Below are 144179 nucleotides of genomic sequence, written 5' to 3'. Positions count from 1 at the left end.
TGGGGGTTAACAGGGAGAGAGCCAAGCCAAAGCACAGCCAAGGTGCAAGGGCTATTGGCACTTAAGTCTGGGGAGAGCTAAGCCAGAGCAAAGGTAATTGGCACAAAGAACTTGGGGGAGAGTGATGTTATATATGCAGACTATAGATATACTCTCTGTGTAGTCACTGTATAGTTGCATAAGATGGAGACTTGTTACCTGATGTACCATCAATAAGGTTTACACTGTGTATGTATATACATGCTGGCACCACTAGAGGGTGCAACTGGTGGAGACCGGGGTTTCCTGCCCTGGTGGCAGGGGCTGTATAAAAGGGCAGCCACCATGCGGCTGCCTCACTCTGGAGTTACGAATAAAGGACCAAGGTCACTACAGTTTGAGTACAACACATTGCCTTGTGGAATTATTCATAGGTACATTACAGACATAATAGTTTTGGTTTCCATATTTACGAAAGGATATACTTGCTTTTGAGGTAGCTCAGAGAAGGTTCACTAGGTTGATTCTGGAAATGAGGGGGTTGACTTATGAGGAAAGGTTGAGTACGTTGGGCTTCTACTCATTGGAATTCAGAAGAATGAGAGGTGATCTTATTGAAACGTATAAGATTATGAGGGGGCTTGACAAGATGGATACAGAGAGGATATTTCCACTGATAGGGGTGACTAGAACTTGGAGGCATAATCATAGAATAAGGGGCTACCCATTTAAAACTGATATAAGGAGGGTTGTAAATCTGTGGAAGCTGGATCATTGAATAAATTTAAGGCGGAGATAGACAGTTTCTGAACCGATAAGGGAATAAGGGGTTATGGGGATCAGGCAGGGAAGTGGACCTGAGTCCATGTTCGGATCAGCCATGATCATATTAAATGGCGGAGAAGGCTCAAGGGGCCGTATGGCCTACTCCTGCTCCTATTTCTTATGTTTTTATGCTCTTATTATATAGGAGCACGAGAAGGCCATTCGGCCCCTCGAGCCTGCTCCACCATTCAATAAGATCATGGCTGATCATCAAACACAACTCCACTTTCCCACCCTATTTCCATATCCCTTGATTCCCCGAGACCTCAAAAGTCTGATTATCTCAGCCTTGAATATATTCAGAGACTCAGCATCCACAGCCCTCTGGGGCAGAGAATTCCAAAGATTCACCACCCTCTGAATGAAGAAATTTCTCCTCATCTCAGTTCTAAATGGCCGACCCCTTACCCTGAGACTGTGGCCCCTAGTTCTAGACACTCCAGCCAGGGGAAACAACCTCTCAGCATCTACCCTGTCAATCCCCTTGGATCTTGTATGTTTCAATGAGGTCACCTCTCATTCTTCTAAGCTCCAGAGAGTATCGGCCCATTCTACACAATCTCTCATCATAGGACAGCTCTCTCATCCCAGTAATCAATCGCGTGAACCTTCGTTGCACCACCTCCAAGGCAAGTATATCCTTCCTTCGATAAGGAGACCAAAACTCTGCACAGTACACCAGCTGTGGTCTCACCAAGGCCCTGTACAATTGTAGCAAAACTTCCTTACTCTTATACTCCAACCCACTTGCAATAAAGACCAATATACCATTTGCCTTCCTTATTCCTTGCTGTATTTGCATACTAGCCCTGTGTTTCCTGCACAAGGACACCCAAATCTCTCTGAACACCAACATTTAAAAGTTTCTCACCATTTAAAAAAATATTCTGTTTTTCTATTCTTCCTACCAAAGTGAACAATCTCACATTTCCCACATTATACTCCATCTGCCACCTTACTGCCCACTCACTTAGTCTATCTATATCCCTTCACAAACTTGCAGATTAAATTATAGTCTTTGTCATAATCCCTTAGAAATTTGATGATGTCCATTCTATCCCAAAGTAAGGTGATCTCTCTACACCCTATTGTACTTTATAAAGTTGTTAACGTTCAGATCCCCAACACCTTCAAATTCTAGCATAAGAGCATAAGAAATAGGAGCAGGAGTAGGCCATACGGCCCCTCGAGCCTGCTCCGTCAATTAGCAAGATCATGGCTGATCTTCGACCTCAACTCCACTTTCCTGCCCTATCTCAATACCTCTTGATTCCTTTTGTGTCCAAAAAGCTATCAATCTCATCCTTGAATATACTCAACGACTGAGCCTCCACAGCTCTCTGGGGCAGAGAATTTCAAAGATTCACCACCCTCTGAGTGAAGAAGTTTCTGCTGATCTCAGTCCTAAATGGCCGACCCCTGATCCTGAATTTGTGCTCCCTGGTATTACTTTCCGGCCAGGGGAGAAAGCCTCTCAAGCCAAGCCCTCTAAGAATGTTATGCTTGTCGATGAGATCACCTCGTTTTTCTAAACTCCAGAGACTACAGGCTCATTCTACTCAATCTCTCCTCATAGGACAATTCTCTCATCTATGATGGCCTGAACACTGGCTTTTAACATGGTCATTCCACTGGTGACCTTGTTACACATCTCTGGAACCCTGCTCTTGAACACTTTGCTGTCTTTACCTTGGACACCTCCCAGGCCTTTGACAGCATCTGACACCATCCACTTCAAAGGAAGGCACTAATCATACGCCCACCCCCAATCAAAGCCAAGCTCACGACTCCGCTCCGATCCCACTTTCTCTGTTCTGTACTTGAAGGCTGAAACTTTCAGGAGCTCCCACAGATCTTTGTCCCCTTTTTCACTTCACCACATTAATGGCCTCCTGCACTCATCAACTAACACCGTCCATTCTGCACTTACCAATATCTTTCCGATCCTTTGGGGTTCTTGTAAAATACAAGTGCCTTCACATCTCTCTCAAGAAGATAGAAGGTGAATTGATAGCTGTGTTTAAGATTGTGAAGCGATGGGTCAGAGTAGACATAAAAGAGTAATTGAAGGGTCTGGAACAAAGGGACATAGCTATAAGATTAAATGGAAGAGATTTAGGATAGAGAACAGGAGAAACATTGTTACACAAAGGGTTGTGAGGCACTATCAATGCTCCTGCTTGAAGCAGGGACCATGTCAAGATTTAAGGTTATGCAGGTGATTGAAGGAAAGGGGAATAAAAGGTTGTAGCAGCAGAATGGGCACATGGAGTTAGGACTACTGCTCGTCTAGATGATACACACAAACACGGACTGGTTGGGCCGAGTGGCCTGTTGCAAATTTCTACATAGTTCAGCAACAGCTGTGGCCTTTGACCTGTTGGGTTTGGAATGTCAAATAATGGTGACCGAATAACAGAAAGGAAAGTTAGGACATGTTCTTGCAGGCCATACGGTAGAAGACTTCACATTGAAAGTACTTCGACCACAGGATTACTAACCTTTTAGCAGCGCTATTTAATGCACCGATGGGATTTTCCGTATCCCACACAAACCAGCCCTTTGCGTCCTCCCTTAATGATCTTGTTAATGATGGCGTTAAGGGCACTTTTACAGTGTGGGCAGATTAAACTGTGACTTCCCAAATGCATTTTATTCAGCTGCTATACGGGGAAATAAGCAAAAAATAAAAACAGAACCAGAGACACTCAGCAGGTCAGGGAGCATCTGTCGAGAGAACATAAATGGTGTTTGAGCTTTAAAGTCCAGCCCCAGAACTGAAAGAGATTATAGATGAACAACATTTATAATGGAATAGAACAAAGAAAAGGCGGCAGGGGGCGGGCGGGTGGGGAGGAAGGGGGGGCGAGGGGTGCAGAGGGAGGAAATCAACAACAACTTGCATTTATATAGCGCCTTTAACATAGTAAAACATCCGAAGGCTCTTCACAGGAACATTATCAAACACCGAGCCACAGAAGTAGATATTGGGACATGTGGCCAAACATTTGGTTAAAGCGGTAGATTTTAAGGAGCATCTTAAAAGAGGAGACAAGTAGACAGAGAGGCTCAGTGAGGGAGTTCCAGAGCTTAAGGCCCAGGCACCTGAAAGCACGGCCGCCAACGGTGGAACGATTAAAATCAGGGTAGCGCAACCGACAGAAATTGGAGGAGTGCCGAGATCTCGAAGGTTTGTCGGGCTGGAGGAGGTTACAGAGATAGGGAGGGGCAAGGCCATGGAAGGATTTGAAAACAAGAATGATAATTTTAAAATCAAGGGGCTAGATTTTACACTTTTGTGCAAATCGCTCAAAAATGAGCGGTATTTCCGGCGTGGGCGGTAAAAATGGGTTTTCAGATCGCCGGCTTGTCGTCCATTTTCAAAGACCCTAGTCTCCATTTTTGAAATTGGGCGTTACCACGAGCGATATGAAATGGGCGTTAGCGTTAAATCTCTCTAACCTTCGCCGTCCTTAGCAACGGCATGGCAACACTCGATTCCCGCGATTCAGGAGGTCAAGGGTCATCATGACATGCGCATAAGAGGAGACAGAAAGGGAGGGAGCTGAGAGGGAGTGAAGGCATGTGTGGGTGTGGTGTGGCTGCTTTGGGAGGAAGGAGGGAGAGTTTCAAGCTTTAGAGCAAATTGGGAAAAAACAATTAGCTGTTACCAGCCAGATATTTTCCCGAATTTGGTGCCTATAATGGAGGGAGAGGAGGAGGCAACACAGCACGCTGTAGAGATTGATGCTGGCGAGAGCAGCGAGCTGGGAGAGGAGCACATTGGAGGGCGCAAAAGAGCGAGGAGGTTCTCAGACGAGGCAAATGCCTCCACCTGCAGGAAGTCGAGTCACGCTGGGGTGATTTGACCCAGGGAGGGCGTGGGAAGCCCACCCCAATGGCCTATCAGAAGATATGGGCCGAGATAGAGAGGTGGTCTCGTCAGCAACCAACAAGGTGCATGAGGGCAACCAATGCTGCAAGCGATGGAACGACCTTGTCGGATCCGCAAGAGTAAGTATTACATTGATTTATATGTACTTATATATTTATATAATTTGATTTGTAAGAGTCATGAGTGACGATAATCAGATGTGAGGTCTTTCACTTTTACCGCGAATGTACTTAACGCCTGCGTTCACGGTGTATGTTTTTAGGTAAAGAATGATAATTATCATAATAATCATGTTACATCTGTGGGTTATGTGTTGTATCAGTCTCTGTGACAGTACCTAGCAATGATATCACGCAATGATCTCATGCCATGTCGTCCTGTTACCTTTGACAGAAGAAGCTATCGATGATGAGGTTCGTGCAGAGGCGAACGGGTGGGGGGCCACCAGTCATCAGCGACATCACCGATGTCGAGGAGCGGGTGCTCACACACGTGGAGAAGCACACCCAGACTGCCAGGCAAGCAGCTGCAGACCCTGAAGTGATGCCACGTGAGTAAAGTATACACCATTGTGGGTTGTAAGGTCAATTGATGCCACACCCACTCATATCCGAACAATAATATATAATAGATGGGTTCTAAAATTGTCCTATAAATAATGCTGGCCTAATGAAAATCATTGCAATGCACAATGTGTTGATGGTCATGAAATGTGATGTCTGTGATCATTTTGACAGTGGTGGTGTTTTGACGTGAATATGCTGTGTGTAGCGATGGACTCACCTTGTGACCCTAGCACCCCCTTCTCCTCTAATAACCTCATTTGTGTTTTGCAGCTCAGCCAGCAGCGTGTCCCAAGGCAAGACCACAGAGGCCAGAAGGTGGGGCCGCGGGGCCCGACTCGACGGACGATCCTACATCTGCTGCTGAGGAGCTCCGATTCTCGCCCGTCAATCTGCTGGGTCTGTTCTCTATGGATGAGAGCGCCAACTTCGAGGAACCCGCATCGCCAGGCTCCAGAAGGCATTCCACCCCAAGACAATCTAGTGCTCCTCCAGCCATTCCCGCCTCCACTTTGGAGGTACCAGACCCAAGCACCTCGCCACATGGCACCCCATTTGTCCCCAGGACGGCGCCGACCCCACAGAGGTTTCGTGGACACGACAGGTCTGGTCCACGAGCACCAGATGAGAGTGGAGAGATGGTAAAGTTGTCCAGGAGAACTGTAGACATTGGTGACCAGATCCTCGATGCATTGGGGGGGCATATCCGGACAGCTGGCCACCATCTCCGGCATCATGACTGAGTACGTTCCGCGGATGGTAGAGGCAATAGCCAGGAACACTGCTGGCACAGACCTCCCAGTGGTCCCCGAGCGCGGCACTCCACCCCTAGGTTCTGCACCACCACTGTGAACAACAGATGAGAGGCAACACCAAGATCCTGCTTCTGGATCCGAGAATGTTCCCACCTCGGCACCCCCCCCCCCGCTCCCGTACCCGTGCAACCACCGGCTCTGCCTTCATCCCCCCCCAATGAGGCACCGCCTGAGGAGCTCTTCGGCCAGGCGGCATGTAGTGAGGAGGGGAGGGGGTAGAGGTGGGGAGAAGAAGGGGAGGGGAGAAGGAAATTGAGGTGCATGTCCGCAGGTGATGGCTGTGTTATATCTCCATCTCGTTGTATGCAATTTGTTGTAACGTATGGGGGGAGGGGGACCACCCTCCTGCTTTATATTTGTATTGTGTCTGGTGGACATGTTGACCATTTGATTGATGTCAATGATCGAAAAAGTGGGGTGGGGATCGGGTGTTTTTGCCCAAGATAGAAACATAGAAACAAAAAAACATAGAAATTAGGTGCAGCAGTAGGCCATTCGGCCCTTAGGCCATTCAATAAGATCATGGCTGATCATTCAACTTCAGTACCCCTTTCCTTCTTTCTCTCCATGCCCCTTGATCCCTTTCGCCGTAAGGGTCATATCTAACTCCCTTTTGAATATATCTAATAAACTGGCCTCAACAACTTTCTGCGGTAGAGAATGTTGTGTATCTGTAAAGCATGCACTCCCATGTTCCGCCACCAGGGAGCGCATCCCCTGAAGTCCCAAGGGATCCCAGAATCCCTTGAGAGCACTGTATATAAGCTGGACCCTAAGGCCTGTTCCTCACTCTGGAGTGTCTTAATAAAGACTGAGGTCACTGTTACTTTAGCCTCTCTGTGTGCAGCCTCATCTGTGTTAGGAACACAATAACTGGCGACAAGGATACGAATCCAAAGCAAAGATGCAGCAAACCGTGGGCATTCTGGAGAAGTTCTCGGAGGGTGAGGACTGGGAAGCCTATTTCGAACGGCTCAACCAGTAATTTGTAGCCAACGAGCTGGACGGAGAAGGAAGCGCTGCAAAAAGGAGAGCGGTCCTCCTCACTTCTGGCTCCGGTGAATCCCACAGATAAGTCATATGAGGAGCTGTGTACACTGATTCGGGAGCATCTAAACCCGAGGGAGAGCGTGCTGATGGCGAGGTATCGGTTCTACACGTGCCAGCGATCTGAAGGTCAGAAAGTGGCGAGCTACGTCGCCGAGCTAAGGCGACTTGCAGGACAATATGAGTTTGATGGCTACCTGGAGCAGATGCTCAGAGACTTTTTTGTACTGGGCATTGGCCACGAGACCATCCTACAAAAACTTTTGACTGTAGAGACACCAACCCTCAGTAAGGCCATTGCGATAGCACAGTCGTTTATGTCCACCAGTGATAACACCAAACAAATCTCTCAGCACACAAGTGCTAGCAATGTTCATAAATTAACTGGAACTGTGTTTGCGAGCAGAAATGTACAGGGCAGAAACCAGAAGTCTGCAACTGCCAGCAGGCCTCAGGTGACCCAGATGACTCAGAGTCCTAAACAAAGGATGAATGCAAGTCACATCACACTTTGTTGGCGTTGTGGAGACTTCCATTCAGCCTATTCATGCTGCTTCAAAGGGTATGTTTGCAAGAGCTGTGGAACAATGGGGCACCTCCAACGAGCTTGCAGACGAGCTGCAAGCTCTGCAAGACCTGCTAACCACCACATGGCAGAGGAAGATCGGTCCATGGTGGATCAAAGTAATTTCAAGCCTCAGAGAGAGGAGGCAGATGCTGAAGTACACGGGGTGCACACATTTTTGACGAATATAATGCTAAATGTAAAATTGAATGGTTGCCCATAGTCATGGAACTGGACACTGGTGCTGGCCAATCCATCATGAGTAAAAGATGTTTGAGAGAATGTGGTGCAACAAGGCACTCAGACCAGCCCTGAGCCCCATCCACACGAAACTGAGAACGTACACCAAAGAGGCTTATCAGTGTCCTGGGCAGCGCCATGGTCAAGGTCACCTCCGAGGGCACGGTGCACGAACTGCCATTCTGGATTGCCCCGGGCGATGCCCCACACTGCTTGGAAGGAGCTGGCTGGGCAAAATCCGCTGGAACTGGGATGACATCCGAGCACTATCACATGTCGATGAGGCCTCATGTACCCAGATTCTTAACAAATTTACTTCCCTTTTTGAGCCAGACATTGGAAACTTTTCCGGGGCGAAGGTGCGGATCCACTTGGTCCCAGAGGCACGACCCATTCACCACAAGGCACGAGCGGTACCTCACATAATGAGGGAGAGAGTGGAAATCGAGCTGGACAGGCTGCAACGCGAGGGCATCATCTCCTCAGTGGAATTCAGCGAGTGGGCCAGCCCGATTGTCCCAGTACTCAAAAGTGATGGCACAGTCAGGATTTGCGGCGTTTATAAAGTAACTATTAATCATTTCTCGCTACAGGACCAATACCCGCTACCTAAGGCAGACGACCTATTTGCGACGCTGGCAGGAGGCAAGACTTCACCAAGGTCGACCTGACTTCGGCCTACATGACGCAGGAACTGGGGGAGTCTTCGAAGGGCCTCACCTGCATCAACACGCACAAGGGACTGTTCATCTACAACAGATGCCCGTTTGGAATTCAGTTGGCTGCAGTGATCTTCCAGAGAAACATGGAGAGCCTGCTCAAATTGGTACCACGCACGGTGGTTTTTCAGGATGACATATTGGTCACGGGTCGGGACACCGTCGAGCACCAACAAAACCTGGAGGAGGTCCTCCAGCGACTGGATCGCGTAGGGCTGCGGCTGAAGAGGTCGAAATGCGTCTTCATGGCAACAGAATTGGAGTTTTTGGGGAGAAAGATTGCGGCAGACAGCATTCGGCCCACAGACGCCAAGACAGAGGTTATCAGGAATGCGCCCAGGCCACAGAACGTCACGGAGCTGCGGTCGTTCCTGGGACTCCTCAACTATTTTGGTAAATTCCTACCGGGGTTAAGCACCCTCTTAGAGCCCCTACATGTGTTATTGTGCAAAGGTGAGAACTGGGCATGGGGAAAAAACCAAGTAATTGCTTTTGAGAAAGCCAGAAACATTTTATGCTCCAACAAGCTGCTTGTATTGTATAATCTGTGTAAATGACTTGTGCTAGCATGTGATGCGTCGTCATACGGAGTCAGGTGTATATTACAACAAGCTAACGTTGTGGGGAAGTTGCAACCTGTCGCTTATGCCTCCAGGAGCTTGTCTAAGGCCGAGAGGGCCTACAGCATGATTGAGAAAGAGGCATTACCATGTGTGTTCGGGGTAAAGAAAATGCATCAGTACCTGTTTGGTCTCAAGTTTGAGCTGGAAACCGATCACAAGCCCTTCATATCCCTGTTCGCTGAAAACAAGGGGATAAATACTAATGCCTCAGCCCGCATACAAAGGTGGGCACTCGCGCTATCAGCATATAACTATACAATCCGTCACAGGCCAGGCACCGAGAACTGTGCGGATGCTCTCAGTTGGCTACCATTGTGAAATGGCGCAGCCTGCAAACTTGTTGATGGTGGTGAAGCCCGCAGACTTGTTGATGGTCATGGAAGCATTTGAAAATGATAAATCACCTGTCACGGCCCACCAGATTAGGACTTGGACCAGCCAAGATCCTCTGCTGTCCCTAGTAAAAAACTGTGTACTGCATGGGAGCTGGGCCAGCATCCCTGTTGAAATGCAGAGCTAATCAAGCCGTTCCAGCGGCGAAAGGATGAGCTGTCCATTCTGGCAGACTAACTGTTGTGGGGTAACTGCGTACTGCTACCCAAAAAGGGCAGGGAGACATTCATCTCGGATCTCCACAGCACACACCCGGGTATAGTAATGATGAAAGCGATAGCCAGATCCCACATGTGGTGGCCCGGTATCGACTCTGACTTAGAGTCCTGTGTACGGCAATGCAGCGTGTGTGCTCAGTTGAGCAACGCGCCCAGAGAGGCACCACTAAATTTGTGGTCCTGGCCCTCCAGACCATGGTCGAGGATCCATGTCGACTATGCGGGCCCGTTTCTCGGTAAAATGTTCCTGGTGGTGCTGGATGCTTTTTCAAAATGGATTGAATGTGAAATAATGTCGGGAAGCACCGCCACTGCCACCATTGAAAGCCTGAGGACCATGTTTGACACCCACGGCCTGCCTGACATACTGGTCAGTGACAACGGGCCACGTTTCACCAGTGCCGAATTTAAAGAATGCATGACCCGCAATGAGATCAAACATGTCACCTCGGCCCCGTTTAAACCAGCCTCCAATGGGCAGGCAGAGCGGGCAGTACAAACAATCAAACAGAGCCTTAAACGAGTCACAGAAGGCTCACTCCAAACCCGCCTGTCCCGAGTACTGCTTAGCTACCACACGAGACCCCACTCGATCACAGGGGTGCCCCCGGCTGAGCTACTCCTGAAAAGGACACTTAAAACCAGACTCTCGCTGGTTCACCTCAAGCTGCATGATCAGGTAGAGAGCAGGCAGCAGCAACAAAATGTAAATGATGGTCGCGCCACTATGTCCCAGGAAATTGATCTGAATGACTCTGTGTATGTGCTAAACTATGGACATGGTCCTAAGTGGATCGCGGGCACGGTGATAGCTAAAGAAGGGAATAGGGTGTTTGTAGTCAAACTAGACAATGGACAAATTTACAGAAAGCACCTGGACCAAACGAGGCTGCGGTTCACAGACTGCCCTGAATAACCCACAGCAGACACCACCTTTTTCGAGCCCACAACACACACCCAAATGATCAACGACACCACCCCGGACCAGGAAATCGAACCCATCATGCCCAACAGCCCAGCAAGGCCAGGCTCACCCAGCAGCCCTGCAGGGCCAACAACACGCCAGCCCTGCGAGAGTACAGCCAACACACCAGAATAAACATTTGTACCGAGACGGTCTACCAGGGAAAGAAAGGCTCCTGACCGCCTCACCTTGTAAATAGTTTTCACTTTGACTTTGGGGTGGAGTGATGTTGTGTATCTGTAAAGCATGCACTCCCATGTTCCGCCACCAGGGAGCGCATCCCCTGAAGTCCTAAGGGATCCCAGCATCCCTTGGGAACACTGTATATAAGCCGGCCCCTAAGGCCTGTTCCTCACTATGAAGTGTCTTAATAAAGACTGAGGTCACTGTTACTTTATCTTCCCTGTGTGCAGTCTCATCTGTGTTAGGAACACAATAGAGAATTCCACTGGTTAACCACTCTCTGAGTGAAGAAGTTTCTCCTCATCTCGGTCCTAAATGGTTTACCCCTTATTCATAAACTGTGACCCCTGGTTCTGGAACTCCCCAACAATGAGAACATTCTTCCTGCCTCTAACCTCCAATCCCAGCAGAATTTTATATGTTTCTATAAGATCCCTCTCATTCTTCTAAACTCCAGTGGATACAAGCCCAGTTGATCCAGTCTCTCCTCATTGTCAGGCCTGCCATCCCGGGAATCAGTCTGGTGAACCTTCGCTGTACTCCCTCAATAGCAAGAACATCCTTCCTCAGATTAGGAGACCAAAACTGAACACAATATTCCAGGTGAGGCCTCACCAAGGCCCTGTACAACTGCAGTAAGACCTCCCTGCTCCTATACTCAAATCCTCTAGCTATGAAGGCCAACATACCATTTGCCTTCTTCACCGCCTGCTGTACCTGCATGCCAACCTTCAATGACTGATGTACCATGACACCCAGGTCTCGTTGCACCTCCCCTTTTCCTAATCTGTCACCACTTAGATAATATTCTGTCTTCCTGTTTTTGTCACCAAAGTGGATAACTTGCTTATGATTTCAGACCAATGGTCGTCTTAAATGTTTTTTATTCAACATAACCTTGTTGCGCTTTGTATCAGATAGCTGAATCGTTACACACTTGTGGTTCCTTAACATGAAAGGGTTAAATAAAACTTAACTTGAATAAACTTAAACTTTAACTGGCACCAAGGTGATGCCCACCATTGATGCCTGAGCTGCACACACACAGCAGTGTGTCAGCTTTGTCAATTACAGCAATGTTCTTTCAGGAAATCACTCATTCATGAGTTCCTGACATAAGAGTCTTGCAGCTATGTAGCCACCACGGGCCCTTTCCTGTGGTCTGGAGGGGGGCGTGGGCATGGTTGCACAGTCAGCCTGATTGTCTGGCCCTAGGTCAGTATCCAGCCCCTCGTCCTCCTCTCCCTCTCTCTCCTGAGGTGGACCATCAGTCCCTTCTGGCAATTCTTGTCCCCTCCTGTTGGCAGGTTGTGCAGCATGTAGCACACCACCACGAATTGAGCTACTTGCTCAGGGTTGTATTGTTGCTCCCCTCCTGAGTGCTCCAGGCATCAAAAGCGCTGCTTAAGCACACTAATTGTTTTCTGGACCACATTGCGTGTGTCTCTGTGGCTCTGGTTGTATCGAATTGTATCAGCACTGAAGCACTGACTGTAAGGTCCTTACACAATATCACAAATCCACACGAGGCACATTCTGTGGACAACGTCACTCCATGACCTGAATCTTTATTCACAGGACCAAGAAGTGATGACCCTGCGTGGGACCTCCCGTTATATACCTGGATGACCAGGTGAGGAATGTCTCCCACAAGTTCACCCCCTCTGGTCAAGGTGTGCATTTCTTACGTATATACAGTATTGCAGTGTTGTTACATAGAGGTTACATACATGACACTGACCACACTCGATCAGCTCCGCTGGGCAGGCCACATTGTTCGCATGCCTGACACAAGACTCCCAAAGCAAGCGCTCTACTCGGAACTTCTTCACGGCAAATGGGCCAAAGGTGGGCAGAGGAAACATTACAAGGACACCTTCAAAGCCTTCCTGATAAAGTGCTACTTCTGCATTGACAACTGGGAGTACCTGGCCACAGACCGCCCTAAGTGGCGGAAGTGCATCCAGGAGGGCACTGAGCACCTCGAGTCTCATCGCCAAGAGCATGCAGAAAAAAAGTGCAGGCACGGAAAGAGCGTGCGGCAAACCAGTCCCATTCTCCTCTTCCCACCTGTGACAGAGTCTGTGGTTCTTGTATTGAACTGTTCAGCCACCTAAGGACTCATGTTAAGAGTGGAAGCAAGTCCTCCTCGATTCTGAGGGACTGCCTATGATGATGATGATGATGGTTGTATCGCTTCTCGGCCTCGGTGTGGGTGGCACGCAGGTGGGTCATCAGCCAGGTGGCTAAGCCATATCGGTTGTCACCAAGCATCCAGCATTGTCCTTGTGGCTGACTCTTAAACATGTCAGAGACTGCGCTCTCATGCAGGATGTGAGCCTCATCGAAACTGCCCGGACATTTGGCATTCACTGCCATTACTATCTAACCTGTCCGGTCCCGTCAGAATCTTATAAGTTTCTATGAAATCCCCTCTCATCCTTCTAAATTCCAGTGTATTAAGGCCCTGTTGATCCAGTCTCTCCTCATATGTCAGGCCTGCCATCCCGGGAATCAGTCTGGTGAACCTTCGCTGCACTCCCTCAATAGCAAGAACGTCCTTCCTCAGATTAGGAGACCAAAACTGAACACACTATTCCAGGTGAGGCCTCACCAAGGCCCTGTACAACTGCTGTAAGACCTCCCTGCTCCTATATGTTGGGGAAGTCCAGAACCAGGGGACACAGTCTTAGGATAAGTGGTAGGCATTTAGGACTGAGATGAGGAGAAACTTCTTCACTCAGAGGGTTGTTATCTTTGGAATTCCCTGCTGCAGAGAGTTGTTGATGCCAGTTCATTGGATATATTCAAGAGGGTGTTATATATGGCCCTTACGGCAAAGGGGATCAAGGAGTATGGAGAGAAAGCAGGAAAGGGATACTGAGGGAATGATCAGCCATGATCTTTATTGAATGGCAGTGCAGGCTCGAAAGGCCAAATGGCCTAATCCTGCACCTACTTTCTATCTTTCTATGTTTCTATCTGGTTGTGGTCGACAACTAGTTGGACCTTCAGGGAGTGAAATCCTTTTTGTTACGAAAAAGCCCTGGGTCCTGAGAAGATGCCCGCATGGCGATGTGAGTACATTGTATTGTTCCCTGCACCCTGGGGAACTTAGCAATGCAGTAGAATGCTCCAGCCCTGTCAGTCTGAGCCTCCATGTTCATGGGCAAGCTGATAAAGTCCATCGTACAGGGCCTCCGTGACCTGTCTAATGCAGCGATGTGTGGCATGGTGAGACAGAGGGGAAATGTCGACCGCAGAGACCCGAAAGGAACCGGACGCGTAGAACGACAGTGCCGCGATGACCTTGACCTCAACAACAGTCGATGGCAGGCTGCATATGTGGCCTAATGAGCTCGCATATTTCAGCGATCACCACCTTGTGGAAGCGCAGTTTCCAAAGGCAGGTGTGCTCGGACACGTCGAGGTAAGACCTCTTCTCCCTGTAAGTGCGGGGTGTGGAACAGCTTAGATTGGGCACATAATGATGTGCATTAGACATTGTGCCACTTGCACTCTGCAGCATCTGCATATTAATTGATGCAGGCTGAGAAATGGCTGGACCCATTCCAATGAAAGTATAGCGATTCATCAGAAGCGATAATTTCCACACTAAAAGACACCTGCAGTAAAACCAATCATCCAGAGTCTGAAAAGATGTCTGTTGAGATCGTCACTTCACCTGAGATGAACTCCAGAATCAATCCAAACTCCCCCGAAGTTGAAGCAGCCTTTTCAATGAAGTGACCTGCGATTTGAAAAATGGCGTCCACACCGCTGTGATTAGTTCAGAACAGTTCCATTTTTTCAGAGCAGTGTTTTGGGCGAGCGATATTGTGGGCGAGATGTGTGCGAGGTGGTGAAAGTGACGCTGGGCGATATACTGGGTGTTAGTTTCAGCAAATTTGATCTCTATGACAAAAAAAAGTGGGTGGTCGGTATTATTGAATCTCGGCGTTAATTATGTGTCGAAAGTAACGCTGGGTGCTATTATGGCCGTTAGTTTCACCCATTCTGATGATTCTGCCCAAAAAAAGTGGGCGGGCGGTATTATTTTTTCCCGGCGATATGTACGTGGTGAAAGTAACGCTCGCCGATACGTCTCCGACAAATGGCCATTAGTTTCCATTTTGTGGCTAAATGGGCGATATCTGGGCGTTACACCTCATTTCAGCGGTAAAACAGATGTTAAGTGGGCGTTATGCATGCACAAATAATGGAAAATCTAGCCCAAGGAGTTGCCGGACCGGGAGCCGATGTAGGCCAGTGAGCACAGGGATGATGAGTGAGTGGGAATTGGTGCGAGTTCGGACACAGGCAGCAGAGTTTTGGATGAACACAAATTTACAGAGTGTGGAACATGAGAGGCCGGCCAGGAGTGCGTTTGAATAGTCAATTCTAGAGGTGACAACAGCAAGGATGAGGGCTTCAGCAGCAGATTAGCTGAGGCAAAGGCAGGGACGGGCGAGGTTATGATCATCTGTAATATTCTTCAGATCTGAGAAAGGATTTTACCGGAAAGGTCAACTCATTAGTGTTCCAGCTCCACAGATGCTCCCTGATCTCCGGCATTATCGTTTTTCGTTCCAGCAGCCTTGGCATTTTTCATCTTTAAGAGGAAAGACTTTGGTCTTATCATTCTGGCCGTGACTTGAGGTCAGTGACCATGAGGGATTGATACTGTTCCAATCTCTTTAAATGCCCAGTGAATCATTTTCTTCTTTCTGTTAATCTTACTGAGGAAGGAGGAGCATGTAAACAGAAGCACGAGATTTTACCCAACTTCCCCGAGACTCTGAGCCTCAAGTCATCTTACAGTGTGATTACAAATATTGACCTATGAACAAATTGCACTTTTAAGAACTGTTATTACATAGAAGCTACAGCACAGAAACAGTATAAACTTTTATTGCTTTCTCCCTCATGGCCTTATCCGGCTTCCCTTTCAAAGAATCTGTGCCATTGGCCTCAACTACTCCTTGTGCTAGCGAATTCTACATTCTAACTGTCATGTATCTTACATTATTATATATAACTGTATCCTAACATGCTATACATGACTGTAATAAGATATGACCTGTAACCACCAGCATACCTTACCACCAGGGGTGCACTTGCAAGAGACAGGTATATAAGGACAGGTCTCAGGCAAGTGCAGCATTCCAGAGCTGTGAAATAAAGGTGCAGGTCCAGAGTGACCTTGACTTCACTACATGCCTCGTGTGAATCTGTACTGAGGGGACAGGACTTTACACTAACCACTCTCTGGGTGAAGAAGTTTCTCCTGAATTCATTATTGGATTTATCAGTGACAATCGTCTATTTATGGCCCTTAGTTTTAGAGAGAATATTTGTTGGGCCCAAAGTTCCATGGGGCCGGAAAGGATCTGAGAAGGGACTTAGGGGGAGAAATTAAGGAGCTCCCCGTTTGGAGTGCTAACTGTTAAAAGTTTGAAAAATTAACGGCACGTGCTAATGTTTTGAAACTTTAAAAAATATTCGGCGTTTGCGCTCCAGGAAGAAAACGGAGCGTTAAATCAAGCTCTCCAGTTCCATCCTGGAGCGCAAGAGGCAGCAGGCGGGAAGGTGGCTGTGCAGAGCCGCACACTGGGCTGTGCATCGCTGCCCTGTTCGAAGGCCCCTTCCTTCCCTTAAAGGGAAGGGCCATTGCTGCAAGCTCTGCGAAAGAAGACTTACCTGGAAGCTGACGGCAGCCACAATCCAGCCCGATGCACAGCAGCAGAGTGCCGGGCTGATCGATCGCGGGCAGGAGACCAGGTAAAAAAAATTGGAAACAAGAGATTTGAAATGTTATTTTTACTGACCTCGCCTTTAAGCATTGCCCCCAAAGCGCCCGGCCACCCGATCAAAGCCTCCTGCAGCTGACAGTGTCTTCGTCCGGTGATGCTGCAGTGGGTGGAAGGCACGTTTGTGTCCAGGGCATTGTTCGCATGCCCAACACAAGACTCCAAAAGCAAGCATTCTACTACACGGCCAGCGATCCCCAGGTGGGCAGAGGAAACGTTTCAAGGATTCCCTCAAAGCCTCCTTGATAAAATGCAACATCCCCATCGACACCTGGGAGTCCCTGGACAAAGACCGCATTAAGTGGAGGAAGAGCATCCGGGAGGGAGCTGAGCACCTCGAGTCTCGTCAGAGAGAGCATGCAGAAAACAAGCGCAGGCAGCGGAAGGAACGTGCGGCAAACCAGACTCCCCACCCACCCTTTCCCTCAACCACTGTCTGCCTCACCTGTGACAGAGACTGTAATTCCCATATTGGACTGTTCAGTCACCTGAGAATTCACTTTTAGAGTGGACGCAAGTCTTCCTCGACACCGAGGGACTGCCTGTGATGATGATGATGATGACTGAGGCGATGCACGCGTCAATGATGTCACGATCTCCGGCCGAAGGAGAGTGTGGCGCAACGCAGTACCGCTGCCTCAAAACTCCCGCCACGTATAGCGGGAGTCACTGATCTCGCCACGCCCGGTCCCAAACCCATTTGCGCCCCGTTACCGCCCCCTGGCAGCGCTAACAGGAGACGCAGAGGAGCACAATATCTCCCCCTTAGAGTTTAGGGGGAAACCTGGATCCATCGGATTTGTAATAATAATAATAATAACTTTCATTTATATCGCACCTTCAACATAGCAAAACGCCCCGAGGCACTTATTTATGCCCTATATTTAAAAATAGCACAAATTCCAGTCAGAATTGAATCTTAAAACCGCCACCTCCAAGCCGAAGACTGTTTTAGGGTTATAGATTGTTGAGGTGCCGAGCTAGTGAGAGTAAACACATGACGGGTTTTGATAGAGTAAATAAGGAGAAACTGTTTCCTGTGGCAGAAGGGTCGGTAACCAGAGGACGCAGATTTAAAATAATTGGCAAACCAACCAGAGAAGGGATGAGAAGAATTGTTTTACGCAGCGAGTTGTTGTGATCTGGAACGCACTGCCTGAAAGGGCGGTGGAAGCAGATTCAATAGTAATTTTCAAAAGTTAATTGGATAAATACATGAAGGGGAAAATATTGCAGGGTTCTGGGAAAGAGCGGGGCGAGTGGGACTAATGGGATTGCTCTTTCAAAGAGTCAGGACAGGCACCATGGGCGAAGGGTCTCCTTCTGTGCAGTATCATTCCACGATCCCATGAAATACGAGTTCTACTGGGCGCTAGAGAAGACCCCCCCCCCAAGACTGCCTGAGAGAGATAATGTTAATATTGCATCGGGGGACAAATGACATCATAGGATGCCGATTGGAATGTCTTCATGAGGCGTCCACCTCAGCAGCCTAAAAAAAGGAGGGGTTAATATGGCAGAGGGAAGGATCCAAGCGGGAACAGAGCGGTAAGTACTTCTGGGTTATTGTAACTGTGCAACCACCCCTGTTGCCTCCAGGTGAGAGTGGTTAAATTCCCCCCTAATGAGTTCCACAGTTTGTGAACCGAGGATAGAATGAGCCAAAGTGGAAGACTAATTATATTATAATTATAATAAGACTCGTAGAGCAATAATAACTTTACAATATAATTTGTAGGCTGTTCAGGATTACTGTGTCAGGAGAAAGATTCCTAGAGACCGTGTATTTAAAAAATGAAGAATTTGTCATGTTTCTCCCTTGATATATGTGATTAGTGGAGCTGTGATTAAATGTGAATGAGGTGGTTGGTATTTTTAGAGAACGTCTGGTCTGCAAAAAGCCCAATATGTGCAGCAGGTCTGACAACATTCAGTGTACTGAGCGATGGGAACCATGAATAACTAGGAGCAGCTTGTGCTTGGGTCAGCATATGAAAGCATGGACCTTGCGTAAGACAAAGGTCCTCCACCAGCCTGTCCTCGCCGCACAGCACTGTCCCCCAGTCATCAAGATTCACGGCGTGGCCCTCGACAACGTGGACCACTTCCCATACCTCAGGAGCCTTTTATCAGCAAAGGCAGACATTGATGCGGAGATTCAACATCGCCTCCAGTGCGCCAGTGCAGCCTTCGGCCGCCGGAGCAAAAGAGTGTTCGAAAACCAGGCCCTCAAACCTACCACCAAGTGGCTGTAGTAATACCCGCCCTCCTGTATGGATCAGAGGCATGGACGATGTACAGAAAATACCTAAAGTCTCTGGAGATGTATCGCTAACGATGTCTCCGCAAGATCCTGCGAAATCCCCTGGGAGGACAGGCGCACCAACATCAGTGTCCTCCACCAGGCCAACATCCCCAGTATTGAAGCACTGACCACACTCGATCAGCTTAAATGGGCAGGCCACACAGTTCGCATGCCAGATACGAGGCTCCCTAAGCAATTGCTCTATTCGGAGCTCCTTCATGGCAAATGAGCCAAAGGTGGGCAGTGGAAACATTACAAGGACACCCTCAAAGCCTTCCTGGTAAAGTGCGACATCACCACTGACACCTGGGAGTCCCTGGCCGAAGACCACCCTAGGTGGAGAAAGTGTAGCCAGGAGGGTGTTAAGCTCTTCGAATGTCAACTCCGAGAGCGTGAAGAGGTCAGGCACAGGCAGCGGAAGGAGCGTGCGGCAAATCAGTCCCACCCCCCCGCTTCCCTCGACGAATGTCTGTCCCACCTGTGTCAGGGTCTGTGGCTCTCGAATTGGACTGTTCAGCCACCAAAGGACTCACTTTAGGAGTGTAAGCAAGTTTTCCTCGATTCCGAGGGACTGCCTATGATGATGATGAGACGGAAGGATTTAAAGAGTTTATGATTGTAGGTAGGAAGTGCTGGAGTGTGGTATAATCGGAGTCGGTATCTGTTATGTGGAATCACGAAGTTTAGAATTCACTTTTGGCAATGGATCCTATTGAGAAACCTAAGTGAAAGACAAAGATCTATCGTTGTCAAGAGTCAAAATGTAGATCAAGGACATCCCTTGGAGAAAAACTCTCCTCATATTCAGCCTAGAATGAATCTAAGTTCAACAGCATGTTTGGGAAGTTCTGTTCAAGTATAAAGGTATCCTCTTCAAAACAGAAAACAAGTGGTTAAGTTTGATTTGTAAATATGGTAAAACAAGTCCATATTTTTTGTTGTATATAATCATGCAAGATATGTATAATGTTTATTTTGGTATGATTACTTCTTCATTAAGGAGGGAGTAGTGTAATATATAGCTCCACCTAGTGGAATACTGCTCCGCCTAATGGACAACTGTGGTAATGCTGTAAATATAATAAAAGTCACCTGATGTATTGGAGCTATCTTAGAATCATAGAATCATAGAAGTTTACAGCACGGAAGAAGGCTATTTCGGCCCATCGTGTCCATGCCGTCCAACAAGAGCATGTTTGGGAAGTTCTGTTCAAGTGTAAAGATACCCTCTTCAAAACAGAAAACAAGTGGTTAAGCCTAATCCAGCCTAATCCCACTTTCCAGCTCTAGGTCTGTAATCCTTCAGGTGCACATCCAAGTACTTTTTAAATGTGGTGAGGCTTTCTGCCTCTACCATCCTTTGAGGCAGTAAGTTGCAGACCCACACAACCCTCTGCGTGAAGAAATTTTCCCTCAAATCCCCTCTAAACCAGTACCAATTATCTTAAATTTATGCCCCCTGGTTGTTGACCCCTCTACTAAGGGAAATAGGCCCTTTCTAGCCATTATATCTAGGCCCCTCATAATTTTATACACCTCAATGAGGTCTCCCCTCAGCCTCCTCTGTTCCAATGAAAACAAATCCAGCCTACCTTATCTTTCCTCATAGCTTAGATTCTCCACTCCCAGCAACATCCTCACAAATCTCCTCTGTACCCTCTCCAGTGCAATCACATCCTTCTTGTAATGTGGTGACCAGAACTGCACACAGTACTCCAGCTGTGGCCTAACCAATGTTTTATACAGTTCATGCATAACCCCCCTGCTCTTGTATTTAATGCCTCGGCTAATAAAGGCAAGCATTCCATATGCCTTCTTAACCACCTTATCTACCTGGCCTGCTAATTTCAGGGATCTGTGGACATGCAATCCAAGGTCCCTTTGTTCATCTACACTTTTCAGTATCCTACCATTTAATGTGTATTCCTTTCCTTGTTAGCTCTCCCCAAGTGCATTACCTCACATTTCTCTGGATTAAATTCCATTTGCCACTGTTCTGCCCACCTGACCAGTATATTAATATCTTCCTGCAGTCCGCAGCTTTCTTCTTCATTATCAACCACAAGCCAATGTTTGTATCATCTGCAAACTTCTTAATCATATTCCCTATATTCAAGTCTAAATCATTTGATTTATATCACAAAAAGCAAGGGACCTAATACTGAGCCCTGCGGAACCCCATTGTAAACATCCTTCAAGTCGCAAAAACACCCATCAACTATTACCCTTTTGCTTCCTGCCTTTGAACCAATTTTGGATCCAACTTGTCACTTTGCCCTGGATCCCATGGGCTTTTACTTTTGTGACTAGTCTGCCATGTGGGACCTTATCAAAAGCTTTGCTAAAATCCATATACATTACATCTTACACTTTGCCTTCATCGACCCTCTTGGTTATCTCCTCGAGAAATTCCATCAATTTAGTCAGACACGACCTTCCCTTAACAAATCCATGCTGACTGTCCTTGATTAATCTGTGTCTTTCTAAGCGAAGATGTATCCTGTCCTTCAGGATTTTTTCCAATAATTTTCCCACCACCGAGGTTAGGCTGACTGGCCTGTAATTACTCGGTCTATTCCTTTCTCCCTTCTTAAACAAAGGTATCACATTAGCAGTCCTCATGTCCTCTGGCACCACACCTGAAGCCAGAGAGGATTGGAAAATGATGGTCAAAGCCTCTGCTTTTTCTCTTTTGCTTTGCTTAACAGCCTGGGATACATTTCATCCAGGCCTGGGGACTGGCAGGTTTTCGGTGAACTCGCACACACAGGAGCCCACGTGTAGGTCCTTCTGCTTCTTCTTCCATGTTGTGTATGTATATACCCCGTACACTCAATGTACATAAGACCATTGAATGTATCTTCACATTGTATACAATATGCCTGTACCACCAGAGGGTGCAACTGGTGGAGACCTAGAGGTCACCTGCACACCGCAGGTAACCAAGTATAATAGGGAGCTCACCTTACTGCACCCGAATTTAGGGAGCTGCAATAAATGGACTAAGGTCACAACAGTTCAAGTGCAATACCTTACCTCGTGGAGTCATTACTAGTGTGCTTACAGATACAACATGCTATTTCCTCTTTTGCTTCACTTCACAACTTGGGTGTGTGTTCTTTAGTGATGTAATAAGAAGATATTACAGAGGTAAATCAGGTGTTCGTCAATAGATTTGCTCTTATAAGCCTCAGTGTTATGTGGGAGGGTGTCTCAACGTCATAGCTTGGCTTGGTTGGTATTATTCTCTCTTTTGGAGAGGTTATGGGTTTTGAACTCTGCACTTAAATTGTACAGAGGTGCCGTCGTTCAGATAAGACATTGATCCAGGGTTCTTGTCGTAATGAGGGGACAGTAGAGTTAGTATACTAGATGGATAAGATTGTGTGGACAGAAGGGCTCTCTTCATCCAAAAACCATCTAATTAGAACATTTTGCTCTCTGCTCAGTTACAACTCTTTAATGAATCTGTGCAGTAGGAAGCACAGATGCTTATAGCTGTAGGAAGTGTTCCAGCCAAAGGCAGCTTTGAATAATAAAGCTATCACACTGTCTTACAACTTACCATGGTGAGGTTATCAACTCATTGATTTCTAGGTTGCTGGTAACGACTACCATAATTCTTTTTAAAAAAAACACTGGCTAGACCTCAGCTGGAGTATTGTGCCCAATTCTGGGCACCATAATTTAAGAAGGATGTCAAGGCCTTGGAGAAGGTGCAGAGGAGATTTGCTAAAATGGTACCAGGGCTGAAGAGAGAGACTGGAGAACCTGAGATTGCTCGCCTTAGACCACAGAAGGTTATGGGGAGATTTAACAGAGGTGTTCAAAATTATGAGGGGGAAATACTCTTTCCATTGGCAGGAGGGTCGGTAACCACAGGACACAGATTTAAGGTACATAAATAAGAACATACGAACATAAGAAATAGGAACAGGAGTAGGCCATAAGGCCCCTCGAGCCTGCTCCGCCATTCAATAAGATCCTGGCTGATCTGATCATGGACTCAGCTCTACTGCCCCGCCCGCTCCCCATAACCCCTTATCCCCTTATCGTCTAAGAAACTGTCTATTTCTGCCTCAAATTTATTCAATGTCCCAGCTTCCACAGCTCTCTGAGGCAGCGAATTCTACAGAATTACAACCCTCTGAGAGAAGAAATTTCTCCTCATCTCTGTTTTAAATGGGCGACCCCTTATTCTAAGAACGTGCCCTCTAGTTCTAGTCTCCCCGATCAGTGGAAACATCCTCTCTGCATCCACCTTGTCAAGCCCCCTCATAATCTTATACGTTTCGATAAGATCACCTCCCATTCTTCTGAATTCCAATGAGTAGAGGCCTAACCTACTCAACCTTTCCTCATAAGTCAACCCCCTTATCTCTAGAATCAACCTAGTGAACCTTCTCTGAACTGCCTCCTAAGCAAGTATATCCTTTCATAGATATGGAAACCAAAACTGCACGCAGTATTCCAGGTGTGGCCTCACCAATACCTTGTTTAGCTATAGCAAGACTTCCCTGCTTTTATACTCCATCCAGGTAGTTGGCAAAAGAAGCAGAGGGAAGATGAGGAGACATTATTTTACGCAGCGGGTTGTTGTGATCTGGAAAGAGCGGTGGATGCAGATTCAATAGTAACTTTCAAAAGGGAATTGGATGAATACTTGAAAAGTAAGAATTTGCTGATCTATGGGGAAAGAGCAGGTGGAGTCGGATTAATTGGATAGCTTTTTCAAAGAGCCAGCACAGCACGATGGGCCGAATGAACTCTTTCTGTGCTGTGAGGTTCTATGATTCTGTAACTAAAATGCTATTGTACCAAATATAATGCTTCAAAGTCACAACCAATGGGAGAAAGCATTGACCAGCATGATTACTAAATAAAAAACTGGGCATTGACCATGAAGCTGCTGGACTGTCATCAAAACCCAACTACTTTGCTAACATTTTTCGAGTTAAAGTTTCAGCCGTGGGTCAGTCAGTAGCACTCGTGCCTGAGTAAGAATGTTGTGGGTTCAAGCCCCACTGTAGAAACTTTGAGCACAAAATCTCGGCTAGCAATTCAGTGTAGTACTGAGGGAGTGCCGCACTGTCGGATGTGCTGTCTTGCAAATGAGCCATTAAACCGAGGCCCTGTCCGCTCTCTCAGGAGGATGGAAAATATTCCATGATGCTTTTTTTTCAAAGAAGAGCCAGGGAGTAATCCCTGCTGCCCTGACCAATATTTATTCCTCAACCAAGGCTGGTCATTTTAGAAACATAGAAACATAGAAAATAGGTGCAGGAGTAGGCCATTCGGCCCTTCGAGTCTGCACCAACATTCAATATGATCATAGCTGATCATGCAACTTCAGTACCCCATTCCTGTTCTCTCTCCATACCCCTTGATCCCTTTAGCCGTAAGGGCCACATCTAACTCCCTTTTGAATATATCTAACACACTGGCCTCAACAACTTTCTGTGGTAGAGAATTCCACAGGTTCACAATTCTCTGAGTGAAGAAGTTTCTTCTCATCTCGGTCCTAACTGGCTTACCCCTTATCCTTAGACTGTGACCCCTGGTTCTGGACTTCCCCAACATCGGGAACATTCTTCCTGCATCTAATACTCAAATCCTCTCGCTATGAAGGCCAACATGCCATTTGCCTTCTTCACTGCCTGCTGTACCTGCATGCCAACTTTCAATGACTGATGTACCATGACACCCAGGTCTCGTTGCACCTCCCCTTTTACTAATCTGTCACCATTCAGATAACATTCTGCCTTCCTCTTTTTGCCACCAAAGTGGATAACTTCACAATTATCCACATTATACTGCATCTGCCATGCATTTGCCCACTCACCTAACCTGTCCAAGTCACCCTGCAGCCTCTTAGCGTCTTCCTCACAGCTCACACTGCCACCAAGCATAGTGTCATCTGCAAATTTGGAGATTTTCCATTCAATTCCTTCGTCCAAATCATTAATCTATATTGTAAATAGCTGGGGTCCCAGCACTGAACCTTGCAGTACCACACCAGTCACTACCTGCCATTCTGAAAAGGGCCTGTTTATTCCTACTCTTTGCTTCCTGTCAGCCAACCAATTCTCTATCCACATCAATACATTACCCCCAGTACCATGTGCTTTGATTTTGCACACTAATCTCTTGTGTGGGACCTTGTCAAAAGCCTTTTGAAAGTCAAAATACACCACATCCACTGGTTCTCCCTTGTCCACTCTACTAGTTACATCCTCAGATGTGTCTGTTGTATCTTGCTGTGCGTAAATTGACTGCCTCAGTTCCGACTTTACAATGGTAACCATGCTTTACAAAGTACTTCATTGGCTCTAAAGCACTTTGGGACGTCCGGAGGTGGTGACAGTCACTGCGTAAATATGAGTCTTTCTTTTTACTCTCCAGGATGATTTAAATTTTCCTCAGCTTTTCTGATAACTAGTTGCGACGGGAAAGATTTATTAGCTTGCCACACAATCAGGACATCTAGGAAAATGGTGATGTTTGTTACTGCCCGAGCTCGAGAGAAACTGCCTCCGAGCCAAGCAGAAATTCTGACAGAGAGCTGGTAAAGCAGAAAGCAAGACCCTCGGGATAGGAGAGAAACTGCAGAATCTGTTGTAAGTAAGACGCATTAGTTACCATTTCCTGTGGAGGGCCTGGGGAGTGAGACAGAACAAGACAGAGCTCAAAGCACAGTGTCTGAGCAATCACGATCACTCTAACTCACTTTGCTTCATTCCTTGTTATGCCGCGCCTGCGCAACATTACAACAAACGCTTCCAGATACATTCCCCTTCAGACTTTACCCCAACCTCTCCCGAAGGTGCTGCCCCTTCCCCAACCCCCTCCTACCCATCGTTCTCCATCCAAAACTCTGCTGCTCGTATCCCAATTCGTGCCAAGTCCCGTTCACCCATCACCCCCCCCCCTCCCCCGTGCTCGCTGACCACAATGCCTCAAATTAGGCCTTCACTGCCTACGCCCACCCATGAACGCCAACAACTTGCATTTATATAGCATCTTTATTGTAGTAAAACGCCCCCTAGGCATGTCACAGGAGCGTTTTAATACACAATTTGGCATCAGGCCATATGAGGAGATATTAGGACAGACTAAAACCTTGGTCAAAGAAAGAAAGACTTGGATTTACATAGCACCTTTCATGACCACTGGGTGTCTCAAAGCATTTTACAACCAATGAAGTACTTTTTGGAGTGTAGTTATGTGGGGACTGTTGGAATGTGCGGCAGCCAATTTGCACACAAGCAAGCTCCCACAAACAGCAATGTGATAATGACCAGATAATCTGTTTTTTGTTATGTTGATTGAGGGATAAATATTGGCCAGGAGACCAGGGATAACTCCCCTGCTCTTCTTCGAAATAGTGCCATGGAAGCGTTTACTTCCACTTGAGAGAGCAGACGGGGCCTCGGTTCAATGGTTCGCCCGAAAGACGGCACCTCCAACAGTGCGGCGCGCCGTCAGCACTGCGATGGAGTGTCAGCCTGGATTCTTTGTGCTCAAGCCCCCTGGTGTGGGACTTGAACCCACAACCTTCTGACTCAGAGGCGAGAGTGCTGCCCACTGAGCCACAGTTGACCAAAGAGGGAGGTTTAAAGGAGGAGAGAAAACTGGAGAGACGAAGAGGCTTTGGGAGGGAATTTATGAGTTAGGTTCCTAAGCAGCTGAAGACACGGCCTCCAACGGTGCGGCGAAGGAAGTAGAGGGGGTGGACAAGTGGTCAGAATTGTAGGAGCGGCAAGATCTCGAAGACTTGTAGGGCGGGACGAGGTTACAGATACAGGGAGGGGGCGAGGCCATGGAGTAAAGTTTGAAAACAAAATTGAGAACTTTGGGGAGAAATTGAAACACTCCATTTTACGGAGTGTTCCTATGGACTGGAGGGTAGCTAATGCAACACCACTTTTTAAAAGAGGAGGGAGAGAGAAAACAGGTAATTATAGACCGGTTAGCCTGACATCAGTAGTGGGGAAAATGTTGGAATCAATCATTAAGGATGAAATAGCAGCGCATTTGGAAAGCAGTGACGGGATCGGTCCTAGTCAGCATGGATTTATGAAAGGGAAATCATGTTTGACGAATCTTCTAGAATTTTTTGAGGATGTAACTAGCAGAGTGGACAAGGGAGGACCAGTGGATGTGGTGTATTTGGACTTTCAAAAGGCTTTTTACAAGGTCCCACACAAGAGATTGGTGTGCAAAATCAAAATACATGGTATTGGGGGTAATGTACTGATGTGGATAGAGAACTGGTTGGCTGACAGGAAGCAGAGAGTCAGGATAAATGGGTCCTTTTCAGAATGGCAGGCAGTGACGAGTGGAGTGCCGCAGGGCTCAGTGCTGGGACCCCAGCTCTTTACAATATACATTAATGATTTAGATGAAGGAATTGAGTGTAATATCTCCAAGTTTGCAGATGACACTAAACTGGGTGGCGGTGTGAGCTGTGAGGAGGACGCTAAAAGGCTGCAGGGTGACTTGGACAGGTTAGGTGAGCGGGCAAATGCATGGCAGATGCAGTATAATGTGGATAAATGTGAGGTTATCCACTGTGAGGGCAAAAACACGAAGGCAGAATATTATCTGAATGGCGGCAGATTAGGAAAAGGGGAGGTGCAACGAGACCTGGGTGTCATGGTTCATCAGTCATTGAAAGTTGGCATGCAGGTACAGCAGGCGGTGAAGAATGCAAATGGTATGTTGGCCTTCATTGCTAGGGGATTTGAGTATAGGAGCAGGGAGGTCTTACTGCGGTTGTACAGGGCCTTGGTGAGGCCTCACCTGGAATAGTGTGTTCAGTTTTGGTCTCCTAATCTGAGGAAGGACGTTCTTGCTATTGAGGGAGTGCAGCGAAGGTTCACCAGACTGATTCCCGGGATAGCGGGACTGACATATGAGGAGAGACTGGATCAACTGGGCCTTTATTTAGAAGGATGAGAGGGGATCTCATAGAAACTTACAAGATTCTGACGGGTCTGGAAAGGTTAGATGCGGGAAGAATGTTCCCAATGATGGGGAAGTCCAGAATCAGGGGACCCAGTCTTCGGAAGGGGTAGGCCATTTAGGACTGAGATGAGTAGAAACTTCTTCACTCAGAGAATTGTTAACCTGTGGAATTCCCTGCCGCAGAGAGTTGTTGATGCCAGTTCATTGGATATATTGAAGATGGATTTAGATATGGCCCTTACGGCTAAAGGGATCAAGGGGTATGGAGAGAAGGCAGGAAAGGGTACTAAGGGAATGATCAGCCATGATCTTATTGAATGGTGGTGCAGGCTCGAAGGGCCGAATGGCCTACTCCTGCACTATTGTCTATGTTTCTATGTTACCCCTCCCGCTTATGTGCCATATTATTGGGCCTCAGATTCTTTATTTATCAGACAGAAACTATTGATAGCGGGCTCGGTTAATTCGATTCTCCCTGTGGCTTTGATAACTTTATTGCAGCCCTGGAAATGAGAACATTTGTTCCAGGTACCTACATCCTTATATTTTTGGAATCCTCTTTTATTTATTATCTGACTGATTAAAAAAAAATAGAATTATTGAAGTTTTATTTATTGAAAACTACCTGAGCTTTGCGCCTGAAATTGATTCAAAATAAACACAAAAAATAGCAGGAGCGTGAGAAATATCTAATTGCGCTGGAGGCACTTTCAAGCTTGGATGTGAGCTGGTGCAGCTTCGAAGGGCTGCTGTATAAGGGCGGTAGTGTCGAAATCTCGACCTCCGATAAACGACTCAGACACCTTCAGCTCCGGTAGAAGTTTCTTTAATTTACTTGCTAGCAAGGGAAAGGTCACACTCAGTCAATGGCTAAGTGAACACCTCCGAAATGGTACAGTTTCACGAGATATTTATACAGTAAAACCCAAGTTATGGCCTTTCCCTGTGTATTGGCTCTGTCTCGCAGTCAGTGAATACAGATAAAGAGTTAATTACTACATCCTTGTCCTGGCATGGTTTCCAGTTATTTCCTTTTGTCAGGGTTATTAGTTGGCCAGCCGGCCATTACTCGATGAGAGTGTGGTAATGAGCTATTGTGTCAGGATGGTGCACTTTCCTGGTCAGTTATCTTTTTGCATCAAATGGATGAGGTCTGTACAAGAGATAATGGCTGGTGGTTTGAGTACTTTGAAAAGGGTGGGGTGGAGTGGAACTGGTGTTGTATAGTCAATAGGAGAGCACCATGGGGGGTTACTTGTCTCAGCAGGACTTGTCTCCTAGCTGTCTGATGGCTATCAGCCATTTCAAGCCAGGTTTAGCTGTTTATGCAAGCCGACTGCTTTATGCAGAAATTTCTGGAAGGACCAGGACTCCATTTTGTTATATATTGCAAAGGGCACAAAAATACCGCGTGGTATCAGCTTAGATAAAAATACATTTCCACAGTAGAACAGAAGATGTATCAAGTGTGATATATGGAGGAAACGTATTCTATATGGTGTCAGCCGTGGCTCAGTTGGCAGCACTCTCACCTCTGAATCAGAAGGGTATGGGTTCAAGTACTGAGGGAGTGCTGCACTGTCTGGAGGTGCTGTCTTTCAGATGAGATGTTAAACTGCGGCCCCGTCAATATAGCTACTTAGCTACTCGATAACAGATTATCTGGTCATTATCACATTACAAGGTATTTACAGCACAGAAACAGGCCATTTGGCCCAGCAGGTCCATGCCAGTGTTTATGCTCCACTTGAGCCTCCTCCCACCTTCATCTAACCCCATCAATGTGTCCTTCGATTCCCTTCATCCTCATGTACTTATCCAGCTTCCCCTAAAATGCATCTATACTATTCGCCTCAATTACTCCCTGTGATAGTGAGTTCCACATTCTCACCACTTTCTCGGTAAAGATGTTTCACCTGAATTCCCTCCATGATTTATTCGTATCTTATATAAATGGCCCCGTGTTCAGGTCTCACCCACAAGTGAAAATATCTTCTCTACGTTTACCCTATCAAACTCTTCCATAATCTTAAAGACCTCTATCAGGTCACCCCCTCAGACTTCCCTTAGTGAGAGAAAAGAGATCCAGCCTGTTCAATCTTTCCTGATCGATATAACCTCTCTCTTCTGCTATTCTACTAAATGTTTTTGCACCTTCTCCTGTGCCACTATGTTTTTTTAGTAATATGGAGACCAGAACTGTTCATTGCTGTTTGTGGGAGCTTGCTGTGCGCAAATTGGCTGCCGTGTTTTCTACATTACAACAGTGACTACACTTCAAAAGTGCTTCATTGGCTGTAAAACATTTTGGGATGACATGAAAGGTGCTATATAAATGCAAGTTTTTCTATCTTCTATTGCTGTAATCCACGCAAATACAAAGAGATAAAAAAGAAATGGCAAGTGTTGGGCAACTGAAAGAGAAACATGGTAGGAATACACAATGGAGTGGATTGTCCAATAGTGTAAGACGGGTGATAGTGAGTCAACGGCCTGTTGTACATCTCTCTTTTGAAGACCAGTCCCTCAAAACTGCCACCAAGCTCATGGTCTACAGGGCCGTAGTAATACCCGTCCTCCTGTATGGCTCAGAGACGTGGACCATGTACAGTAGACACCTCAAGTTGCTGGAGAAATACCACCAGCGATGTCTCCGCAAGATCCTGCAAATCCCCTGGGAGGACAGATGCACAAACATTAGCGTCCTCATCCAGGCCAACATCCCCAGTATTGAAGCACTGACCACACTCGATCAGCTCCGCTGGGCAGGCCACATAGTTCGTATGCCAGACACGAGACTCCCAAAGCAAGCGCTCTACTCGGAACTCATCCACGGCAAACGAGCCAAAGGTGGGCAGAGGAAACGTTACAAGGGCACCCTCAAAGCCTCCCTGATAAAGTGCGACCGCCCTAAGTAGAGGAAGCGCATTCGGGAGGGCGCTGAGCTCCTTGAGTATCATCGCCGAGAGCATGCAGAAATCAAACGCAGGCAGCGGAAGGAGCGTGTGGCAAACCAGGTTCCCTGCCCACCCTTGCCCTCAACGACTATCTGTCCCACCTGTGACAGAGACTGTGGTTCTCATTTTGAACTGTACAGCCACCTAAGAACTCATGTTAAGAGTGGAAGCAAGTCTTCCTCGATTCCGAGGAACTGCCTATGATGATTGTCCATCTCTACATTGACTAAATTGGAAATAAAATACGCGAAAGATGTAAAACTGGCTGCCAATTCCTCCATTTTACACCATCTCATTATGACAAGATCTATCATGTCAGGTCCGGCCACATCTGGGAAGAGATAAGGCTTTGGGTGTGGATCTTTCGTAGGAAACAACCAGCCTCCCATCTGATGATCAATGTTTTACCACAATAGGACAATAATCTCTCAAAAACAATATGTAATCCTACAATGAATATGGAAAAATTGCTATCGGAATGCTACTTTGCTAATAAGGTGCCGGCCGAGGCTCAGTGGGTATCACTTTCGCCATTGAGTCACGAGGTTGTGGGTTTGAGTCTCACTCCAGAGACTTAAGCACAAAATATCGTCTGACAATCCAGTACAGCACTGAGGGAGTGCAGTACTGACGGAGGTGCCGTCCTTCGGATGGGGCATTAAACTGACTCTCTGCTTTCTCAGGTGGATGTAAAAGAACTATTTCTAAATGTTCTCCCTGGTATCTGGCCCAATATTTATCCCTCAACCACCATCACTAAAGCAGACTGCTGTTTGTCAGACATTGCCGTGCGCCAATTGGCTGCTGCGTTTCCTGCATTACAACTGTGACGACACATCAAAACAAGTACTTCTTTGGCTGTGAAGCACTTTGGTACGTCCTGAGCTTGTGAAAGAGGATATACCAATTCAAATTAGTTATTTTCTTCCATTCATCGTGTGTGTTGCAAAACTAGCTAATACCTACATTTTATTACTGCAAATCTCTTCCATCTTAGTCTGTTGCTCCAGGATTGGAGTTGCTCTCCCAGCTGCTGACAGAATACTGCCTGGGATAGTGGTGTGGGAGATTGATGCCGTGTAAAGTTCCAGCAGGTAGCTGCCCCAATGGCTACCTGTGTTTCTTCAGTGAGTCACACAGGCAGGAAAGGCTCCAGGTTGAAGTACTAATCCAACAGTGAGTCAGCCTGAGAACATTTATGGAGCTGAATATATTGAGTGTCCAGCAGACCGTGCTTTGATCTTCACCTGCATCAGATTAGAGGTCCGGAAATAGGTATAAAATTACATGTAAGAGAAAGGCTTGCATTTCTATCGCACCTTTCACAGCCTCAGAATGTCCCAAAGTGCATTACAGCCAACGAAGCACTTTTGGAAATGCAGTCCACCGTTGTAAACATAGAATCATAGACATTTAGTTTAGAAACATAGAAACATAGACATAGAAACATAAAAAATAGGTGCAGGAGTAGGCCATTCGGCCCTTCTAGCCTGCACCGCCATTCAATGAGTTCATGGCTGAACATTCAACTTCAGTACCCCATTCCTGCTTTCTCGCCATACCCCTTGATCCCCCGAGTAGTAAGGACCTCATCTAACTCCTTTTGAATATATTTAGTGAATTGGCCTCAACAACTTTCTGTGGTAGAGAATTCCACAGGTTCACCACTCTCTGGGTAAAGTAAGAAACGCGGCAGCCAATTTGCGCACAGCAAGATCCCACCAGCAGCATTGAGATCAATGACCAGATAATCTATTTTTAGTGATGATAAATATTGGCCAGGACACCGAACCCACCCACCCCTGCTCTTCTTTGAAACAGTGCCATGGGATCTTTTACGACCACCTGAGAGGGCAAACAGACGGGGGGTTGAGGGGGTGGGGGGGCCTCATTTTAATGTCTGGTCCAAATGATGGGACCTCGGAAATAGAAACATAGAAACATAGAAAATAAGTGCAGGAGTAGGCCATTCGGCCCTTCGAGCCTGCACCACCATTCAATAAGATCATGGCTGATCATTCACCTCAGTACCCCTTTCCTGCTTTCTCTCCATACCCCTTGATCCCTTTAGCTATAAGGGCCATATCTAACTCCCTCTTGAATATATCTAACGAGGAGAGCGAGCAGGAGAGTCGTTTTTACACAAAGAGGTGTGGGACTGTGGAACACACAACCGGAGTTAGTGAGTGAATCTGAGGCTGTGTCAACACTTGAGAATACAGTGCTTGAAGGAAAGGTGGGTGTTGAGATATGGGAACAGTACAGGGCATTTGGGATTAGGACTACTGCTGATGTGGAGGAGAAGCACCCAATATTGACTGCTTGAGCTGAAAGGGCTGTGATTTCTATGTAATTCGATGTGTTTTAAAAAAAACCTTCGCCTCTCTCAAATACAAGACCCATTACAGAGCGATGAGTGTCTCAGGTAGCTGACTGTACCGCCTCATTGAGTGCAGTGCCATTGGCGAGAGACAAGGCAGCTTGGTCGCTGGTTGGTCATTGACACTGTCAGCCAGGAGGAGGACCTGTATACAAGCACCGTCAAACCTAGGCTCACATCACAGGGGGGGGAAAAAGCCTGAGCAGTTTTAGAAACTTGCTGTGACACAGTACACAGAAGATCACAAGCTCAGATTGTAGGGAGGGGGCGGATTCGGGGTTTCTTTTTTTGAAAATGTTTTTTATTTATTTCCCAACCGAAGCGGCACCTTTGCAAAGAAAGGAGGATTGTAAGCCGGGAGTGCTGGCGAATCGCTCCCGCTGCCGCTGAAGCCGCTCTGCCCGTGACAGCGACTGGCTGCCCCCAGCCCAGCGGAACTCCGGGCCAGCGGCGCAAGCAGAGCGCAGTCAGGGCGCAATGAAGTTCGGCCAAGTTTCCGTCCTGCTCCTAGCCCTGCTGACCCAGTGCCGGATCCCCCGGGTAAGTCATTACATTTACCTTGTAACATAACCGCTTTTAAAACTCCACTGGATTAAAAGCAGCGGCGTTACACGTGGATTCTCCTTTATAATGTACTAAAATTCAGGGAAATCTGATTAGAAAACCAACTATACTAATCGGAACCAACTAAACATGGTATAAATAATCGGGAACTGGATTAGTATCAGCTTGTAACGGGAAGAAAAAAGTTTAAATATGTATATTTCGTTTCATTAACTACAATTGTAAATTATTCTGCGTTTGTCCGGGAGATTTATGTTAAACATACATAGTGACTAAAGTTAATTCCCATCAATACTTTTTTTAAATCGTGTTTCTATTTATAACTGTGAATGTTTTTGTTACCATTGGTGGGTCCCACTAATAACAGTATTTTCCCTTTTAAGAGTTATGCCCTTGAACATACTGCAAGTATTAAATTCTGGCTGTTGCAGCTCCAATGTTCTGGTTCTGTCAGGTACAGTTAGTTTGAGTGAGACTGGGCTAGGGAGAGGGATAAATCAGACATTCCCGATCCCCATCCATTGACTCCCCACTCCCACCTGTGCTGGATACTATGTAGCTGTGGGACTGAGGGCAGGATACAACTCAGCAAGGGTGGTCCTGCCGCCCCCATGGTTGAATAGTCTGCTTGGGTGAGGTATGGGAGAGCCATGCATGCTCGTCAAAGTCTACCTGACCAACAAGTCAGGAGAGCTGCGGAGAAATTGCAATAAAAAAGATGAAGATTGCAACTTTATTGATGAAACACTACATTTCGATAGAAGTATAATGTCGCAATGCTATGTTTAAAAAAAACACACTTGAGATGAACATGTGTTTCTTATAAATGCTAGTAGGAGATCCGGAGGGCTCAGGCCAAGCATGTGCCCTTAAAGAAAAAGGGTGGGAATAACAATTCTGGAGCCCCCTGGATGTCTAGGGACCTACAGGGGAGGATAAAGAAAAAAAGGGAAGCTTATGTCATATACCGAGGGCTAAATACTGTAGAATCTCTGGAGGAATATAGAAAGTTGAGGTGAAATTCAAAAGGATATTAGGAATGCTAAGAGAGAGCATGACAAATTCTTGGCAAGGAAAATCAAGGAAAACCCAAAAATGTGTGAGGAGGACACAAAAAAATCTGCAAAAGGACTTAGACAGGCCAAGTGAGTGGGCAAAAATTTGGCAGATTGAGTATAATGTTGGAAAGTGTCAGGTCATGCACTTTGGCATAAAAAATCAAAGAGAAGTTATTTTTAAATGGCGAAAGATTGCAAAGTGCCACAGTACAGTGGGACTTGGGGGTACTTGTGCATGAAACACAAAAGGATAGTATGCAGGTACAGCAAGTGATCAGGAAGGCCAATGGTATCTTGGCCTTTATTGAAAAGGGGATGGAGTATAAAAGCAGGAAGTCTTGCTACAGCTATATAAGGTTTTGGTGAGGCCACACCTGGAATACTGCGTGCAGTTTTGGTTTCCGTATTTATGAAAGGATATACTTGCTTTGGAGGCAGTTCAGAGAAGGTTCACTAGGTTGATTCCTGGGATGAGGAGGTTGACTTATGAGGAAAGGTTGAGTCGTTTGGGCCTCTACTCATTGGAATTCAGAAGAATGAGAGGTGATCTTATTGAAACGTATAAGATTATGAGGGGGCTTGACAAGGTGGATGCAGAGAGGATGTTTCCACTGATGGGGGAGACTAGAACTAGAGGGCATGATCTTAGAATATGGGGCCGCCCATTTAAAGCAGAGATGAGGAGAAATGTCTTCTCTCAGAGGGTTGTAAATCTGTGGAATTCGCTGCCTCAGAGAGCTGTGGAAGCTGGGACATTGAATACATTTAAGACAGAAATAGACAGTTTCTTAAAGGATAAGGGGATAAGGGGTTATGGGGAGCGGGCGGGGAAGTGGAGCTGAGTCCATGATCAGATCAGCCATGATCTTATTGAATGGCGGAGCAGGCTCAAGGGGCCGTATGGCCTACTCCTGTTCCTATTTCTTATGTTCTTATCTTCTATAAATATATTAAAAGCAAGAGGATAACTAAAGAAAGGGTAGGGCCTATTAGAGATCATGAGGGTAATCTGTGTGTGGAGGTGGAAAATGTTGGTATGCTTCTTAATGAATACTTTGCATCTGTTTTCACAAATGAAAAGGGCAATGTAGACACTGCTATCGAGGAGGAGTGTGAAATTCTGGATGAAATAACCATAGTGAGAGAGGAGGTATTAATGGGTTTAGCAGCTTTGGAAGTGGATAAGTCCCAGGCCCAGATGAAATGCATCCCAGGCAGTTGAACGATGCAAAACAGGAAATAGCAGAGGCCTTGACCATCATTTTCCAGTCCTCTTTGGATCCAGACATGGTGCTGGAGGACTGCCAATGTGGTACCCTTGTTTAAGAAGGGAGAAAGGGATAGGCTGAGTGATTACAGGCCTGTCAGCCTAACCTCAGTGGTTGGGAAATTATTGGAAAAAATCCTGAAGGATAAGATAAATCTACATTTAGAAAGGCAAGGATTAATCAGGCACAGTTAACACCGATTTGTTAAGGGAAGATCGTGTTTGACTAACCTGATTGAATTTTTCGAGGAGTTAACCAGGAGGGTCGATGAGGGTAGTGTGTACAATGTAATGTATATGGACTTTAGCAAAGCTTCCCACATAGCAGACTGGTCATGAAGGTAAAAGGCCATGGGATCCAGGGCAAAGTGATAAGTTGGATCCAAAATTGGCTTAGAGGCAGGAAGCAAGGGGTAATGGTTGATGGATGTTTTTGGGACTGGAAGGATGTTTCCAGTGGGGTTCCGCAGGCTCAGTACTGGGTCTCTTGCTTTTTGTGGTATATATCAATGATCTAGATTTGAATATAGGGAGTATGATTAAAAAGTTTGCAAATGACACTAAAATTGGCTGTGTGGTTAATAATGAATCTACTGGTCAGGTGGACAGAACAGTGGCAAATGGAATTTAATTCGGAGAAGTGTGAGGTAATGCACTTGAGGAGGGCTAATAATGAAAGGGTGTACACATTAAACGGTGGGGCACTTAGAAGTGTAGATGAACAAAGGGACCTTGGAGTGCTTGCCCACAGATTCCTGAAAGTAGCAGGCCAGGTGGATAAGGTGGTTAAGAAGGCATACGAAATGCTTGCCTTTATTGGCCGAGGCATAGAATACAAGAGCAGGGAGGTTATACTTAAATTGTATAATACACTGGTAAGGCCATAGCTGGAAAACTGCGTGCAGTTCTGGTCGCCGTATTATAGGAAAGTCATGATTGCACTGGAGAGGGTGCAGAGGAGATTTACGAGGATGCTGCCTGGAATGGAGGCAGCTATGAGGACAGATTGGATAGGCTGGGTTTGTTCTCATTGGAACAGAGGAGGCTGAGGGGTGACCTCATTGAGGTGTATAAAATATTGAGGGGCCTGGATATAATGGATAGCAAGGGCCTATTTCCCTTGGTGGAGGGGTCAATTACAAGGGGTCATAGGTTTACGGTAGTTTGTGGAAGGTTTAGAGGGGATTTGAGGGGAGGCTTCTTCACGCAGAGGGTTGTGGGGGTCTGGAACTCACTGCTTGGCAGGGTGTTAGAGGCAGAAACCCTCACCACATGTAAAAGGTGCTTGGATGGTCGTTTGAAGTGCTGTAACCTGCAGGGTTACGGACCTAGAGCTGGTAAATGGGATTAGACTGGATAACCTCTTGTTGGCTGGCGCAGATACGATGGGCCGAAATGGCTTCCTGCCGCGCTGTAAATTTCTTTGTTTCTATTTGAAGCTGTCTTTTTCACCAGTCAAGCTAAGTGATGTATTTTGGGGCATTGTTTAACTAGTTAGTGAATTAAGGGTGGTTTTTTTCCACTCTGGTGAGAGGTAACGATGGAGACTCCGATTGTCAAAGTTCACGTCGAATCATAGAATCGCACAGCACACTGCCTGTGCCGGCTCTTTGAACGAGCTGTCCAATTAGTCCCACTCCCTTCTGCTTTTCCCCCCATAGCCCTGCAAATGTTTCCGAATCCTCTTTTGAAAGTTACTATTGAATCTACTTCCGCCGCCCTTTCAGGCAGCGCGTTCCCGATCATAACAACACGCTGTGTTTAAAAAAAACTCATCTCACTCTCTGCCTCCTTTGCCAATTATCTTTAAAATTAAGATCATAGGTAAAGGTGCTGGCCAACGAAACACTACCCCAAATGGACAAGAAGGCCCCAGGTAGCTTTGGACTCTGGCAAGCACCATCTGTACTCCCGTTGTGTGTCAATGTGCCCAAATTAAAATCAGTGGACACACATGTGGCTCGAGCACTTTAAGAGTTTTGTACGCCTCGATTTCAAAATTCTCATCCTTTTCAAATCCCTCAATGGCCTTGCCTCTCCCTGTCTTTGTAATCTCCAGCCCCACAACCCCCTGAGGTGTCTGCACTCCTCTAATTCTGCCCTCTTGAGCATCCTTGATTATAATCGCTCAACCATTGTTGGCCGTGCCTTCTGTTGCCTGGGCCCCAAGCTCTGGAACTCCCTGCCTAAACCTCTCCGCCTCTCTACCTCTCTTTCCTCCTTCAAGACGCTCCTTAAATCATCATCATAGGCAGTCCCTCGGAATCGAGGAAGACTTGCTTCCACCCTATAAATGAGTCCTTAAGTGGCTGAACAGTCCAATACGAGAACCACAATGCCTGTCACAGGTGGGATAGATAGTTGTTGAGGGAAGGGGTGGGTGGGACTGGTTTGCCGCATATGCTTTCCGCTGCCTGTTCCTTAAAACCTACCTCTGACCAAGCTTTTAGTCACCTGCGTTATTTTCTACTTATGCGGCTCGGTGTCAAATTTGTTATTCCATAATACTCCTGTGAAGTGTCTTAGGACGTTAAAGGTGCTATATAAATACAGGTTGTTGTGAGCTTTTGCTGATTGGAATCTTTATGAAGATGCAGCTTCTGACAGGATTGTGTTGCCTCCAGGTGCTAGGTGTGCATCCGGCCTGTGAGATCGTGCTGAAGTTTACGCAGCTCCACGAGGAGTGTCTCAGGAGGCTCGATGCAGACAATCAGAGCTCAGAGACAGGTGAGTGAACTGCATTGGGGAGGGGGTGGGGCACTGGAGCACCGTGCCAAAACGCATGGATTGATATGGACAAGAAAAGGGTATGAGAGGGGGAGAGAAAGAACGAAAGAACTTGTATTTACATAGTGCCTTTCACAACCCCAGGATGTCACAAAGCACTTTACAGCCAATGAAGTACTTCTTGAAATGTAAGTCATTATAGGAAACACAACTGCCAATTTGCGCACAGCAAGCTCCCGCAAACAGCAATGTGATAATGACCAGATAATCTGATTTAGTGATGTTGGTTGAGGGATAAATATTGGCCAGGACACCGGAGAGAACTCCCCTGCTCTTCTTCGAAATAGTGCCATGGGATCTTTTACATCCACCTGAGAGAGAGCAGACGGGGCCTCGGTTTAATGTCTCTTCCGGAAGTCGGCACCTCCGACAGTGCAGCGCTCCCTGAGAGGTCGGGAAAGCTTGGCAGATATCTGTCACAGAGACCTCTAAACTGTTGGACATCTTCAACCTCCAATAAGGCTCCAAAGTCACAAGTCGTAGAGACACATTTCAATTCAACTGTGCAATGATTATAAACCCAGAGGGATCGCTGGCAATTGGGTATTTGGCAGATTGCTGGATAGACAGTGTCTGCATGTTAAATTGTAAGGAAATACAAACAACTGGGTGACATATTTTGTGAGATTGATGTGCTCGTCCAGGAGAATTATACATCATTTTAATAGCTCTGGATATTTCAAATATATATTTACATACACTACATATTTATATATATATACGTTTATATACATATACACACATACACACACATATATGTAAACATATATGCACATTATATATATATATACACATATACATCCACATATATATATACACACGCGTTTATATACATAAACACACATCAAGACATACACTTATGTATACATATACGCACATTTTTTATATATATATATACACACACACACATTATATATATATACATTTTATATATATATATACATATACACACATTTTATATATATATGCGCACACATTGTATACCCCGATACATATATATGTATATCATATGTGTGTGTTTGTTTGTCTAGCCATACAACAATCTATATCATCAAATTATACAGCACAGAAGACATTGAACGGGCTTTATAATTACTCCCACTCCCCCGCTCTATCCCCGTAGCCCTGTAAATGTTTCCTTATTACAGTATTACTTATTGTTACCATTGAAAGATCCCCAATAACTCTTCTGAAACTGTAAGGGAGCTTACTGCCTCCTACGTACTGAAAAGTGATGGGCATCTGTTTTTTATTAGCAAGCAATATTGATCCAGGTGACACACTCCAGACCTTTTATCCAAGGCACAGTAAACAGAATCGGGCTCCAACTTCGAACCCGGGTATCGCTGATACCTCATGAAAAAAAAATTTGCATTCCTTATCTTTAATTTTTTTTTTAATTATCCCTGAGCACGGGCTAGGTGAGTGACTGCTTTCTGTTTAAGCACAAGATGAGTTGCTCCCTGATGGCTCAGATATAAAGTCAATGGCCCCGCTATTTATGGGGGAAGGGAGAGGGGAGGAGGATGCAAACGGCCAGGGAGCATGTCGAGACCGAAGCCGCGGAGGTCCGGCCGCATTTAACAGCAGGACCTCGTTATAATATTTTTCTTCTGTTTCCCGACCGGCAGCCGGCCAAATTGGCAGGTCAGAGATCGGGGGTTGGGAGATGGGGTTGCGGGGCGGGGTGGGGTGAGGGGGGGGGGGCTTGTGGAGTGGGGGGGGGGTGGTGAAAAGACAGATAATTGGTAGGGTGGAAGGTCAGAGGTCGGGGGTTGTGAGATGGGGTGGGGGTGTGGGGTAGGAGAGACAGGCAACTGGGGGGGCGGGGGGGAGGAGGCCAGAGATCGAGGGTTGGGGGGGGAAGGATGGGCGGGGAAAGAGAGAGGCAGTGGCGGGGGGGGGGCGTGTGTGGAGGCGTGGGGTGGGGGGAGATGGTTGAGGGCGCAGTAGAAGAAAGAGGCACTCTGGAGGGTAAGTCCGGAGATCAGGAGGGGGGAGCGAGAGGCCGCGATCGGCAGGGGGGAGACTGAAGACTTCCTTGCGGGGCTGGGGTGAGCACTCTTACGCCTCGCGGCCCACGGCGAGTGCTGGGAAAGGCTCTTACCCTGTGGAGCCGGCTGCTCCCGCCTCCCTTTCACCGCCGAGTTTCCTGAGCCCTGTCACACCCCGCGCAGCAACAATGAATGTTCAATCGGGCTCCCAATTGCGCTGACATCGGTAGTGGGTAAAATGATGGAATCAATTATTAAGGATGTCATAGCAGTGCATTTGGAAAGAGGTGACATGATAGGTCCAAGTCAGCATGGATTTGTGAAAGGGAAATCATGCTTGACAAATCTTCTGGAATTTTTTGAGGATGTTTCCAGTAGAGTGGATAAGGGAGAACCAGTTGATGTGGTATATTTGGACTTTCAGAAGGCGTTCGACAAGGTCCCACACAAGAGATTGATGTGCAAAGTTAGAGCACATGGGATTGGGGGTAGTGTACTGACATGGATTGACAACTGGTTGTCAGACAGGAAGCAAAGAGTAGGAGTAAATGGGTACTTTTCAGAATGGCAGGCAGTGACTAGTGGGGTACCGCAAGGTTCTGTGCTGGGGTCCCAGCTGTTTACATTGTACATTAATGATTTAGATGAGGGGATTAAATGTAGTATCTCCAAATTTGCGGATGACACTAAGTTGGGTGGCAGTGTGAGCTGCGAGGAGGATGCTGTGAGGCTGCAGAGCGACTTGGATAGGTTAGGTGAGTGGGCAAATGCATGGCAGATGAAGTATAATGTGGATAAATGTGAGGTTATCCACTTTGGTGGTAAAAACAGAGAGACAGACTATTATCTGAATGGTGACAGATTAGGAAAAGGGGAGGTGCAAAGAGACCTGGGTGTCATGGTACATCAGTCATTGAAGGTTGGCATGCAGGTGCAGCAGGCGGTTAAGAAAGCAAATGGCATGTTGGCCTTCATAGCAAGGGGATTTGAGTACAGGGGCAGGGAGGTGTTGCTACAGTTGTACAGGGCATTGGTGAGGCCACACCTGGAGTATTGTGTACAGTTTTGGTCTCCTAACCTAAGGAAGGACATTCTTGCTATTGAGGGAGTGCAGCGAAGGTTCACCAGACTGATTCCCGGGATGGCGGGACTGACCTATCAAGAAAGACTGGATCAACTGGGCTTGTATTCACTGGAGTTCAGAAGAATGAGAGGGGACCTCATAGAAACATTTAAAATTCTGACGGGGTTAGACAGGTTAGATGCAGGAAGAACGTTCCCAATGTTGGGGAAGTCCAGAACCAGAGGTCACAGTCTAAGGATAAGGGGTAAGCCATTTAGGACCGAGATGCGGAGGAACTTCTTCACCCAGAGAGTGGTGAACCTGTGGAATTCTCTACCACAGAAAGTTGTTGAGGCCAATTCACTAAATATATTCAAAAAGGAGTTAGATGAGGTCCTTACTGCTAGGGGGATCAAGGGGTATGGCGAGAAAGCAGGAATGGGGTACTGAAGTTGAATGTTCAGCCATGAACTCATTGAATGGCGGTGCAGGCTAGAAGGGCCGAATTTTCTATGTTTCTATGTTTCTATGTTACTGAAAAGCACTGCCTCCCCATGGCGGGACACTCGGAGGCCGCGAAACCCGCCTCCGCGGAAATGGCGGCTCGCTCGTGGGTGGCGCGTTAGAGACGCTTTGCCCATTTAAAAAGTTGCTTTTAGACCTAAAGGTGTTCCCTTCCAATCGTTTTCCACTCCGTCCGATTCTACATTCCATTGAACCCGATCCAATCCTGTCAGTTTATCGCTGGGTGAGTTAGGTTAAAATGAACATGCCCCGCGCCCCAGCTGTTTCCAGTGGTTGAGAGGTCTGGAATGAGGGGTCATAGCTATGACATTAAATATCTTCTTTTTAGGCAGTCCCTCGAAGCGAGGATGACTTGCTTCCACCAAAAAGGAATGAGTTCACAGGTGTTTCAATGAAGGACCTGATATTGCAGATCCCGAATTACATGTTGAAGGGTGGAAGGTGCCTGTGCGTGGATTTTTTTAACGTGTGGTGGCCGTTGCACACCAGCCACCACACGGGCTTGACAGAGCTAGGTCTTGGTCCAGTGGCAAACATAGAAACATAGAAAATAGGTGCAGGAGTAGGCCCTTCGAGCCTGCACCACCATTCAATAAGATCATGGCTGATCATGCAACTTCAGTACCCCATTCCTGCTTTCTCTCCATACCCCTTGATCCCTTTAGCCGTAAGGGCCACATCTAACTCCCTTTTGATTATATCTAATGAACTGGCCTCAACAACTTTCTGTGGTAGAGAATTCCACAGGTTCACAATTCTCTGAGTGAAGAAGTTTCTCCTCATCTCGGTCCTAAATGGCTTACCCCTTATCCTTAGACTGTGACCCCTGGTTCTGGACTTCCCCAACATCGGGAACGATTCACTAGGCTGATTCCGGAGATGAGGGAGTTACCTTATGAAAATAGATTGAGTAGACTGGGTCTTTACTCGTTGGAGTTCAGAAGGATGAGGGGTGATCTTATAGAAACATTTAAAATAATGAAATGGATAGACAAGATAGAGGCAGAGAGGTTGTTTCCACTGGTCGGGGAGACTAGAACTAGGGGGCACAGCCTCAAAATACGGGGGAGCCAATTTAAAACCGAGTTGAGAAGGAATTTCTTCTCCCAGAGGGTTGTGAATCTGTGGAATTCTCTGCCCAAGGAAGCAGTTGAGGCTAGCTCATTGAGTGTATTCAAATCATAGATAGATAAATTTTTAACCAATAAGGGAATTAAGGGTTACGGGGAGCGGGCGGGTAAGTGGAGCTGAGTCCACAGCCAGATCAGCCATGATCTTGTTGAATGGCGGAGCAGGCTCGAGGGGCTAGATGGCCTACTCCTGTTCCTAATTCTTATGTTCTTATGTTCTATTCTTCCTGCATCTAACCTGTCCAATCCCGTCAGAATTTTATATGTTTCTATGAGATCCCCTCTCATTCTTCTAAATTCCAGTGAATATAAGCCTAGTCGATCCAGTATTTCTTCATATGTCAGTCCTGCCATCCCGGGAATCAGTCTGGTGAACCTTCGCTGCATTCCTTCAATAGCAAGAATGTCCTTCCTCAGGTTAGTAGACCAAAACTGTACACCCTACTAGATACATCAGGCAAGGCTTAACCAAGACGGCTGGGGACCAGCTCTGTTGCACGGACCTAGTGCACACACATATCACAGTGTGGGCTGGCCCGCGCTGCCCCTGGGCCCTCGCCTCTTCTGGGCACCGAACTCACGCCTCTCCTGGGCCCCGATCAGGTTGCTCTGCCATCTCTCGCCGCTCCTTCGTCCCGACCTCACCGCTCCTGCTGTACCTGCCCACGCTCCAATCACCGACCTGGGTTGTGGTGACGTCCAATCCAGTCGCCCTCTTCACAGCCGTCGCCCTCCCCACACCGGCTCGCGCTGTACCTTGAAAATGGTATATGCTCCTTTTATAGCCCCGACCTGCCGCAGATGATTCCTCACAGGTCGGGGGCCTCACTGTTACATGTAAGAGATTTAGGATTGAGTGCAGGAGAATTTTTTTTACACGGAGGGTTTGTGAGGCCATGAAATCATTCAAGCGATTGAACTACAGAACATGTCAACATTGAGGGATAGCTTAGGTAGATTGAGCATAAGGGGAATAAAGGGTTGTGGGTGCATGGGATAAGGACTGCTGTATGGAGATAGACACCATTGACTAGTTGAGCCAACAGGCCTGTTTTTTCAGAAGAGAAATGTGCAAGGCTACGGGAAAAGGGCGGGGGGAGTGGGACTGGCTGAGGTGCTCTTGCAGAGAGCCGGCACGGGCTCGACGGGCCGAATGGCCTCCTTCGGTGCTGTAACCATTCTGTGATTCGATGGGGCCGAAATTCGGTAACGCCCCGTTTAGGGACGGTGACCGAAGCAAGGCGGGAATTCCTACGCCCGGTGTGGAAGTCCCGACCCAGCAGCGAAATTGGGGTCACCGCCCCCGAGCGGAAGTGGAACGCAATGCTCTCTCGGGGGCGGGACTGCGGTGCTGCGCGCGGGAATTTGCCAGCGCTACGCGGAGCGCTGGCGGGGGCACAGGGCCCTCCCCTTCGGTTAAAGGGGAGGACACGCTGCGAAAACTGCAATGGGGCGAGAGCGGGGTGCCCTGGCAACAGCCTGTCACAAAACATAAGACATAGGAGCAGGAGTGGGCCATTTGGCCTCTCGAGCCTTCTCTGCCATTCAATAAGATCGTGGCTGATCTGATCGTGGACTCGGCTCCACTTCCCCGCTCGCTCCCCATAACCCTTTATCGGCACAGACCCTCTCGAATTCCACAAAGGAAGACCAAGGTGGGGGCGGGGGGGGGGGGTGAAACGGCGCCACGCACCTCCCCTTTAATTTCCAGCCCCGCAAGCAGTGAGCGGCTCGGTTCGTGACCTGCGAGGCTGGCGCGGACATTGCCCACGGCCGCCTTACAGGTTGCTGCCGGGGCGAAAAGGGCCGCCGCACGGCGCAACACCCCGGGGCGCTGCCGGTGTGCGCCTCCGCCAACACCCGCGGAATTTCGCGGGAGGCGGTCGTGACAAGATACCGTTGGTGGTAAAAACAGAGAGACAGACTATTATCTGAATGGTGACAGATTAGGAAAAGGGAAGGTGCAACGAGACCTGGGTGTCATGGTACATCAGTCATTGAAGGTTGGCATGCAGGTACAGCAGGCGGTTAAGAAAGCAAATGGCATGTTGGCCTTCATAGCAAGGGGATTTGAATACAGGGGCAGGGAGGTGTTGCTACAGTTGTACAGGGCCTTGGTGAGGCCACACCTGGAGTATTGTGTACAGTTTTGGTCTCCTAACTTGAGGAAGGACATTCTTGCTATTGAGGGAGTGCAGCGAAGGTTCACCAGACTGATTCCCGGGATGGCGGGACTGACCTATCAAGAAAGATTGGATCAATTGGGCTTGTATTCACTGGAGTTCAGAAGAATGAGAGGGGACCTCATAGAAACGTTTAAAATTCTGACGGGTTTAGACAGGTTAGATGCAGAAAGAATGTTCCCAATGTTGGGGAGGTCCAGAACCAGGGGTCACAGTCTGAGGATAAGGGGTAAGCCATTTAGGACCGAGATGAGGAGAAACTTCTTCACCCAGAGAGTGGTGAACCTGTGGAATTCTCTACCACAGAAAGTAGTTGAGGCCAATTCACTAAATATATTCAAAAGGGAGTTAGATGAAGTCCTTACTACTCGGGGGATCAAGGGTTATGGCGAGAAAGCAGGAAGGGGGTACTGAAGTTTCATGTTCAGCCATGAACTCATTGAATGGCGGTGCAGGCTAGAAGGGCTGAATGGCCTGCTCCTGCACCTATTTTCTATGTTTCTATGTTTCTATTAGCGCTAACAGGAGGTGCAAACGATGTGAATTTCTCCCCCAGGGCTCTATGTTCCTGTGCTGAGATTCCAATGTCATTCTAAGTATAGAAGTAGGCCCTTACGCCTGTCCTAAATTTGCTCCATGTGACCCTGACCCTGTGGCCGTCTGACCTTGCGCCCTGATGCAACCGACTGCAATGTTCTGGGTTTAGCTGCTCCAGCCTGTTAAGTATCTCAAAAGCTGCCATTGGTCAGAAGCTGAAAAGACAGACATCCACTTGACATGCTACTTACTCTACATTGTGCTGCCGGGTCTGCTGTAATAAGCCACTGAACATCAACATGTCAGTCATGATTTAGCAGTGGACGCCGTAATAATATAATATTTAACACCGTGATATTAAGTTAGCTTGGTGAAGAGAGGCCAAGATTCAGAGCTCACTGCTCCGTCTACCCGGGTCCTATTCAGTGATTGACAGGTCTCAGTGTGAACAGTGGTGAAGGCTGTTTATTCCTGTCAGACTCGCATCACAATCTCTCCAAATGGAACATAGGAGGAGGCCATTCAGCCCCTCGAGCCTGTTGCACCATTCGATTAGATCGTGGCTGATCTGTATCTTAACGCCATCTGCCCACCTTGCCGAACAAAAATCCGACCAGTCTCAGTTTTTGACATTTTCAAATGACCCCCCCCCCCCGGCCTCAAGAGCATTTTTGGGGGCGAGAGTTCTAGATTTCTACCAACCTTTGAATGGAAATGGAATGGTTTTCACAGTGTCTTTCTTGAAGGTGCTGGGCACAGAATTGCCCTCCATGGCCACGCCCGAGTGGCTATTTTTCACATGCGCTTAGAATAATATTGAATTTACAGAAACAGAAACAGTGCTGTGAAGCACTTTGGGACATGAAAGGCGCTATATAAATCCAAGTCTTTCTTTTCTTTGAAAGAGCTATCCAATTGATCCCACTCCCCCTGATCTTTCCCCATAGCCCTGCAAACCATTTCTTCATCAGCCAACATGAAGGCAGCATCTTTCGGAGGGGGTGGGGGTGGGGGGGTGCGATGCAGGGTTGGAGGGGGGTGGGGTCTGTTGGAGGGGGGTGGAGAGATTTCTGTAGAGGTAGAGGTTTGTTAAACCCAGGATTTGTGCGTGAGTGTACGCAGTCAATCAGAAGGGATTCCGGACGTTATATATATAAACTTGTATTTACTCTGTACAGCCACCAGAGGGCTCATCCCCTAGAGTCCCAAGGGATCCCATAATCCCTTGGGAGCACAGGTATTTAAGAAGGCTTCACAGGTTGGAGGGGCACTCTGGAGACCTGCAATAAAAGACTACGGTCACACTTTATTTTGAGCTCACAGTATTCAGTCTGACTCTTCATACACAATACCGGATTGTTCACATTAACACTCTAGAATTATTACTGACAGCTAGTCGCTTTACTGGAAGCAGCTGTATCGATAAATACTTCTGACGTTGCCCCCAAGGTGAGTGTGGGCAGGATTGCTTCTGTAGATTTGTAATGTGTGCGGTTTCTCACTTGTATATTCAGCGTGGCAGACATTTTGTTGCACTGCGGCCCTCTGATGAAGTGTACCGTCGCTAATTGGTGGGAAGTTGGCACAAGGGCCTAGGGGGAGCAGGACATGTCAGTTATAGTGATGTGCTTTAATATGGCCTTACTAAACAGTACAAATGCACACGAGGCCCAAACGAGAGAGAAGGTCACTCTGTGACCAGTAACCTTTATTAGCCAGCATTGAACTGGTGAAGATGGGTGGAGCTTCCCCTTTTATACCTGAAAGTGCAGGTTAGGAGTGTCTCCCACAAGTTCATCCCAATGTTCTCACAGTGTACAACTTAGGTCAGCTTATACATGGGTTACAATGACAGTTGAATACATGACATCACCTCCCCGCCAAAGTCTTATTGGGATCACAGGTTAAGTCTCTGGTGGTTTACGCTCCCTTGTAGAGCGCCTGAGTTGGGGCTCCGGTTGTTGGGCACTGGCCTGAGTGTCTGCTGTTTGCGGTGCCTCAGGCCTGTCCGGACTGCCCACAGTGACTGGGCTCTCCTCCACTTGGTTCCGGTGTTCGGTCACCTGTGGTGGAGTGAACTCGACACCGTGTTCTTCCTCTGCTTCTTCTATGGGGTTGCTGAACCTCCTTTTTGTTTGATCCACGTGTTTGCGACAGATTTGACCATTGGTAAGTTTAACTACCAGAATCCGATTCCCTTCTCTGGCAATCACAGTGCCTGCGAGCCATTTGGGCCCTGCAGCGTAGTTGAGGACAAAGACAGGGTCATTGACATCAATACATCGCGCCCTCGCATTCCCGTCATGGTAGTCACATTGTGACCGGCGCCTGCTCTCAACAATTTCTTTCAGGGTGGGCTGTATAAGGGATAACCTGGTTTTGAGCGTCCTTTTCATTAGCAGCTCTGCGGGTGGAACCCCTGTGAGTGAGTGTGGTCGGGATCTATTGGCCAATCGGAGACATGAAAAGTGGCTTTTTAGGGAACCCCCTTGGATTCTGAGCATCCTTGTTTGATTATCTGCACTGCCCATTCCGCCTGGCCGTTTGAGGCCGGCTTGAACGGTGCCGTTCTGACATGGTTGATACCATTATCTGCAATGAAGTCCTGGAATTCAATGCGAATTCCAGGAAACCTTCCCTTTTTTATTTTTACGCCAGACAGGGATGTACAATTGTTGTAGTTCATCCATGCGGTCTCTAAATGTCTGCCATTGCCCATCCAGAGTCAACCCCTTAAGTATAATTCGCCAATCTATCCTAGCCAATTCACGCCTCATACCTTCAAAGTTATCCTTTAAGTTCTGGACCATGGTCTCTGAATTAACTGTTTCATTCTCTATCCTAATGTAGAATTCCACCATATTATGGTCACTCTTTCCCAAGGGGCCTCGCACAACGAGATTGCTAATTAATCCTCTCTCATTACACAACACCCAGTCTAAGATGGCCTCCCCCCTAGTTGGTTCCTCGACATATTGGTCTAGAAAACCATCCCTTTTGCACTCCAGGAAATCCTCCTCCACCGTATTGCTTCCAGTTTGGTTAGCCCAATCTATATGCATATTAAAGTCACCCATTATAACTGTTGCACCTTTATTGCATGCACCCCTAGTTTCCTGTGTTGAACTCCCTGACCTCTTCTTCGGGTGTGTAGCTGGCCGTGTCAGTGCTGCTTCCTACTCATGCCCTGAGCTGGAGAATGTTATTAACTTTACATCTAATTTCCACCCTTCCCCTTACCATCTCGTGGTGCATCTCTGTCTTCTTCCCTTCCTTTCTTCGACTTCCCTATCACCGTCTGTAAGGAAATCTCTTAATTAAACGATTCCTCATGATTCAGCCTCGAACGCATTGTCCAAATGCAAGTTTATTACTCATAAGAACATAAGAACATAAGAATTAGGAACAGGAGAAGGCCATCTAGCCCCTCGAGCCTGCTCCGCCATTCAAAAAGACCATGGCTGATCTGGCTGTTGACTCAGCTCCACTTACCCGCCCGCTCCCCATAACCCTTAATTACCTTATTGGTTAAAAAACTGTGATTTGAATACATTCAATGAGCTAGCCTCAACTGCTTCCCTGGGCAGAGAATTCCACAGATTCACAGCCCTCTGGGAGAAGAAATTCCTTCTCAACTCGGTTTTAAATTGGCTCCCCCGTATTTTGAGGCTGTGCCCCCTAGTTCTAGTCTCCCCGACCAGTGGAAACAACCTCTCTGCCTCTATCTTATCTATCCCTTTCATTATTTTAAATGTTTCTATAAGATCACCCCTCATCCTTCTGAACTCCAACGAGTAAAGACCCAGTCTACTCAGTCTATCATCATAAAGTAACCCCCTCATATTCAGAATCAGCCTAGTGAATCGTCTCTGTACCCCCTCCAAAGCTAGTATATCCATCCTTAGGTAAGGTGACCAAAACTGCACGCAGTACTCCAGGTGCGGCCTCACCAATACCCTGGACAGTTGCAGCAGGACCTCCCTGCTTTTGTACTCCATCCCTCTCACAATGAAGGCCAACATTCCATTCACCTTCCTGATTACCTGCTGCACCTGAAAACTAACTTTTTGGGATTCATGCACAAGGACCCCCAGGTCCCTCTGCACCGCAGCATGTTGTAATTTCTCCCCATTCAAATAATATTCCCTTTTACTGTTTTTTTTCCCAAGGTGGATGACCTCACATTTTCCGACATTGTATTCCATCTGCCAAACCTTAGCCCATTCGCTTAACCTATCTAAATCTCTTTGCAGCCTCTCTGTGTCCTCTACACAACCCGCTTTCCCACTAACCTTTGTGTCATCTGCAAATTTTGTTACACTACACTCTGTCCCCTCTTCCAGGTCATCTATGTATATTGTAAACAGTTGTGGTCCCAGCACCGATCCCTGTGGCACACCACTAACCACCGATTTTCAACCCGAAAAGGACCCATTTATCCCGACTCTCTGCTTTCTGCTCGCCAGCCAATTCTCGATCCATGCTAATACATTTCCTCTGACTCCGCGTACCTTTATCTTCTGCAGTAACCTTTTATGTGGCACCTTATCGAATGCCTTTTGGAAATCTAAATACATCACATTCATCGGTACACCTCTATCCACCATGCTCGTTATATCCTCAAAGAATTCCAATAAATTAGTTGCACATGATTTCCCCTTCATGAATCCATGTTGCATCTGCTTGATTGCACTATTCCTATCTAGATGTCCCGCTATTTCTTCCTTAATGATAGTTTCAAGCATTTTCCCCACTACAGATGTTAAACTAACCGGCCTATAATTACCTGCCTTTTGTCTGCCCTCTTTTTTAAATAGAGGCGTTACATTAGCTGCTTTCCAATCCGCTGGTACCTCCCCAGAGTCCAAAGAATTTTGGTAGATTATAACGAATGCATCTGCTATAACTTCCGCCATCTCTTTTAATACCCTTTTAATACATCACGACCAGAGGACTTGTCTACCTTGAGTCCCATTTGCCTGTCCAGCGCTACCTCCCTAGTGATAGTGATTGTCTCAAGGTCCTCCCTTCCCACATTCCCGTAACCAGCAATTTTTGGCATGGTTTTTGTGTCTTCCACTGTGAAGACCGAAGCAAAATAATTGTTTAAGGTCTCAGCCATTTACACATTTCCCATTATTAAATCCCACTTCTCATCTTCTAAGGGACCAACATTTAGTTTAGAAACATAGAAACATAGACATAGAAACATAGAAAATAGGTGCAGGAGTAGGCCATTCGGCCCTTCTAGCCTGCACCGCCAATCAATGAGTTCATGGCTGAACATGCAAATTCAGTACCCCATTCCTGCTTTCTCACCATACCCCTTGATTCCCCTAGTAGTAAGGACTTCATCTAACTCCTTTTTGAATATATTTAGTGAATTGGCCTCAACAACTTTCTGTGGTAGAGAATTCCACAGGTTCACCACTCTCTGGGTGAAGAAATTCCTCCTCATCTCTGTCCTAAATGGCTTCCCCCTTATCCTTAGACTGTGTCCCCTGGTTCTGGACTTCCCCAACATTGGGAACATTCTTCCTGCATCTAACCTGTCTAACCCCGTCAGAATTTTAAACGTTTCTATGAGGTCCCCTCTCATTCTTCTGAACTCCAGTGAATACAAGCCCAGTTGATCCAGTCTTTCTTGATAGGTCAGTCCCGCCATCCCGGGAATCAGTCTGGTGAACCTTCGCTGCACTCCCTCAATAGCAAGAATGTCCTTCCTCAGGTTAGGAGACCAAAACTGTACACAATACTTCAGGTGTGGCCTCACCAAGGCCCTGTACAATTGTAGCAACACCTACCTGCCCCTGTACTCAAATCCCCTCGCTATGAAGGCCAACATGCCATTTGCTTTCTTAACCGCCTGCTGTACCTGCATGCCAACCTTCAATGACTGATGTACCATGACACCCAGGTCTCTTTGCACCTCCCCTTTTCCTAATCTGTCACCATTCAGATAATAGTCTGTCTCTCTGTTTTTACCACTAAAGTGGATAACCTCACATTTATCCACATTATACTTCATCTGCCATGCATTTGCCCACTCACTTAACCTATCCAAGTCGCTCTGCAGCCTCATAGCATCCTCCTCGCAGCTCACACTGCCACCCAACTTAGTGTCATCCGCAAATTTGGAGATACTACATTTAATCCCCTCGTCTCAATCATTAATGTACAGTGTAAACAGCTGGGGCCCCAGCACAGAACCTTGCGGTACCCCACTAGTCACTGCCTGCCATTCTGAAAAGGACCCATTTACTCCTACTCTTTGCTTCCTGTCTGACAACCAGTTCTCAATCCATGTCAGCACACTACCCCCAATCCCATGTGCTTTAACTTTGCACATTAATCTCTTGTGTGGGACCTTGTCGAAAGCCTTCTGAAAGTCCAAATATACCACATCAACTGGTTCTCCCTTGTCCACTCTACTGGAAACATCCTCAAAAAATTCCAGAAGATTTGTCAAGCATGATTTCCCTTTCACAAATCCATGCTGACTTGGACCTATCATGTCACCTCTTTCCAAATGCACTGCTATGACATCCTTAATAATTGATTCCATCATTTTACCCACTACCGATGTCAGGCTGACCGGTCTATAATTCCCTGTTTTCTCTCTCCCTCCTTTTTTAGTCACTTTTTTCCGCTTTATATATCGGTAAAAGCTTTTACTATCTGTTTTTATGTTTTGCGCAAGTTTACTTTCGTAATCTATCTTTCTTTTCTTTATTGCTTTCTTAGTCATTCTTTGCTGTCGTTTAAAATTTTCCCGATCTTCTAGTTTCCCACTAACCTTGGTTTTTAATTTGATACTCTCCTTTATTTCCTTGGTTATCCACGGCTGGTTATCCCTTCTCTTACTGCCCTTCTTTTTTACTGGAATATATTTTTGTTGAGCACTATGAAAGAGCTCCTTAAAAGTCCTCCACTGTTCCTCAATTGTGCCACCATTTAGTCTGTGTTCCCAGTCTACTTTAGCCAACTCTGCCCTCATCCCACTGTAGTCTCCTTTGTTTAAGCATAGTACGCTCATTTGAGACACTACTTCATCACCCTCAATCTGTATTACAAATTCAACCGTACTGTGATCACTCATTCTGAGAGGATCTTTTACTAGGAGATCGTTACCAATAATAGGAGACACCAATAGTATAAAAACTATTGCGGATATACAATAGACTCCTACAACCTGGTTTCCTGCAGAGCCAAGGTGATCAGGCTTGGCCTCTATAGGTGTCGGACTTCCGACATTCCCGGGAGCTCTCCCTACAACAAGATAGCTCCCTGTACTTTGTCACTGGTTCAAAACCCTACCAGGCATCCTTAAAGTACCTTCCCCCTTAATGTGAGTCATATCACATGATGCCCAGAATGTATATTGAAGCAAACCTTACCAAACCTTCAGACTTGATACAAAAGACCTCTTTAACTGTTAAACAGTTTAACCTGACATCTTTTCTTTACATTTCAAAAGGAACAGAATGACCAATACAATTCCAGAAAAAAATCATGATTTAAATGGAGAAAGATTGCAAAGTGCCGCAGTGCAGCGGGACCTGGGGGTACTTGTCCATGAAACACAAAAGGATAGTATGCAGGTACAGCAAGTGATCAGGAAGGCCAATGGTATCTTGGCCTTTATTGCAAAGGGGATGGAGTATAAAAGCAGGGAAGTCTTGCGACAGTTGTACAGGGTATTGGTGAGGCCACACCTGGAATACTGCGTGCAGTTTTGGTTTCCATATTTACGAAAGGATATATTTGCTTTGGAGGCAGTTCAGAGAAGGTTCACTAAGTTGATTCCAGAGATGAGGGGGTTGACTTTTGAGGAAAGGTTGAGTAGGTTGGGCCTTTACTCATTGTAATTCAGAAGAATGAGAGGTGATCTTATCGAAAAGTATAAGATTATGAGGAGGCTTGACAAGATGGATGCAGAGAGGATGTTTCCACTGATGGGGGAGACTAGAACTAGGGGGCATGATCTTAGATTAAGGGGCCAAGCATTTAAAACAGAGATGAGGAGAAATTTCTTCTCTCAGAGGGTTGTAAATTTATGGAATTCGCTGCCTCAGAGAGCTGTGGAAGCTGGGACATTGAATAAATTTAAGACAGAAATAGACAGTTTCTTAAAGGATATGGGGTTATGGGGAGCAGACGGGGAAATGGAGCTGAGTCCATGATCGGATCAGCCATGTTCTTATTGAATGACAGAGCAGGCTCGAGGGGCCTTATGGCCTACTCCTGTTCCTATTTCTTTTGTTCTTATGTTTATAATTAATGTGATACTACTTGAAGGCTTCCATTGTTCTGGCCAATTCCTGATACTAGCACCTCACATGCGATATAGCCATCCTGTCTGCTATTTGCTACTTTGAGGCCAAAGACCGCCATAAGTGGAGGAAGTGCATCCGGGAGGGCGCTGAGCTCCTCGAGTCTCATCGCCGAGAGCATGCAGAAACCAAGTGCAGGCAGCGGAAGGAGCGTGCGGCAAACCAGTCCCACCCACCCTTTCCTTCAATGACTGTCTGTCCCACCTATGACAGAGACTGTAATTCCTGTATTGGACTGTTCCGTCACCTAAGAACACATTTTTAGAGTGGAAGCAAGTTTTCCTCAATTTTGAAGGACTGCCTATGATGATGATATTTGCTGCTCCTTCCAGAGATCGTGGCGGAGATGTGGCGAATGTTTGTGGCGGAGGTGCGGCCTATGAGGGTACAGGGCCCAGAAGAGCCGAGGGCCCAGAGGCAGCATGGGCCTGCCCACACTGCGATAATTGTGCGCACTAGGTCTGTGCAGCAGAGCAGGTCTCCAGTCGTCCTGGTTAACCCTTGCCACTGGATAAAGGCCTAGCTCTGTCAAGCCCGTATGATGGCTGATGTGCAACGGTCACCACACGTTTAAAAAAGGTTCGAGACACAGACATCTTCCACCCCTTCAACTGGAGTTCAGGACTGGAATATCGGGTCCTTCATTGAAACATCTGTGAACTCGTATGGAAGCAAGTCATCCTCGTTCGAGGGACTGCCTATGATGATGATATTTGCGACTCCCATTGTCCTGACTAATCTCCAACATCAGCACATCCTAACGGCCTAGAGATATGATGACTGACCTTACACAGAGCAAATTCTCGCACCGTCGCTGTGGACAGACAAGGGTTATGACAAGAGGTCACTGGCCTGAAACGTTAACCCTACCTTCCACTCTCCAGAAATGCTGAGTTTTTCCAGCATTCAATCCCGTTTTTTTTTTAAATTCTGGTCTTCATACACGTTTGGATGTTGTATCATTACAAGGACGCAGTTATACGGAGGGCGGAAGATTCTACGCGCTGCGATCAAGTACGCGGACTCCTGCACTTGCCGACATTTGCCACACAAGTACCGCAATTTGCATAAAGGGGCGGAGAAAATAACTGGGTGGTGTCTGAGCAACAACCAATCCCTTGCTGTGTTTATGGGACAGCTACCGTCCAGTTGCCATTGACGGCTATCCCTCGTCCTGACCTGAAACAACTTATGAATTTATCCCCCTTCCTCTCCACCAAAAGGACCAGTAAAATTGCACGATCCCTGGTGTGGCCTTTACAACAAAATAAAGTGAATTAACTTCACTGTTATCGCACTGGCCGATGGATTGCTTTGAGGTGCAATGGCTCTCGTCATGCAGGCAAATTCGGCGGCCATTTTGTGTCGCCAGTGTGCCACTATGACGTGAATGGCCACCTGATCTGTGTTTGCTGGTGTGGGTTGGGGGATGGGCCTTTGCCAGGACCCCGGTAGAGCTCTACTGGGAAAGGCAGGAAAAAAAAAACTGATTTTAAACCTCTCGCCCAAATCTAGGCCGGAAAAAAAAAAGTCTTCTGTGAAATTCCTCTCTGACCCTCGGGAAACGATCACAGTGAGTTCCAGGAGACCGCGGTGCCAGAGATGCGCATCACCCTGATATCCGAGCTGCCTCTTGTACGCAGCGATACCAGCCTCAGCCTGGAACCCGGCCAGCTCCCTTGTGCGTTTTACTCTGCACCGACCTGTATGACACCTGACCTATTTCAAGGTGGAAAATGCTTTATTCACCAACACGAACAGCCCAGTTTTCATGACCTCAGGAACTCCCAAACGCGCTTGACAGCCAATGATGTAATTTTGAGGGGTGGTCACTGTTGTAATGTGGGAAACATGGCAGCCAATTTGAGCACAGCAAGCTCCCAAACAATGTGACAACGACTGGATAATCCGTTGGTGAGTGGAGTCGGTTGAGGGATAAATATTGTTCCAGGACACCAGGGAGAGCTCGGAAGGCGATCATGAGGGTGGAGGTGATCGGTGGGTGGGGGAGGGGGGAGCGGGGAGGGGGGGGGGGTTTGGCAGTCAGGTGGGGGGGGGGGGGGGGCCACCTACGGTCTTTGGGGCTGCCCTGGAGCTGGGAGACAGCACTTCTGATCCTCCGGGCTCCACATTCAGGTAAGTATTGTTGAAAGAAAAACGACCTTTTTGGTGGCAGTCTCCGGCGGTCCCTTTAAGGATGTACGTTCAAGTCAAGTTGGTGAATGTACGCTGAATTGGAAATGCTCTCACATCCACTGTTGTGCTTCACTGAAGTTCCAGTGACGGCAGTCCTCACATATTGTATTCAGCGGAAGAGCCTCCGCAGTGCTACCCGGCATCTGACAGATTAATGATCGTCCGATACCTTCCGAATGTGCTGCTGCTGATTCCGAAGCTTTATAATGACAGCTTCAGGTGTTAGATAATGCTGATATGTTTGACTGCAATATCTTAACAAAAGGCCAGAAAATATCCCACGCCTTCTTTTGTTACAATAATCTGAATAATTAGCTCGCCAGATTTCATCAGCAATGCTCGATAATGGCCATTACAATTCATCCAGACATGTTGAGAAATAGAAAGGACGGAAGGAAGGAATCAAGGAAAGAAGGACGGTAGGAAGGAATCAATCACTTTTGTTATGTAGGCAAACAGTGTCAGCCGTGACTCAGTGGGTAGCATTCTTGACTCTGAGTCAGGAGGTTGTGGGTTCAAGTCCCACTCCAGAGACTTGAGCACATAAATCTAGGCTGACATTCTAATGGTGTACTGAGAGAATGCTGCACTGTCGGAGGTGCCGTCTTTCAGGTGAGGCGTTAAACCAAGGCCCCGTCTGCTCTCTCAGGTGGATGAAAAAGATCCCATGGCAATATTTCAATGAAGAGCAGGGGAGTTATCCCTGGTGTCCTGGTCAATATTTATCCCTCAACCAACATCACAAAGACAGATGATCACATTGCTATTTGTTGTGCACAAGTTGGCTGCCATGTTTTCCACCTTGCAACAGTGACTGCACTTCAAAAGTACGTCATTGGCTATAAAGCGCTTCGGAACATCTTGAGGTCATGAAAGGCGCGATATAAATGCAAGTCTTTCTTTTCCCATCAAACACTGGATCTCTCGTAGGTCTCAAGATAAAAGAGGATTTGAATATTGTGCCCACATCCACATACAGCCTTTCCCTGGGAATTGAAATTCTTCTGCGTGGTATTTTTAACACACTTGTGAATGAATGTGTCTATCAAATTCTTGTTTGCGTTATTTTGACAAAGTCATTATAGAAAGAAAGAGTTTTACATTTGTATAGCGCCCATCATGTCCTCAGAATATCCCAAAGTGCCTCACAGCCAATGTTTTACTTTTGAAGTATAGTGAACTGGAATAATGTAGGCAAATGGAATATTATAGGAAGACGACCACAAATTACAGGAGGACATTAATAAACTCACAGAATGGGCATATCATTGGCAAATGAAGTTTAACACAGATAAATGTGAGGTATTACGTTTTGGTAGGAAGAATAGGGAGGTCACTTATTTCTTGGAGGGTGAGAGTCTGGGTGGGGTAGAGGAGCAAAGGGATCTCGGAGTACAAATACACAAATCACTAAAAGTTGCGACACAGGTTAGCAAAACCATTAAAAAAAGCAAACCAAGCACTCGGGTTTATTTCTTGAGGTATAGAATTGAAAAGTAGGGAAGTTATGCTAAACCTGTATCGAACCTTGGTTAGATCACACTTGGAGTACTGCGTACAGTTCTGGTCGCCATATTATAAAAAGGATATAGAGGCACTGGAGAGGGTGCAGAGAAGATTTACAAAGATTATACCAGAAATGCGAGGGTATGCATATCAGGAAAGGATGAACAAGCTGGGCTTCTTTTCTCTTGAAAAAAGAAGGCCGAGGGGTGACCTAATAGAAATCTTAAAAATTATGAAAGATTTTGATAGAGTGGATGCAGAGAGAATGTTTCCATTTGTGGGGAAGAGTATAACTAGAGGCCATCAATATAAGATAGTCACCAAGAAATCCAATAGAGAATTCAGAAGAAACTTCTTTACCCAAAGAGTGGTGAGAATGTGGAACTCACTACCATAGGGAGTAGTTGAAGCGAATAGTATAGATGTATTTAAGGGAAGGATATGATTACAAGCAGTTACCGGCAGCGCAAAGGTGGAGAGTAATATGGCGGCCGCCGCCATTTAATCGCCATTTCATGGCACTACGGAATGGCGGTAAGTACATGAATTTTTTGCCCCTAGTGTTTTCTGGTCGAATGTTTTTAAGTTCGTATTTTTACGGACTAACGTTTTAGGATCTAATCATTTTAAAGCCGAATGTTTTCATTTGCAGGATGCAGAGGAATGTGGGACAATATAACCTGCTGGCCTCCCGCTGAAGTTGGGGAGATGGTCATGATGCCTTGTCCACTGCTGCCTGCCCTTTTCATGGATGTTGAAGGTAACTCCCGACTCTCGCTGCCTTTTGCTCCCGTGTTATTGATTCACTAATCTTGCGTAGGTGGGTAGTTAGGCTCCGATACAACATGCCCTAAAGTGATGAATTAGTACCATGACCTACCTCACCTCGCAAAGCGTTCTCTACCCCCCAATGCCCTGCCTGTGATTAGGCACTCGGTGCGTGAGGCAGCCTGAGCAGAAGTGACCATCCCGTGACTTGATGGTACCTTGACATATTGACGTTACCATCTGCCTGTTTCACCAACAGTTTGTGCTGAAGTTTGCTGACGATACAAAGATAGGAGGAAAAGCAATAGAAACATAGAAACATAGAAAATAGGTGCAGGAGTAGGCCATTTGGCCCTTCGGGCCTGCACCACCATTCAATCAGATCATGGCTGATCATTCACCTCAGTACCCCTTTCCTACTTTCACTCCATACCCCTTGATCCCTTTAGCCATAAGGGAGATATCTAATTCCCTCTTGAATATATCCAATGAACTGGCATCAACAACTCACTGCGGTAGAGAATTCCACAGGTTAACAACTCTCTGACTGAAGAAGTTTCTCCTCATCTCAGTCCTAAATGGCTTACCCGTTATCCTTAGACTGTGTCCCCTGGTTCTGGACTTCCCCAACATCGGGAATATTCTTCCTGCATCTAACCTGTCCAGTCCCGTCAGAATTTTATATGTTTCTATGAGATCCCCTCTCATCCTTCTAAACTCCAGTGAATACAGGCCCAGTCGATCCAGTCTCTCCTCATATGTCAGTCCTGCCATCCCAGGAATCAGTCTGGTGAACATTCGCTGCACTCCCTCAATAGCAAGAACGTCCTTCCTCAGATTAGGAGACCAAAACTGAACACAATATTCCAGGGGAGGCCTCACCAAGGCCCTGTACAACCGCAGTCAGACCTCCCTGCTACTATACTCAAATCCCCTAGCTATGAAGGCCAACATACCATTTGCCTTCTTCACCGCCTGTTGTACCTGCATGCCAACTTTCAATGACTGATGTACCATGTCACCCAGGTCTCATTGCACCTCCCCTTTTCGTAATCTGCCGCCATTCAGATAATATTCTGCCTTCGTGTTTTTGCCACCAAAGTGGATAACCTCACATTTATCCACATTATACTGCATCTGCCATGCATTTGCCCACTCACCTAACCTGTCCAAGTCACCCTGCAGCCTCTTAGCGTCTTCCTCACAGCTCACACCGCCACCCAGCTTAGTGTCATCTGCAAACTTGGAGATATTACACTCAATTCCTTCATCCAAATCATTAATGTATATTGCAAATAGCTGGGGTCCCAGCACTGAGCCCTGCGGCACCCCACTAGTCACTGCCTGCCATTCTGAAAATGACCTGTTTATTCCTACTCTTTGCTTCCTGTCTGCCAACCAGTTCTCTATCCACATCACTACATTACCCCCAATACCATGTGCTTTAATTTTGCACACCAATCTCTTGTGTGGGACCTTGTAAAAAGCCTTTTGAAAGTCCAAATACACCACATCCACTGATTCTCCCTTGTCCACTCTACTAGTTACATCCTCAAAAAATTCCAGAAGATTTATCAAGCATGATTTCCCTTTCATAAATCCATGCTGACTTGGACCGATCCTGTCACTGCTTTCCAAATGCGCTGCTATTTCATCTTTAATAATTGATTCCAACATTTTCCCCACTACTGATGTCAGGCTATAATTACCAGTTTTCTCTTTCTCTCCTTTTTTTAAAAGTGGTGTTACATTAGCTGCCCTCCAGTCCATAGGAACTGATCCAAAATCGATAGACTGTTGAAAAATGATCACCAATGCATCCACTATTTCTAGGGCCACTTTCTTAATTACTCTGGGATGCAGACTATCAGGCCCCGAGGATATATCGGCCTTCAATCCTATCAATTTCCCGAACACAATTTCCTGCCTAATAAGGATTTCCTTCAGTTTCTCCTTCTCACTAGACCCTCGGTCCCCTAGTATTTCCGGAAGGTTATTTGTGTCTTCCGTTGTGAAGACAGAACCAAAGTATTTGTTCAACTGGTCTGCCATTTCTTTGTTCCCCATTATAAATTCACCTGAATCTGACTGCAAGGGACCTACATTTGTGTTCACTAATCTTTTTCTCTTCACATATCTATAGAAGCTTTTGCAGTCAGTTTTTATGTTCCCAGCAAGCTTCCTCTCATACTCTATTTCCCCCCTCCTAATTAAACTCTTTGTCCTCCTCTGCTGAATTCTAAATTTCTCCCAGACCTCAGGTTTGCTGCTTTTTCTGGCCAATTTATATACCTCATCCTTGGATTTAACACTATCCTTAATTTCCCTTGTTAGCCACGGTTGAGCCACCTTCCCCATTTTATTTTTATAATGTGTGAGGAGGACACAAAAAACCTGCAAAAGGACATAGACAGGCTAAGTGAGTGGGCAAAAATGTGGTAGATGGAGTATAATGTTGGAAAGTGTGAGGTCATGCACTTTGGCAGAAAAAAAATCAAAGAGCAAGTTATTATTTAAATGGAGAAAGATTGTAAAGTGCTGCAGTACAGCGGGACCTGGGGGTACTTGTGCATGAAACACAAAAGGATAGTATGCAGGTACAGCAAGTGATCAGGGGGGGCCAATGGAATCTTGGCCTTTATTGCAAAGAGGATGGAATAAAAAAGCAGGGAAGTCATGCTACAGTTATACAGGGTATTGGTGAGGCCACACCTGGAATACTGCGTGCAGTTTTGGTTTCCATATTTACGAAAGGAGACAGTTCAGAGAAGGTTCACTAGGTTGATTCCAGAGATGAGGGGGTTTACTTATGAGGAAAGGTTGAGTAGGTTAGGCCTCTACTGATTGGAATTCAGAAGAATGAGAGGTGATCTTATCAAAATGTATAAGATTATAAGATTGATAGGGTGGATGCAGAGAGGATGTTTCCACTGATAGGGGAGACTAGAACTAGAGGGCATGATCTTAGAATAAGAGGCCGCCCATTTAAAACTGAGATGAGGAGACATTTCTTCTCTCAGAGGGTTGTAAATCTGTGGAATTCGCTGCCTCAGAGAGCTGTGGAAGCTGGGACATTGAATAAATTTAAGACAGAAATAGACAGTTTCTTAAACGATAAGGGAATAAGGGGTTATGGGGAGCGGGCGGGGCAGTGGAACTGAGTCCATGATCAGATCAGCCATGATCGTATTAAATGGTAGAGCAGGCTCGAGGGGTCGTATGGCCTACTCCTGCTCCTATTTCTTATGTTTTTATATGGTGTTAACCAGTGGCTCAGTGGATAGTGCTGATGCTTCTGAGTCAGAGGTTGCGGGGTCAAGTCCCACTCCAGAGTCTTGAACACATAAATCTCGGCTGATACTCCAGTGCAGTACTGAGGTAGCGCTGTAATGTCGGAGGTGCAGCCTTTTGGATGAGAGATTAAACCAAGGGCCCCGTCTCCTCTCTCGGGCAGATGTAAAAGATCTCACGGCACTGTTTCGAAGAAGAGCAACAGAAGTTATCCCCTGGTGTCCTGGCCAATATTTATTCCACAACCACCATCACTAAAATAGATCATCAGGTCATTGTCACATTGCTGTTTGTGGGAGCTTGCTGTGCATAAATTGGATGCTGTATTTCCTACGTTACAACAGTGACTACACTTCAAAAGTACGTCATTGGCTGCAAAGTGCTTTGAGACATCCTGAAATTGTGAGAGGTGCTATATAAATGCAAGTCTTTCTTTACGTGGCTCGTTCCTGTGATGTGCCTTGGGTTGTTTTACTACGTTAATGCCGCTGTATAAATGCAAGTTATTGTTGGTACGTCACAATTCGGTGCCTGTCCGAAATAATTTTTAAAAACTCAAAACATTTTCCTTCCAGCCAACGTCAGTAGGAACTGTACGAGCAAAGGTTGGACCAATCTGTCGCTTGACTATTTTTTGGCCTGTGGATACAACGGCAACAGCACACCATCCAACAATGAGGTTTGTCAGCTTCTAATTACTGTTCCTGATTGGGCGTTTCCGGCGTCTCATCGAGTGACGCAAGCGTAATTCAAAATGGCCGACTGCGAGGGCGGACGCCCCTGGCAACAGCCGTCGCTCAGAAAAATGGTTGGGGCCTCTGATTTTCCCTCCGTTTAACTGAATAACAAATCAGGTTAACAAGGCCATAAAAGCGCATAAAAAGCACTGGGGTTCATTTCTAGAGGGATAGAATTGAAAATCCATTTCAGCAGCGAGCTCATCTGCAGAGTTAAAGGTCAGTCCTTCCCGCAGGGCAAAGTTGTGCAAAGCGCAACAGGCCACCACAATTCTTGCCACTTTCACAGGACTGTACTGCAATGTCCCCCCTGACCTGTCCAGGCAGCGGAAGAACATAAGAACATAAGAAATAGGAGCAGGAGTAGGCCATACGGCCCCTCGAGCCTGCTGCGCCATTTAATAAGATCATGGCTGATCTGATCATGGAATCAGCTCCACTTCCCTGCCCGCTCCCCATAACCCCGTATTCCCATATCATTTAAGAAACTGTCTATTTCTGTCTTAAATTTATTCAATGTCCCAGCTTCCACAGCTCTCTGAGGCAGCGAATTCCACAGATTTGCAACCCTCTGGGAGAAGAAATTTCTCCTCATCTCAGTTTTAAATGGGCGGCCCCTTATTCTAAGATCGCTCCCCCTAGTTCTATTCCTAAGCATGATTTCAGAACCCCGATGGTCCTCTCGACCACTTGCCGTATGGGCCCCGTGTTGGGGTGGAGTGTAGAATGTTTCGGTGTAAGGAGTGTCACGGTTGTGTGGGGTGGACTGGATGGTCCGGGTGCTCATTACCTTTCCGCCATTGTTCATTGTTCATAGGTTTATATGTAACCTTCAGGGCTGCTGACCGAGGGCCTTGCGGCTGTTTTTCGGCCGGCGCGGACACGATGGGCCAAAATGGCCTCCTTCTGCGCTGTAGTTTTCTATGTTTCTATGTGTACGCAGTTGTATCACTCCTCTGCCTCATTCTTGGTCCTGCGGTACGGTGTCGGTGGCCACGGTTTTAGCGGGTAGCCCTTGTCGCCCAATATCCACGCGGATCCTGGAGGCAGTGTGCTGGGAGCGCCAGAAGAGTCTGAGTGATGGAGGACGAAGGCTGATGGAGGCAGTTCAGAGAAGGTTCACTCAGTTGATTCCGGCGATGAGAGGGTTGACTTATGAAGATAAGTTGAGTAGGTTGGGCCTCTAACTCATTGGCGTTCAGAAGAATGAGAGGTGATCTTATCGAAACATATAAGATAATTAGGGGGCTCGAAAAGGTGGATGCAGAGAGGATGTTTCCACTGATAGGGGAGGCTAGAACTAGGGGATATAGTCTCAGAATAAGGGGCCGCCCATTTAAAACTGAGATGAGGAAGAACTTTTTCTCTCAGAGGGTTGTAAATCTGTGGAATTCTCTACCCCACAGATAAGGCGGAGATAGACAGATTTTTGTACGATAAGAGAGTAAAGGGTAATGGGGAGCAGGCAGGGAACTGGAGCTGAGTCCATGATCAGATCAGCCATCATCGTATTAAATGGCGGAGCAGGCTCGAGGGGCCAGGTGGCCTACTCCTGCTCCTATTTCTTATGTTCTTATGAAGGCGTCATGAGTGCTTCCCCGGTGATCTTCATTCACGTTTAGGACCCTGAGTTGCACATCACAGAAGATCATTACATTTAAGGGATGATATCCTGTTGATTTTATGTCACACGTGCATCAGTTTGTGCCTTCAATGCAATGTGGGTTCCATCGACGGCCCCAATCACTTTTGGGAAGCCAGCAAATTCTATAAAATGCAAGGGCACTCCCTTTTGCTGTGGAGCAGACAAGTCAAAGTGAATGAACTCAGAGGCCCTCTGGAATATGGCATCCGTGACCTGGTGAATGCAGGGCCCGGTAGCACACTGGCTGATGTTTGAAATGTCACCGGCGCTTGTCTGAAATGACCCTGATGCAAAGAAGTTCAGTGCGGTGGTTACCTTCATGGACACAGACATAGAAAACACAGAAAATAGGTGCAGGAGTAGGCCATTCAGCCCTTCAAGCCTGCACCGCCATTCAATGAGTTCATGGCTGAACATGCAACTTCAGTACCCCATTCCTGCTTTCTCGCCATACCCCTTGATCCCCCTAATGGTAAGGACTACATCGAACTCCTTTTTGAATATATTTAGTGAATTGGCCTCAACAACGTTCTGTGGTAGACAAGGCAGGGCGGGTCTTCGAGCGTGTTTGAAGGTCGTCCTTCAACATGTCACACAGTCATCCGATTGCCTCTTTGCTAAAGGGGAGCCGCCTTACACCCAACTCCTCCGAAATCATTTCAAATGATAGCCTCTCCCTGCACACTCTCCAGGGTGGGTAAAAGTTCCTCTTGATCAGGCGGCAGTCATGGTTCCTCCATCTTCTTTGTTGTTCCCTGAGACGTTCAATTCTACGTGCCAGCATCACACAGAGTACCGGGACACAGTCGTCATGAGGCATGTTTCCCCCTCCCAGGATTCTTTAAATAGATGCAGTACATGTCGGAAAAAAAATGAAAGAGTTGTAAAAATCATTTTAATAAAGTGCGGCGGTAGAAATTCACGTTGGTAACTGATCGGCACCAGTCATACCCGCCTGATAAATATATAAAACGGAAGAGAGTGACTAAAGTAAATGTTGGTCCCTTAGAAGATGAGAAGGGGGATTTAATAATGAGAAATGTGGAAATGGCTGAGACCTTAAACAATTATTTTGCTTCGATCTTCACAGTGGAAGACACAAAAACCATGCCAAAAATTGCTGGTCACGGGAATGTGGGAAGGGAGGACCTTGAGACAATCACTATCACTAGGGGGGTAGTGCTGGACAGGCTAATGGGACTCAAGGTAGACAAGTCCCCTGGTCCTGATGAAATGCATCCCAGGGTATTAAAAGAGATGGCGGAAGTTATAGCAGATGCATTCATTATAATCTACCAAAATTCTCTGGACTCTGGGGAGGTACCAGCGGATTGGAAAGCAGCTAATGTAACGCCTCTGTTTAAAAAAGGGGGCAGACAAAAGGCAGGTAACTATAGGCCGGTTAGTTTAACAACGGTAGTGGGGAAAATGCTTGAAGCTATCATTAGGGAAGAAATAGCGGGACATCTAGATAGGAATAGTGCAATCAAGCAGATGCAACATGGATTCATGAAGGGGAAATCATGTGCAACTAATTTATTGGAATTCTTTGAGGATATAACGAGCATGGTGGATAGAGGTGTACCGCTGAATGTGATGTATTTAGATTTCCAAAAGGCATTCGATAAGGTGCCACATAAAAGGTTACTGCAGAAGATAAAGGTACGCGGAGTCAGAGGAAATGTATTAGCATGGATAGAGAATTGGCTGGCTAACAGAAAGCAGAGAGTCGGGATAAATTGGTCCTTTTCGGGTTGAAAATCGGTGGTTAGTGGTGTGCCACAGGGATTGGTGCTGGGACCACAACTGTTTATAATATACATAGATGACCTGGAAGAGGGGACAGAGTGTAGTGTAACAAAATTTGCAGATGACACAAAGATTAGTGGGAAAGCGGGTTGTGTAGAGGACACAGAGAGGCTACAAAGAGATTTAGATAGGTTAAGCAAATGGGCTAAGGTTTGGCAGATGGAATACAATGTCGGAAAATGTGAGGTCATCCACCTTGAGAAAAAAAACAGTAAAAGGGAATATTATTTGAATGGGGAGAAATTACAACATCCTGCGGTGCAGAGGGACCTGGGGGTCCTTGTGCATGAAACTCTTTTGAGTTTACCTGAAAAAAAACATAAACATTAAACCATGCCACCCACCTGGGTGACACAGCAGACATTTTCAAGGCCCCTTTTTTTCCTTTTTTTGTGTTTTTTTTTCTTTTTTTCCCCTTTTTTTGGTTTTTTTTTTTTTGTTTTTTTTTTTGTTTTTTTTGGGCGCTAAAATCACATTTTTACAAGTGCCCCCTATAAAAGGGGAGGGGGGCACTAAAAGCACCGGCAATTAAAACAAATTAAACTTTAAAACGTAAAATCAAATTAAAATTTGGTTGCCGGGCGTGATGATGCACTCCAGTCCCTCCGGTGCCCACCTCTCGCGGAAGGCCGCGAGCATACCGGTGGACACCGCGTGCTCCATCTCCAAGGACACCCTGGACCGGATGTAAGAGCGGAAGAGAGGCAGGCAGTCAGGTTGAACGACCCCCTCGACCGCCCGCTGCCTGGACCGGCTGATGGCACCCTTGGCCGCGCCCAGGAGCAGTCCTACGAGGAGGCCCTAGGACCTACCCGCTCCCCTCCGCACAGGGTGCCCAAAGATCAGGAGAGTGGGACTGAAGTGCAGCCAGAATTTCAGGAGCAGCCCCTTCAAATAATGGAACAGGGGCTGCAACCTTGTGCACTCAATAAAAACATGGAACACGGACTCCTCCAGACCGCAGAAATTGCAGGCGGCCTGGAAGTCCGTGAACCGGCTTAAAAATTTGTTGCACGGCACTGCTCCGTGCACCACCCTCCAGGCCAAGTCCCCGATGAATAGGGGGAGGACCCCTGCGTAGAGTGCCCTCCATCGGGGACCCCCGCCTCCTCCGGACGGCAAGATAGTACGCCATGGCGTGTCCGGATGGCAGGCGAGGATGGCAAAGTTGAGAGTGTGCAGGAGCAGCCCGTACAAGAAACCCCTCCGCGCGGAACTGAAAGGCACGGAGGGGATTTCCCCGAGGCGGCTCAAGTTGTGAGGCGCCGGCCCCCGAGGGAGGTTCCGGGGTTTGGCGCCGATGAGGAATTCCGTCCGGACGGGGGTCAGTTCGGACGGGATCTCCCCACGTGCTTGAGCCTCCTCGATGCACCTAACGGAGTCAGGGCCCAGAGCTGTTTTTAGCGACTCGATGGCATCGGCCACGTGGCGGACGTTGGCAGAATTTAGGCGCCGCGCCAGCGTGTCTGGCGCCATCCAGCCCGCTCCTCCGCCATCGAGCAGGTCCCTGACCCTGTTCACCTCACCAGCCACAGCCCTCTCTTCCGACCGCCACATAAAACCTCGGTCGTGGAGGTACGGATTCCCGAGCAGCGGCTCCTGCAGGACAGCCGCCACTCCAGCCGGCGGAGAGCTGCGCTTGGTGGAGACTTTGTTCCAGACCCTGATGAGGTCCCTGTAAAAGACAGGCAGCTCCCGGAGGGCGGTCCTGACACCCCCCAAGTTCACAAACAGGAGCTGCGTGTCGTAGTTGAGGTCGCACTGCTGGCGGAAGAAATACGTCGCCAGAGCGCACCACCTAGGAGGGGGCTCGACGTAAAGGTATCTCTGCAGGGTCTGAAGACGGAAAGTCGCGAGCTGGGTGCTGACGCACACCAACGACTGACCGCCCTCCTCAAGCGGGAGACTCAAGACCGCAGCAGAGACCCAGTGCTTCCTGTTGTTCCAGAAGAAGTCCACCAGCTTCTTCTGTATCTTGGCGACAAACGCAGGGGGAGGGGTCAAAGTGACCAGCCGGTACCACAACATTGTGGCCACCAGCTGGTTTATGACTAGCGCTCGACCCCTGTAGGACAGCACTCGGAGCAGTCCTGTCCAGCGCCCTAGGCGAGCGGCGACCTTGGCCTCCAGCTCCTGCCAGTTCGCCGGCCAGGCTCCCTTGTCGGGGCTAAGGTAGACTCCCAGATAGAGGAGATGGGTCGTGCTCCAGGCAAAAGGCCTGAGCTCCTCCGGCAGGGAGTCCATCCGCCACTGACCCACCAGGAGTCCGGAACATTTCTCCCAGTTGATCCTGGCGGAGGACGCGGCCGAGTAAATCTCCTGGCACTCACGCATCCTCCGCAGGTCAGCGGGATCCTCTACCGCGAGGAGCACGTCATCGGCGTAAGCCGAGAGGACGACCTCCACGCCCGGCCCTTGCAGAGCCAGTCCCGTCAACCTCGTCCGCAAGAGGCGCAGGAAAGGCTCCACGCAAACGGCGTATAACTGGCCGGACATGGGGCATCCCTGGCGCACCCCTCTCCTAAAGCGAAGGGGCGCCGTCAAGGACCCGTTAACCTTAATCAGACACTCTGCGGCAGCGTACAAAAGTTGGATCCGGGCAACGAAATGCGTCCCGAACCCGAAAGCGCGCAGAGTTCCGAGCAGATAGTCGTGATCCACCCTGTCGAACGCCTTCTCTTGGTCGAGGGATAGGAAGGCGACCGACAGACCAGCCTCCTGGGAACAATGGATGAGGTCCCGGACCAGATGGATGTTATCGGGAATTATCCGGCCCGGGACCATGTAGGACTGGTCGGGGTGGATCATGTGGTCCAGCACGGCACCAAGGCGAGCAGACATCGCCCTGGCGAAGATTTTGTAGTCCGTGCTGAGGAGGGAGACCGGGCGCCAGTTCTTAAGGAGGCAGAGATCGCCCTTCTTAGGCAGCAGGACGATGACTGCCCTGCGCCAAGAGAGGGGCATCTCCCCGGTCGCCAGACTTTCCCCCAGGACCCGCGCGTAGTCGCTCCCCAGGACGTCCCAGAATACCCTGTGGAACTCCACGGTCAGCCCGTCCAGCCCCGGGGATTTTCCCCTCGAGAGCCGGGCGAGGGCACCAGTCAGCTCCGCCAGGCTTAGCGGAGCTTCCAAATTTTCGCCGCCCTCCGGGCTGACCTTCGGCAGGTCCTCCCACAAAACTCTACACGCTTCCTCGCTGGACGGATCCGGAGAGAACAGAGCCCCGTAATATTCACGGGCCCTGTTGTTGACGCCCTCCGGATCCGAGACGAGAGAGCCGTCGTCGGCCAGCAGCGTCAAGAGCTACTTACGGACACTCTGCCTTTTTTCCAGCGAGTAGAAGAAGGGGGAGCCGCGGTCCAGATCCCGCAGGAACCGGATCCGCGACCTCACGAACGCGCCTCGGGACCCGACGAGCTGCAGGTCCTTCAGCGCGGCCTTCTTGCTTCGTACACCGTCCGCAAGGCCGGGTCCTGGACGACTTGACCGAGACGGGATTCCGGGTCGAGCACCTCTTTTTCAAGGCGCCCGACTCTGGCCGCCCGCCTCTTGGTCGACCCCCTCGCGTACTCTTGACAGAAGACGCGGACGTGAGCCTTGCCCACGTCCCACCATAGCCTCAAGAAGGGGAAGCCCCCCTGCTTCCTTCTCCAGTCGGACCAGAATCGACGGAACGAGTCCTGGAACCGCACGTCCTCCAGCAGCCGGTTGTTAAAGTGCCAGTACGCGGACCCCGTCCTCGCGCGGAGCAAAGCGAGCTCCGCCCACACCAGGTGGTGGTCCGAACACGGCACCGGCCACATGGAGGCCGCCGGGACGCAGGAAACGTACGCCTGAGACACGTAAAGGCGGTCGACTCTGGACCATCCTACTCCAGGCCTCACCCAAGTAAAGGCGCTGGAGTCGGGGTGGAGATTTCGCCAGACGTCCACCAAGTCAAAGGACCCGACCAGGTCCCTCAACTTCTCCATCGCCGTCATGCACTGCGGGGCACCGGAGCGGTCCCTCGCCTCGAGGGTGCAGTTAAAATCCCCCCCGAGGACAATGCAGTCGCCGACGTCGACGGAGCCAAGAAGAGCGGACACCTCTTGAAAGAAGCGCGTTTGCTGCGGGCCGGGCTGAGGGGCATACACGTTCACGAGGTGGAGCGGCACGTCCCCCAGGCGAACCATTACGTGCAGCAAGCGGCCTGGCACGGGCTCCTCGACCCCCAAGATCTCCGGCTGAAAATGCGGGCCCAGCAAGATGGCCACCCCACTAGAAATGGCGGTGAGGTGGCTCATGTGGACCTCTCCTTGCCATTCCAGGAGCCACGTGGCTTCGTCTCCCGGAACGGTGTGGGTTTCTTGCAGGAAGCACACCGCATATTTCCCCTCCCGCAGGAGCGAAAAATTGTCAAATCTACGGCGTGCCCCTCTGCCGCCGTTGATGTTGAGGCTGGCTATGGTTATCTTCATGGCAAAAGCATCGTGCAACCTCTACCTAACCTATTGTGGGGGAGGGAGCGGAGTCTTTTGTTGAACTCCACTCCCTCCGCAGCCCAGCGAGGAGTCCCTCGAGCTCGCGCTGCTCAAGGTGTTGCGCCTTTGTCAAGGGCCCGCCCGCGGCCAAGGTTTTAGCGGCGGCGCGGACGGACCCCTTGATCAGCTCTGGCTCGGACCATTTTTCCAGGGCCAGTCGGGCTTGGTTGCAGCGACCCCGGCTCTGGGCCAAAAAGTCCCGGAGTTCCTTTGCAGGAATGAGGATGGTCTCAGCGGCGGCCGCGAGCAGATCCACCGCCTCGCTGGCGGTGGTCTCTTGATTTTCTCCCGCGTCCCCCACCGAGTCCCCGTCCTCCTCCGGGAGGTGGCCGCCAGCAGCCGGCCCATCGACCGCACAAGGCACGGCAAATGACCCGGCTGCTCCAACCGGCCCTGGCTCTGCCCCGATCCCACCCCCAGGATCGTCGGCAGAGGAGTCCCCACTGGGCTCTTTTAAAAATGGTGCTGGGTCGGGAAACGACAGCGGAAGGGGTTCCCCCTCCGCCCCCGGAACCGGGGAACAAGGAGAGACCCGGCCATAGGTAATCCCCAGGCTCTCCAAGTGCTCCAGCTCCAAAGCAGGGGGCGAGGGTGGGTGTTCCTCCCCCTCCCCGCTGCCACCCCCCAGCCCAGCATTTACAGTGTCATTAAAATCATTAATTTTGGTTTCTTCCGGGCTGAGCAAATCCCGGGGGAAGTTGGGTATTGGCTGGGCGGGCTCAGGTTCGGCCTTTTCGGCCCCGCCCGCCTCAGTCCCCGGGACGCCCGGCCCGGCGGCAATGCATTCCTCCGCGATCCCCACGACAGGCAGATCTTCCACGCCATCCCCGGGAGGCAGAGGCTGGGCAGCCTCGACTGTCTCACCCTCCCCGGGGACAGACTCCTCCCGCCTACAGCGCAGCTTGGGGGCGCTGGTGGGGGGACGCAGGACACGCGGCGGGCACCGACTCCTCCGCGGAGGGATGTTGTTCCCCCTCCGCCTCAACGGAGCGGCGCCTCCTTTTGTTGCTGAGGGTGCGCTGAGGCAGTGAGACCTCCATGTCTGCCGAGGCCTCCCGCTCCGCCCCCCCCTTTTTCTTTTCTTGCCCGCGCCCGAGCCCCTCTGCGGTATTGGTCAAGGGCTCGGGCACGGGCTCAGGGCACCCCGCGCTCGCCGGTGACTGGGTTGGGCTGAGCGCGGTGGTCAAATTTTCTGGCGCACAGAGGGGACCCGCCTCTGGATGTTTCGCCTTGTTCCACGCCTTCTTTCCGGTCGGACGCTCTCCCTCCCCTCCGCCGGAGGCCATGAAAACAAAGGCCTCCGACGATGCCCGCGCACCTACGGCTCCCGGCACGTGGACGCAACTAGGGGGAGGGGTGGCGGCGGCGCCAGCCTTGGCCGCCCTCGGTGGTTTGGCGGCCTTGGAGGCGGGGCAGTTTTTGCGAACGTGCCCCACCTTCCTACAAGCATGGCACCGCACGCCGTCCGACGTCCAGAAGATGCGGTAGGCAGTCCCCTCGTGCACCACATTAAAGTTCCCCTCCGTCGTCTCCTCCCGCGCCAGCCGGACAAAGAGCTGGCGGCGGAAGGAGAACACGTGGCGCAGGCTGCTCTCCCTGAGGCCGAGCGGTATGGGGTTAATCCCCGACCTTACCTCCCCCAGTTGGTGTAGGTGAGGGAGGAGGAGCTCAGCGGGAACAAAGGGCGGGACGTTCGATATGATGACCCTCTGTGCGGTGGCCTCGAGAGGATCCACCGGCAGGAACGTCCCGCCCACCGTGAGCCCCTTTTCGAGGGCCAGGGACACCGCCCGCTCCGACCCCAGGAAGAACACGGCCTTCCCAGACATCTTGGAGGCTGCGACAATGGCCGAGGGGCCGACTACCCCAGCCATCGCCCGCACGCACTCCTCAATGCTCATTGTGGGGTGAGTGTAGCTCTTGCCCCGTGTTTTTTTGTGATAAGTCTGAAAGGTGGCAGGGCAGCGGGTGGCGCAGGAGGCACCGTGGATGTGGATGCCGCCTGCGCATAAGTCCTAGCTGGCCCTGCCACCGGCGTGGATGGGGTCGCCATCACGGGGTCCCTTTAAGGGCTACACCCACCCCAAAGTCACAGGCCTTAATGGTCTTAATTGGCCTCGTATAATAAGACTGAGCAGAGGAGCTCTTAACGAGGCACACCTCTCCCCTAGTTGGCAATTGGGGAGGGGCCTTGCTCCCTCTGCTCAGTTGTTTTATTTTTTGTTTTTTTTGTTAAAATTTGGAGGAAAGGGCTCTCAGAGAGAGAGGGGAGAGACAGAGAGAGAGAGATAGAGAAAGCGGGGTGCGGGAAAGAGGGAGGCTGCGAGGGCAGGTCTCCCCTCACAGCGATGGGTAGTAGTTTTTCTTGGGGTGCACTCCCCAGATGGCAAAAAAAAACAAAACACAGTCTTTGGGTTGGTCTTCGGGTGTGGGGAGAAGATGTCTTCACCTGGGGCAGCTAGAGCCACCAGGCACACACTCCTAACAATGTTCAAAGGTGTGATTAAACAATCTTCAGCCAGGTAGCTCCAGCTATCCCAGGCTAGGCAATGGGGGGGGGGGTTCAATTGTGTGTGGGGCCTAGTTGTAAGCAAGGCCCCCACACACACTTCCACACACACACACCCCCCGCAATGTTCCGGCCCTCAGTGGTCTTCTTTCCTCCCCCCACCGATACAACAAAGTCTATTGGGGAATGCACCAAAACACACCCACCTGTAGAAATGTTGTGGAAATGACTCTCCCTCCTTCCTCACAGGTTGTTGTTTTTTCCCCCTCTCTCCAACTCTCTGTAGTTGTAAATAACTGTTAATTGTTTCTGCGCTCCTCCTCTCCCTCCGGATGTTGAATGGGGAGCAAGCTAGCCCTTTCCTCCTCTTCCTGGGCTGGTCTCAGGGCTCTCAAGGCCTTCCTAGACAGGAGCAAAAGTTGGTAGTTCCTTCTCTCACTGCAGCTCAGCTCCTACTGATTAGGCCACTGCTCCACGATTGGTGCATGAAACACAAAAAGTTAGTAAGCAGGTACAGCAAGTAATCAGGAAGGCAAATGGAATGTTGGCCTTCATTGCGAGAGGGATGGAGTACAAAAGCAAGGAAGTCCTGCTGCAACTGTCCAGGGTATTGGTGAGGCCGCACCTGGAGTACTGCGTGCAGTTTTGGTCACCTTACTTAAGGAAGGATATACTAGCTTTGGTGGGGGTATGGAGACGATTCACTAGGCTGATTCCGGAGATGAGGGGGTTACCTTATGATGATAGATTGAGTAGACTGGGTCTTTACTCGTCGGAGTTCAGAAGGATGTGGGGTGATCTTATAGAAACATTTAAAATAATGAAAGGGATAGATAAGATAGAGGCAGAGAGGTTGTTTCCACTGGTCGGGCAGACTAGAACTAGGGGGGCACAGCCTCAAAATACGGGGGAGCCAATTTAAAACCGAGTTGAGAAGGAATTTCTTCTCCCAGAAGGTTGTGAATCTGTGGAATTCTCTGCCCAAGGAAGCAGTTGAGGCTAGCTCATTGAATGTATTCAAGTCACAGATAGATAGATTTTTAACCAATCAGGGAATTAAGGGTTACGGGGAGCGGGCAGGTAAGTGGAGCTGAGTCCACGGCCAGATCAGCCATGATCTTTTTGAATGGCGGAGCAGGCTCGAGGGGCTAGATGGCCTAATCCTGTTCCTAATTCTTATGTTCTTATGTTCTTACCACACCCGAGATGAATTTTTAAGACTTTTAGAGGTGAAATCGCCCTTTTTATGGCCCCATTTGCACATCCGGGCAGCACAAATGGGGCACGACGAGGTCGATGGCACCTCTGGGGAAATTGCCCCAGATGTTTAGGGGCGTTGTGTGATTAGCGCCGCGCCCCGTGACTTGCGCCCCGGGTTGGCGCATGCACGGCAATGACATCATCCGCGTAACGCCGTCGTTGCCAGCGGGGCGCAGGACTCCGCGCAGCCCTACCACGCCGGGAGCATTCATCCACGGACGCGGTGCGCCTCCGATAGCGCTCTGCCTCCATTGACGGGCGGAAGGGCCAAATTCCACACCAATAGGCAGAACTTCCGGGCCGGGCGATAAATGTCCGAACCCGGAAGGTTACCGCCTCCAAACCCGACGAGGGGCAATTTGGCCCCCTTAAAATGTTTACAAAGTCATACATAACATTTTTAAACAGCATAAAAAACTTTAACATTTAAAACATTCATATATTCTGGGATAATTATTTTAAACGGTAGTAACTGTGAAAAAAATAATTTTCAAACAGTAATTTTCAAGTTTAAAAAAAAATACAATCTAATTGAATAGAATGCTTATCTTGTACACAGCAAAAGTTCCTTTATAAATTACCACCACTCCTCAGATCCAAAACCAATAAAATATTTAACAAATTAAAGTTGTTAAAGTGTTAAATCAGGCTGTGCACCAACAACTTTGTTAAATTTAAAATCTGAAACAGTCCCGTTTTCTCGCCCCCTGACTTCACTTTTTCTTCCCACTGCTTCTTTAGGTGGAATACAAGCTGTTGTCCGCCTGCTTCTATCTCCCATCGCAGTATTGTCCATAGCTGCTGGTCGGTAGTTGGGCAGTCTGCGCTAGCAATGCGACTTTTCTTGTGGATGCGGTGGATCTGTCAAGAGGATTTTTGACAAGATCACAAGTTGCGGGTTTAGCGCAATGCGCAGTGCTTGCCTACATCCGGAACCTGCGGGGCCACTATGGGTGCGTGCACACCTCATACCCGCCCGTAGGGGGCTGCAAATTTAGGGCCATTATGTTAAATGTGTATCAAACCTTGGTTGGACCATACTTGGAGTATTAAGAACATAAGAACATAAGAAATAGGAGCAGGAGTAGGCCACCCGGCCCCTCATGGCTGATCTGATCATGGACTCAGCTCCACTTCCCTACCTTCCCCCCATAACACTTTATTCCCTTAGCGCTCAAAGGTCTGTCTATCTCCGCCTTAAATATATTCAATGTCCCAGCTTCCACAGCTCTCTGAGGCAGTGAATTCCACAGATTTACAACCCTCTCAGAGAAGAAATCCCTTTTCATCTCAGTTTTAAATGGGCGGCCACCTATTCTGAGACTATGCCCCCTAGTTCTAGCCTCCCCTGTGAGTAGAAACATCCTCTCTGCATCCACCTTGTCGAGCCCCCTCATAATCTTATATGTTTCGATCAGATCACCTCTCATTCCTCTGAACTCCAATGTGTATAGGCCCAACCTACTCAACCAATCTTCATAAGTCAACGCCCTCATCCCCGGGATCAACCTAGTGAACCTTCTCGGAACAGCCTCCAATGCAAGTATATCCTTCCTTAAATACAGAGACCAAAACTGTACGCAGTACTCTAGGTGTGGCCTCACCAATACCCTGTACAGTTGTAGCAGGATTTCTCTGTTTTTATACTCCATCCCCCTTGCAATAAAGGCAATAAAGTTATTGTGAGCGGTTCTGGTCTCCATATTATAAAAAGGATATGGAGGCATTTTGAAGGTGCATAAAAAATACATAATCATGATACCAGAACTGAGAGGATATACATCCGGAAAGGCTGAACTGGCCAGGGCTCTTTTCTCGAAAAAAGAGAAGGCTGAGAGGTGACCTGATAGAGGTCTTTAACATTATGAAAGGAAACAGGGTCGATGTAGAAAAGGTGTTTCCACTTGTGGGAGGAGTCCAACACCAGAGGTCATAAATATAAGATAGTCACTGTGATATCTTCACAAGCACAGCACATACAGCTTCCTAACATGGCAGGCAGCTTTCTCGGAAGTCTCCGGAAACTGCCTGGTTCTGTTTAATGATTAACTCTGCACTTGCAGTACACAATATGTCCACATCCACAATGTGGAGCTACAAACATTACAAGCTTACAGACAATACACTTCTCCCTCCTTAATGAAGAAGCCATCATAACAAACAGCATACATAACTTTCATGTTTATACATAACACAGGATATATAACATTTTTTGTTCCATATTTACAAATTTAACTTAACCACTTGTTTTCTGTTTCGAAGAGGATACCTTCACTCTCGAACAGAACCTTCCAAACCTGGTGTCAAATCTCAACTCATTCGAGGTTCATCCTGAGGAACATTTTCCTCCACGGAATTTCCTTGATTTTCATTTGCACTCACTCTAACTTCAGGCTCTTTGTTTTCCTGACTCGGACTCAGACTTTCATTCTGATTCTCTCCTGGATTTGTTTCCAGTACATTGGATTTAGGATTTGCTACTGGTGTATCAAAACTATCTGATGAGTCAGAAATAATTGAATCATCCCCACCTTCAACTCCTTCCATGTCTGTAGGTAAAATATGATCAATATGAACAAACCTAACCTGTCCATTATCAAACATCTTTACCAAATATGTGTGAGGACCACATACCTTCACCACTCTTCCTGGTAACCGCTTTAACCATTTATGGTGATGGTTCTTCACTCTCACCTTCTGGTTTAATTTCACACTTCTCTCTTTTTTACTCTACCTCTATCATGATTCTCTTTCTATCTTAATTATGTCACTTCTACGGACTGTGCCAAATTTGGTTCGTGGCTGTCGTTTGAGAAACAACTCTGCTGGTGTCCTACCAGTAGTTGTATGAGGAGTATTTTGATATGTAATCAAAAAATTAGCCAATTTGTGATCCAATGACAACTGTCATTTCCTTGAATTTGGATCGAACATTTGTTTTATGAGGGCACATTTTACAATTTGCATAGTGCACTCTGCTGCACCATTCGAAGCAGGATGGTATGGTGGAACCTTGGTATGTTTCACACCATTTTTGCTCGTGAATTGTGCAAATTCTTCTGAATGAAATTGTGGTCCATTATCTGAAACAATTTCTTCAGGGAGGCCAAATGAAGAAAATAATTTTCGTAAAATGTCCAATGTTTTGCTTGTTGTTATTTTCCACATTGGAAACACCTCAACCCAGTTCGAATGGCTATCGATCACAATGAACAATTGTTGTCCTTCTAACTCAGCAAAATCAATATGTAGCCTTTGCCATACCCTGGGAGGCCATTTCCATGGCTGTAATGGTACTGGTGGTGGTTGCTTGCTTACCGATTGACATGTCGTACATTGACTCACGATGTACTCTATATCTTTATCAAGACCTGGCCACCATAAATAACTGCGTGCAAAACTCTTGGTCAAGCACATTCCCAGGTGCTAGTCATGGAGGTTTCCTAATAACTTGGACCTGAACTTATTTGGTATAACCACTCTTGCGCCCCACATGATACAATCTTTATCGACTGATAATTCATTCCTACGAATGACGAATGGATGTGTATCTATGTCTGTTACCTGGTTTGGCCATCCATTTGCAATACACTCATACACCTTTGACATCACTGGGTCATGTTTGGTTGCTCTACCAATCTCTTCAGCTGTGACTGGCAGTTCATCAATGTATGAAAAATAAAACACTTCTTCCCTATCAGGTGTAACTTGTGATGAGGAAGGCAATCTAGACATTGCATCAGCATTACTGTGATCAGCTGATCGTCTGTATTCAATATCATATGTATATGCTGACAAAATCAAAGCCCATCTCTGCATTCGGGCTGCAGCTAATGTTGGAACTGGGGATTTTGGATGGAGGATTGCTGTTAAGGGCTTATGGTCCGTAACGATGGTAAACTTACGACCATACAAGTATTTGTTAAACTTCTTGACCCCAAAAATTAATGCCAAAGCTTCCCTTTCAATTTGCGCATAATTACTCTCACTGGCACTGAGAGTGCGTGAAGCAAAAGCAATTGATCTCTCCTCCCCACTACTTAATACATGAGAAATTCCTGCCCCAACTCCATACGGAGAGGCATCACATGCTAGCTTAATCTCCTTAGATATACCATAGTGAACTAACATGGTGCTCTCTACCAATTTGCTTTTACACTCCTTGAATGCTGTATCACATTCTTTTGACCACTTCCTATGGACCTGTCTTTTCAAAAGTTCATTCAGTGGATGTAATACTGTCGCCAAATTTGGTAGGAACTTCCCATAATAGTTCAAAAGACCCAAGAATGAACGAAGTTCAGTGACATTCCTGGGAGTGGGTGCATTTCTAATTGCATCCAATTTTTCCATGGTTGGATATAAACCATCTTTGTCTACTCTGTACCCTAAGTACTCCACTGAGTTTTTTAATAACTCACACTTATGAGCAGACACTCGTATTCTGTGCTTCTCTAGCCGTTTGAGGACTTAATTCAATATGTTATTATGAATTTGCCTATTTGGTGCTGAAATTAGTATGTCATCCAAATAACATACTACCCCTTCAATATCTTGCAAAATCTGGTTCATCACCCCATGGAATATGGCAGGGGCGGAAAACACTCCAAATGGTAGCCTATTAAACTGATATAGGCCTAGATGAGTATATATAGTCAAACATGACTTGGACTCCTTATCTAGTTCAAGCTGTAAGTAGGCATTCATAAGATCCAGTTTTGAGAAGATCTGACCACCTGTCAGTGTTGTGAACAAATCTTCTATATTCGGCAATGTATTTGGGACATTACCCTCGAGAATCTGGTTGACGGTTACTTTATAATCACCACACAATCTTACCTTACCATCGGACTTAGGTACAACAACAATGGGTGTAGCCCAATTACATCGATCTATCTTACAAATAATGTTCTCAGTCTTTAGTCTTTTGAGTTCTTGCTCAATTTTCTCCTTGAGTGCATATGGTACGGAACATGGCTTGTAGTAAACCGATCTAGCTTCCTTCTGTAGAAACATAGAAACATAGAAAATAGGTGCAGGAGCAGGCCATTCGGCCCTTCTAGCCTGCACTGCCATTCAATGAGTCATGGCTGAACATGAAACTTCAGTACCCCCTTCCTGCTTTCTCGCCATACCCCTTGATCCCCCGAGTAGTAAGGACTTCATCTAACTCCCTTTTGAATATATTTAGTGAATTGGCCTCAACTACTTTCTGTGGTAGAGAATTCCACAGGTTCACTACTCTCTGGGTGAAGAAGTTTCTCCTCATCTCGGTCCTAAATGGCTTACCCCTTATCCTTAGACTGTGACCCCTGGTTCTGGACTTCCCCAACATTGCGAAAATTCTTCCTGCATCTAACCTGTCTAAACCCGTTAAAATTTTAAACATTTCTATGAGGTCCCCTCTCATTCTTCTGAACTCCAGTGAATACAAGCCCAGTTGATCCAGTCTTTCTTGATAGGTCAGTCCCACCATCCCGGGAATTAGTCTGGTGAATCTTCGCTGCACTCCCTCAATAGCAAGAATGTCCTTCCTCAAGTTAGGAGACCAAAACTGTACACAATACTCCAGGTGTGGCCTCACCAAGGCCCTGTACAACTGTAGCAACACCTCCATGCCCCTGTACTCAAATCCCCTCGCTATGAAGGCCAACATGCCATTTGCTTTCTTAACCGCCTGCTGTACCTGCATGCCAACCTTCAATGACTGATGTACCATGACACCCAGGTCTCGTTGCACCTCCCCTTTTCCTAATCTGTCACCATTCAGATAATAGTCTGTCTCTCTGTTTTTACCACCAAAGTGGATAACCTCACATTTATCCACATTATACTTCATCTGCCATGCATTTGCCCACTCACCTAACCTATCCACTCGCCCTGACACTCGCCTTGAAGCCTTGGATCGGACTGCCCGTTTTGCAGAACACCTTCGGATACTGCTTGTTAACCTCATCCATTGATGAAAATCTCGCTTCCACACAAAAAATCTTATTCCAATCCAGCTTCAGTAAGCTCAACCAATTTCTTCCTAGTAAGGCAGGCTTATCTCCTTTCACTACTATTAGAGGCAAGTTCTGAAATTGATCTTTATATTTCACTGGTACGGTGATACGACCTACCACAGGAATTTTCTCTCCCGAGTAGCCTCGCAGCTCTATCTTGGATTTCTCCAGTTAGAAATCACGCAATTTGTCGTGGTATAGTGACTCCGGTACTACACTCACGGATGCACCCCTGTCAATTTCCATTGGTATCTTGAATCCCACAACATCTATGTGAATTGCTGTCTGTTAACCTCGTGCTCCTGATGACGTGTAATTCCAACATCTCCGTCCTGTTGTTGTTCTTCCATGCTAGGTAGTCTCTTTGGATTTCTACTCATAGCTTTGAACACTGGACTCATAGCTTTAAGAACTGATTGACCCTTCAGTCGGCATGCCTTCGCAAGATGCCCAGTCTTCCTGCAGAAGAAACACTCTGCCTTCACGTATGGACAACTTTTAGCAATGTGGCACCTATAGCACGACTTCAACGCTCTGTTAGAATTTCCAGTTTCTGAGACTTTCGGCCATGCTCGTCTTTTACTTTGAACCTGCAGGTGATTTACCTCGGTTGACTGACGACCGTAATTATTATTTAATTCTCGGGAATATTGTTCGGCCATGCCCATTGACCTCGCTGTCTGACAAGCAATCTCAAAAGTCAAGTCATCCGTCGTCAATAACTTCCTTCTGATCGCATCATTTTTCACCCCACAAACAAAACGATCCCGTAATGCTCGGTTTTGAAAGTTTCCAAAATTACAGTGCATCGATAGTTTTTTAATGCAACTATGTAATCACTGATACTTCCATCAGACTTTTGATTCCGAATCCCGAAACGATAGCTTTCAGCAATTTCTAACGGTTTGGGGTTATAGTACTGCTCCAGCTTCGTTAAAATCTCTTTAAGCGTTGTGTCCTTTGGCTCGTGAGGCACAAACAGATTTACAAGGGTTTCGTACAATGCCGGACCCGCCTCCGATAAGAAAATCGCTTTCTTACGTTCCAACACAGCCCGGTTCTGGACTGCATTGTCTGGAACTTCGATTATGTTATTTGCAGTGAAATACATTTCTAGCTGATTCACATACCCTTTAAAACGTTCCCGGTCGTGTCTATATTCCCCCAAATGTCCGATTACACCTGCCATTTTAATCTCTAGCTGTTCACACCGTGTGCTGTATTTTACCTCGGATTTTGTAGCTTTTTTCCAAAGACAGAAACTTCTAAAGTCTCTCTGTCGGCTGGCTGAATCCTTCACCAACAAAACTTAAGCTTTAAATCATCCGAAAAATCCCATCTCAGTAGCCAAATGTGATATCTTCACAGAGCACAGCACACACAGCTTCCTAACAGGGCAGGCAGCTCCCTCGGAAGTCTCCGGAAACTGCCTAGTTCTGTTTAATGATTAACTCTGCACTTGAAGTACATGATACGTCCACATCCACAGTGTGGAGCTACAAACATTACAAGCTTACAGACATTACAGTCACTAATGAATCCAATAGGGAATTCAGACATTTTCTTTACCCAGAGACTGGTGAGAATATGGAATTCACTACCACAGGGAGCAGTTGAGGTGAATAGCATTGCTGCATTTAAGGCGAAGCTGGATAAGCACATGAGGGAGAAAGGTATAGAAGAATATGTTGATAGGATTAAATGTGGAAGTACCTGCCCACGCTCCAATCACCGACCTGGACCTTGATGACGTAACTCTTCGCTGCCGTTGCTCTCCTGCTCCAGCACGCGCTGCTCCCTGGAGTGGTATACCGTCACGCTGCTCCTTCCACTCCCGGCCTGCTCCGATGGTGCTCGCAGGCCAGGGGCCGCTCAACCTGCTGGGCTAGGCCGCCACGCTGCTCCTTCCGCTCCCCGATTGGAGCGTGGGCAGATATAGCAGGAGCGGCGAGGTCAGGGCGAAGGAGCGGTGAGAGATTGTAGAGGGACGTGATCGGGGCCCAGAAGAGGCGAGAGTTCAGGATCCAGAAGAGGCGAGGGCCCAGGGGCAGCACGGGCCAGCCCACACTGCGACACGTGTGCGCACTAGGTCCGTGCAGCACAGCAGATCTCCAGTCGTCTTGGTTAATCCTTGCCACTGGACCAAGAGCTAGCTCTGTCAAGCCCGTGTGGTGGCTGCTGTGCTACGGCTAGCACACGTTAAAAAAAATCCACGCACAGGCATCTTCCACCCTTCAAGATTTAGCTCAGACCTGGAATTTTAGGTCCTTCATTTTTGACGTGGAAGCAAGTCATCCTCAATTCGAGGGACTGCCTATGATGATGACGTGGAAGGGTGGGAGGAGGCTTGTGTGGGGCATAAACACCAGCACAGACCAGTTGGGTTGAACGGCCTGTTTCTGTGCTGTAAATACCATGTAATTCTATGTAATGGAAGGAACATTGGGGACTTGGGGCCGAGTGTTTCCTGACCAGTGCTCCCGGGGAGTGCTGTTCCAAGCTTCGCTGCGCCCTGGAAGTCGCACACAGGCTGCTCGCCAGCTTTTAAATGGAGAAAACAGTGCACGTGCGAGAATTTGAATCGGCCATGCAGCCCTTTAAAGGGGCCACGCACCCCAACATTGGCTGGTGGACAGGTTGAAGGAATACAACTTGTTTTTAATTGGAGGTTTTATTTGGATATATATTTTCTCTCGAGATGTGGTTAAAGCCGCTTTTATTGCTCATCAAGAGTCATAGTGTGGGACTGGAGTCATATGTAGGTCATACTGGGCAGCACTGGCAGGATTCCCTCCCTGACAAACACACGTGAACCACTTGGGCTTTTAGGACAATCTGACAGTTTTTGTGGTTATTTTATCGGGTGCCAATCCCACCAATTTAATTTGAAATTGATCTGGAATGTTCCCGATGTTGGGGAAGTCCAGAACCAGGGGCACAGTCTAAGGATAAGGGGTAAGCCATTTAGGACCGAGACAAGGAGAAACTTCTTCAATTAGAGAATTGTGAACCTGTGGAATTCTCTACCACAGAAAGTTGTTGAGGCCAGTTCGTTAGATATATTCAAGAGGGAGTTAGATGTGGCCCTTACGGCTAAAGGGATCAAGGGGTATGGAGAGAAAGCAGGAATGGGGTACTGAAGTGCATGATCAGCCATGATCTTATTGAATGGTGGTGCAGGCTAGAAGGGCCGAATGGCCTACTCCTGCACCTATTTTCTATGTTTCTATGTTTCTATCCCAACTCGCCATGGTGGGATTCGAACTCGCAACCTCTGGATTGTGGGCCCGGTACCATAGCCACTGGTGAGATGACCAGATCTGGTCAAAGTCCTGCATAATATGGATGTAGAGAGTCAATTTGATTTTCAAAATAAGTATTTAGACCTTTCAAAATCTGTAATCTTAATTAATGTAATGCAATAGAGCAGCTCACTGAGGTGACCATTATTGATAGGTGAGCTTCCATAGCATCATCAGACCATCCCTCCGTACATCCTCAAACACTGGCCACTGGATAGCAGCCATGCACCAATGTATAAAAGAGTTGGGTGGGAGGGAAGAGGGAACATCAGGGGCAATTCCCAGCTTTAGAACAGGATCAGAAAGGGGCAAAAATTGTGCCTGAAGTACTTAGCCTTCAGCCTCCCAGTGAACACACTGTCGCTGTGTAGCAATGAGGGATAGGAAACCTGGGGGTTGATTTTCATCTCATCACCGAACGTTGTGGAACCCAGTCGAATATTGATCCTGTTGATTTGTGCTGGCAATCAGGAGGGCTACAATTGGTCTCAGTGCCTGGGCTAGGGAAAATTAAAGGGAATGGAAGGAATTGAGGATTCCTACTCTTGGTGTGTGTATAGGGGAGTTTTGAGCGCAGCTATAATGTCCCACCATGAAGAATAGCCTGCCAACACTCTGGATATAAATTGGATATGGCCCGTTTTCTGCCATGTAACCAATGGCGCACAGACAGCGTAGGCTCCAAACGGGAGGCCTATGCACACCCAAAATTGGACATCCTGCCTCATCGCGCTGCCGGAACCTATTGCCATTGGGTAAATAAGATCAGAGCGATGAACGCATGGCTCAAAGATTGATGTGGGAGAAATGGGTTTCGATTTATGGGGCACTGGCACCAGTACTGGGATAAGAGGGAGCTGTTCCGTCGGGACGGGCTTCACTTGAACCGGGCTGGGACCAGTGTCCTGGCGAATCGAATATCTAGGGCTGTAGATAGGGCTTTAAACTAATTAGTGCGGGGGGGGGAGGGGGGATCAGGTGAGCAGAAATTAAAAATGTCAACAAGAAAGGAGAAGGCAATAGTGCAGGGTAGCAATAGGGGTAATGATAACCAGACTGGGACAGGAAGGGACAGAGCGTATAAACAAAAGAGTGCATCAAAAAGTGGGGTCAGAGTCGGCAAAAATAGTAAAAAGACAAAATTAAAAGCTCTTTATCTAAACGCACGCAGCACTCATAACAAGATAGATGAGTTGACAGCACAAATTAAAATAAACGGGTATGATCTGATTGCCATTACAGAGACGTGGTTGCAAGGTGACCAAGGGTGGGAACTGAATATTCAGAGGTATTTGACATTTCGGAAGGATACGCAGAAAGGAAAAGGAGGTGGGGTAGCTCTGTTAATAAGGGATGAGATCACTGAGAAATTATATTGGCTCAAAAGATCAAGATGTAGAATCAGTTTGGGTGGAGATAAGAAATAATAAGAACATAAGAATTAGGAACAGGAATAGGCCATCTAGCCCCTCGAGCCTGCTCCGCCATTCAACAAGATCATGGCTGATCTGGCCGTGGACTCAGCTCCACTTACCCGCCCGCTCCCCGTAACCCTTAATTCCCTTATTGGTTAAAAATCTATCTATCTGTGACTTGAATACATTCAATGAGCTAGCCTCAACTACTTCCTGGGGCAGAGAATTCCACAGATTCACAACCCTCTGGGAGAAGAAATTCCTTCTCAACTCGGTTTTAAATTGGCTCCCCCGTATTTTGAGGCTGTGCCCCCTAGTTCTAGTCTCCCCGACCAGTGGAAACAACCTTTCTGCCTCTATCTTGTCTATCCCTTTCATTATTTTAAATGTTTCTATAAGATCACCCCTCATCCTTCTGAACCCCAACGAGCAAAGTCTACTCAATCTATCATCATAAGGTAACCCCCTCATCTCCGGAATCAGCCTAGTTCGTCTCTGTACCCCCTCCAAAGCTAGTATATCCTTCCTTAAGTAAGGTGACCAAAACTGCACGCAGTACTCCAGGTGCGGCCTCACCAATACCCTATACAGTTGCAGCAGGACCTCCCTGCTTTTGTACTCCATCCCTCTCGCAATGAAGGCCAACGTTCCATTCGCCTTCCTGATTACCTGCTGCACCTGCAAACTAACTTTTTGGGATTCATGCACAAGGACCCCCAGGTCCCTCTGCACCGCAGCATGTTGTAATTTCTCCCCATTCAAATAATATTCCCTTTTACTGTTTTTTTTCCCATGGTGGATGACCTCACATTTTCCGACATTGTATTCCATCTGCCAAACCTTAGCCCATTCGCTTAACCTATCTAAATCTCTTTGCAGCCTCTCTGTGTCCTCTACACAACCTGCTTTCCCACTAATCTTTGTGTCATCTGCAAATTTTATTACACTACACTCTGTCCCCTCTTCCAGGTCATCTATGTATATTGTAAACAGTTGTGGTCCCAGCACCAATCCCTGTGGCACACCACGAACCACCGATTTCCAACCCATTTATCCCGACTCTCTGCTTTCTGTTAGCCAGCCAATTCTCTATCCATGCTAATACATTTCCTCTGACTCCGCGTACCTTTATCTTCTGCAGTAACCTTTTGTGTGGTACCTTATCGAATGCCTTTTGGAAATCTAAATACGCCACATCCATCGGTACACCTCTATCCACCATGCTTGTTATATCCTCAAAGAATTCCAGTAAATTAGTTAAACATGATTTCCCCTTCATGAATCCATGCTGCGTCTGCTTAATTGCACTATTCCTATCGAGATGTACTGCTATTTCTTCCTTAATGATAGATTCAAGCAAATAATAAGGGAAATAAATCACTGGAGGTGGTAGTTTATAGGCCCCCTAACAGTAGCTACACTGTAGGATGGAGTATAAATCAATAAATAATGGAGGCTTGTAAGAAAGGTACGGCAATAATCATGGACGATTTTAATCTTCATATAGATTGGACAAATCAAATCAAATGACAAAGGTAGCCTTGAGGAAGAGTTCATAGAGTGTATTCGGGATGGTTTCTTAGAAGAATATATTGTGGAACCAACCAGGGAACAGAGTATTTTAGATCTGATAATCTGTAACAAGTCTGGATTAATTAATGATCTCATAGTAAAGTATCCTCTTGGGCAGAGTGATCATAGCATGGTAGAATTTCAAATTCAGTTTGAGGGTGAGAAAGCTGGGTCTGAAACTGGTGTCCTGAACTTAAAAAAAGGTAATTACAAAGGTATGAAGGCAGAGTTGGTTAAAGTGGACTGGGATAATATATTAAAGAGTAAGACAGTCGATGAGTAGTGGCAAATAAAGGAGATCTTTCATAACTCTCATCAAAGATATATTCCAGTGAGAAAGAAAGACTCTTAAGAGAAGGATGAACCATCCATGGCTAACTCAGGAAAATAAAGAATGGGATCAAATTGAAAACAAAGGCATACAATGTTCGAAGAACAATAGAAAGCCAGAGCATTGGGAAATTATTAGAAACCAGCAAAAGACAACTAAAAAACTAATAAAGAAACAGAAGATAGTTTATGAGAGTAAACTAGCAAGAAATATAAAAACAGACAGTAAGGGCTTCTGAGGGGGCTTGACAGGGTAGATGCAGAGAGGATGTTTCCCCTCGTGGGGGAATCTAGAACTGTGAGGAGGTCTCTAAGAAGCTGCAGGGTGACTTGGACAGGTTAGGCGAGTGAGCAAATGCATGGCAGATGCAGTATAATGTGGATAAATGTGAGGTTATCTACTTTTGGGGGTAAAAGCGCAAAGGCAGAATATTATCTGAATGGCGGCAGATTAGGAAAAGGGGAGGTGCAACGAGACCTGGGTGTCATGGTTCATCAGTCATTGAAAGTTGGCATACAGGTACAGCAGGCGGTGAAGAAGGCAAATGGTATGTTGACCTTCAGAGCTAGGGGATTTGAGTATAGGAGCAGGGAGGTCTTACTGCAGTTGTACAGGGCCTTAGTGAGGCCTCACCTGGAATATTGTGTTCAGTTTTGGTCTCCTAATCTGAGGAAGGACATTCTTGCTATTGAGGGAGTGCAGCGAAGGTTCACCAGACTGATTCCAGGGATGGCTGGACTGACATATGAGGAGAGATTGCATCAACTGAGCCTTCATACACTGGAGTTTAGAAGGATGAGAGGGGATCTCATAGAAACATATAAGATTCTGACGGGGCTGGACAGGTTAGATGCGGGAAGAATGTTCCCAATGTTGGGGAAGTCCAGAACCAGGGGACACAGTCTAAGGATAAGGGGTAAGCCATTTAGGACTGAGATGAGGAGAAACTTCTTCACTCAGAGAGTTGTTAACCTGTGGAATTCCCTGCCGCAGAGAGTTGTTGGTGCCAGTTCATTAGATATATTCAAGAGGGAGTTAGATATGGCCCTTACGGCTAAAGGGATCAAGGTGTATGGAGAGAAAGCAGGAAAGGAGTACTGAAGGAATGATCAGCCATGATCTTATTGAATGGTGGTGCAGGCTCGAAGGGCCGAATGGCCTACACCTGCACCTATTTTCTATATTTTTATGTTTCTAGGGGTCAGAGTCTCAGAATAAGGGGTCGCTCATTTAAAAAGAAATGAGGAGAAATTTCTTCTCTCAGAGGGTCGTGAATCTTTGGAATTCTCTGCCCCAGAGAGCTGTGGAGGCTGGATCATTGAATATATTTTGTAATGTCCTTACACACTACTATAAATTCACACGAGGTACATTCTGCAGACAAGGTCACTCTGTGACCTGAACCTTTATTCACAGGACCATGAAGTGATGACCCTGCGTGGGACCTTCCTTTATATACCTGGATGACCAGGTGAGGAGTGTCTCCCACAAGTTCACCCCCTGTGGTCAAGGTGTGCATTTCTTAGGTGTATACAGTGTACAGTGTTGTTACATGAGAGTTACAGTTACATGAAGGTTACATACATGACATCGCCTCCCCCCACCCCCCCACCCCCCCCCCCCCGCGCCCCCCAACGTCTTATGGGTCAAAGATTAAGTCTTTCAGGTTGTCGATGCTCTCTCGTGGATCGCCGCAGTTGGGGCTCTGGTTGTTGAGCCTTGGTATGCGTGTCTGTCACCTGTGGTGATTCCGGCTTGTCCGGGTTGGCCGCAGGGACTGTGCATGCTGCTGAAGGTTCTTGTTGCTCGTTCACTGGCAGTGGTGTGGGCAACATCTCATGATTTTCCTCAGGTTTCTCAGTGTCCATGCTGAACCTTTTTTTTACTTGGTCCAGATGCTTGCGGCATATCTGTCCATTGTTAAGTCTGACCACTATGACCCTATTCCCCTCTTTACCAATTACAGTACTCTCAAGCCACTTGGGCCCCTAAGCGTGATTAAGAACAAATACAGGGTCATCGATTTCTATATATCTCCCCTTTGAGTTACGGTCATGGCATTCATTTTGGGACTGGTGCTTGCCCTCAACAATGTCTAACAGGACTGGATGAATGAGGGACAGCCGAGTTTTAAGTGTACTTTTCGTGAGTAGTTCCGCGGGCGGGACTCCAGTGAGCGAATGCAGTGGGGACCTATAGGCCAGTAGAAGGCGTGATAGGAAGCATTGAAGGGAGGGTCCTTGAATCCTGAGCATGCCTTGTTTCATGATTTGGACCGCACGTTCCGCCTGGCCATTGGAAGCCGGCTTGAACGGTGCCATCCTGACATGTTTGATAACATTACTCGATATGAACTCCCGGAATTCATAGCTAGTGAAACACGGGCCGTGTCACTGACCAGGATGTCTGGCAAGCCGTGGGTCGCAAAGACCGCACGCAGACTCTCCACAGTGGTGGATGTCATGCACGAATTCAATATGATGCACGCGATCCATTTCGAGTATGCATCAACAACAGTAAGGAACATTTTTCCCATGAACGGGCATGCGTAGTCTACGTGAATACGTGACCATGGCCTGGTGGGCCTGGGCTACCGGCTGAGTGGGGCCTCCCTGGGGGCATTGCCCAGTTGGGCACACGTCGTGCATCTGCGAACACAGTGTTCCAGGTCTGAGTCAATTCCCGGCCACCATACATGTGACCGGGCAATGGCCTTCATCAGCACAATGCCTGGGTGCTCGCTGTGGAGTTCCCTGATGAATGCTTCCCTGCCCCATAATAGGCAGTCGGCTTGGATGGAGAGCTCATCCATCTGTCTATGAAACGGTCTGACCTCCTCGGGGCATGCTCCGTGTGCGGGCGCCCAATCCCCAGTCAGGACACATTTCTTAATCAGGGATAGGAGGGGATCTCTGTTGGTCCAGATTTTGATCTGGCAGGCGTGATGGGGGAGCCTGCGCTGTCAAAGGCATCAACAGCCATGACCATCTCAGCGCTTTGCTCCGCTGCCCCCTCAGTGGTGGCCATTGGAAGCCTGCTGAGCGCGTCAGCGCAATTTTCGGTGCCTGGCCGGTGCCATATGATGTAGTCATACGCAGCCAGTGTGAGAGCCCATCACTGTATGCGAGCTGACGCATTGGCATTGACAGATTTGCTGTCTGACAACAGGGATGTTAACAGCTTGTGGTCCATTTCTTATTCGAACCTTCTGCCAAAAAGGTACTGGTGCATCTTTTTCACCCCGTAGAAACATGCAAGTGTTTCCTTTTTTACCATCCCATATCCCTGTTCTGCTTGGGAGAGCGACCTGGAGGCATAAGCCACAGGTTGGAGTTGGCCCTCACCAGTACTCTGCTGCAACACGCACCCAACCCCATAGGATGAGGCATCACATGTCAAAACCAATTTCTTACAGGGGTTGTACAGGGTCAACAGTTTATTAGAACAAAGCAGGTTCCGCGCCCGATTGAAAGCCCCTTCCTGACAATCCCCCCAAAACCAATCGCAACTCTTACGCAGGAGCACGTGTAGCAGCTCCAACAATGTGCTTACGTTCGGCAGAAAGTTCCCAAAATAGTTCAATAGTCCCAGAAATGAACGCAACTCCGATATGTTGCTGGGCCTGGGCGCGCGACTGATCGCCTCCGTTTTGGATTCGGTAGGCCGGATCCCGTCTGCGGCAACCCTCCTGCCCAAAAACTCAACTTCTGGGGCCAAAAACACATACTGGGACTTCTTTAGTCGCAGGCCTACCCAAGTCCAGTCGGCGTAGCACCTCCTCCAGGTTGTGGAGGTGTTCCTCGGTGTCTCGACCCGTTATAAGGATGTCGTCCTGAAATACGATTGTTTCAGGGATGGATTTGAGCAAGCTCTCCATGTTCCTTTGAAAGATAGCGGCCACTGATCGAATGCCAAACGGACACCTGTTGTAAACAAACAGCTCCTTGTGCGTGGTGATGGTGGTCAGTAGCTTGGATTCTTCGGCCAGTTCCTGGATCATGTAGGCCGAAGTGAGGTCCAACTTGGTGAACAGCTTGCCGCCTGCCAGCGTGGCAAAAAGATCCTCTGCTCTCGGAAGCGGGTATCGGTCTTGTAGTGACACTCGGTTGATAGTGGCCTTGTAGTCGCCATAGATCCTGACCGAGCCATCCGTTTTTAGGACAGGGACGATGGGGCTTGCCCAGTCGCTGAATTGAACGGGCGAAATTATGCCCTCTCTTAACAGCCTGTCCAACTCACTCTCAATTTTCTCCCGCATCACATACGGCACCGCTCTGGCTTTGTGGTGCACTGGTCTGGCGTCCGGGGTGATGCGTATCATTACTTTGGTACCCTTGAAAGTCCCGACACCAGGTTGAAATAGTGACTCAAATTTCTGTAGGACCTGTGAGCATGAACTTCGCTCCACAGATGAGATGGCGTGCACATCCCCCCATTTCCAGTTCATCTCGGCTAGCCAACTCCTCCCCAAAAGCGCGGGACCATTTCCCGGGACAATCCAGAATGGCAGCCGGTTCTCTGATCCATTATGTGTGACTCAAACATTGCACTGCCTAGCACTGGGATGATCTCTTTGGCGTGCGTCCGTAGTTGCGTGTCTACGTTCTAGTTTGGGTCTGCTAGCTCTGAGTGGCCATAGTTTCTTGAATTGTTGGGCACTCATAAGTGACTGGCTGGCCCCTGTGTCCAGCTCCATGCGTACCGGGATGCCGTTTAATAGGACTTGCATCATCATAGGTGACGTTTTGGTATATGAGCTGTGGATGTTTGCCACATGAACCCGCTGAACTTCAGCGTCCATTGCCTGCCTTGCAGACCCCTCTTCTGGTTCATCTGCCTCGTAAATTAGCCTCGCTGTGGGCTTCCTGCACATTTTGGCTAAATGTCCACTGAAGTTACAATTTCTACAGATAAATTGTTGAACCCTACAGATTTTTGCAGCATGTCTGCCCCCGCACCTCCAGCATGAGCTGAGATTGTTGTGAACAAAAGGGCTGTTACCAGGCATTCCTCTCTGATTGTCTCTTTGATTACTCTTGAGAACTCTGTTCGTGGGTGTCAATGGCCCCATCCCGGGACGCATTGTCCACCGTGATGGCGTAAATGTCCGTTCAACCTGCCATTGTCTCTTGAGTCTGTTGCTGCCTGGGTGGTGTCGAATTGCCTGCCTGCGGGGTTCTGAGTTGCATTTACAATGTTAACTCCCTGATCCATCGCCACGTTGGAAGCAGAGTTGCGTGCGTATATTGTTTTGGTTTCCTCCTCCCCTGCCATGAAGGTCTGAGCCATCAACACCGCCGCTTCCAAGGTCAAGTCCTTGGTCTCAATTAGCTTTCTGAAAATCCCGGCATGAGCAGTGCCCTCAATAAAGAAATCCCTTAACATCTCCCCCCTGCAGGCGTCTGTGAACTTACGGAGGCTGGCCAAGCGCTGAAGGTTCGCAACGAAGTCCGGTATGCTCTGTCCTTCCCAACGTCGGTGTGTATAGGATCGGTGTTGGGCCATGTGTATACTGCTCGCCGGTTTGAGGTGCTCACTGATCAGTTTGCTGAGCTCTTCAAAGATTTTGTCCGCCGGCTTCTCGGGTTCGAGCAGGTCTTTCATCAGCGCGTACGTCTTAGGTCCACAGCTGGTCAGTAGATGCGCCCTTCGCTTGTCAGCCGCTGCATCTCCCAGCCAGTCCTTCGTGACAAAGCTCTGCTGGAGCCTCTCAACGAAATCGTCCCAGTCCTCACCAACACAGTACTGTTCCTCTGTGCTACCGGTGGCCATTCTCGTGAGTCGTTGATTCCCGTTTCTCGTCGCCAAATGTAATGTCCTTACACACTACTATAAATTCACACGAGGCACATTCTGCAGACAAGGTCACTCTGTGACCTGAACCTTTATTCACAGGACCAAGAAGTGATGACCCTGCGTGGGACCTTCCTTTATATACCTGGATGAGGAGTGTCTCCCACATGTTCACCCGCGGTGGTCAAGGTGTGCATTTCTTAGGTATTTTCAGTATGCAGTGTTGTTACATGAAGGTTACAGTTACATGAAGATTGCATACATGACATATTTAAGGTGGCGATAGACAGATTTTGAACAATAAAGGAGCCAAGGATTATGGGAAGTGGAGCTGAGTCCATGATTAGATCAGCCATGATCTTATTGAATGGCGGAGCAGGCTCGAGGGGCCAAATGGCCTACTCCTGCTCCTGTTTCTTATGTTCTTATAAATGGAAGTCGTCTTCTTCTTTCCTGCTGTGCTATGAAACACGATGATATTTCACAGAGCACATTCACATTAATTTGTTGGTCATTTCTAAAATAAAGAAGCACGTTATTGGTATCCTGAGGGTGGATTTTCCTTGCAGTAGCAGGGAGATAAGTTGTGGACAATCCGGGCCTACCTGATCCTCAAAAGCCTCACTTCAAAGGCAAAAGATTTTTTTTACAGGCAAAACAACAAAAAAACTCCCCACCGCCTGAGTTTTTACAAGGTTTGCTAAAAGATTTACTGCAGTGATGTTCATTTCTGCAGCTAGCTCGCAGAATACATTGATGCTCAGCGTTGAATTTATGTAAAGTTTATATGTTTGTTTATATATTAGTTAGCCAGGCACGCCTTTCGACGACCAGTCCCCAGCACGATTTTATTGGTGCCATTAACAAAAAGTAGTTTTGATGTGAAGTGCTTCCATTGCAGCCTAACAGCTGTTGAGTGTTCAGCGAAGTCAGAAGTAACTCTTCCTTTGTGTCCAGCTGACAATATCAAGAGGCTATTTACTGTGCAAAGCATTGACACATAATAACCCTTCCTGTTTAATAGCAAGGTAAACATACAAAGATGCGTGTGCATTCGGATGCTAATTCTGATTGGCCACATTCCAGACTTCTAATGTTCCCTGTTATTTTTTTCCCGGGGCCTGGGCCCTTTAACTGGATGAGCGACCCGTTCAAATTTTCACGCATGTGAGGTTTTTCCCAGAAAAAAAGCCAGTGAGCGGCCTGCATGGGATCGTCAGACCTCCGCGCTGCTTAATGGGGACATCGATGACCTCCCGTCTCCAGCTGCCCACCCAATCAAACCAGCATTTCCCCCCCGCCCCCCCCCCCCCAACTCCAATATTTTTACAATCAGTAAATGAAAGTGTTTAATGAACATGAAAAAAATATATGTAGAATCATGGGGACCGAAATTGTCCACCCCCCCCGCTGCTGGAAACCTACCCCGTTTTCGTTTGTTTTTACCGGCGCGGTGGCCTCTTGAGCGAAATTCTGCTCTTTGGCTTTTTTCCCCCCGGCGGAGCAGAAGTCGGTCACAATGGGGGCGGAAGTTGGGCGGTGAGCGGAAGGTCGCAGTGTGGAGGGGCGTAAGTTGCGGGGTTGCGGAGTGGCCGCTGCTGTCAGTCAGATGACATCATCACGGCGCCGCGTCACCATGGCGCTCCCCTTCACTTAAAGGGGAGAGCTTGCGCCATCTTTCAAATTCGATCCACTGGACTACCAGGGAGTGTTTTGGCCGGGCCAGCAGCACACAAGGGGGGGGTTCCAGGCTGCCTGTCGGCTTGACAAAAAAACCATGGCGATATATTCAAAAGGGAGTTAGATGTGGCCCTTACGGCTAATGGGATCAAGGGGTATGGAGAGAAAGCACGAAGGGGGTACTGAAGTTGCATGACCAGCCATGATGATATTTTTATGTATTGAATAAAGAGTCTGACCAGATACTGTGAGCTCAAAATAAAGTGTGACCTTAGTCTTTTATTGCAGGTCTCCAGAGTGCCTCTCCAGCCTGTGAGGCCTCCTTAAGTACAGGTGCACCCAAGGGATTGTGGGATCCCTTGGGGCTCCAGGGGATGAGCCCTCTGGTGGTTAAACAAGGTATTTACAGGTTTACATATATAACAACACTCCCCCGCCCCACCCCCCCCCCCCAAGTCAATAGTGTAACTATTTGCAAGGTGAGTCGATTAGGGGCCTTTCTTTCCCTGGTTGATCGTCTCGGTGGAAATGCTGGTTTTGGTGAGTCGTCTGTTGGGCCCTCGCTGGGCTGCTGTGCACCTGGCCTTGCTGGGCTGCCTAGTGTGGTGAGTCCTGCTGGGCTGCTGCGGGTGATGGGTTCTGCTTCGTGGTCAACCGCTGGATCGGTTGCCACTTGTGTGTGTGTTGGAGGGTCAAAAAAGGTAGAGTCTATTGTGGGTTACTCTGGATAGTCCGTGAATCTGAGTTTGGTTTGGTCCAAGTGTTTCCCGTAGATGAGTCCATTTGAAAGTTTGACCCAAAACACCCTGCTCCCCTCTTTGGCTACGACAGTGCCGGGAAGCCACTTGGGACCTAGTCCATAGTTCAACACAAATACAGGATTATTAATCTCAATTTCGCATGACACATTTGCGCGATCATGATGTGTACTTTGTTGAAGCCGCCCGCTCTCTACCTGTTCGTGTAGATCAAGGTGGACTAACGAGAGCCTAGTCTTAAGTGCCCTTTTCATGAGCGGGTGGAATCCCAGTGAACGAGTGGGGTCTCGTGCGGTAACTAAGCAGGACTCGGGATAGGCGAGTCTGCAGTGAGTCTTCAAGCTCTGCTTGATTGTTTGCACTTCTCTCTCTGCCTGACCATTTGACGCTGGTTTGAACGGGGAAGATGTGACCTGTTTGATCCCATTGCGGGTCATGAACTCTTTGAACTCGGCACTAGTGAAGCACGGCCCGTTGTCACTCACAAGGACATCAGGCAGGCCGCGCGTGGCAAACATGGCCCGTAGGCTTTCAATGGTGGCAGCGGACGTGCTTGCCGACATTATCTCACATTCAATCCATTTGGAGTACGCATCTACAACCACGAGGAACATTTTTCCCAAGAAGGGGCCTGCATAGTTGACATGGACCCTAGACCACGGTTTGGAGGGCCAAGAGCATAAACTTAGTGGCGCCTCCCTGGATGCATTGCTTAACTGTGAACATATATTACATTTGTGCACGCAGGATTCTAAGTCTGCATCGATACACGTGGGATCTGGCTATCACTTTCATCATTACAATGCCTGGATGGGTATTGTGGAGATCACTAATGAAAGTGTCCCTGCCCTTTTTTGGGTACCGCTACCTGATTACCCCACAGAAGGCAGTATAGACATTTCATCTTTGCGCCACTGGTATGGTTTTATTTCTTCCTGCATTTCTAACGGGACACTGGACAAGCTCCCGTGAAGCACACAGTAAGGACAGTAAGGGTTCCTGGCTCGTCCAGGTTCTAATCTGTCGGGCGGTAACAGGTGATTGCTCACTCCCGAGTGCTTCCATTACCATAACTAAATCTGCGGGCTGTGCCATTTCCACTCCTGTGGTGGGCAATGGCAGCCTACTGAGAGCATCGGCGCAGTTTTCTGTGCCTGGCCTGTGGCGGATGGCGTAGTTGTATGTGAACAACGTAAGCGGCCATCTCTGGATGCGGGCCAATGCATTCGTATTCATCCCCTTTCAGGAAAAAGGATATCAGTGGCTTATGGTCGGTTTCCAATTCAAATTTGAGCCCAAACAGATATTGATGCATTTTCTTTACCCCATAAACACACGCTAATGCTTCTTTTTCAATCATGTTGTAGGCCCTTTCATCCTTAGACAGACCCCTGGATGCATAAGCAACTAGTTGCAATTTCCCAGATTCATTAGCTTGTTGCAATACACACCCAACACCGTATGACGATGCATCACATGCTAGTACCAAACGCTTACATGGATTATACAACACAAGCATTTAGTTTGAGCATAACAGTTTTCTAGCTTTTATAAAGGCATTTTGTTGGCTTTTACCCCATATCCATTCGTCTCCTTTAAGCAGTAAAGCATGCAGTGGTTCTAACAGTGTGCTGAAACCCAGTAAGAAGTTACCAAAGTAGTTCAGGAGTCCGAGAAACGACCGCAGCTCCATCATGTTCTGTGGCCTCGGTGCGTTCTCGATTGCCTCCGTCTTCGAATTGGTGGGCCACGTCTGATCGAATCCCACGCGGGCATCTGTTGTAAATGAAGAGACCTTTGTGCATGTTGATGCAGGTGAGCACCTTCAATGATTCCTCCAGCTCCTTCGTCATGAAGGCCGCGGTCAAGAACAGCTTCGTGAACGTCTTTCCTCCCACCAGCATCACAAATAGGTCGTCTGCCTTTGGTAGTGGGTATTGATCCTGCAGGGAGAACCGATTGATAGTTACTTTGTAATCACCACAGATTCTGACGGTGCCGTCGCCCTTGTGGACTGGAACAATCGGACTGGCCCACTCGTTGAATTCGATCGGCGAAATGATGCCCTCTCGTTGTAGCCAGTCCAGCTCGATCTCCACCCTCTCATCACGTAAGGTACTGCTCTCGCCTTGTGATGGATGGTCACGCCCCCAGAATTAGGTGCATCTGCACTTTGGTTCCTTGGAACTTCCCGATGCCTGGTCCGAACAGCGAGGGGAACTTGTTTAGGACCTGGGCACACGAAGTGTCGTCGAAGGACGAGAGTGCTCGGACGTCGTCCCAGTTCCAGTTCCAGCATATCTTCCCCAGCCAGCCCCTGCCTAGCAGCGTGGGGCCATCGCCCGGTACCACCCAGAGTGGTAACTTGTGCTCCGCTCCATCGTAGGAGACCTTTACAGTAGTACTGCTGATTACGGGAATCAGTTCCTTTGTGTAAGTTCTCAGTTTAGTGCGAATAGGAGTCAGGACTGGCCTTGAGGCCTTGCTGCACCACAATTTATCAAAAGTCGTTTTGCTCATAATGGACTGGTTTGTGCCCGTTTCCAGCTCCATTGACACCGGGAGCCCATTTAATTCAACCTTCAGCATTATCGGGGGACACTTTGTGGTAAATGTGGCACCCCAGATACCTCTGCCTCCTCGGTCTGAGGCTCTGGTTCGTCGTGATCCGTCGTGGATCTGTCCTCCTCTGCAACATGGTGGTTTGCAGGATTAGCAGGGTTTGCAGCTCGTCTGCACATACGTTGGAGATATCCCATTGTTCCACAGTCCTTGCACGTATCCTTTGAAGCGGCATGAATGGAGACGACGATCACCCCCGCAGCGCCAACAAGGTGTAATGGTCTAGCATTCATCACCCTTGATGGTGGACTCTGAGACATCCGCGGACGTGCAGCTGCAGGCATGTGTGACCTGCCCTGTACGTTACAATTCAAAAACAACACTACTTTGTTCATAGTACTTGTAGCAGCACTCCTGTACTGAGAGATTTGCTTGGTATTGTCACTAGAGGCAATGAACGCCTGGGCTATCGCTATGGCTTTACTCAAGGTTGGGGTCTCTACCTTCAAAGGTTTGCAAAGTAAAAGAAGTCCCTGAGCATGTGCTCCAAATGTCCTTAAAATTTGCAATGTCCTACAAGGCGTCTTAGCTCAGAGACATAGCTCAACACTTCCTGGCCTTCAGACCTCTTGTACGTGTAGAACCGGTACCTCACCATCAGAACGCTTTCCTTCGGGTTTAGATACTCCCAGACCAGTGTGCACAAATTATCATACAATTTCTCTATGGGTTTCGCTGGAGCAAGCAGATTTTTCATGAGGTCACACGTTGGTGCCCGCAAATGGTGAGGAGAATCGCCCTTCGTTTGGCAGCGTTCACTTCTCCTTCCAGCTCGTTGGCCACGAAGTATTGGTCGAGTCGCTCCATGAAGGTTTCCCAATCATCTCCCTCCGAAAATTTTTCCAGGATGCCCACTGTTCTCTGCATCATTGTGGTGGGGTTCGTCATCTGTATCTCATCGCCAGTTGTTATGCATTGCATAAAGAGTCTGACCAGATCATGTGAGCTCAAAGTAAAGTGTGCCCTTAGTCTTTTGTTGCAGGTCTCCAGAGTGCCTCTCCAGCCTGTGAGGCCTCCTTAAGTACAGGTGCTCCCAAGGTATTGTGAGATCCCTTGGGACTCCAGCGGATGATCCCTCTTGTGGTTAAACAAGGTATTTACAGGTTTACATATATAACAACATTGAATGGTGGTGCAGGCTCGAAGGGCCGAATGCCTACTCCTGCACCTACTTTCTATATTTCTATGTTTCTGTGGCAGCAGTGGCAGTAGGCCCTCCCCTTTAATGGGAGTCACACCGCTATTTTAGAAGGACACCAAGCTCAGTGTACCGGCACAAAAAGCTGCTTTTGGCACCACGTGGCAAATTTCCTCTCAAAATCCCTCTAAACTTCCTACCAAATACTTTAAATCTATTCCTCCTAGTTGTTGATCCTTCTGCTAAAAGAAATAGGCCCTTCCTATCCACTCTATCCAGGCCCCTCATAATTTTATGCACCTCAATAAGGTTTCCCCTCAGCCTTCTCTGTTCCAAATAAAAGAACCCCAGCCTATCCAAACATTCCTCATAACTAAAATTCTCCAGTTCAGGCAACGTCCTCATAAATCTCCTCTGTCCCCTCTCCAGTGCAATCACATCTTTCCTGTAATGCGATGACCAGAATGTACTGCACGCAGTACTCCAGCTGTGGCCTAACTAGTGTTTTTATAGGTATAACACTATTATACATATTACTAGTGTTATCTGATTAGTCAACCACTCCATTATCGTTGTATCGAGTGACTACCAGGCTGGTGGAAGGTGAACTAGATGGAACTTGGGTCTATTTTTCTCGAGCAATTCCTATGTAAGTGTCAGTAAAACTGGGACAATGTTGATCAGATGAAATGTTCCTTTTTCCCCCCCTCATCAGAGAGAATTCTACCGAGCGGTGAAGACCGGTTACACCATTGGGCATAGTTTGTCTCTCTTCTCCCTGACGGCTGCGATTATCATCCTTTGTATTTTCAGGTAGGGCAGAACTGTAAATATAATGCATTCCTCATTTTTGGATTACAAGTGTAAACCTGCTGAAATAGTGTGCTGTGTATTTTCAAGGGTTCCTAGATAAATGTTTGTTTTGTGTATAAATAGATACTAAAGCTATTGAGGAGCTCTGCCTGCAGGTGATATTTGGTTGATTCAATGAGGAATGGAAATTAATTTTCTATTCAGGATATAATCACCTTGACACAGGGATTAGCAATCCTGTTGTAAGGGGAGCTCGGGGTGTGGGTTCGAATCCACACTCCCCTGGGGTTCTGTACGTGTGATTTATGAGGGTGGGTGAGTAATGAGGCACCAGACACAGTGGGTAAGAGTGCAAAATGGCTAACACAAAGATAGAGGGCACAGGAAGAGGTCATAAAATAGCAGTAATGGCAAAATCTCATTCAACAACCCGAAAAATCTCGCAACAGGGAAGGGGAAAACAAGAGGTTAAAACATCCCACTCACACACAACCACACCTCCCACTCCCACCCTTCCTTCCAATTCCGATCCTAAATTGAGTCTGTGAGGGGGTTTGGGTTCTACACACAATCCTATCAACTCCGGGGTTCTGGGGGGAATTATTTCAGCTCGGGGTCCCTCTGGGGTGGGTCTTACGTTGTTGTTCGGTTTTCCTCCTCGATGTTGCGTCGGTTTCTTCTATCTGCCTCTCGGTGATCGTCAGACTACAGCTGTGAATCCAGGTTATTGAACCAGGTGTCCAGGTCTGCACAGCTCTGCGTGCCCCGGCCTGATGCTTCGGCTATTCTCACCCTGTCCAGTGTGTTCAGGGCTAACAGCAGCACCTGCTGCCACTTACTAACCAGGAGGTTGGCTCGTGGGTTTTTAGCCTCGACCAAAATCAAAGTTTGCAAAACTCTCTCAGCTCCTTTCCCCCCCCCCCCAGCAACCAGCAGCCCTTTCAGGAACTGACCCCAAACTGTTTTACCTACTGCTCCAGCTGCATTCCCCCTCCAGCAGCCAGCAGCCTTTTCTCCACACACTTTTTCCAACCTCTGTTCTCCCAGTTCTTCTCCACCCACTTCTGCAAGTCTTTTCACACCACTGTTTTTCTCCACCTTTCTGCAAGTTTTCCTCTCCACACCTTTCCTCCTCTGTGAACTCTGCCCACCTTCTGGTGGTTCTGTGTCCTCTATTTGTATTCAGTTCAGTTCTGGCCTTTTCGCGCTCAGACCCAGTGGGTGGTCCATTGTGTAAGTTTGGGCGGGGAGATAGCTTTGAATATTTAATCAGAAGATGTCACAGGTACACCCAGGTGTCAGGACAAGGGTATTGTTACAGGGCACATTGGTGCCTGAAAGCCTGTAGGTCCTTTGTTATAGTCCTGGGAGTCAGTGGGCCGTTCCTTCAATGATCCCAGGGCCATTGTCCATATTAATTAGGTAGATGATGGCCCACATTCATAGTTTGATTTGGGGGGGGAAGTCATTTTCAAACTGGGTTGAAGATTTCCCTGCTTCAGGCCTGACTCGACCCCTGGTTGGCCGGCCAGAATGCACTTTTCCGCCATTGGCCTGTGCCTCTGTCTCGCTTGTGAGCCAGACTCCACAATGTCTGTATCCGCCGACACGTTTTCCCAGCCTGCTTTTACTTGGCCAAAAATGTTCATTTAGTGTATGGAACGATCCCATGTTCGTTTTCTTGTCCTTGGGGTGTTCCAAATAAAAAATGCGGCCGTGGATTTTCGACCCTGTTGTCGCTGATCGCAATGCGGGCAGGCACAGCAGGAGGGACGAAGAAGAGGCAAAAGCTTGTAGATGGAAGTGACCGGGGCCCAGAAGAAGCATGAGTTAGGGGCTCAGAAGATGCGATATGTGTGCACACTAGGTCCGTGCAGCAGAGCTGGTCTCCAGTCGTCTTGAGTAATCCTTACCACTGGACCAAGACCTAGCTCTGTCAAGCCCGTGTGGTGGCTGGTGTGCAACGGCCACCGCACGTTAAAAAAAATCCACACACAGGCATCTTCCACCCTTCAAGATGTAGTTCGGGACCTGGAATATTAGGTCCTTCATTGAAACACCTGTGAATTCATCCCTTTTTGGCGTGGAAGCAAGTCATCCTCACTTCGAGGGACTGCCTATGATGAAGATGATGTCGGGAATCTGAGGTCCTGATAAAGGGATCTTTAGAGCCTGAACTACAACAGCAAAGGATACAAGCTGAGATGTAGCTCTGGAGGAGTTTAGAGGTCGGATGGAGGAGGTTACAGAGATCATGTGTAGGGCTGGAAGAGATAACAGAGGTCGGGGGTAGGATTGGAGGACGAAACAAGGGTCGGGTGTAACATAGAAACATGAAAATAGGTGCAGGAGTAGGCCATTCGACCCTTCGAGCCTGCACCACCATTCAATATGATCATGGCTGATCATGCAACTTCACTACCCCTTTCCTGCTTTCTCTCCATACCCCTTGATCCCTTTAGCCATAAGGGTCACATCTAACTCCCCTTTGAATATATCTGATAACCTGGCCTCAACAACTTTCTGTGATAGAGAATTTCACAGGTTCACAATTCTCTGAGTGAAGAAGTTTCTCCTCATCTCAGTCCTATATGGCTTTACCCCTTATCCTTAGACTGTGACCCCTGGTTCTGGACTTCCCCAACATCAGGAACATTCTTCCTGCATCTAACCTGTCCAATCCCGTCAGAAGTTTATATGTTTCTATGAGATCCCCTCTCATTCTTCTAAATTCCAGTGAATATAAGCCTAGTCGATCCAGTCTTTCTTCATATGTCAGTCCTGCTATCCCGGGAATCAGTCTGGTGAACCTTCGCTGCACTCCCTCAATAGCAAGAATGTTCTTCCTCAGATTAAAACTGTACACAATATTCAAGGTGTGGCCTCACCAAGGCCCTGTACAAATGCAGTAAGACCCCCCTACTCTTATACTCAAATATTCTCGCTATGAAGGCCAACATGCCATTTGCCTTCTTCACCGCCTGCTGTACCTGCATGTCAACTTTCAATGACTGATGCACTATAACATCCAGGTCTCGTTACATCTCCTCTTTTCCTAATCTGTCACCATTCAGATAATATTCCGCCTCCCTGTTTTTGCCACCAAAGTGGATAACCTCACATTTATCTACATTATACTGCATCTGCATGCATTTGCCCACTCACCTAACCTGTCCAAGTCACCCTGCAGCCTCTTAGCATCCTCCTCACAGCTCGCACTGCCACCCAGCTTAGTGTCATCTGCAAACTTGGAGATATTACATTCAATTCCTTCATCCAAATCATTAATGTATATTGTAAAGAGCTGTGGTCCCAGCACTGAACCCTGCGGTACCCCACTAGTCACTGCCTGTCATTCTGAAAAGGACCCGTTTATTCCTACTCTCTGCTTCCTGTCTTCTAGTTCTCTATCCACGTCAATACGTTACCCCCAATATCATGTGCTTTAATTTTGCACAATAATCTCTTGTGTGGGACCTTGTCAAAAGCCTTTTGAAAGTCCAAATACACCACATCCACTGGTTCTCCTTTGTCCACTGTACTAGTTACATCCTCAAAAATTTCTAGATTTGTCAAGCATGATTTCCCTTTCATACATCCATGCTGACTTGGACCGATCCTGTCACTGCTTTCCAAATGCGATGCTATTACGTCCTTATTAATTGATTCCAACATGTAGGGCTGGAGGAGGTTACAGAGGTCGGGTGTAAGGCTGGAGGTTACAGAGGTCGGGTGTAGGGCTGGAGGAGGTTTGCAGAGATTGGGGGTAGGGCTGGAGGAGGTTATGGAGACTGGGTGTAGGGCACTAATTGCTGTTCATTTTTTCTGCAGGAAGTTGCACTGTACACGAAATTACATCCACATCCACCTGTTTATGTCCTTCATTCTGAGGGCCATCGCTGTCTTCATCAAGGACCTTGTCTTGTTTGAAGCTGATGATTTAGACCATTGCTTCACAGTCTCAGTAAGTACCGAGTAGCAGACGTCTCTTTCTGTCAAACCCAATTTACCGCATGTTTGAAAGTGGGAAGGAAAGTCGAAGGGGAGAATACTTTTGGGTCAAACCACTTTTAATTAAAAAAAAAAGTTTGACGTGACCATTTCTTCCTACAAGCAGCCCCGACAGGTCAGTTACTCCTTCCGATTTGGCCACTTCATGATCTCATCAATAGGAAGCGACCGGTCTCCGACCAGAGCCACTCCATTGATCAATGAGGTGACAGCTTCAGACCTTCCTAGGAGATAATCTGGGGCCTCCTGACCCAGAAAGCCAAACTGGAGGCATGATCAATTGATTTGCTTTTTAAAATTTATCCTCTATCATTCTTCCTTTTTGTTTCATTTTAAACTGCTTAATTGAGAAACCTAGATGAAGGGCACAGGCCAGTTGACGCAGATTACAACACCAACTTATATTTATATAGCACCTTTAACATAGTGAAACGTCCCAAGGTGCTTCACAGGACAAAAAATTGCCACTGAGCCACATAAGGAGAAATTAGGGCGGGTGACCAAAAGCTTCATCAAAGAGGTAGGTTTTAGGGAGAATTTTAAAGTAGGAAAGAGAGGCGGAGAGGTTTAGGGAGGGAGTTCCAGAGCTTGGGGCCTCGGCACAGAAGGCACGGCCATCGATGGTTGAGCGATTACAATCAGGGATGCTCAGAAGGACAGAATTTGAGGAGCACAGACATCTCAGGGGTTCTGGGCTAGAGGAGATTACAGAGATAGGGAGGGGCGAGGCCATGGAGGGTGGTACCGTGTGTGGTACCGACTTGAGTAGGCTCTCCATGTTTCTCTGGAAGATCGCTGCAGCCGACCGAATTCCAAACGGACATCTGTTGTAGATGAACGGTCCCTTATGTGTGTTGATGCAGGTGAGGCCCTTCGAAGACTCCTCCAGCTCCTGCGTCATGTAGGCCGAAGTCAGCTCGAGCTTGGTGAACGTCTTGCCTCCTGCCAGCGTTGCAAATAGGTCATCTGCCTTAGGTAGCGGGTATTGGTCCTGTAGCGAGAAACGATTAATAGTTACTTTTTAATCGCCGCAAATCCTAACCGCTTTTGAGTACTGGAACAATCGGGCTGGCCCACTCGCTGAATTCCACTGGGGAGATGATGCCCTCGCATTGCAGCTTGTCCAGCTCGATTTCCACTCTCTCCCTCATCATGTGAGGTACCGCTCGCGCCTTGTGGTGAATGGGTCGTGCCTCTGGGACCAAGTGGATCCGCACCTTCGCCCCGGAAAAGTTTCCGATGCCTGGCTCAAAAAGGGAAGGAAATTTGTTAAGAACCTGGGTACATGAGGCCTCATGGACATATGATAACACTCGGATGTCATCCCAGTTCCAGCGGATTTTGCCCAGCCAGCTCCTTCCAAGCAGTGTGGGGCCATCGCCCGGGGCAATCCAGAGTGGCAGTTCATGCACCGTGCCCTCGGAGGTGACCTTAACCATGGCGCTGCCCAGGACAGTGATAAGCTCTTTGGTGTACGTTCTCAGTTTCGTGCAGATGGGGCTCAGGGCTGGTCTGAATGCCTTGTTGCATCACAGTCTCTCAAACATCTTTTTACTCATGATGGATTGGCTAGCACCAGTGTCCAGTTCCATGGCTACGGGTAAGCCATTCAATTTTACATTTAGCATTATAGGTGGACATTTCATCGAAAATGTGTACACCCCGTGTACTTTAGCATCTGCCTCCTCTCTCTGAGGCTCGAAATTGCTTTGATCCACCATAGACCGATCTTCCTCTGCCACGTGGTGGTTAGCAGGTTTTGCAGAGCTTGCAGCTTGTCTGGAGGTGCCCCATTGTTCCACAGCTTTTGCAAACATACCCTTTGAAGCGGCATGAATAGGCTGAATGGAAGCCTCCACAACGCCAACAAGGTGTGAATTGCCTTGCATTCATCCTTTGTTGCGGACTCTGAGTCATCTGGGTCACCTGATGCCTGCTGGCAGTTGCAGACTCGTAATTTCTGCCCTGTACATTTCTGCTCGCAAACACAGTTCCAGTTAATTTATGAACATTGCTAGCATTTGTATGCTGAGAGATTTGTTTGGTGTAATCACTGGTGGAATAAACGCCTGTTCTATCACAGTGGCCTTACTGAGGGTCGGTGTCTCTACAGTCAAAAGTTTTCGTAGGATGGTCTCGTGGCCAATGCCCAGTACAAAAAAGTCTCTGAGCATTTGCTCCAGGTAGCCAACAAACGCACATTGTCCTGCAAGTCGCCTTAGCTCGGCGACGTAGCTCGCCATTTCCTGACCTTCAGATCGCTGGCACGTGTAGAACCGATACCTCGCCATCAGCACGCTCTTCCTCGGGTTAAGATGCTCCCGAACCAGTGTCCACAGCTCCTCATACGATTTATCTGTGGGTTTCACCAGAGCCAGAAGATTCTTCTTGAGGCTGTAGGTCGGTGCGCCGCAGACCATGAGGCGGACCGCCCTCCTTTTTGCAGCGCTTCCTTCTCCGTCCAGCTCGTTGGCTAAAAAGTACTGGTCTAGCTGTTCGACATAGGCTTCCCAGTCCTCACCCTCCGAGAACTTCTCCAGGATGCCCACAGTTTGCTGCATCTTTGCGTTGGATTCGTATACTCGTCGCCAGTTGTTGTGTTCCTAACACAGATGAGACTGCACACAGGGAGATTAAAGTAACCGTGACCTCAGTCTTTATTAAGACACTCCAGAGGAACAGGCCTTTGGGGCCGGCTTATATACAGTGCTCCCAAGGGATGCTGGGATCCCTTGGGACTTCAGGGATGCACTCCCTGGTGGCGGAACATGGGAGTGCATGCTTTACAGATACACAACAGAGGGATTTGTAAACAAGGGTGAGAATTTTGAAAGCGAGGCATTGCTTAACTGGGAGCCAATGTAGGTCAGCAAGTATAGGGGTGATGGGTGAGCGGGACTCGGTGCGAGTTAGCACACAGGCTGCCGAGTTTATTCGGATACAACCAAGGTTGGAAAGAGTAGGTGATCTGACAAGGCAGATCAAGAAGTAACAGCGGTTCGTCAAGGCCAAACGTGGGTTTTTAAAGCCCTGTAGAGTTGCAGGGAGCAGGAGAGTCTCGAGGGGTTTGGGTATTCCATGGTTTGGGGGCTTTGAGAAAGAAAGACCTATAGCTGAAGGTGCTGCAATGTCTTGACTTTAACAGCCCTCTCCAATTTCTCAACTACATGTTCCTCTTTGCGTCATCATCCGGAAACACAGTGTCAGTTTCCACATGTACGCTCATGACCCCCAGCTCTGCCTCACCACCACTTCTCTCGACCCCTCCACGGTCTCTAGATTGTCAGACTGCTTGTCCGACATCCAGTTCTGGATGAGCAGAAATGTTGTCCAGTTCTGGATGAGCAGAAATGTTCTCCATTTGAATATTGGGAAGACCAAAGCCATTGTTTTCGGTCTCCATCACAAACTCCGTTCCCTAGACAGTGACTCCATCTCTCTCCCCAACTCCTGTCTGAGGCTAAACCAGACTGTTCGCAACCTTGGTGTCATATTTGACCCTGAAATGAGCTTTCGACCACATATCCGCAGCATAACTAAGACCACCTATTTCCACCTCCGTAACATCGACCGTCTCCGCTCTTGCCTCAGCTCACCCGCTGCTGAAGCCCTCATCCATGCCCTTGTTACCTCTAGACTTGACTATTCCAACGCACTCCTGGCTGGCCTCCCGCGTTCTACCTATGCAAACTAGGGCTGATCCAAAACTCGGCTGCCCGTGCCCTAATTTGCACCAAGTCCAGCTCACCCGTGACCCTTGTGCTCACTGACCTACATTTGCTTCCGGTTAAGCAACGCCTCAATTTCACAATTCTCATCCGTATTTTCAAATCCTCTATGGCCTCGCCCCTCCCTATCTCCGTAATCTCCTCCAGCCCCACAATCCCCCAAGATGTCTACGCTCCTCGAATTCTGCCCTCCTGAGCATCTCTGATTATAATCGCTCAACCATTGATGGTCGTGCCTTCTGTTGCCGAGGCCCCCAAGCTCTGGAACTCCCTGCCTAAACCTCTCTACCTCTCTTTCCTCCTTCAAGACGCTCCTTAAAACCTACCTCTGTGACCTTGGTCACATGCGCTAATTTCTCCTTATGCGGCTCGGTGTCAAATTTGTAGCGCATAATACTCCTGTGAGGCACCTTGGGACATTTCACTACGTTAAAGGCGCTATATAAATTCAAATTGTTGTTGTTAACACAGTGGCGATACAGGGAGGGTGCAGGACAATGTATTCGGAGCTTAGGAAGAACAGCGGAATGCTTCGAGGAACAACGATGATAAAAGATAAAGGAACAAGGTGGGAGGAAAGTGGCCAATTCCCAGGCAGACATCTTGAGGACACTATCAGGACCGGACTCCAGAGAATGGAGGCTTTTGTAGAATTGAGTGGGATAAAACCCAACTGTGAAGGTAGTGAGTTCATTGTAATCGGTAAGATTGTCAATGCTCCTTTCTGAAAGGCCAGACAGTCTGAAAGCGTAGGAATTGGAAGTGACAACCAGACGGACAGGCATCAAGGGGCACCAATGGAAGACTGTGGTCGAAGACGTGTAGAGTTTGTTGCGATAGTTGCGGGGCGGGGAAGCGGAGCGAGGAGCGGGAAGGTGAAACTGTTCCATTGTAATGATTGGAATATCTCAGCCTCTCGCAGGGAACGTTTTATTTTTTTCATATGTCAATAATTGAATCCAGTGCAAATGCGGTGTGAAGTGACATTTTTTGGCAAAGCGGCAAATGAGAAATTCAAAGAATTAAGCGTTATCCTTATTTTTCTGCGTCTGAAGAGAAATCGTGTAGCCGTTATTTTCTTAACCCTGTCCAGGTCCACTGCTGGATTTAGTAAGAGACGTTTCCAGGTTTTGGTGAATCGGCATTTTAGATCTAAGGCCAATATATCATAGGAACAGGAGTAGGCCATTCAGCCCCTCGAGCCTGTTCCGCCATTCAATGAGATCGTGGCTGATCTGCGACCTAACTCCATATACCCGCCATTGGCCCATATCCCTTTGGTTAACAGAAAGCTATCAATCTCCGATTTAAAATTAACAATTGATCTAGCATCAGTTGCCATTTGGGGAAGAGAGTTCCAAATTTCTACCACCCTTTGTTTCCTAATTTCACTCCTGAAATGTCTGGCTCTAATTTTTAGACTATGTCCCCTAGCCCTGGACTCCCCAACCAGCGGGAATAGTTTATCTCTATCTATCCAACCTGTTCCCCTTAATATCCTGAAAACTTCAATCAGATCACTTCTTAACCTTCTAAATTCTAAAGAATACAATCCTAATTTGTGGAAGCTCTCCTCAGAGGCCAATATATCCTTCCTAAGGTGCCCAGAACTGCTCACTGTACTCCAGGTGTGGTCTAACCAGGGTTTAGTATTGCTGCAGCATAACTTCTGCCCCCTAGTCCTCTAGATATAAATGCGAACATCTATTAGGCTTTTTGATTAATTTCTGTACCTGCTCATGACATTCTAATAATCTTGCATTTCATTCGCCTTTTTAATTAATTTATGTACCTGTTCATGGCATTTTAATATCTGTCCTGAGCAGCGGTGCCCAGAACTGAGCGCAGTACGCCAGAGGGGGTCAAATCCCAAAATACTGATGAAAATCCAGTAAGCCCATGTAATAATTACAGTCAAGGCTGCCGGAGGGTATTTTATTGCCACTTCAAAACTGCATTGCACAGCTCATGGGATGGTGTGCCACAGAATTATTTTGCAAGTGTTTTGTCCACTTTGTTCCCCTCTCCCCCCATTGCCCCCTACCCCACGCCCCACCGCATTCCCCACCCCTCAGACCCCGCACCTCCTCCAAAAATGTTCTCCTCTACTCTGCTGCAAGTCTTGTTGTTCTGGGTCTTTGCTCTCAACTGGTGATGCAGGGTTCCCGGAGGCTCGTTAGCCAAAGCTCAGATCCATGCCGGATCCTGTCCTTGTACTGAAGTGCACACACGTGCAGTCTGTACCAGGTGGTTCTGGGTGCACAAACAACGCCTGATTCTAAAGCCAAACACTGCGGATGCGGGAATCTGGAATAAAAACAGAAAATGCTGGAAACCTCAGCGGGTCAGGCAGCATCTGTGGGGAGAGAAGCAGAGTTAACGTTTCGGGCCGATGATCCTTCGTCAGAACTGGAGAGTGTTCGGAAAGAACGGATTCTTAACAAGCACTGAAAGGGGGAGGGGAAGAAAGAACAAAAGGGAAGGTCTGTGTTAGGGTGGAAGGCAGGAGAGATTAGAGAGACAAAAGGGATGATGGCCCAAATTCAAAAGGTAATGCCAGGAGTTAGAAAAACATTAGTCAAGATAGGGTGTGAATGACCAGCTGCCATTAGAGACAAGGAGACAAAAAGAAAAAAAGAAACAGGCTCTGAGGGGGGGATGGGGGAAGGGAGCCAAAGATTGGCAGAGGTTACGCTCTGAAATTTTTGAACTCATTGTTGAGTCCAGAAGGCTGTAAATTGCCTAAACGAAAGATGAGGTGCTGTTCCTCGAGCTTGCGTTGAGCTTCATTGGAACAGTGCAGGAGACTGAGGACAGAGAGGTCAGAGTGGGAATGGAGTGGAGAATTAAAGTGACAGGCGACCGGAAGCTCAGGGTCACAACTTGGGGACTGAACGGAGGTGCTCACCCAATCTATGCTTGGTCTCCCCAGTGTAGAGGAGACCACATCATGAGCAGCAAATACAGTATACTAAATTGAAAGAAGTACAAGTAAATCGCTGTTTCTCTCGCTTCTCTGTGTCTGCAATGTATTTGCTTCATGTGTTCGTTGTTTAACAATTGATAGCAACACTTGCTATTGCGAGAGGGATGGAGTACAAAAGCAGGGAGGTCCTGCTGCAACTGTATAGGGTATTGGTAAGGCCGCACCTGGAGTACTGCGTGCAGTTTTGGTCACCTTACTTAAGGAAGGATATACTGGCTTTGGAGGGGGTACAGAGATGATTCACTAGGCTGATTCCGGAGATGAGGGGGTTACCTTATGATGATAGATTAGTAGACTGGGTCTTTACTCGTTGGAGTTCAGAAGGATGAGGGGTGATCTTATAGAAACATTTAAAATCATGAAAGGGATAGACAAGATAGAGGCAGAGAGGTTGTTTCCACTGGTAGGGGAGACTAGAACTAGGGGGCACAGCCTCAAAATACGGGGGAGCCAATTTAAAACCGAGTTGAGAAGGAATTTCTTCTCCCAGAGGGTTGTGACTCTGTGGAATTCTCTGCCCAAGGAAGCAGTTGAGGCTGGCTCATTGAATGTATTCAAGTCACAGATAGATAGATTTTTAACCAATAAGGGAATTAAGGGTTGCGGGGAGAGGGCGGGTAAGTGGAGCTGAATCCACGGCCAGATCAGCCATGATCTTACTGAATGGCGGAGCAGGCTCGAGGGGCTAGATGGCCTACTCCTGTTTCTAATTCTTATGTTCTTATGTTCTTATGTAACACATTGCTATTAAGAACTAGTTGATTTATGCGCAAAAGGTTTAATAATCACACTACACATTACTAGTTCATCCACCAGGCTCACAACCACCTGCCTCATCGTGGATCCCCTGAACCCAATTGGCTGGGGTTTTATTGACTGGCTAAGCCATTCACAACTCAACAGCTCTGCAAATCTGTGAGCATACTCACAGGTGCATACATTACAATGCCATTTTGCCTTTTATTGTTTATTTATTCCAGTTGTCCATTTGTTTTAAGGCCTCCTATTCTTATCTTCGATCAATCCAACATTCAGTTTTCAGAGTCAGCTCTCTGCTGGTTAAAATCCATTGGCTGAAAACCCTAAATCTGTTTTTATTTTTTTGGCCAATCAGAAGTTAACTTTGACCTGCGAGCATCGTTGGAGCCAAGGGGGTCAATTATTTTGCATAAAGCAGAGAATTAAATAACTGGCCAGCAGCCCAGATAAAAGACTCCGTTGAAACACGGCACCTCATTTGCAGGGGATGAGAAAAGTGGTTAAAAATTCACCTTGTCAACAACGCAACAGTTTCATCTGTTCAAAACGAAAATTATTCTCTTTGTTCTTCCAGAGAGTATATTCAACCAGTCAATTTTTTGAGTTTGATAGAAACATAGAAACATAGAAAATAGGTGCAGGAGCAGGCCATTCGGCCCTTCGAGCCTGCACCACCATTCAATGAGTTCATGGCTGAACATGCAACTTCAGTACCCATTCCTGCTTTCTCGCCATACCCCTTGATCCCCCTAGTAGTAAAGACTACATGTAACTCCGTTTTGAATATATTTAGTGAATTGGCCTCAACAACTTTCTGTGGTAGAGAATTCCACAGGTTCACCACTCTCTGGGTGAAGAAGTTTCTCCTCATCTCGGTCCTAAATGGCTTACCCCTTATCCTTAGACTGTGACCCCTGGTTCTGGACTTCCCCAACATTGGGAACATTCTTCCTGCATCTAACCTGTCAAAACCCGTCAGAATTTTAAACGTTTCTATGAGATCCCCTCTCATTCTTCTGAACTCCAGTGAATACAAGCCCAGTTGATCCACTCTTTCTTGATAGGTCAGTCCCACCATCCCGGGAATCAGTCTGCTGAACCTTCGCTGCACTCCCTCAATAGCAAGAATGTCCTTCCTCACGTTAGGAGACCAAAACTGTACACAATACTCCAGGTGTGGCCTCACCAAGGCCCTGTACAACTGTAGTAACACCTCCCTGCCCCTGTACTCAAATCCCCTCGCTATGAAGGCCAACATGCCATTTGCTTTCTTAACCGCCTGCTGTACCTGCATGCCAACCTTCAATGACTGATGTACCATGACACCCAGGTCTCGTTGCACCTCCCCTTTTCCAGATATTTCAGATTAACAGCAGACAAGGACTATCAAAGTGAGGTTCAGATCCTTTCATCACAGCGCTATGCGCCTGAATTAATTGAACGCAGTAACTAAGAATTGTTTCCCCTTTACCCAGCCTTTACTGTCACTGTTCTGTCGCTTAACATCAGAACATTCCACCAACAAGCATAACTTCGTATCCTAGGATACGGATAATCGTAGCATCATACAGCACTGAAGGAGGCCATTCACACCGAGGTACGGAGATGAGGAGGAATTTCTTCTCTCAGAGGGTCGTGAATCTTTGGAATTCTCCGCCCCAGAGAGCTGTGGAGGCTGGGTCATTGAATATATTTAAGGCGGAGATAGACAGACTTTTGAATGATAAGGGAGTCAAGGGTTATGGGAAGCGGGCAGGGAAGTGGAGCTGAGCCCAAGATCAGGTCTTATTGAATGGCGGAGCAGGCTGGAAGGGCCAAATGGCCTACTCCTGCTCCTATTTCTTATGTTCTTGTGTGCCTGTGCCGGCTCTTTGAAAGAGCTCTCCAATTAGTCCCACTCCCCCCTGCACTTTCCACATAGCCCTGGTATTTATCCAATTCCCTCTTAAAAGTTACTATTGTATCTGCCTCCACCGCTCTTTCAGGCAGCACATTCCAGATCATCACAACTCACTGCGGAAAAACAAAATCTCCTCATCTCCTCCTCTGCTGCTATGCCAATGATCTTAAATCTGTGTCCTCTGGTTACCAACCCTCCTGCCACTGGAAACGGTTTCTCTTTAGGCACAACAACCTTCATGATTTTGAACACCACCATTAAATCTCCCCATTACCTTCTCTGCTCTAAGGAGAGCAATGGCAGCTTCTCTAGTCTCTGCACATAAGCCCCTCATCACTGGTACCATTCGAGTAAATCTCCTCGGCATTCTCTCCCAGGCTTCAACATAAATGGACATTTTATTCCCCCGTCAGAGTTGGTGCTGAGTGGTGGGGCCCAGCACTACCCGTTCTGCATGGTACAATCTGAGTCGAGTTGCCTGTTCTAACAGAGGGAGCCGATAGCATTAATGGAGGGGCGCACGCTATAGAAAGTTCGCACCAACTAAAATGAGTTAAAGGAAAATACCCCTGCACTTCCCGGTGTCCTTCAGTCGTGTCTTGTTGCTGTGCCGTGGCTCAGTTGGTAGCACTCTTGCCTCTGAGTTCAAGTCCCACTCAAGAGACTTGAGCACGCAATCCAGGCTGACACTCCAGTGCAATACTGAGGGAGTGCTGCACTGCCAGAGGTGCTGTCGTTTGCATGGGACATTAATCCATGTCTCTCTCAGGGGCCGGGAGGTGGTGGGGGGGGGGGGATCGTAAAAGATCCCATGGCACTATTTCAAAGAAGAGTAGGGGGGTTCTCCCCGGTGACCCGTCCAATATCTATCCCTCAACCAACATCGCTAAAAAACAGATTATCTGGTCATTATCACATTGCTGTTTGTGGGAGCTTGCTGTGTGCAAATTGGCTGCTGCCTTTCCTACATTACAACAGTGACTATGTTTCCAAAGTACTTCATTGGCTGTGAAGCATTTCAGGTTTATCCAAAGGTTGTGAAAGGCGCTGTAGAAATGTAAAGCTTGCTGCTTAGCCCAGGAGCGAAACACCGCTATTTCAGTAAAGTGTAAGCGTTGCTTTTTCCTCCACTCTCCAGCCCGGAAAGGGGCGGGGACAGCGGCAGAAACAATGAAGAATATCGGGCAAGTTGGCCTACCGCCACCTCCCCACCCTGACCTTGGTCTTGCTATCCTCTTTCCTCAGCCGGGACTGCCTACAGGGAGAGGGGACCCAAGTTGATGATACAAAGATGGGAGGAAAAGCAATGTGTGAGGAGGACACAAAAAATCTGCAAAAGGACACAGACAGGCTAAGTGAGTGGGCAAAAATTTGGCAGGTGGAGCATAATGTTGGAAAGTGTGAGGTCATGCCCTTTGGCAGAAAAAAATCAAAGAGCAAGTTATTATTTAAATGGAGAAAGATTGCAAAGTGCCGCAGTACAGCAGGACCTGGGGGTACTTGTGCATGAAACACAAAAGGATAGTATGCAGGTACAGCAAGTGATCAGGAAGGCCAATGGTATCTTGGCCTTTATTGCAGAGGGGATGGAGTATAAAAGCAGGAAAATCTTGTTGCAGTTATACAGGGTATTGGTGAGGCCACACCTGGAATACTGCGTGCAGTTTTGGTTTCCAGGTTTACGAAAGGATATACTTGCTTTGGAGGCAGTTCAGAGAAGGTTCACTAGGTTGATTCCAGAGATGAGGGGGTTGACTTATGAGGAAAGGTTGAGTAGGTTGGGCCTCTACTGATTGGAATTTAGAAGAATGAGAAGTGATCTTATCGAAATATATAAGGTTATGAGGGGGCTCGATAAGGTGGAACTATAGGACATGATCTTAGAATAAGGGGGCCGTCCATTTTCAAACAGAGATGAGGAGAAATTTCTTCTCTCAGAGGGTTGTAAATCTGTGGAGTGCTGTGGAAGTTGGAACATTGAATAAATTTAAGACAGAAATAGACAGTTTCTTAAACGATAAGGGGTTATGGGGAACGGGCGGGGAAGTGGAGCTGAGTCCATGATCAGATCAGCCATGATCTTATTGAATGGCGGAGCAGGCTCAAGGGCCATATGGCCTACTCCTGCTCCTATTTCTTCTGTTCTTATTATGTTCAAGTTCCCAGTCCATTTCCCTCTTGTCTGCCTCTATTGCTGTCTCGCTCTGATACCACCTGTGGTAAAGGTGAGCATGCCCCCAAACTGTGAGATTGGAGGGAGAGGGCCTTGTCATGGGTTCCCCTCTCCCTCCTGTTCAGCCCTGGAAACCAACCTTTGTAGGCCCCGGTCACTTATATGGCCTGCAAAAACTTAAGCTAACTGCTTTATCAGGGCTGTTCTGCTCCTTTAAGTCACGTCTTTCCCCCTCAAAATTGCTAGATGTTAGAAGACCACCATCCATCCAGCTCATCTTCTCCCAGCGTGGCAGTCGCACGAATCAAGAATAATTGAGTTATTGACTAATCGTAGCAACCAGTCTCCATCAGTTAGTCTACAATAGACCCAGACACGAGGCGAGGAAAATCCCCAGTAGAGTAGAGTTTTGGCTTTTAGCTATGAGAAAAGATTGGATAGGCTGGGGTTGTTTTCCTTTGAACAGAGGAGGCTGAGGGGAGACCTGATTGAGGTGTATAAAATTATGAGGGGCCTGGATAGAGTGGATAGGAAGGGCCTATTTCCCTTAGCAGAGGGGTCAATAACCAGGGGGCATAGATTTAAAGAAGTTGGGAGGAGGATCAGAGGGGAGATGAGGAAAAATGTCTTCAGCCAGAGGGTGGTGGGGGTCTGGAACTCACTGCCTGAAAGGGTGGTAGAGACAGAAACTCTCGTCACATTTATAAAGTACTTGGATGTGCACTTAAAGAGCCGTAACCTACAGACACGATGGGCCGAATGTCGTAATTTTTCTTTTCTATGATTCTAACCATAGTCACCTGTTGCGCCTAAGCATGCTGCACTCACCACATCACGTCTCAAATTACTTCATTACCATTTGTGTGATAGGACAAAAAGTGTCACAGCTCCACTGGAAATCAGCTTTTAATCAAAGATAGCTCCTCCACCTCCTGGGGATACTCCTGACTCAGAAGGCAACACCCTGCTGGGCGGTATCTCAAGACAGAAGGTCCATTCAGACCTGCTGATAGTTTACGTTTGAAGCGATCTATTAATATTCTGATTTTGAGTCACTGAATGTAACTGTGCCTGATAATGTCCGGCAATAAGTCGGGCTTCAAATGTCCTCTGGTTTTCCACTGCCTGCCCACTAATTGCAACCTTTTAAAAAAAAAGAGGAAAACAATAGATATAGTTGTAGCATGGCTATAGACAGAGGTAATTAAGTATTCTATTGGTCCCAGTGTGACTAGAATCATGGACATGGCACCTGGGGAAAGCAGCTGGCTAGGCACTTGAGGAATGGACGTAGATGCAGAGATTAAAAGTGTCTGGTAGAAGGTCTAGAGGGGATTGGAGGGGAAATTTCTTCACCCAGAGGGTGGTGGAGATCTGGAACTCACCACATTTAAAAAATATTTGGATGTACACTTGAAGTGCTGTAACCTACAGGGCTACGGACCATAAGCTGGAAAATGGGATTAGGCTGGACAGCTCTCGGTCGGCCGGCACGGACACGATGGGCCAAATGGTCTCCTTCCGTGCTGTAAATTTCTATGATTACATAAGAACATAATAGAAGCAGGAGCGGGCCATACGGCCCCTCGAGCCTGCTCTGCCATTCAATAAGATCATGGCTGATCTGATCATGGATTCAGCTCCACTTCCCCGCCCGCTCCCCATAACCCTTCACTCCCTTATCGCACAAAAATCTGTCTATCTCCGCCTTAAATATATTCAATGACCCAGTCTCCACAGCTCTCTGGGGCAGAGAATTCCACAGATTCACAACCTTCTGAGAGAAGAAATTCCTCCTCGTCTCAGTTTTAGAATGGGCGGCCCCTTACTCTGAGACTATGGGCCCGAACGTGGTCAAAGCGAACGCCTGCCAAAGTGTCGCCCAAAGGACCGCCAATGGCCACCGAGAGACCAGGCGGTACTTTGCCTGGAAGATTCTTCTAAAAGAGGTGGCAGCACCGCCCAGTGGCAAAATAACAGCTTATGCCGTCAATCTGGGCGGCAGTGGGCAGGAGCTCTCAAACCCGGCGCCAGATGTGCTTGCTGCCAAGTGCCGCCGAGGATGGAGTTGGACCCAGGGAGGGTGGAAGACCTGCAAATAAAATTCATAGCAAAAAAAAACACCGCAGCACCTTCAGGGGACCCCATCCAGGTAAGTATCTGTAAAAAAAAAACTGTTTTTATATGTTCACTAACCTTTTTTTCCATTCTACGTACTTGCCGTCGGGGTTAGACCAGCCTCCATGCAGCAGTCCTTCCCCCTGTTGGTGCCGACTCCCACCCGCACCAATCTGGCAGTTCGGCGGGCAGGAGACCAATTACGCTACTTGGCCACAGAGGACATCGGCGGGTGGTTCCTGCGGTACTCCACTCCTGCCCGTTCCAGCCCAAGTAGGGAGACCGGCAGCAAAAACGCGGCGGCAGTCGTTGGCAGTGGGCGGCAATGGGCTGTAAGGCCACCAGTATCGGGGCCTAGGTCTCCTAGTTTTAGTTTCCCCTATCAGTGGAAATATCCTCTCTGCGCCCATCTTGTCGAGCCCCCTCATTATCTTATATGTTTCGATAAGATCACGTCTCATTCTTCTGAACTCCAATGAGTAGAGGCCCAACCTAAACCTATCCTCATAAGTCAACCCCCTCATCTCCGGAATCAACTTCGTGAACCTTCTCTGAACAGCCTCCAATGCAGGTATATCCTTCCTTAAATACGGAGACCAAAACTGTACGCAGTACTCTAGGTGTGGCCTCACCAATACCCGGTACAGTTGTAGCAGGACTTCTCTGCTTGTATACTCTATCCCCCTTGCAATAAAGGCCAACATTCCATTTGCCTTCCTGATTACTTGCTGTACCTGCATACTAACTTCTTGTGTTTCATACAAGGACCCCCAAATCCTTCTGTATTGCAGCACTTTGCAATTTTTCTCCATTTAAATTATAATTTGCTTTTCTATTTTTTTCTGTCAAAGTGCATAACCTCACATTTTCCCAATTATACTCCATCTGCCAAACTTTTGCTCACTCACTTAGCCTCTCGATATCCCTTTGCAGATTTTTTGTGTCCTCCTCACAATTTGCTTTCCCACCCATCTTTGTATCATCAGCAAACTTGGCTACATTACACTCGGTCCCTTCATCCATATTGTGTTTATAAGCACTCTAGTAATGACGCCATGAGGCAAGGTATTGTACTAGAGCTGTGGTGACCTTAGTCCATTTATTACAGATCCTGAGGGTACAGCATGGTGAGCTCCCTTTTATACCTGGTTACCTGTTGTGTACAGGTGACCCCTAGGTCTCCACCAGTTGCACCCTCTGGTGGTACAAGCACAGTGTATACAGTGTGAAGGTACATTCAGTAGTCTTATGTAACTATACATTGAGTGTACAGGGACTATACTTATATTATACATAAGTCATTATTATAGATTGTAAATAGTTGAGGCCCCAGCACTGATCCCTGTGGCACCCCATTAGTTACTGTTTGCCAACTGGAAAATTACCCATTTATCCTGACTCTCTGTTCTCTGTTAGTTCGCCAATCCTCTATCCATGCTAATATATTACCCCCAACCCCATGAGCTTTTATCTTGTGCAGTAACCTCTTATGTGGCACCTTATTGAATGCCTTCTGGAAATCCAAATACACCACATCCACTGGTTCCCCCTTATCCACCCTGCTCATTACATCCTCAAAGAACTCCAGCAAATTTATCAAACATGACTTCCCCTTCATAAAACCATGCTGACTCTGCTTGATTGAATTATGCTTTTCCAAAATGTCCTGCTACTGCTTCCTTAATAATGGACTCCAGCATTTTCCCAATGACAGATGTTGGGCTAACTGGTCTTTAGTTTCCTGCTTTCCATCTGCCTTCTTTTTTAAATAGGATTCTATTCTATGTTATGAAGTTTTGCTTGACTACCTTTGGAGCAATTCCATATAACTTGCCTTCAAGTAATTTAGGGATCTGTAGCTTAGTGGTTATGTTACTGAACTAGTAATCAGAGACCTGAACTAATAATCTGGTGACGTGAGTTCAGATCACACCACGGAAGCTGGGGAATTTAAATTCAATTAATTAATTTAATTAAATAAACAAACTGGAATTAAAAAGCTAGTTTCAGTAATGGTGACCATTAAACAACCAGATTGTCAGAAAAACCCAACAGGTTCACTAATGTCCTTGAGGGAAGGAAATCTGCTGTCCTTACCTGGTCTGGCCTATATGCGACTCCAGACACACAGCAATGTGGTTGACTCTTAACTGCCCTTTGAAATGGCCTAGGAAACCACTCAGTTGTATCAAACCACTACACTATGGGAGTACCTTCACCACATGCAGCGGTTCAAGTAGGCGGCTCACCAATACTTTCTCCAGGGCAATTAGGGATGGGCAATAAATGCCAACCTTGCCAGCGACGCCCACATCCCATGAAATAATTCTTTTTTAACTAAATGAATGGGCTAAATTCCAGGCTAGGGCAAGATGTACAGGGCCTGTGGAAGGAGATTAAATGGGATAGTGGGACGATTGTACTGTGTGGAAGATGATTAGTTGAATGGACTAAAGTCAAAGCAAGGACAGATTATACAGGGTCTGTGATAGGAAATGAAGTAGGCGAAGTAGAGTCCATTGTAGGCCTGCAGGAGGACAAAGCTTGATGGACCAAGTTAACGTTTCTTGTTCTTTCTCAAATTTGACTAAAAGGCGATTAATTTCCATTGTAATAAATATTTCTCTCTTCACCTCAGGTTGGCTGCAAAGCTGCAATGGTGTTCTTTCAATACTGCATCATGGCAAACTTCTTCTGGCTTCTGGTGGAAGGCCTGTACTTGCACACGTTGCTGGTTATATCGTTCTTCTCGGAGAAAAAGTACTTCTGGTGGTACATACTAATCGGCTGGGGTATGTGTCCGTGACCTAAGATCAATACATCAGGCTGTCCAATCTTTCTGGTTCCCATTGGCCGTGTGCAGACATTGCAGTCGTCTCGGTTTGGCGCTCACGGGTTTGTAGAGAGCTGCGGGTCCCCGAAGCACAGTTGAACCCTTAAGATGGACGCTCATTGGCGAATGAGTATGCTAGCCTAGTGGGTGAGTTACTAGGCAAAATGATCCAGAAACCATGAGTTCAAATCCCAACCACGGCAGTTCAGAAATTTGAATTTAGTCTAAAAAAATCTTCAGGAGAAGTGCCCATGAAGTAAAAGTGCGCAGATTGTCATGAAAACCCAATTGATGTCCATCAGGGGAGGAAACCTGCTGGCTTTGCCTGATCTGGCCTATATATGAGTCCAGTCCCACATCAATGTGGTTGAGTCTTAACTGCCCTCTGAAGTGACCCAGTAATCCATGCAGTTGTATCAAACTGCTAAGAAGGTCCACCACTACCTTCAGGGCAAATAGAAGGCTGGACGATAAAGGCTGGGGTCTTGCCAGCGAGGCCCACATCCCGAGAATGAATAAAAGGACAGTAAGATCTGGTTAGTTGGAGAGACATAGGGCAATTCCTCCGATGGTTCAGGAGGTTTATCCAGTAAGTGGTTGAGCCACGTAAATCACAAGGATCCCAGATATCATTCCCACGTCTGTACTGAGTGGGAGGTGCAATAATGCACTAATAGTTTTGAGGAACCACAAGTGAGGGCTGTGTGCAGAGCATGAGGCCAGTGTCCCAAATAACCCAGTAAGTACAACTAGTGGAGCTAATGCAAGATGGGGGCTTGCTGCTCATACACAAACATACAGAGAAAAAATATGATTCCATCTATTTTTATATTCATTCTCAGGGTGTGGGTGTCGCTGGCAAGACCGGCATTTATTGCCAATCCCTAATTGCCCTCGAGAAGGTGGTGGTGAGCCGCCTTCTTGAACTGCTGCAGTCCGTGTGGTGAAGGTACTCCCACAGTGCTGTTAGGGAGGGAGTTCCAGGATTTTGACCCAGCGACGATGAAGGAACGGCGGTATACTTCCAAGTCAGAATGGTGTGTGACTTGGAGGGGAACGTGGAGGTGGTGGTGTTCCCATGCGCCTGCTGCCCTTGTCCCACTAGGCGGTAGAGGTCGCGGGTTTGGGAGGTGCTGCCGAAGAAACCTTGGCGAGTTGCTGAAGTGCATCTTGTAGATGGTGCACACTGCAGCCACGGTGCGCGGGCGGTGGAGGGAGTGAATGTTTAAACCAGCGGATGGGGTGCCGATTAAATGGATTGCTTTGCCCTGGATGGTGTCTGAAGTAAAGTCATCTTTAAATCTTTGACAGGGACTCCACTGCTGTTTATTGTCACTTGGACCATCACTAGAGTGCATTACGATGATGTTGGGTAAGTGCCGCCTGTTTGCTCGGGTGAAAGAAAGCCGGTTTTAGGATTGCCAACCGTGGAGAGAAGCAGCAGTGGAGCAGCCCAACACCGTTCTCACGTTCGGGCCTTGCATCGACGCAAGAGGCGGGTTGGAGCGAGCGCCAAACCGGGCACACCCGGCGCTCGGCTGCAGCTCACCGGTTGCAGGAGGTGGGGTGTGAGACGCTTGGGGGGAGCATGGGTTGGGCCTGGGGGTCCGGGGGGGGGGGGAGGTGAGAAGCTGGGGGGGGGAGTACGGGTGGGACCTGGGGGTGAGGGGAGGGAGGGCGTGAGGTGCCGGGGGGAGCAAGGGGTGGGGAGTGTCGAGCAGACTCCCGGTACTTCTGTGAAACCAGCAGGAGGAGGAGGACTCTGCCTATTCTGGCCCCACAAAAATATAAAACAAAGATCACACTTGCAGTACTGTGTGCATTTCTGGTCTCCATATTATAAAAAGGATATAGAACATAAGAAATAGGAGCAGGAGTAGGCCATTTGGCCCCTCGAGCCTGCACCGCCATTTAATGCGATCATGGCTGATCCGATCATGGACTCAGGTCCACTTCCCCGCCCGCTCCCCGTAACCCCTGGAGAAGGTGCAAAAATGATTCACAAGGATGATACCCAGAACATATCAGGAAAGGATGAACAGGCTGGAGCTTATTCTCTAGACAAGAGAAGGCTGAGGGGTAACCTGATCTTCAATGGGCGTGGTCTTTAAAATTATGGAAGGGTATAATAGGGTTGATGTAGAGAAGGTGATTCCACTTTCAGGGGAATGCAAAATTAGGTGCTATTAATATAAGACAGACACGAATAAATCCAGTAAGGGAATATGGGAGAAACCTCTTTGCGCGGCGTAATACGATTGTATAACTTGCTACCACAGGGAGTAGTGGAGGCAAATAGCACAGATGCATTTAAGGGGATGCAAGATAAACACATGAGGGAGAAAGGAGTAGAAGGATATGTTGATGGGGTTAGATGAAGAAGGGTGGGAGGAGGCTGGTGTGGAACATAAATGCCAGCATGAACCAGTGGGCTGAATGGCCTGTTACTACGCTGTAGACTCGATATTACTCGATGTAAGAAGGCTAGCGGCCCAAACATTTGTAAGTTCCCACAATAGCTTTTCAAATTCCTGAGGTGAGTGATCTGGCCTTCCGGTCTGTGTTGAGTTTGCTAATCTTAACCAGAGTGCTGCTGTCATTGGCCTCAGCACCATAGATTAGGAAAGGGGAAATGATCCAGGGATGGCCGCTCCTGCTCCATGACCAGGTTGCAAGTACGTGTGTGTGTGGGTGTGTGGGTATGGGCATGGGTGTGTCGAGGGAGGCCAATGTCAAAGAGCCTGGTGGGTGGCGCGGACAAAGAGAATTGTGTTGGACTGAGCTCAGTAAGGTCAAGGTGTAAGTTGCTGCCTGGGGCTTCTGCGGTACACTTGGGGCCCACTGAGTCGAAGCTGGTTTCACCGATGAATCATTCTTTACATTTCAGATGTTGGCACAGTATTGACTCTCCGTATTGGTGGATCATTCGGGCCCCGATTCTAATATCCATTCTGGTAAGAAAGTGGCGTACGTATCGCGCTTAATTCGGGAATTTTAACTCCTGGGCGGAAAGCCAGCCCAGGAGCAACAGTGGGTGGCCCAGACCATTTTACCGCGCGGGGGCCGGAGGGCTCTTTATCTTCCCATTGGCCAGCTGCTCTCCCGGGATGGGCATCATTTTGGGCATACAAGAATCAGGTGTCATAGGCAGTCAGGTGAGTCGCAAGGGAGGGGAGGGTAAGAGGGTGGGAGCCTAACATAGCTGTGGCCCAAACTCTTTTTAGTGGGGTCTGGGAGAGGGGTACCTCCCTGTTCCTGCCTGGGCCCAGAAAAGTCAGTTTGACAGTCACACTACAGAACCTCCACTGGGTTTCCGCCAGGATTTACTGAGCCTATACTCCGCTCAGTCGGCAGTTAAAATAACATTGGGGCCCTATCTAAGGGGTAGGACCCTGATCTGCATATATGTCGGAGGATCTGGTCTGAGTCAGGCAGCCACATCAAGTGCCTGACAAAACAGCACCATTAAGATCGCCACCGGGGCAGGAAACGGGCAGGAAGCGCGCCGCTTGGATTTTAACTCCCGTTCCGCCTAGTTTCCATCCGGCAGAAGGAGTTAAAATTTCCCCCTTTAATTCATGAAACAGGTCATGTTAATCTTCCCGCGGCATTTAGTACCTAGTGTAAGCTCTCCTTGCGCTTGCGAGTGACCGAATCACTTTCCGATCTGAATCCATTGCTGCCGCATCAAATACAGTGGAGTGATAAAATGGGTAATGGCCATTGCTGGAAACCGCAGGACAACAACAGAAAAAATATACAGCAGATCAGTCAGCATCTGAAAATGTAAAAAGCATAGACTATCGCCTTGGGTGGGTCCTTTTTAGCAGAATTCGTCCACCGATGAGTCCCAGCTAAGGTTTTAACCCGTTGTAATGTATTTGCTTCATGAGTTCTTTGCTTAAGACTTCATAGAAACACATTGCTGTTAAGAACTAGTTGGTTTACTAACAAAGGTTTAACAATCACACTACACATTACCAGTTCATCCACTAGGCTCACAACTGCATGCCTCATCGTGGATGACCTAGACCCAACTGGCTGGGGTTTTATTGAGTCTTGTGAACATCACATGACTGGCTAAGCCACTCACAGTGCAACAGCTCTACAACTATTTTGTAGACGACATTAATCACGTACCCCCTGGTTAAAGGTGGGGGTGGGATACTCCAAACACTTTCAAACAAGTGCCCCCTTGTTTTTTGTTTTCTTTTGTTTTTTTGTAGGGCGCTAAAAACACAAATTATACAAGTGCCCCCTGGCTAAAAGTGGGGTGGGGGGGAGAGAGGGGGCATTAAAACCGACAAACATAGACAAATTAAACTTTAAACATTAAGGATCAAATTAAAATTTAGTTGCCGAGGGTGATGATGGACTCCAGTCCCTCTGGTGCCCACCTCTCGCGGAAGGCCGCGAGCGTACCGGTGGACACCACATGCTCCATCGCAACAGCTCGACAACTAATTTTGTAGAAAGCAAATAATCAAGTGCCCCCTGATTAAAGGGCGGGGGGGAGGACACAAAAAACTTTTCAAGTGCCCCCTTGTTTTTTTTTGTTATTTGGAGGGGGGGGCACTAAGAACACAAATTATACAAGTGCCCCCCCTGGCTAAAAAAGTGGGGGGAGCACTAAAACCGACACAATAAACAAATTAAATTTTGGACATTAAATCAAATTAAAATTTGGTTGCCGGGGGTGATGATGGACTCCAGTCCCTCCGGCGACCACCTCTCGTGGAAGGTCGCGAGCGTACCGGTGGACACCGCGTGCTCCATCGCACCAACTCTACAACTCTTTTGGTCGGATAAAAATAAAACAGTTAAGTCAAGTGCCCTCCAATCTGGGGGACACGCCAAACATTTTTCAAGGCCTTTTTTTCCTTTTTTTTGTTTTTTTTTAGGGTTTTTTGTTTTTTGTGGGGTTTTTTGGGGCATTAAAATCATACATTTTACAAGTGCCCCCTATAAAAGGGGAGGGGGCACTAAAACCCGGCAGTTAAAACAAATTAAACTTTAAAACATATAAAATCAAATTAAAATTTGGTTGGCGGGGGTGATGGTGGACTCCAGTCCCCCCGGCGCCCACCTCTCGTGGAAGGTCACGAGCGTAGCGGTGGATACCGCGTGCTCCATCGCAACAACTCTACAACCCTGTGAGCACACTCACAGAGGCATACATTACACCCGTCTCTCCCTTTCAGACGCCGACTTTCCGTGCAATTCCAGCATTTTCCATTTGTTTTTATCACACGGGTGCTAGTGACCCAATCACCTTGTGGTTAAGAATGTCACTTCGTAGCCAAGGAGAGTTTAAAAGAACAAAGAAAGACTTACACTTATATTGCATCTTTCGTGACCACCGGACTTCTCAGAGCGTTTTACAGCCAAAGAAGTACTTTTTGGAGTGTAGTCGCTGTTGTAATGTGGGAAAAGGGTGGTTTGTGGTTGTGGTTAAAGGGGCAGCCTTTCATTGGAATCCATCAGCCAGAGTTGGATAGAGTTTCCCAGCTGTAACCTTGTTTTCCCTCTTTAGGTGAACTTTATTCTCTTCATCTGTATCATTCGAATACTGGTACAGAAACTGCATTCGCCGGATGTTGGACTGAACGAATCCAGCCAGTACTCGTAAGTGTTCTTCTTAATGGCCCATAATCTGCTTTAACAGGGCAACGGACGGCAACTACCATTGGTTACATTCGCTCTTGCCCGTTTAGTCTTGACTATATTTTGTGCCACAAGTTGCTGGAAGTGCGAGCTAAATATATTGCAGCAAGGAAAACTGGCCTTCTGCGACCTGAGTGAACAGGGCAAGCAACTGCATACCTCCTTAACCAATCAGATTGAGGGATTGTCAAATTAACAGTGCAAGGACTGAGAAGGATGTGTAAATTAGAGTGGGTGAATTCAATGTCAGATCAGGTACAGAAAGAGAGAGAGGGAAATAAAGATTGGCTTGAGAGAAATAATAGACAGAAAAGGAAACTTTAATAAATATATAATTTTAAATTTCACTTTTTTTTTAAATATCCAACAATTAAAACCTGATGGAATGAGACTCCACATTTATAATAGTTAACTTTTAGTGCCAGAGGTTCTTTGGCAGTAATTAACATTTAGCACATCGTTAAGGATCTGACAGCTAATCCAGGCTTAATTAAATACACGTGGACCTTAAATGGCTCCAAAACAGGCTCCCTGCATCACTTCAGACCAGTTCTAACTTTCTGAGTTTACATAAGAAATAGGCCAGGAGTAGGCCCCTCGAGCCTGCTCCGCCATTTAATACGATCATGGCTGGTCCGATCATGGACTCAGGTCCATTTCCCTGCCCGCTCCACATAACCCTTTAATCCCTTATCGGTTAAGAAACTGTCTATCTGTGCCTTAAATTTATTCAATATTTCAGCTTCCACAGCTCTCTAAGGCAACGAATTCCACAGATTTACAAACCTCTGCGAGTAGAAATTCCTCCACATCTCTGTTTTAAATGGGCGGCCCCTTATTCTAAGATTATGTCCTCTAGTTCTAGTCTCCCCTATCAGTGGAAACATCCTCTCTGCATCCACCTTGTCAAGCCCCCTCATGATCTTATACATTTCGATAAGATCACCTCTCATTCTTCTGAATTCCAATGAGTAGAGGCCCAACCTACTCAACCTTTCCTCATAAGTCAACCCCCTCATCTCTGGAATCAACCTTGTGAACCTTCTCTGAACTGCCTCCAAAGTAAGTATATCCTTTCGTAAATATGGAAACCAAAACTGCACGCAGTACTCCAGGTGTGGCCTCACCAATACCCTGGTTAGTTCGAATCTATCTCGCAATTCCAGCAATTTCATACCATTCAATGCATTTCAATGGTGAGCCAGACAGCTAGACGCCATTTTCAACTGCAGAAAGTTGTTGAGGCCAGCTTGTTAGATATATTCAAAAGGAAGTTAGATATGGCCCTTACGGCCAAAGGGATCAAGGGGTATGGAGAGAAAGCAGGAAAGGGGTACTGAGGTTGAATGATCAGTCATGATCTTATTGCATGGCGGTGCAGACTCGAAGGGCCGAATGGCCTAATTTCTATGTTTATATGTTTCATGAAGCCAACAGTGGATGACACATCTCTGAGAGCGACCTTTTGATTTCCGCGTTTAATCGCGTATCTGCCCTCGCCTGAAGTTGCTGTAGCATTTGCACATAAATAACGGCTAGAGTGCCATTAGCCTCACTGATATTTTGACAGCAAATTGTGGACCAATCTGTTTGCATGGAGTAATCTGACACAGAGACCAGCAGCTCCTGAGTAAAGAATGAGCTTGTGGTGACCTAAACCGACTGGGCGATGACTTTACATGTGATTTTTTTTTTTTCTCTTTGCCCCTTTAAACAGGAGGCTCGCAAAGTCAACTCTTCTGCTGATCCCTCTGTTCGGAGTCAATTATATTGTGTTTGCATTCTTCCCTGATAACTTCAAAGTGGAAGTAAAGCTGGTTTTTGATCTCCTTCTTGGATCCTTTCAGGTGAGAAATTCCTATAGTTCCTTGTATACCATCACAGCACCCTAGTTTCATAAACTTGAGATTATCCAAAGCTCTGATGCTCATATCCTGACTCGCACCAAGTCCCATTCACACATTACCCCTGTGCTCCAGAACCAACAGTGCCTCGATTTTAAAACCCTCATCCTTCAAGTCTCTTCATGAGCTCGCCCCTCCCTATCTTTGCAACCTCTATGTAAATCTGTGGAATTCTCTGCCCCAGAGAGCTGTGGAGGCTGGATCATTGAATATATTTAAGGCGGGGATAGACAGATTTTTGAGCGAGAAGGGAGTAAAGGATTATGGGGAGCGGGCAGGGAAGTGGAGCTGAGTCCATGATCAGATCAGCCATGATCTTATTAAATGGTGGAGCAGGCTCGAGGGGCCAAATGGCCTACTCCTGCTCCTAGTTCTTATGTTCTCCTCCAGCCTCACATCCCTCCGAGAACTCTGCGTTGCTCCAACTTATTCTTTTGTGCATTCCCCACTTCCTTCGCCACAAAATGGGCAGCCGTACTTTCAGCCATCTAGGCCCACAGCTCTGAAATTCCCTGCCCAAGCCTCTTTGCCTCTCGTGTCTCACTTTTCCTTTAATACGCTGCTTAAAACCTACCTCTTTTACCAAGTGTTTGGTCACCAGCCTTATTATCTCCTTCTTTGGCTCGGTGTCAAATTACACTCCGGTGAAGCGCCTTGGGATGTTTTACTATGTTAAAGGCGCTATATAAATACAATTTGTTGATGTGCGGCCAAAGCAGGCCCTCGCAGTAGATTTCATTGGTCGCTCGTAGTGAAGCAGGTTCTCAAGAGCAACTCAGGAGAGGCAGTAAATGCTGGCTTTGCGCACTACACCCATATCCTGAGAATGACTAATATATATTATGTATATATTCACCACCCTCTGTATATCTAAATTCTTCACCTCTGCTCCTCAGAGTTTTACCATGCATCTAATGACAGAGTTTGTGGTTATGTCAATCACACAGTTAAAGTTCACTCTATCCATTAAAATCTTCATGCAGTTGTTGATAGATCATGTCTCTTTATTATCATTTTTTTTGCACTGTGTTGAATAGTGGATTGTATCTTTCTCCAACAATGAAATATGGCCCTTGCGATAACTTGTTATTTTCCACAGGGTTTCATTGTGGCCGTGCTGTACTGTTTCCTGAATGGAGAGGTAAGAGAAACCATGAGACATGCATTATGTGGTACATATATATATTATACTGGTACGTCCAATTCCCCGCTACAAGACTCTATTTCCGAACTTCACGTTTTTGTCACAGTTTGTGTCAACCTTTTTCCCATTCTAAATTACTGTATCAACATTTATAAATGTCAATTTGCCATACTGTAATTACATCCTCCCAACAGTGGTGGCACTGTAGTGTGTGAGTTTTGCATCTCCCAGCTCCTCAACCTGTACTGCAAAAAACTCCTATGCTCCAACCAATTGGACTTCTTTGCTTCCCTGTGAAAGTGGCATCAATTTTGCTTCACAAGTAGAAATAATAACAAAATATTATAAAAAAAGAATTGCATTTATATAGCGCCTTTCACGACCATTGGACGTCTCAAAGCGCATTACAGCCAATGAAGTACTTTTGGAGTGTAGTCACTGCTGTAATGTGAATAGTTGTACAGTGAAATAGGACAGATTGCGGGACATCTGTTATCTGGATAGACTAGAGAAGCTGGGGTTGTTCTCCTTAGGGCTGAGAAGGTTAAGGGGAGATTTGATAGAGGTGTTCGGAATCAGGAAGGTTTTTGATAGAGTAAATAAGAAGAAACTGTTCCCGTGGCAGGAGGGTCGGTAACCAGAGGACACAGATTTAAGATATTTGGGAAAAGAAATAGAGGCAGGAAGAGGAGAATTTTTTCAGCGAGTTGTTGTGAACTGGAATGCGCTGCCTGAAAGGGTGGTGGAAGCAGATTTAATAGTCACTTTCAAAATAGGGGAATTGGATATATGCTTGAAGGGGGGAAATGAGCAGGGCTATGGATAAAGGTCAGGGGAATTGACCTAATTGGATAACTCTTTCAAAGAGCCAGCACAGGCACAATGGGCCGAATGGCCTCCTTCTGTGCCGTATGATTCTATGATTGTGTGCCTTTAAACTGAGAACTGAATGACATCTGCACACCTCGTTCACGTGTTTCCCACAAGGCCTATGCTGTACTTCCCTCTGTTTCCGAGCTTTCTGCTGGACTCTTATCAGTCAAAATCCTCACTGCATCTGTTATATTTGTGGGCCCCCTTTTTATGTAAAAGGATTCGATAGGGTAGACACAGAGAAACTGTTTCCTCTGGTGGGAAATCCACAACAAGGGGGCATAACCTTAAAATGATAGCCAGGTCAATTACGAGTAAAAGGAGGAAGTACTTCTTCACACAAGGGTGGTGAAAGTCTGGGGACTGGATTTTCGGCTCATTTGCACCTCGGTTAGCGCCCCGGCGGGGCGTTAAATGCTGTCTTTGGGCTTTTTGCCGGGCATTCAGGATTTAGCGGCGGTTGGAAACTTCGGCTATTGGTTTCTGACGGCGCAAAAAATTACCGCCTCGCCCTCCGTTTTTAGCGTGATGATGACGTCACTCGTCGTGCAATGCTTCGCTAATGCCCCGGATGGAACTTCCGGCTTTAACGCCCGCCCCAGGAAACGCCTGAAAAAAAACCAGGCAGTCCCAGGGTGCGGCAGGCGGTATTGGCAGCATTTTTAAATGGAGGGCTGAGGATCCTACATCGCAGGCCATATTGACTGCACCGGTTGCGCACATAATTCTGTGTGAAGCTCCAACTTGCAAACTTCACTTTGATCTGCCATTACAGTGCCCTTACAACTTCAGTGAGAGAATTTAATGGGGGCATTACTAGTTCACCAGCGTATCGTGCTCCATGCTATTGCCAGGCGGTGTCGAGCTAGAGGAAGGGCTCTTGGCCATGTCGGCCCACGGATGAGGAGAGGCCGAAGACGTCCGGAGAGGAGGGCTTACCCCCCCCCCCCCCCCACGGGTTTACAGGCTTTCTGAGGAGCAGTGTGTGAGAAGGCTGTGCTTCCGAAAGGAAGTGTTGGCAAAGATATGCCGTCTGCTACAGGCAGACCCATACCGCTCTGAGGGCAGCCTTCAATACTCCCCTCAACAGGTCTCCAAATTCATTGTGGCGTGCTGCATGTTGCACAGCTTGGCCATCGTGAGGGGCCAGGCATTGCCAGTAGGGATTGCAGGACCACCTCAGGAGGAGGAGGATGACAAAGAGGAGCCTGGCGAGGCCCCCGATTGGACAGCCACCCCATCCATGGAGATGCTGCCGGACCAAGAGTCATAGAAACTTAGAAACATAGAAATGAGGTGCAGGAGCAGGCCATTTGGCCCTCCGCACGTCGCCAGCTCATAATGGACCAGTTCTCCTAAATGGAGGAAACTGAGGGATGGAGCTAATGCTGGTCACGCTATGTGCCCCCATAAAGGCACAAGACAACAATGGCAAATGATGAGTCACAAATTTTACTGCAACAACGTCACAAAAACTCCCCCCACCAAAATAAAACCATACAATATACAACGTTATGTTGCAGGGCAGTAAACAACAATGAAACTTCTTTACCGCCACAAGTTTCGGCTTGGGCGCACAAAGTTCGTTGTGTAACGCCAACGCTCCTCCAACGTACATTTTTGCTGAAACTTGCACAAACTATTCTCAGGCGCTAACATTAAGGCCCTGAAATCCAAAAAGCCCCAAATCCAGCCCTGGAACTTGCTCCTCCTAAAGGCTGTGAAGGCTGGGGGATAATTGGGGCTTTTTGTTAGGTAAGAGCATCAAGGGATATGGAGCAGAGGAGGGTAAATGGAGTTGAGGTGGAGATCAGCCATTAGGACTGAGATGAGGAGAAACTTCTTCACTCAGAGAGTTGTTAACCTGTGGAATTCCCTGCCGCAGAGAGTTGTTGAGGCCAGTTCGTTGGATATATTCAAGAGGGAGTTAGATATGGCCCTTACGGCTAAAGGGATCAAGGGGTATGGAGAGAAAGTGGGAAAGGGGTACTGAGGCGAATGATCTTATTGAATGGTGCTGCAGGCTCGAAGGGCCAAATGGCCTACTCCTGCACCTATTTTCTATGTTTCTATGTTATCCAAATGAACAGGCTTGAGGGGCTGAATGGCCTGCTCATGTTCCTATGTTCCTTTAAACCAATAGAATTTCCGTCAAAAAGCCCCTTCTGTTTAAAAAAAATGACGGTAATCAGAATTGTTAATTTTGCTCATTTAGAAACATAGAAACATAGAAAATAGGTGCAGGAGTAGGCCATTCGGCCCTTCGAGTTCATGAGCTCATGGCTGAACATGCAGCTTCAGTACCCCATTCCTGCTTTCTCGCCATACCCCCTTGATCCCCCGAGTCGTAAGGACTACATCTAACTCCTTTTTGAATATATTTAGTGAATTGGCCTCAGCAACTTTCTGTGGTAAAGAATTTGTTTTATTGTCATCCGTGTATAGGTTCAGTCCGAACTCAAGAGGAAATGGAGGCGATGGCACATTGAGAGGTACGTGGGAGGAGACTTGAAATACCATCACCCTTCCATAGGCAGCAGTGGGACCAACTGCACCACACAGATCTCGATGCTTGCCAAGTGCAGTCCGAAGACCAGATTTTCGAGCTTTCAAGCAGAGTCTTCTATTGCGTAGCGTGAGGCACCTAAACTCGAGGGTTCATTGGAACTTGAAATCCCACCGATCCTGAAAAGGAATTTTTAAAAAACAGTGAAGCTTCGCACCCCTGAGTTGATTTGAAATCCAGTTCAAGCAAACGTCCCCAAGAAGTGGGGATTGCATAATATTTCCTTGCTAAGAATTTGCATGTTAAGAAGGTAAGGCAGTCATCTTCAGATGGGTCAAGTTTGGCAATGGAGACAGTGATCATTTACTGCAAACCAATTCGAAGAGGTATCAATGATTGAGTGACTAATGGACCAAGTTCAATTATTGTACATATAAACCTGGATTTAAGATGTCGCTCATTGTAACAAAATGTAAGGTCCCAGCTTTGTTCTGCAAAATAATTTTCATTTTAGTCAATCTGTTTTTCCACGAGTTAATGCAGATATCAGGAAGTGTGATAATGGGACATACAAACTGAAGTTGGTCTAATTCCTGTTCATGTTATTCCTTACACAATCCACGTTTTGACATTGGTGTTTATGGCTTTGAACAATTTTATCGACTTCAGTCAATCTAACAATTGTATAAAAAGCAGGCATTTTCTTCCGAACAATTTTATCCAATTTATGGTTGTAATATTAGTTAATTTCAGTACATCATAGGAGCTGGTTGGACTAGTCCTACCATCACTGGGACCTACGTTGTGTTACAACCTGGACTAATGTGATAAAAGTATATCTTATGGGGTTGGGAAATCTCAACCTTTTTATTATTGACAAAACCGAAGTGAAAGACCAGTAGTTAATCGAGCCAAACTCAGTGGGCAGCACTCGTGCCTCTGGTCAGAAGATTGTGGGTCAAGTCCCGGCTCCAGAGACTTGAGCACATAAATCTAGACTGACACTCCAGTGCAGTGCTGAGGGGGTGCTGCACTGTCGGAGATGCCATCTTTCGGAGGAGACGTTAAACCGAGGCCCCGTCTGCTCTCTCATGTGGACATAAAATAGCCCATGGCACTACTTGGAAGAAGAGCAGGGGAGTTCTCCTTGGTGACTTGGCCAATATTTGTTCTCTAAAACAGATTATCTGGTCATTTATCACATTGCTGTTTGTGGGACCTTGCTGTGCATAAACAGCTGCTGCGTTTACTACATTTCAGCAGTGACTACACTCCAATAAAGTACTTCATTGGCTGCAAAGCCAATGTGGTCAGGAAGGCGCTATATAAATGCAAGTCATGGAGTTCCGCTAGATATGGATAGGGAGCACCTGACATTGTAGCCCATCCCTGATTCACACTTGAATCTAGCAAACTCTGTCGATAATAATACAGACGTTGGCACTATATTTAGAGTCACACTGGAAGATGCTACTCAGGTGACCAGTAAGAAAGACTTACATTTATATAGCGCATTTCACAACCACCGGACGTCTCAAAGCGCTTTACAGCCAATGAAGTACTTTTGGAGTGTAGTCACCATTGTGGTCATCAGTGGGGGCAAGTGTTACATTGGTGCAGTTTACTCTACTAAGGTCAGAGTTAGTGCAAAGCAGGAATTTTATTCGGCGCCTACATTGATATTCTGGCTTCATCGAGTGGGTTGGTGAGCCCTGTTCATCTTGTGATCTATACCAATACCTGAGATGGGAATGGGTTTCACTGACAATGGGTGCCAGCAATGGGAAAGTGCTCCAGGTCCCAGAATAACATCTCGCGCCTTGATAAACACAACAATAATAGCAGATTAAAGGTACCTTCAATATCATCAGAATTCAGACAAACTCAATTGAAGACCACTGTGAATGTGAAGATGAATTAAGAAACGATTCAGAGGAATGGCCGTAGGTGTCCGAGCCCATGTATTGAAGGACATGTTTCCACTGTCCGCTAAGAAGAGATGAGAGTCTTATCTCAGTGAATTTAATCTGCTGATATTTTGGTACCCAAGTTCCATGCTGCCTTTATGTGTGAAAGTGAATGTACTGTGTCTATAGATCAACTTAATGACTATGTTGTGCACACGCACCATTGTTCATGGGCATGTATCATTGTCATGATAATTTGCTTTGTAATGATGCAACTTTCTCTTGATGCCATGACATCTAATTGTAAATACTAATGTAGAGTTCCTTGTACAAAGTTTGTCCTTTGCTATGTATTGAGGTTAGGATTGAGATTCCTGGATGACAGGACTTTCTAAGTTAGATATCAGCAGCAGCTCAATGCTTCTTAAGAATTCTGCTGACAATATAGCCTCAAATTAAAACAGGACGGCCGTTGAAATGAAGATGCCTTCAAGACGCCGAGTATCACCGCAGTGAAGTACAGATGTACGTGTTATGTTGACTCAACATGGCTTGCTGGTATAACCCGCTGCAAAAAAAAATTAACTCCTTTCACTACGGCAGCTGAATGTAGCGTGCAAAGGCCACGATCCTCCGCGGCATGTTTCATTGACCACGACCGGAATGAGGGCTGGGTTTCTGTTCTCCTTTCGGTTAACGCCGAGACCGCTTCAAGACGTATGTTGCTCTTTATAAAAGACTACAACGAACTGCTGGCGAATTGTGAGAGTCTCTTGTCATTTCCTAGCCGACCACAGAAGGAAGGGTCTCGTGGCCGACTTTTCGAAAAGGTCCATCATGGGTGAAATATTGGCAACAAACTCCCAACTCGACTACTTTGAAAGTTTGTTTAATGAGTCTAAGTCTTGTCGCTTTGTAACTTGCATTGGTGAATGTCAGTTTTATGTTTTCGGACTGGTTGAAGGATATGATGAGAAGAGGGGGATCTATGCAAAAGGATGAGGCTGGTTGGGCGCACTGGTTCTTAAGCACTACGTTACAGTCCCCGTATCACCACAAGTCTCTCGTGTGGTCCCAAAGCAATTCACGAGCTGTTTTATCATAAAATCATAGAAGTTTACAGCACGGAAGAAGGCCATTTCAGCCCATCGTTTCCATGCCACCAACAAGAGGCTATCCGGCCTAATCCCACTTTCCAGCTCTTCGTCCGTAGCCTTGTAGGTTACGCACTTCAAGTGCACATCCAAGTACTTTTTAAATGTGGTGAGCATTTCTGCCTTTACCACCCTTTCAGGTAATGAGTTCTAGACTCCCACAACCTCTGGGTGAAGAAATTTCCCCTCAAATCCCCTCTAAACCTCTACCAATTACTTTAATTTATGTCCCCTGGATGTTGACCCCTCTGCTAAGGGAAATAGGCCCTTTCTATCTACTTTATCTAAGCCCCCTCATAATTTTACACACCTCAATGAGGTCTCTCCTCAGCCTCCTCTGTTCCAATAAAAACAAATCCAGCCTATCTAATCTGTCCTCATAGCTAAGATTCACCACCCCCGGCAACATCCTCATAAATCTCCTCTGTACCCTCTCCAGTGCAATCACGTCCTTCCTGTAACGCGCTGACTAGAACTGCACGCAGTCTTCCAGTGTTTTATATTGGAACTGAGTGGACACTGGCCCAAACTAGGAGGGGAGGGGCATGGGAGGGGGGGCTGGACAGGAGAATCCATCCTATTGATATGAGCTGAATTTGAACCCTGATCCCACCAGGGATCCAGGCCAGCCTGTCAATCATCCACGGTGATCTGTGGAGGTGACTGCCTCGGGTATCGGATTGACAAGTCGGATTGACAGAAGGTCAACTTGGTTCCGACTTCCATCGTCAGATGTGTCATATTTGAGCCAATTTGTCCTTGCTTACCTCCTGCCCCTTCCCCACAAGGAGGAGAGAACCCAGTTAGTCATGAGGCAACTGATGGACTTTCCTTTAGGTGGACAGTAGCCTTTTCTTTACATTAGATCTCAGGACATGGGCTTGTTGTCAGGGCCGATATTTGATGCCCAGCCATAGATGATCTGAGGTTTGGTACAACTGAGTGACTCACTAGGCCACTTCAGAGGGTGGTTAAGAGTTAACCATGTTGGTTCAGGACTGGAGTCACACAGAGGTCAGGCCAGGAAAGGATGGCAGGTTACCTTCCCTAAAAAGACATTCGTGAACCAATTGGGGTTTTTAATGACAATCCGACAACTTCATCGGTCACTTTTACTGCTGCCAGCTTTTATTTTCAGAATTTAAAATGAATAACTAAATTCGGATTCTCAAAACGGCCATGGTGGGATTCGAACTCGCGTTCTCCGGAAAGTATTCCAGGAGCTTTCCCGAGCGGGACAACTTAGCGTAAAATGTGCGAGTGCACGTGCTCCCCTCTCCGCCCCCCCCCCCGGCCACACACGTGGACACAACGCCTCCCGCCTGTATCGGATGGGCAGCAGGCCGACAGAGGTTGCCCACCCTCTAGGATCGCCCTGCTGTCTCCACCAATTAAAGGTTCAACACCCAGCCCCTGCTGCAACAGCAAAACTCCAGGAGAAACATCCTGGGGGGGTCAGCAAAGAGAATCGCGGGTTTTTCATCTTCATTCAGGGGCAGGGAAGTGGAGCTGAGCCCATGACCTTATTGAATGGCGGAGCAGGCTCGAGGGGACAAATGAGCTACTCCTGCTCCTATTTCTTTTGTTCTTATTCCTTCTGAGTGATACTAACAGTGGCGATCGGAGGGAAAAAGGCTGTTTGACTGAGAGTCAAGAATCGTCCAATCGGGTAACGGAGAGTCTGCTCGCATTCCGATTGGTGTAGGGATGGCGGAGCTGTATTGTCCAGCCGGGGGAAAATCGCACAGCACCTGACAGATCCCGACGGACTTTCCTCCCGTTAACACCTGCAGGAAGGACAATTGGGCGGGATTGTGTTACTGGCGTGTGACCTTCCACCCCAGGTTTGCCTCCGGCTGCTGCTTTGAGGCTCTAAAGACGGAATCCTGCCCTTCCTGTAGGACCCCGCCCGTTGCAGAAGCCAACATTGAGGAATCTATTTTTTTACCCCCCCCCCGCACGCTAACACACAGCTTTGAATCGAAAACTAGAAGGATCAAGCACAGAAAGAGACCATTGGGCCCATCGTGCTTGCCCAGATTCCTTGGTAGAGTTATCCAATTAGTCCCACCCCCCTGCTCTTTCACTATAGCCCTATTTTCAAATGTATATAGAAACATAGAAAATAGGTGCAGGAGTAGGCCATTCTACCCTTCGAGCCTGCACTGCCATTCAATGAGTTCATGGCTGAACATGCAACTTCAGTACCCCATTCCTGCTTTCTTGCCATACTCCTTGATCCCCCGAGTCGTAAGGACTACATCTAACTCCTTTTTGAATATATTTAGTGAATTGGCCTCAACAACTTTCTGTGGTAGAGAATTCCACAGGTTCACCACTCTCTGGGTGAAGAAGTTTCTCCTCATCTCAGTCCTAAATGGCTTACCCCTTATCCTTAGACTGTGACCCCTGGTTCTGGACTTCCCCAACATTGGGAACATTCTTCCTGCATCTAACCTGTCCAAACCCATCAGCATTTTAAATGTTTCTATGAGATCCCCTCTCATTCTTCTGAACTCCAGTGAATACAAGCCCAGTTGATCCAGTCTTTCTTGATATGTCAGTCCCGCCATCCCGGGAATCAGTCTGGTGAACCTTCGCTGCACTCCCTCATTAAACTTGCAAAATTTGCATGTAATTGGCAAATGAACTTCAACATAGATAAGGGTAGGGTAATATATTTTGGTAGGACGAATAAGGAAGCCACATACTGCTTGGGAAATAAGTGTCTAAATGGGGAAGCGGAGCAGAGGGATCTCAGGGTACAGATACATAGATCACTAAAAGTAGCGACGTTCCGACATAGGTTAATAAGACCATAAAAAAGGCAAATAAAGCACTAGGGTTCATGTCTAAATGAATAGAATTGACAAGCAGAGAAGTTATGGTAACCGTGTGTAGAACCTTAGTTGGACCACACTTGGAGTACTGTGAACAGTTCTCTATTATAAAAAGGATAGCGAGGTACTGGAGAAGGTGCAAAAAAGATTGACTGCAGTGATACCAGAATTGAGAGGTTATACCGATCAGGAAGGATTGAACAGGCCGGGGCTCCTTCTTCTAGAAAAGAGAGGGCTGAGGGGTGACCTGATAGAGGTCTTCAAGACTGTGAAAGGGTTCGATAGGGTAGGCGTAGAGAAGATGTTTCCATGTGTGAGCTAGATGAGAACTAGGGGCCATCAATATAAGATAGTCACCAATAAATCTAATAGGGAATTCAGGAGAGTGGTGAGAATGTGGAACTTGTTATCACAGGGAGCAGTTGAGGCGAATAGCATTGACACATTCAAGGGAAAGCTATCTAGGCACATGAGAGAGAAATGAATGGAAGGATAAGTTGCTGGGGTTGGATGAAGAGGAATGAGAGGACGCTTGTGGAGCACTGACCTGCCAAATGGCCTCTTTCTGTGCTGTAAATACTGTGGAATGTGCAATTCACTTTTGAAAGTTACTATTGAATCTGCTTCCACCACCCTTTCAGGCCATGCGTTCCAGATCACAACAACTCATTGCATAAAATAATTCTCCTCATCTCTCCCCTGGTTCTTGTGACAGTTATCTTAAACCTGTTGTCCTCTGGTTACCGACCCTCCTGCCATTGGAAACAGCTTCTCCTTATTGTCTCGATCAAAGTCCCTCATAGGGAGGTCAACTCCGGGCGTCGTCAATCTGATTCTGTTCTTGAAATATAACAAGTTTCGGGTGGGGGCGGGGTGGGGGGAGGTTGAGAAGAGGCCAATCAGCCCATCAAAGCTCAACCCTCCAGCACATCAAGTGGTACACTTTATGATTTGTGGTACAGGGACTCCTACAATGGGAGAATGTATCAAGGGTGCCGCTGCAGTGGTCAGTGTTTTGATTATCTCCATCCAATTTAATGAACAAAACAGAAGTTGTGCACCCCTTCATGCCCGAGTTGCCTGGAAAGCCTAGATCAGCAGTGCTATCCCATTAAAGTACCCCTAACTCCCATCACGAAACTGCATCAATTGTATTTTGAATATACCCAAATGACTGTTTTGCTTTTCCTCAATTAGTTTGCTTGGTCAATTTATTCCACACATCCTACATTCAGAGGAACAGGAGCAGGCCATTCAGCCCCTCGAGATTCAATTAGATCATGGCTGATCTGTACCTCGACTCCATTTACCCGCCTTCGCCCCATATCCCTCGATACCCTTACCCAACAAAATTCTATCGATCTCGGTCTTGAATGCTCCAATTGATCCCCACTATAATGTATTTGCTTCATGGGTCCTTTGCTTAAGAATTCATAGCAACACATTGCTATTAAGAATTAATTGGCTTATTAACAAAGGTTTAACAATCACTCGACACGTTACAAGTTCATCCTCTAGGCTCACAACTGCATACCTCATCGTGGATGACCTAGACCCAACAGACTGGGGTTTTATTGAGTCTTGTGACCATCACATGACTGGCTCAACCACTCCCACTCAACAGCTCTACAACTATTATGGTAAACCTTTTAAATCAAGTGCCCCTTTTCTAAGGGCACCAAAACCCACAAATTAACAATTAAACATTAAAGGGAACCTTGTCAAATCAAATTCAAGTAAAATTTTGTTCCCTATTGAAATGATGCACTCCAGTCCCTCCGGCGCCCACCTCTCACGGAAGGCCTCGAGCGTACTGGTGGACACCGCGTGCTCCATCTCCAGGGACACCTGGCATGCAACAACAGCTCTACAACTATTTTGTTGCACCTGTAAAAACAAATGTAAATCAAGTGCCCCCTTATTTAGTGGGCACTAAAACCGACACATTGAACAAATTAAACTTTGGACGTAAAACAAATCAAATTAAAATTTGGTTGCCGGGGGTGATGATGCACTCCAGTCCCTCCGATGCCCACCTCTCGCGGAAGGCCGTGAGCGTACCGGTGGGCACCGCGTGTTCCATCTCCAGGGACGCCCTGGCTCGGGCAACAACAGCTCTACAAACCTATGAGCGTACACAGGTACATACATTACACCCAGCATCCATAGTCCTTTTGGGGGAAGAGAGTTCCAAATTCCCGCTACCCTTTGTGTGAAGAAGTGCTTCCTGATTTTTCCCCTGAATGGCTTGGCGCTGATTTTAAGATGGCGTCTCAGCTGATGGTTAAAAGCAGTTGTAGCTCAAGGGTCCACTAGAAATAGTAAGAGGCGATCTCTGCAGTCGGTTTGCGTTATGTCTGAACCATGTTTATTACCTACAATTAGCCAGTGAAATGTGAAGCTGTGCGTAACATTTGTTCCGAAATGCTAAACAGCTTGTGAAATAAAAGTGCCATTTTGAGTGTCTAAATGTGTCTTCATTTCTGCTCAGTTAGTTCCCTTGTGGTGTAAGGGTCAATCTCTGATTATATTTAACCAGCTCGCTTTAAAAACATTAAAAGTTGTACAAGTGTATTTTGCAATAACCCATTTTAAATCAACAACAACTTGTATTTATATAGCACTTTTAATGTAGTGGGACTTCCCAAGGCGCTTCACAGGGGTATTATGAGATAAAAATTTGACACCGAGACACATAAATAGAAATTAGCGCAACTTGGTCAAAAAGGTAGGTTTTAAGGAGCGTCTTGAAGGAGGAAAGAGAGGTATGGAGAGGCGGAGAGGTTTAGGGAGGGAGTTCCAGAGCTTGGGGTCTAGGCAACAGAAGGCACAGCCACCGATGGTTCAGCAATTATAATCAGGGATGCTCAAGAAGGCAGAATTAAAGGAGCACAGACATCTCGGTGGGGGGGGGGGGGGGGGGTTGTAGGGCTGGAGGAGATTACAGAGATAGGGAGGGGCAAGGACATAGAGGGATTTGAAAATAAGGATGAGAATTTTCAAATCGAGGCATTGCTTAACCGGGAGCCAATGTAGGTCAGCGAGCACAGGGGTGATGGGTGAGCGGGACTTGGTGCAAGTTAGGACATGGACAGCCGTGTTTTGGATCACCTCTAGTTTACGTGGGGTAGAATGTGGGAGGCCAAGTCTGGAGTGCGTTGGAATAGTCAAGTCTAGAGGTAACAAAGGCAAATCCTTCCTAAACTCTTTGGGGTCATATTTTACCCCTATCCTACAACCCCCCCCAGCCCGCTCCCCCCGCTGATGGCTGGGAAGTTAAAACCGAGTAGTTTGGTTACCTGTTCTGATCTCGCCCCTTTCCTGACCCCTGGAACCTCAACCTTTGATGGCCAGCTAAAGACGGAGGGGCGTCCTGAATTTATGTGGATCTCTACATATTTTTATCTCAGTATGTCTCTGTCTGTATTCCTCACTCTGCATCTTTTCTTCCTGCTCGTACTGTTACCTCCCGAGTCCCCCGAGCATCTATTCTTGGTCCCCTCCACCTCATCCACATGCAGCCGCACCATCAGAACACATGGAGTCAGCTTCCGCCTCTGTGTCTACATGTCTTCCTGCCGTCTGCATCTCTCTCCCCCAATTCTGCTCCCTCTGTATTTTGCTCCTGCTCTCTCTCTGGTTCCCTCTCTGAGTTCTGCTCTTACTTTGCATTGACCTGAACCTAGGGGTTGCCAACAATCCAGGATTGTCCTGGAGTCTCTAGGAATGGAAAATTCATCTCCATGACACTGCTGCGTTCAGCCCAGGAGAAACATTATAGAGGCATTGAACAAAATTCTGGGGTTTGTTTTCCATTTATTAGGTGTAAATATATTGGAGATGGGGGGGATGGGAGGAAGGCTGCTCCAGGTGAATCCACTTGGGTAACGAAGTGTCTGTTCCCTTTCCATGGGCTGTGGGAAGGCCATGAGCCTGGAGGATGGACCAGTGGCGGGAGTGCGGAAGCAGGGCGGTTCGAGGCAGGGAGATCATGTGATGAAACCTCCAGAAACATACCCAATCGGAGCTGGCAACACAACCTGAACCCAAGAGGGGAGAAATTCGTCTGCACCTCTGTTGCGGCGTTAATCCAGGTGGAGCGGTACTTTTAGCGCCTTGAAAGTTTGCACCTCCCGCCCATAAATTCGACAGAATTGATTGAAGAGCTGACAGGGCAATAAATCAGCCATTGTACACCAGAACCGGGGGTGGGGGGGGGGGGGGGGCGTGATAACGGAAGTTTGGTCGGTACATTTAACGGGCCCATTGCGCATGCGCAGAACTCCGAATCAGATCCCGGGAAAAGCCGAGTCTTAAAGGCGCGGCATAGTAATGCACCCATTAAAGTTTTCAAAATCACTTGTTTCCAACCTGTGCTGTTATGTCTGTCTGCCGCAGCAGACTGGGAAGCTCACCCACCGTGCTGTGTGTAAACGTTGCACTGACTGTGACCTCCGAGGGAAGCACTTCCTCATCGCTTTACGTCGCCACCAGTTAACGACTCTGCAAGCCTGGACCTACAGTTTATCCAGTCGTTGTTATTGGCGGGCGCTCAATGAGGTGCGCGTACCGAATTCACCGACCGGGGCACAAGCGTGGGCGTTGCACCAGGAATACGTCATGATCGGAGGGTTCGTCAGCAGTCAGGCACTAATGGTTTGCGCCCCTGGCAAGCCTCTAATTAATTTTCCGTTGGGATGCTAAAAGCTGCGAGCCCAGCCACTAAGCTTTAATGATTGCATTAACGCCCCCTCTGGCCGCTAACTGAGGCGTTAGACAACCGAAAATACAGCCCCTTTAGATGTCCACTTTCTTTAAACGCGCGACTGCCTATGTATAAGTGTGAGCGGAGCACAGCTCATGAAGAACCGTACTTTCAACAGGACAGAGGACCTATACCCGAGGAGCAAATCAGACAGACAGCACCAGTGATTTCTCAAGTTCCTGCTCACAGCCAAATAAGCATCACAACACACGTGAGTTATAACCTTTCTCAGGAGTCGACCAACAGCACTAACTCTGCATTGGCAATGCAACATCAATATCTGTGCCTGTGGTTATCATTCATATTGGGTCCATATTAGAACAAAGACATGGATCACAGATCATTAACCCTTCGA

At 47.4% G+C, this 144179-nt stretch overlaps 1 protein-coding gene across 1 annotated transcript; it reads left to right on the top strand.

Moving 5' to 3' along the window:
* Window positions 1-33925: 33925 nt before the first annotated feature.
* Window positions 33926-133286, top strand: vipr1b (vasoactive intestinal peptide receptor 1b). The gene is made up of 13 exons (XM_070880125.1): window positions 33926-33988; window positions 38962-39064; window positions 59244-59351; window positions 63226-63329; window positions 100462-100559; window positions 104391-104523; window positions 120873-121026; window positions 122379-122439; window positions 123955-124021; window positions 126601-126692; window positions 128449-128578; window positions 129735-129776; window positions 133098-133286. Exons 1-13 carry the CDS (start codon window positions 33926-33928, stop codon window positions 133284-133286), a joined length of 1344 nt encoding a protein of 447 aa, XP_070736226.1.
* The last annotated feature ends 10893 nt before the right edge of the window (window positions 133287-144179 follow it).

Source organism: Pristiophorus japonicus, chromosome 5 (assembly GCF_044704955.1).
Source record: "Pristiophorus japonicus isolate sPriJap1 chromosome 5, sPriJap1.hap1, whole genome shotgun sequence".
Classification (NCBI taxonomy): domain Eukaryota; kingdom Metazoa; phylum Chordata; class Chondrichthyes; family Pristiophoridae; genus Pristiophorus; species Pristiophorus japonicus.
This window is presented reverse-complemented; position numbering and strand designations above follow the sequence as displayed.

What these genes read in the sequence shown, in the direction of transcription:
- vipr1b (XM_070880125.1), top strand. Translation starts at nt 33,926, where the DNA reads ATGAAGTTCGGCCAAGTTTCCGTCCTGCTCCTAGCCCTGCTGACCCAG. An exon ending in GTGCATTACGATGATGTTGG is followed by an intron (nt 122,440 to 123,954) that starts GTAAGTGCCGCC and finishes TTTACATTTCAG; the next exon opens with ATGTTGGCACAGTATTGACT. An exon ending in AACGAATCCAGCCAGTACTC is followed by an intron (nt 126,693 to 128,448) that starts GTAAGTGTTCTT and finishes CCCTTTAAACAG; the next exon opens with GAGGCTCGCAAAGTCAACTC.